We start from the raw sequence: 115,593 nt of genomic DNA on the forward strand, positions 1-115,593 counted from the left end.
TATTTACATTTCAACAATTTTTTTTTTTTTTTTTTTTTTGTGGTACGCGGGCCTCTCACTGTTGTGGCCTCTCCCATTGCGGAGCACAGGCTCCAGACGCGCAGGCTCAGCGGCCATGGCTCACGGGCGTAGCCGCTCTGCGGCATGTGGGATCTTCCCGGAAGGGGGCACGAACCCCTGTCCCCTGCATCGGCAGGCGGATTCTCAACCACTGCGCCACCAGGGAAGCCCCATTTCAACAATTTTAAGAACAATTCATTTACTCTTTTTTTTCAATCTAGTCAAATTTTATTTCCATTTTGTGATGTTTATCACAATTGAGAAAATCCTTGGTCCTTTCTAAATCAAGATAAAAAGAAACACATAATAAGGTACTACATTATATAGATCTCATCAAGAGAGTTACTGTTTAATCCACTGACTGTGAAAAATTAGCTTTACATACTTTTTTACCAGTATCCCAGCAGGAGTACAGACCTTTTCATATGACATTTGAACAAATAAGAGCCTCAGAGCCCAGCCACAGATTTTTGGTTTTATATAATATATGGATCTAAGTCCTAGCTCTGTTTCCAACCACAAATTCCCTCATGGCTCCTGGTGTGTTCTTCTGGCTGCTGATTTCATAACAAGAACATCAGCACTTCAAGGACACAGTGTCTCCTGGATTCGTCAAGGGACCCTGCCCTGGCCTGGCTTCCTGATAGCATCCACATTGGTCACTGTCCTCACATCAGTCACTGTCCTCTCCTCTCATTCCACCCCACCCCCCTTTTCCAGATGTTCATGTATTAATACTTGCCAGATCCTTGTTATTATTGCTCTTTGGGGCCCTTTCAGAATATGAAGTGGGCAAGTTTACAATTTAAACCTTATGGGTTTGAATTTTCAAGTTGTGAACGTAAACCTTTTGGTGATTACTCTTGTCCAAATGCAGCTTCCTGCCCTCATGGAAAAAAAAAAAATCTCCAAAGACATTTGGACATGAAGTAGCTATTGACAAAAGAACATATTGTTGGTGACTTGAGTGTAAAGAAACCAGAAACATATGGATTACATTTGCTTTTAAATGAGCATGGTCTTTAAAATGAAGGGAGTGAATGAATTATTTGGTAATATCCAGTTGAGAGGTGGTCAATATTAAAGGATTTGAACAGTAAGGCAGAGCACCAGGCAGGCCTGCTTTCAGGATTCTCCATCCCCAAGCAGCAGGGAGCTTCTGTATTTGGTTCTGTTGAGGCCAATCCCCAGCTGTGAGACCTGTTGTGCAACGCAAATACTGGCTTCGGTTGGGAGACCGCCGCTGTCCAAAGACATTATTGAGTGGATCGAGTGGTGGGTATTAAACATTCGAAGCAATTGTAGTATATTAGCTGTCAGCCAGTCTTTGTAAATAGAAATCCTACCTAAGTGACCGTGGGCAAATCCCTTTGCTCTTCTGGGCCTATCTCCTCATCTGAGTGAACATTAAATAAGAAAATGTACGTGAAGTGCCAAGGTTCAGACCTGAAACATTTATGACTGTGCAGATTTATTCGATTCCTCAGTAGAGAGAAAAGTGAGTTTTTAATCACTGCAGCAGAAAGAATGACCATAGCCTTTCTTGTATCAGGCGCAATCTGACATAGATGTGTGTGTTTTCAAGTTCGACACAATGTGTAGAGATTGGCCAGTGATCTCATTTTAAAAGCATCTTCAGATCATCAGGTGGGGTTTACCAGCTTTCTCTTTAGGTATCATCAATTGTTAGTTTTCCTTGGATTTTTGTCACCAAAAAGGCAAACCAGAAACAAGGAGGGAAGAAATGCCAGAAATAGGTAGGATGAAGTCATCCAAAATATGTGATACTGTTTCACAAATACAAATATCTTAGAATCAACAAGGATAATCTTCTAGAGGATGCAAAATCACAAAAAGGCAATCAAAACATCTGCAGAGTTCTAAGAGGATGCAGACGGACCTGGGGTGGGTATGGGCTGATGATATGGACTATCTTTTTTTGCGGTACGCGGGCCTCTCACTTTTGTGGCCTCTCCCATTGTGGAGCACAGGCTCCGGACGCGCAGGCTCAGCGGCCATGGCTCATGGGCCCAGCCGCTCTGCGACATGTGGGATCTTCCCGGACCAGGACACGAACCCGTGTCCCCTGCATCGGCAGGCGGACTCTCAACCACTGCACCACCAGGGAAGCCCTGGACTATCTTTATGTTTCAAATGTTTGGTAGAAGTGAAGTGAAATCTAAATTTGAAATTACTAAGAATTATTGAGTAGTCCTTAAGTGCAGGACAGTGAGCTAGCTGGGGTGGGGAATGCAGGCACTGAGATGAGCCAGCCAGGACCTGCAATCAACAGACAGAATTCAAGACAGTACTGTAATAACAGCAACATTATATTATGCATAACCTGCCATCTAGCCCTGTGAAGAAAATGAAAATCTTTCTTCTATGTCTAAACTTGTGCAGAATTTGCAACCTTTTTGAAATCTGGTCTGATGCATTCATCTGTCATTCTAAAACAAGCCCAGGTCCCCAGGAATAGGGACTTTAGCTGGCCCAAGAGCTTTCTCACACCGTTTGTTTCTTGGTCACTTTCATAACCTCCATGGCTCTTTCACAGTCACTACAGACTCAACATGTGTATTAGGTGATGCAATATTTCTTTCTGCCATCCAACCAGGTTCCTTCTGTCTTCCTTCTCTTTGTCATTATACTACAATCTCCCACTGACTCAAGTAGGTTGCCTTAGAACTATCTTAGATCATTCTTCTGCTTCATTCCCCATTACACTAAATTGCCACATCCTGATGACTTTTTTTAAAGTGTTTTATTGAGATATAATTTACATATTGTACAATTTGCCCCTTTAAGATGTACAATTCAGAGGGTTTTAAGGATAGTTGTATATGTGTGCAACCATCACCACAGTCAATTTTAGAACACTTTCAACACGTCTAAAAGAAACTGTTCTCTTAAGCTATCACCTCTGTACTCTCCCATTCCTGTCCCTCCCATCCCCCAGCCCTAAGCAACCACTACTCTTTGTGTCTCTATAGATTTGCCTATTCTGGACTTTCATATGAATAAATCATGCAGTATGTGGGTTTTTGTGACTGGCTTCTTTCACTTAGCCTAATGTTTTCAAGTTTCATCTGTGTTGTAGCATATATCAGTACTTCATTCCTTTTTATGGCCAAATAATATTCCATTGTCTGGATATACCACATTTTGTTTATCCATTCATAAGCTGATGGACATTTCAATTGTTTCCACTTTTTGGTTGTCATGAATAATGATGTTATAGACATTTGTGTACAACTGTTTGTGTGTATATATGTTTTAATTTTACTTAGGCATATATTGAGGAGTAGAATTGCTGGGTCATATAGTAACTCTGAGATTATTCATTTGAGAAGCAGCCAGACTATTTTCCAAAGTAGGTGTACCATTTTCCATTCCCACCAGCAGTGTAGGAGGGTTCCATTTTCTTTACATTCTCTCCACTTCTTGTTATTGTCTATTTGATTCTAGCTATCCTGTTGACTTTGAAACATCATTTTTCTCTGAAAAAACGTAGCATATTTCTTGCCTAGACCTTTTTGTCCCTTCCCAATATCACCACCCTAGTCTAAAATTTCATCACCTCATGCAGAATTCTGGAGTCTAAACCGCTTTCTTTTCTCCCTTTTCTGAATTACACTACCTAACCCTGCCAAACTCTATATGAGAAATATACGTTAACCTATGTTCACTCTTCCTCAGATCCCTTCAGTGACTTCTAAGTTCCTGTCCCACCAGCTCTGAACCACTCTTGTTGGCTTTCCAGGTACCCCTGAAAACTCTGGCCCTACCTATTCACCTCACCACAATCTCCCCTCTCCCTGACCACATCTTTAGGCAGATGCCACCCTCCTACGAGCAGTGATGTTGCTGTTCAGTGTTGCCTCCTGGGCCTTAGAGTTATCACTGTGAATGTCCTCTTTTTTCTTCCCCTTGACCAAGAAATACCACAGCTTCTAAAAAAGCTTCTCTGAGTCTTTACCCTTCCTTCCCCTGTCCAAGAGGTGGGTGTGGCTAGTCATGTGTCCAACATGTAGGCCAGTCTTGTACTTTCTGCCTGGAATCTGAGCCAAGTGATATATGGATTGAAAAAATGGTGACAGCAGTCTCCTACGAAGACTCTTCATTCATTCCTATTACGTAGATCCCAGACTCAACCTTGAATTCCTGTCCCGTGCATGATCTGATTCTCTAACTCTTTTCTTTTTTCTTTTTTAACATCTTTATTGGAGTGTAATCGCTTTACAATGGTGTGTTAGTTTCTGCTTTATATCTAACTCTTTTCTTGAGGCTATAAGCTATCCCCTTAAATTACCAACACATTCCTTTTCATTTGTTTATTTGCCTATATTAGCCAAAGCCACACTTTATTGATTAAACCTGATAATCCTAACAGATACATCAAACATGATAGTACTAGTATGAATGTTTCTTCAGAGCCCTTGCTATGGACCAGGCACTGTGCAAATCTCTTCATCAAGATGATTTCAGTTAATCTTTGCCTATCACCCTCTGAAGCAAGTCACATCTTGTCTCCTTTTTATGCATGAGGAAATTGTATGTTTGAGAAGACTGAAAACCGTCCTAGGGAGAAGCTGATTAATGGAGGAGCCAGGTTGGTGCTTGAATATGTGCCCTTCGCTATTGTGCAGTAAGCCCTCTCATGCCATCGGCCTGGCAGCCATTGAGGGCTCTTCTCCACTGAGCACCTTGTACATTTGCACCTTCTTTGCTTTGAGGAGAGTTCACGTTTCTCTGATGGCACTTCATCACCTTCTATCCTGTATTATAATGATTTGGGTGTGTGTCTTAACTTTCTTAGCCCAGAATCTAGTATGTATAAAAGGTAATCAATAAGTATTTCTGAAAGGATAAGTAAATGTAGAGTTGCATCTAAAGAAGATCTAGTGAAATTTCCAGTTCTAAGGAAAGAAGGAAACAGCTTTAGAGGGGTTAGTAGAGGAAACTCGCCCTGGCAAAGACGGCAGCATCTACCCTTTTCCCATATTTATAATTTCTTCTTTTAAAAAGTATATTATTGTAAAATACTGATCTCTGTTCCAGTACTTTGCACACAAACCTTTAATAGTAGACTGTGGTTTTGGTCACCAAGGTTACTTTAATTAAATTCAGTAGTTAGCAAATGCTTGTGGCAAAATTTCTCTCAAGCTATACCATTGGCCAGTGGAGCAAACTGCTTTTTACCAGGGTCTCTCTGCTGAGATGTTTTCTCCTTTTGTTTTTTTCTTTAAAAAAAAAAACCAAAAAACATTTTATTTTATTTTCCTCTTGCTTCTCCTAGACTTTCATTATGGTCCAGCTGAACCAGCTGCTGCCCCTCTCCTTGTAAACTTCACATTACATCCTGGAAGAACTGGAGGAGAATCAGTTTCCCATGTAGCAGCTATTGGGGGATGGGTAAGAACAGAGGGAGGGGAGCAGCCCTGTTGGGATAGAATGAGGCCAGGCTGGCTGGCTGATCCTGGGTAGAATTAAGCAGGATGGCAAAGACCAACATAAATGATGCCAGTAGTAACATTGTCATGTTCCCACAAACTGCATGAGTTGTCTAATTGGGGCAATTGTTTTAAACTTCCACAGAAAAGATGCAAAATCTAACTTGTCCTTTTAAATATCATCAGTTGCTACCGTTTACTGTCCAGGCTTCAGTGGTTAAGACTACTGTCCCCCTTATAAGGGCCAAGGAACACAACATTTGTATGTTTCTTGCCTCCTGTGGTAATATAGAATACTGTAAGCTGCCCCTTTCAGATGAACCATGTGATAGAGAGCCAACTCGACCCCTGCAGATAGTGGAGCTGATACTGTAACTGGAGACAGAGGAGGAAGGCTGAGACAGACCATGCAATCAGATAACTTCAAGGAAGGATGAGATTAGTTCAAGAAGATCAATATGGAGAATGAAAGAATAGAAAATAGCAAGAAGTTACCTTCATTTCAAAAAGTGAGTATATTCTGTGCACTTGAAAATTTTTATTTGTTTCATTGAAATGTTCTTTCCCAATATTAATAAATAAGCAGAATGGTTCTGAAAATGCAAAGAGAGATGGTAAAGGAAGTTAAAAGATTAGGTAGAAAGGCTTCTATGACAAAAAAGGTGGGTTTTTTTTTGCAGTACGCGGGCCTCTCACTGTTGTGGCCTCTCCCGTTGCGGAGCACAGGCTCCGGATGCACAGGCTCAGTGGCCATGGCTCACCGGCCCAGCCGCTCCGTGGCATGTGAGATCTTCCCAGACCGGGGCACGAACCCGTGTTCCCTGCATCGGCAGGTGGACTCTCAACCACTGCGCCGCCAGGGAAGCCCAAAAGGTTTTTTTAAAGACAACATATTTCTCTAATGTAATGTGTTCGTGGCAATGCAGAAGTATCTGAACATCTCTCTTGTAAGATTGGATGTACCTGCACCTTTCAAACAGCATGGCAGACTAAGTGCCTCGGTACTGCTCTCACAATTTTAATTCTTGCTAACTCAAGCCTATCTGAACAGTCAGGAAAGCTAACCTGAGTCCCAGAAAGAAAAAGACTGTTGGACGCAATGGTGAATTTATACTATGCTGAAAATGGGGTAGGGTAAAGTGAACCTTACTACCTAAACCCAAAAGCTTTAATAACCTGCAATGTAAATCAAGAGTCAGCCTTATAATAGGAGTTATAAAGCCACCAGATAATAGTTGGAAAACTGGTTACATAGTCATAGACAAAAAGCACAGGAAATCATAGACCTTTGGTTTTATCTTGAAAGACAGATTTTATTTGTATTTGAATGTTTCAGTTATATACAATAATTTCATCTTCCCCAGCTTTCTAGTTTTTGGAAATTATTCTTGATCTTAGTAATAACATTCTTGAAGCTGATTCTATGCTAGTGGATGTAATTTCCATGGAAATAGAGTGGAACATAGAGGCAAAAGCAGAACTGTTTAAAATTGTTCATCAAATTTGCAGTTCTTTTCTTTAAACAATACCTTGTAATTTATCGGGTATGGCCAGAAAACAAGCTGCTCTACTCAAATTTTGTAGGCAAGAACCAAGAAAACTTTTTTTTTGCAAACTCTTAACTATTTCTGTGAGGAAATCTTAACATTTTCAGCTTCCTTAAGCCAAGTAGACAGAATATAGCTAAATCTTTTTTGACTTGGATGTGGATGACTCAGGGTAATCATTTTGAATATCTGGAAGGTAGAACAGTGATATATTAGAAAAAGCACAGGATCAGGAGATCTGGTTATAACAAATTAACTCTGATACTTTGACAAATCACTTCATCTGGGTCTGTTGCCGAGCACAGGCTCCGGACGCGCAGGCTCAGCGGCCATGGCTCACGGGCCTAGCCACTCCACGGCATGCGGGATCTTCGCGGAAGGGGGCACGAACCCGTGTCCCCTGCATCGTCAGGCAGACTCTCAACCACTGCACCACCAGGGAAGCCCAGGGGTTGATTTCTAAGGTTCTCCAAGAACTGAAATCCTTTACTTCTGAAGTCAATTATGGGATTATGCTTAGAAGCTATGTGCTGTAGCTAAATCCATGTCCTCACCTGCCTTAACCCTTCAGCACATCTAACACAGCTGTTCACTCTCTCCTTCTTAAAACACTTCATTACTTGGGTTCCAGGGCTCTACACTCATCTTATTTTCCCCTTCACTGACATCCTCTTTTCTGTGTCCTTTGTTGAATTTTCCTTATCTTACAAAATTCTGAATACTGGAGTGTACAATCTCCTCTCCATGCATACATCTTTCCTAGATTATTTCGCACAGTTACATGGCCAAAGCCATAAAAAGATCCCAACTATTGATAACTCCCAGATTTATATGTATAGTCCTCATGTCTCCCCTAAATTCCAGACAGCCTACTCATTATCTCCATTTGAGTATCCAATGGGCATATCAAAATCGATGATTTAAACAGAACCCTTGATTTTCCTTCACATGCCTAATCCTTGCCAAGAATTCTGGTTGTCAGTAAATGGCTCTTCCATTTATCCTGTTTCTCAGGTCAGAGCTTTGGAGTCAGTCTTGGCTCATCTCTTTCACTCATATTCCACATGTCCTCCATTAGCAGGTCCTTTTGACTCCACTTTCAAAATATAACCAAAATCTAACCACTTCTCAGCACTTTCAACTGATACTATCATAGTCCAAGATACCATCATGTGTTGCCTTGAGATGGTGAGTGATCCTTTCAAAACAGAACCTGATAACATCCTTCCCCTGCTTGCAACCTTGCACTGGCTTCCTGTCGCAAAGAGAAGAAAATCCGGAGTCCTTACCTTGCCCTGGATGATCCAGCCCTGGCAGCCCACTGCTCCATCTCCCCTCGCTTCTCACTCTATTCCAGCCACATTCCTTGATGTTTCTCAAACTCAGTGAGCCCACTCTTGCCTCAGGGTCCTTACTGCTCCTTCTGTCTGGAATGCTTTCCTCCCAGCTCTTTGTATGGTTGCTCTCTTACTTGTTCAAATGTTACTTCTTCAGAGAGATCTTCTCTAGCTGTTCTAAAATGACAGCTGCCCCACTTCCACCACTCTCTTCCTTTACTGACTTCCTATTTCTCTAAAACATATATTACTACCCAATATCATTGATTTGTTTGGTTGTTTACTGTCTATTTCCCCGACAGAATGTCATCTTCTTGAGGGCAGGACTTGGGCTGTTCTATTCACTGCTACGTCCCTAGCGACTACAACAATGCCTGACATTCCGTAGGAGCTCAATAAATATTTGTCAAATGAATTATGAAGGTATTGAACTGTTTGCATGTGACTTAATTTGTTCCAGAATGTCTGCAAGCATGATGTTTGATGGGTCTGTAATCTCCTTACTTGTCAGGGTGCTAGGTTCTATTCCCACCCCTACCATTTTATAATCTGCTGCTCTTCATGAACTACGGTTATAACCTACAAAAAATTCCAGGGTTTCCAGGGGAAGCTAGATAAATAAACTTGTTAGGACAGTGAGATTCATTTTATGTACGATGCTGTGTTAATAGGTCCTGTCTGTGACAATGTGGAAAAAAGTGACTTGAATGGGAGCCAGAAACTTGGAGCTCTAGTAATTACTCCTCCACCAACCAGCTGTGTGATGCAGGCCAGTCACATGGCTTCTCGTCCCCTCCTCTGTCTCCAGGTCCTGAAGATATCTTCATATGGCTGCTGGCTAGCAGAGCACCTAAATCTGTGACACCTATTTTTATCACAACTGGGAGATACTTTTCTTGCATTTGGATTTTGCGCTGAGTGAAAGATGTGTTGGCTTGAAGTGATGTAGTAGCTGATTTTAGTTCAAGAATCTTATATTCCTTCACTAATTTTATAAAAGATTTATTAGACATATACTAAGCCAAGTCATAAAATAGGAATTATAAATAAAGTGGTGAATAAGACAGTCTTTATCTTTGCCTTTATGGAGTAAACAGTCCATCCAAGTGGATAAAATATGCCTCAAACAAGCAATCACACACCAAGAGACCAGTTAAGAGGCTTTTGCAATTCTCCAGGTCAGAGGTGATGTTATCCTGGCCGGGAAGGGTATATATAGAGAGAAAAGTAGAGAGACAAAATCAGAGAGCTGTTTTGGAGCCAAAACAGATAAAACTTGACAATTGCTTGGATGTAAGGAGTGCAGAAGAAGGGAAAACATGGGTAACTATCCAAATTTGGTGATTGATTGGCTGTGAGAGATGAGGAAGAGGGAGGAAGCATGGCTAACTCACAATTTTCTGGCTTGAACAACTAGGGGTGGGAGTGGTGATGTCATTTCCCAAGACAGGAAACACTGGAAGAGGAGCAGATGTGGGAGTAAGAGGTTTGGAGAAAGAACGAGTCCAGTTCAGGCTGAGGAGCCTGTGAGACAGTTAGTGAAGATGGAGCAGGTGGGGACATGGATCAAGACGACAGACACCAGACACAAATGTAGGTTTCATCAAAGATGTGGGATCTTTGGACCTATGGGGTAGAGTGACATCACTCTGGGAGGCAGAGCACAGAATCAGAAGGCAATAGGGCCCAGGACCAAGGCTTGAGGAACTCCTATATTTAATATTTGGAGAGCAAAGAAGGTTGAGCAAAGGAATCAAGATGGGCCACAGAGGAAGAAACCAAGGAGAGCCAGCTGGGTCCCAGGGGTCAACGGAAGAGAGTAGCCGACTATGACGACTGCTACAGAGAGCCCAAGTGAGGTGAGAACTTTAGATTCAGCACTACACACATAATAGTGACCGGAGAGTGAGCAGTTTCAGGAGATGATGAGTTTGGAATTTCAAATGAGGTAATTTGGAGAGTGAGTAACAGGTGAGAAAATACAGACAGCGCATAACTTCTTTTTTTTTTTTTTTTTTTTTTTTTTTTTTGCGGTACGCGGGCCTCTCACTGTTGTGGCATCTCCCATTGCGGAGCGCAGGCTCCGGACGCGCAGGCTCAGCGGCCATGGCTCACGGGCCCAGCCGCTCCACGGCATGTGAGATCTTCCCGGACCGGGGCACGAACCCGTGTTCCCTGCATCGGCAGGTGGACTCTCAACCACTGCGCCGCCAGGGAAGCCCAGCGCATAACTTTTTAAAGAAGCTTTGCTCTAAGGCAGAGGAGATAGCATAATAAATGCAGGGGCACAGGAAGCCAAGGGAATAGCTCTCTTTTTTTAAAGTGCAGACTTGAGCATGTTTAAATGGGAAGAAGAATGATACGGCCAGGGGGAGGTAAGAGAGTGGGACCGAGAGAATGAGATTAATAGATAGCACCAGAGTTCCAAGGAAACATGAGAGTGTAAGATTCAGAGCATAAGTGGATGGACTGACTTTAGATCAGAAGCACATGTTATTTGCTGTGGCTGGAGGGAAGAGGAAAAGATGAGTGAGGATGTAAGTAAGTCAGACTGGTGTGGAAAGTTGAAGCAGTTCCCAGGTGATCACTTTTATTTTCACTGTAAAGCAGGCAGTAACGGGGAGGATGAGGGTTGTAAGTGAGGAGAGTGGAGAATGTGTGAAAATAGTTGTGGTAGACAGTGACCATGCAAGACAGAGAAAAATGGTAGGACTGAGGATCCAGCAGAAGCTGGTCATCATGAGTTTATAGTGTTACCAACCTGCCCATCCATGTTACCTTCTCCTGTTTCGTTTTGTTTAATGGTAACAAAATGGTAAGATAGAGATAAGTATGCAGAAGAAAATACAAAATGGCCATAATATGTTGGGGTGTTTCTTCCACTGCCCACCGCCCCGGGTACACCCCTGAGCTCCCACTGTGTATTCCTTGTACCACATGATGAGTCCACAAAGCCTCATGAATCCAACCACCAGCTGTCTCTAGGGCTGGAGGCCAGGGAAAGAAGCCTTCCTGGGAAGAGGAAAGGCTGAAACGGCTGCTGTCATCTTGCAACTATGAGGAAGAACCAATTAAGAGCTCACTACGAGAGCAAATATTGCTGAGGATAGAGAGAAAGAGAAATCCAGTCCTGACGATGTTGTTTGAGCCCTGGACCTAGCAGTGCCTGGAGTGAAACCCTACCCTTTCCAGTTCCATGAGCCAATAAGTTTCCCTTTTTACTTGAGCTAGTTTGGATTGAGGTTTTAAAAGGGGTTTTCCCTGTTGCAAGATCTTAATTTTTAAAAAGGAACCCCCTACAGATGACTGAGGAGTCATCTCTTTTTTCAACATGTCTTCGCTGTCCATGTGAGGACTAAGAATCAGTAGAGACGCAGATCAGAGGAATGTTATGCAGCTGGTAAAATTGTTGATAAAAATTGCTTTGGAATGATATAAAGTAAAAAAAAGGGGGGTGGGCAAGAGTTAAATTGTATAAAAATATAGTTATAATGCTCTTTTTATAAAAGATGAAGCAAATAGTCTGTAAGACAATAGTCTTACAGTGATTGTTTTGGGTTATGAAATTATGGTTGATTTCCCCACCCCCCTTTTGGCTATTTTATACACTTAATGAGTATGCATCACTTGTATGCATTTATGTACTTACTTACTTTTGAAATTAATTCATACTGTTACCAAAGTAATGTGTACACATTAGAAAAAAAATCAACCAATGTGAAAAGCTTATCATATAAAACAGCAATCTTCTACCACACCCTCTTCACCCATCCCTGAACCTGCTTTAACTTTTCCTTCTTGACTATACTTCCGTATTTCTAAATATTATGCATAGCCAGCTATTTTATTTAAATTTATTTATTTTGTTTTTATTTTTGGTTGCGTTGGGTCTTCGTTGCTGCACACGGGCTTTCTCTAGTTGCGGCGAGCGGGGGCTACTCTTCGTTGCAGTGCGCGGGCTTCTCATTGTGGTGGCTTCTCTTGTTGTGGAGCACGGGCTCTAGGTGCACGGGCTTCAGTAGTTGTGGCACACAGGCTTAGTTGCTTCGTGGCATGTGGGATCTTCCCCAACCAGGGCTCAAACCCATGTCCCCTGCATTGGCAGGTGGATTCTTAACCACTGTGCCACCAGGGAAGCCCATAGACAGCTATTTTTGATTATCAATTTTAGAAAGTATCTTCTGACATTCTATTACATCGAATTAGCAGTTAAGCTGTCTTCTACAGTATCACCTTTCAGTCTTTCTTCCCATCGTCCTAATATGGTTATGCCACAGTTAAATTTATATCAGCAACGATTGATATGCACATTATTCACTGCTAAACCGATAGTATAGTCGTGAATTCTGTTCTAAGATAATTTTTTCCTTCTTCCTGGTGTTAATAATTGCCTTTTTTTTTTCCCATTTGTTTGTATCCATTTGTTGCCATATATGCGTTGCAATTTTCTTAAAAGGATCCAGTGATCAGTCAAACTTGTGGCAAAAATGTTTGTCAAAAAATAAAGTATCTCAGATAATCCCACCATCACTCCCACATCTCACCTTAGCCTGGAAATAACACAGCCCCCCACCCTCCTGGACAGCTTTCTGTCTAGGTCTGCTGCATAGCTCTCACCCCAAGGGATGACGGATCCATGGTTTATTGAGCCCGATGTCTTCATCTTTCTTCAGTGTGTGGGAAAGCACATCTTGCATTGGCTTCCTAAGAAAGTACATGGGAGGTGAGTTTTCTAAGTCATTGCATATCTGAGAGTTTTAGATATTTAGTTTGCTCTCCTACTTGATTGACATTTTGGCTGGGTAAAGAATTCTAGGTTGAAAGTAATTTTCACTGAGAATTTTGAAGAAACTCACAATGTTGTGATAAATCTGATGCCATCCTGATTCCTGTTTATTTGGATTTTTCTCTCTGGAGGCTTTTTAAGTTTGTCCTTTTTAGGTGCTCTGAAATTCACAATGAAGTACCTTGGTGAGAGTCTTGAGTTTTTGTTTTTGTTACTGTTTTCCAATTAATTATGCTGGTCACACAGTACAGTCATCCCTAGGTATCTGTGGGGACTTGGTTTCAGGATACCAAAATCCATGGATGCTCAAGTCCCTTATATAAAAAGGCATAGTATTTGTGTATATATATCACAGAATATCTGGGACAAGGCTGAAGAAGACTAATTGTAAGGAACTGCCAGTGCAAAGGCCCTGAGGTAGAGGCAGGTCTGTCATTTTAGAGGAATAGCAAGGAAGTCAGTATAGCAGCAGGAGAGTGACTGAGGAGGAAATAGAAGGAGGGGAGATCAGAGAGGTAAAAATAAGGTCTTGTGGGTAATGGGAAGCTTTTACTGAGTACAGAGGGGTCTCATTTAATGTTTGAAGGAGAAGAGTGACACGGTCTGACTTCAGATTTTGAAGAATCACTCTGGCACTTGTGTTGAGCATAGATTGTAGAGAGCAATATTGGAAGTGAGAGGACGAGTTAGGAGCCTATTCCAGTAATCCAGTAGAGAGAGAGATGGTGGCTTTCACCAGGGTAGTAGCAATAAATGTGGTAAAGAGTAGTTGGATTCTGGATTTATTTTAAAAATAGAGTCAACAGAATTTCCTGATAAAATGGATGTCAAGTGTAAAAGAAAGTGTCAAGGAAGAATCTCAGGTCTGTGAACTGTGTAACTGGAAGGAAGAAATTCCCATGTGCTACAATTAGAGGAACGTCTGGAGTTCAATTTGGTTGTGTTGAGTCTTCCTGTGGCTTACCCTTGCCTTCTGCTGGGTGCAATGTCTTAAGTCAGAGCCACTTCTGTTCAATTCTTCCAAAGAATAAACCTGCAGTTCCTTATGTGTATGTGTGAAGGTGGAGTGGGGACAGGAATGTGAAGTCTTTGGGCTGTAAAGAGTGAGTAAACGGATGTGTGAGGAGTTGAATTGTTCTATCTGTGTTCAACCAAGCCCCCTGTTTTTATTCTCACATCATATCTGCACCTTCCATGGAAACAGATACTTCCAAATCCTAAGCTTTTCTGGGGTTCTGTGGATGTGGATTCCCTTGCTTCTCATTACTCTTCTCTTCTGCAGGCTTTTGGGTTTTTGCTTCCTCAGCTTCTTGAAGTGTTCCAAAAATTTGTTGAAATTTTTCATCCATTCTTCCCTTCTCTCATTCTTGTGTATGTGTGTTTGGAGAACAAGAAGATATAATGTGTATGATCAGTTTGTGCTACTGAACTGGTGGTGTGCATTAGGGGAAAAAAATCCTTTTTTCAAGCCTACATGATTTTGATATCATCTCAAATTGTAGCCTCCAGAACTGTGAGAAATAAATTTCTGTTGTCTAAGCTACCTAGTCTGTGGTATTTTGTTATGGTAGTCTGAGCTGACTAAAAACACTAGTCCAATGTCACTTAGCCATAGTGTGAGGAGCAAAACCCCTGTCCTTCTAACTTCAGAGGCTGCTCTCTTAACCACTGTGCAATATGGCCTCTCTGATATGTAAACAAAACATTAGGACTCCAATAAGTAAATGTGCAAAGAAATGGAATGAAGAGTTAATTTTTAAAAGAATCCGTTTGGAATCAGGAAAAAAACTTCAACCTTACCAATAAGGTTGAATATTAAACATTAAAATAGTATTGATGAAAAAAGATGAGGGATCTCTCTTTTTGGTTAGAGGTTTTTAAATATATAAATGGTAATAATGCTGTTTAGGGTATAATTTGGTGGCCCTGTAAATTAGCATAAGCACGCTAATATTCTGCTTGTGTGCACCAAGGCTCTTTTACAGGTTATTGACAGTGGAAGTCTGCTCTGATTAGCCTGTGTCCATACTAGGTGTTAAATATTTTGAATTCCACCCCTAGCTGGAAGACAATTTAGTGACATTTATTTAGAAACATAAAAATGGTCACATTGTAGTACGCTGTAGTTCTACTCCTGAGTATCATTCCTAGGGAAGTAATATAATTTTGGAACTAGATCCATATCTGATTTACCACTCCTTAGCTTTTCTTGTAATTATAAACTTCTAGAAATAATCTAAATGTACAATAATAGAATGGTTATGTAAACAAAAATTCTATTATACAGATATTAAAAATAAAATAAGCCTTGTGAAAATAGAAAATAGATAGTAATCTGAGGAAATGCTCATAATATTATTTAAATTAAATAAAAAAGGACTCTATTGTATATACTATGTGTTCGTAGTTTTTTTTTTTTCCTAGTGGGTAGCTAGGAAAACAGTTAGAAGGAAACACCCCAAAGTGTTCATAATGATATACGAGAGTATGAGGGACACTTTTTTCCTGTTCTGTTTTCTAATTGTCTGCAATGTGAGTATACTTCATTTAACATAGAAAAACATTATAAAAGAAAAATAGGCTATCCTCAAATCATTTCTTCCCATGCCTCTTCATAGATATGTAAAATGGCAAGTAAAACAACATCATTCCCAGCAGACTCTGCACGCTTAATTATTGAAGAAGATAGTTCATTTTATTCTTCTTGAAATATATAATGGAGGTACAAAAAAGTCTATTACTCTTTCTACATATGAGGGGAAGAACTCATCAGTGCTTTTTCAAAGTCTCCTCAGTATGTCCAAGTGCAATCAGTCGGAAATAGCACCCCCTTGTGAGGCACGGTACGAAACACTGGTTTTCCAATTAGTTGGTTTGGGATGATCACCATCTCAGCAAGTAACTCCAATGGTGGCTTATTATCTGGTTTTGGATTCTGTGACATGATGATATGCCAGTCTAATGATGCTGAGCTATGTGTGGGCAGGGTGCGCCCTACAACTCTAGTCACAGGGACTCCTGGTTCTGAAGAGCAATGACTCGTGTGACATGACCATGGCCCTCAACATGGGCTCCAGGGAAAAATAGCTCTCTTTCTCGCTCTTCCTTCTTGGGCATGAAGGACCCAAAATAGGGAGAAGTAGTAAAGCAGGAATTCCAGAAGAGATGAGACTACTGGCCTGCTTATAGCTGGGTTTTGCTAATTTTGTTTTCATTTTTCTTTTCCTATTCTGCTTTTATATTATATAAAAGACTTACATTATATTATATTCTTATGTTAAGACTTCTTATATTCTTATATCAAGGACTTATCTATTGTGTGTCTCAATATCTTAGAACGTATTCCATAATATTAGAGGAATGGATATTCTGTCAAGACACCTGCATATGAACTCAATTTGTGATTTAGTTTCCTCTTCTCCAGAGAGAGAAGTGCCAGAACATCAACCAAGTCACAAATGTCGCCCCTCTGGAAGGATAAATGTGGCATTTTGGAATCAAGCAGGATGACCTCCTTTAGAAGACTTGAGAGATGACTCCCTGGAGTTGCTGTTGTGCTTGACCCAGTGCTACTGGGGCACTTGATGGGGCCTTGTGTGGGAAGTGAAAGAGCTGACCCCTAAGAGTTGCAGACTTGGGACCCCAGCATGGGGCCCGGCTGAGCTCCTCCACTCTCAGAGAACAAAGAGTGGCCTGTGCAAGGATCTACGTAAATAAGATACCTTGGGAGAATGGACAGTATATAAGCAAGGACCAGTTTTTAACAGCAACCTCATACAACAGCAAAAGCACCACCAGTGGTGGAGTTAATCAGACCTTTTTCTCTCTCTACTTCAGGTGAGGCCTCCCCACCTACCTTCCATCACTGAGAATTTTCAGAAAAAGCTGCTTGAAGATAGAGTCATTTCAAACAGTTTTTGAAACAAGGTTACCGTTTTATTGGGTAAATTCCGGAAGAGTTCCTGCATTCCTTGGGTGTGGGGAAGGGTTTGGGAGGTGCTAGGTAGAAGAAAGCTTTATTATGGAAATAATAGACTTCATGCTATCAAGGCAACTGGGGAAAACTGTGTCTGTGTTGCCTCTGAACGTTTTGTGGTAGTTTAGATGGTTATTCCCTTCCTTACATCTATTCCTAATTTAGCTTGATGTCTATCTCTTTCATCTTTGTCTTCCTGCTTCTGTCTTCTTTTCCTTTATTTTTATATACTTATTCTTTATTTTTACTGTTAAAATGTTTAAAAAATTTAAATTCTTATTTTTTTAAACTGAGGTATTGTTGATTTGCAATACTGTGTTAGTTTCAAGTGTACAGTAAAGTGTTTCAGTTATATGTACATATATATACACATATATATGTATATATATTCTGTTTCAGATTCGTTTCCATTATAGGTTAAAATTCTATTCTTAAATCAATTTTTACTTCTATATTAATAATGATTATTTTAAGCATTTATTTAATGATCTCTTTATTTATTTTGTAAAATCCTTTTATTTTTCTAACCTATCTTTTTTTTTTTTTTAAACATCTTTATTGGAGTATAATTGTTTTACGCTGCTGTGTTAGTTTCTGCTGTACAGCAAAGTGAATCAGCTATACGTAAACATATATCCCCACATCCCCTCCCTCTTGCATCTCCCTCCCACCCCTCTAGGTGGTCACAAAGCACTGAGCTGATCTCCCTGTGCTATGCAGCTGCTTCCCACTAACCATCCATTTTACATTTGGTAGTGTATATATGTCCATGCCACTCTCTCACGTAGTCCCAGCTTACCCTTCCCCATCCCTGTGTCCTCAAATCCATTCTCTACTTCTGCGTCTTTATTCCTGTCCTGCCCCTAGGTTCTTCAGGACCTTTTATTATTTTTTTTTAAGATTCCATATATATGTGTTAGCATACCGTATTTGTTTTTCTCTTTCAGATTTATTTCACTCTATATTACAGACTCTAGGTCTATCCACCTCACTACAAATAACTCAATTTCATTTCTTTTTATGGCTGAGTAATATTCCATTGTATATATGTGCCAAATCTTCTTTATCCATTCTTCTGTCAATGGACAGTTAGGTTGCTTCCATGTCCTGGCTATTGTAAATAGTGCTGCAATAAACATTGTGGTACATGCCTCTTTTTGAATTATGGTTTTCTCAGGGTATATGCCCAGTAGTGGGATTGCTGGGTCATATGGTAGTTCTATGTTTTAGTTTTTTAAGGAACCTCCATACTGTTCTCCACAGTGGCTATATCAGTTTACATTCCCACCAACAGTGCAAGAGTGTTACCTTTTCTCCACACCCTCTCCAACATTTATTGTTTGTAGATTTTTTGATGATGGCCATTCTGACTGGTGTGGGGTGATACCTCCTTGTAGTTTTGATTTGCATTTCTCTGATGATTAGTGATGTTGAGCATCTTTTCATGAGTTTGTTGGCAATCTGTATATCTTCTTGGAAGCAATGTCTATTTATGTCTTCTGCCCATTGTTGCATTGGGTTGTTTGTTTTTTTGATATTGAGCTGCATGAGCAGCTTGTATATTTTGGAGATTAATCCTTTGCCAGTTGCTTTCTTTGCAAATATTCTCTCCCATTCTGAGGGTTGTCTTTTCATCTTGTTTATGGTTTCCTTTGCTGTGCAAAAGCTTTTAAGTTTCCTTAGGTCCCATTTGTTTATTTTTGTTTTTATTTCCATTTCTCTAGGAGGTGGGTCAAAAAGGATCTTGCTGTGATTTATGTCATAGAGTGTTCTGCCTATGTTTTCCTCTAAGAGTTTTATATTTTGTAGTGTCTGGCCTTACATTTAGGTCTTTCATCCGTTTTGAGTTTATTTTTGTATATGGTGTTAGGCAGTGTTCTAATTTCATTGTTTTACATGTAGCTGTCAAGTTTTCCCAGCACCACTTATTGAAGAGGCTGTCTTTTCTCCGCTGTATACTCTTGCTCCTTTATCAAAGATAAGGTGACCATATGTGCGTGGGTTTATCTCTGGGCTTTCTATCCTGTTTCATTGTTCTATATTTCTGTTTTTGTGCCAGTACCATGCTGTCTTGATGACTGTAGCTCTGTAATATAGTCTGAAGTCCAGGAGTCTGATTGCTCCAGCTCTGCTTTTCTTTCTCAAGATTGCTTTGTCTATTCAGCATCTTTTGTGTTTCCATACAAATTGTGCAATTTTTTTTCTAGTTGTGTGAAAAGAAGCCATTGCTAGTTTGATAGGGATTGCATTGAATCTGTAGATTGCTTTGGGTAGTAGAGTTATTTTCACAATGTTGATTCTTCCAATACAAGAACATGGTGTATCTCTCCATCTGTTTGTATAATCTCTAATTTCTTTCATCAGTGTCTTATAGTTTTCTGCATACAGGCCTTTTGTCTCCTTAGGTAGGTTTTCTTTTTTTTAACATGTTTATTGGAGTATAATTGCTTTACACTGGTGTGTTAGTTTCTGCTTTATAACAAAGTGAATCAGTTATACATATACACATGTTCCCATATCTCTTCCCTCTTGTGTCTCCCTCCCTCCCACCCTCCCTATCCCACCCCTCTAGGTGGTCACAAAGCACCGAGCTGACCTCCCTGTGCTATGCGGCTGCTTCCCACTAGCTATCTATTCTATGTTTGGTAGTGTATATATGTCCATGCCACTCTCTCACTTTGTCACAGCCTACCCTTCCCCCTTTCCACATCCTCAAGTCCATTCTCTAGTGGGTCTGTGTCTCCATTCCCGTCTTACCCCTAGGTTCTTCAAGAACTTTTTTTTTTGTTAGATTCCATATATATGTGTTAGCATATGGTATTTGTTTTTCTCTTTCTGACTTACTTCACTCTGTATGACAGACTCTAGATCCATCCACTTAAGTAGGTTTATTCCTAGGTATTTTATTCTTCTCATTGCAATGGTAAATGGGAGTGTTTTCTCAATTTCTCTTTCAGATTTTTCATCATTAGTGTATAGGAATGCAAGAGATTTCTGTGCATTAATTTTGTATACTGCTACTTTACCAAAATCATTGATTAGCTCTAGGAGTTTTCTGGTAGCATCTTTAGGATTCTCTGTGTATAGTATCTTGTCATCTGCAAACAGTGACAGCTTTACTTCTTCTTTTCTGATTTGGATTCCTTTTATTTCCTTTTCTTCTCTGATTGCTGTGGCTAAAACTTCCAAAACTGTGTTGAATAAAAGTGGTGAGAATGGGCAACCTTGTCTTGTTCCTGATCTTAGCGGAAATGGTTTCAGTTTTTCATCACTAAAAGCAATGTTGGCTGTGGATTTGTCATAGGTGGCCTTTATTATGTTGAGGTAAGTTCCCTCTATGCCTACTTTCTGGAGGGTGTTTATCATAAATGGGTGTTGAATTATTTCAAAAGCTTTTTCTGCATCTATTGAGATGATCATATGGTTTTTCTCCTTCAATATGTTAATATGGTGTATTATTGATTGATTTGCATATATTGAAGAATCCTTGCATTCCTGGGATAAACCTGACTTAGTCATGCTGTATGATCTTTTTTTTTTTTTTTTTTTTTTTGTGGTACGCAGGCCTCTCACTGTTGTGGCCTCTCCCGTTGCAGAGCACAGGCTCTGGACGCACAGGCTCAGCGGCCATGGCTCACAGGCCCAGCTGTTCCGCGGCATGTGGGATCCTCCTGGACCAGGGCACGAACTTGTGTCTCCTGCATCAGCAGGCGGATGCTCAACCACTGCGCCACCAGGGAAGCCCATGTGTGATCCTTTTAATGTGCTGTTGGATTCTGTTTGCTTGTATTTTACTGAGGATTTTTGCATATCTGTTCATCAGTGATATTGGCCTGTAGTTTTCTTTTTTTGTGACATCTTTGTCTGGTTTTGGTATCAGGGTGATGGTGGCCTCATAGAATGAGTTTGGGAGTGTTCCTCCCTCTGCTATCTTTTGGAAGAGTTTGAGAAGGATAGGTGTTAGCTCTTCTCTAAATGTTTGATAGAATTTGCCTGTGAAGCCATCTGGTCCTGGGCTTTTGTTTGTTGGAAGATTTTTCATCACAGTCTCAATTTCAGTGCTTCTGATTGGTCTGTTTATATTTTCTATTTCTTCCTGGTTCAGTCTTGGAAGGTTGTGCTTTTCTAAGAATTTGTCCATTTCTTCCAAGTTGTCCATTTTATTGGCATAGAGTTGCTTGTAGTAATCTCTCATGATCCTTTGTATTTCTGCAGGGTTAGTTGTTACTTCTCCTTTTTCATTTCTGATTCTATTGATTTGAATCTTCTGCCTTTTTTTCTTGATGAGTCTGGCTAATGGTTTATCACTTTTGTTTATTTTCTTAAAGAACAAGCATTTAGTTTTATTGATCTTTGCTATTGTTTCCTTCATTTCGTTTTCATTTATTTCTGATCTGATCTTTATGAGTTCTTTCCTTCTGCTAAATTTGGGGGGTTTTTGTTCTTCTTTCTCTAATTGCTTTTGGTGTAAGGTTAGGTTGTTTATTTGAGATGTTTCTTGAGGTAGGATTGTATTGCTATAAACTTCTCTCTTAGAACTGCTTTTGCTGCATCCCATAGGTTTTGAGTCATTGTGTTTCCATTGTCATTTTTTTCTAGGTATTTGTTGATTTCCTCTTTGATTTCTTCAGTGATCTCTTGGTTATTAAGTGATGTATTTTTTAGCCTCCATGTGTTTGTATTTTTTTTTTTTTTACAGATTTTTCTTCTTGTAATTGACATCTAGTCTCATAGTATTGTGGTTGGAAAAGATACTTGATATGATTTCAATTTCTTAAATTTACCAAGGCTTGATTTGTGACCCAAGATATGATCTATCCTGGAGAATGTTCCTTGAGCACTTGAGAAGAAAGTGTGTTCTATTGTTTTTGGGTGGAATGTCCTATAAATATCAATTAAGTCCATCGTATTTAATATATCATTTAAACTTGTGTTTCCTTATTTATTTTCATTTTGGATGATCTGTCCATTGGTGAAAGTCAGGTGTTAAAGTCCCCTACTATGATTGTGTTACTGTCAATTTCCCCTTTTATGGCTGTTAGCATTTGCCTTTTGTATTGAGGTACTCCTATGTTGGGTGCATAAATATTTACAATTGTTACATCTTCTTCTTGGATTGATCCCTTGATCATTATGTAGTGTCCTTCTTTGTCTCTTGTAATAGTCTTTATTTTAAAGTCTATTTTGTCTGATATGAGAATTGCTACTCCAGCTTTCTTTTGATTTCCATTTGCATGGAATATCTTTTTCCATCCCCTCACTTTCAGTCTGTATGTGTACCTAGGTCTGAAGTGGGTCTCTTGGAGATAGCATATATACAGGTCTTATTTTGTATCCATTGAGGCAGTCTGTGTCTTTTGGTTGGAACCTTTAATCCATTTACAGTAAGATAATTTTCGATATGTATGTTCCTATTACCATTTTCTTAATTGTTTTGAGTTTGTTTTTGTAGGTCTTTTCCTTCTCTTGCCTTTCCTGCCTAGAGAAGTTCCTTTAGCACTTGTTGTAAAGCTGGTTTTGGTGATGCTGAGTTCTCTTAGCTTTTGCTTGTCTGTAAAAGTTTTAATTTCTCTGTCGAATATGAATGAGATCCTTGCTGGGTAGAGTAATCTTGGTTGTAGTTTTTTCCCTTTCATCCCTTTAAATATGTCCTGCCACTCGCTTCTGGCTTGCAGAGTTTCTGCTGAAAGATCAGCTGTTTACCTTATAGGGATTTCCTTGTATGTTGTTTGTTGCTTTTCCCTTGCTGTTTTTAGTGTTTTTTTCTTTGTATTTAATTTTTTATAGTTTGGTTAATATGTGTCTTGGCTTGTTTCTCCTTGGATTTATCCTGTATGGAACTCTCTGCACTTCCTGGACTCAATTGACTATTTCCTTTCCCATGTTAGGGAAGTTTTCAACTATAATCTCTACAAATATTTTCTCAGACCCTTTCTTTTTTCTCTGCTTCTTCTGGGACCCCTATAATTTGAATGTTGGTGCATTTAATGTTGTCCCAGAGGCCTCTGAGACTGTCCTCAATTCTTTTCATGATTTTTTCTTTATCCTGCTCTGTGGTAGTTATTTACAGTATTTTATCTTCCAGATCACTTATCTGTTCTGTTCTTCTGTTCTTCTGTGTCAGTTATTCTGCTATTGATTCCTTTCGAGAATTTTTAATTTCATTTATTTTGTTGCTTATCATTGTTTGTTTGCTCTTTAATTCTTCTAGGTCCCTGTTAAACATTTCTTGTATTTTCTCCATTCTATTTCCAAGATTTTGGATCATCTTTACTATCATTACTCTGAATTCTTTTTCAGATAGACTGCCTATTTCCTCTTCATTTATTTGGTCTGGTAGGGTTTTTACCTTGCTCCTTCAACTACTGTGTATTTCTCTGTCTTCTCATTTTGCTTAACATACTGTGTTTGGGGTCCCAGGTTCATAGTTCCCATTGTTTTTGGTGTCTGCCCCCAGTGGGTAAGGTTGGTAAGTCAGAAAGAGAAAAACAAATACTGTATGCTGACACATATATATGGAATCTAAAAAAAAAAAAAAATTGGGCTTCCCTGGTGGCGCAGTAGTTGAGAGTCCATCTGCTGATGCAGGGGATGCGAGTTCGTATCCCTTTTCAAGGCAAATGCTCCAGATGAGGCAGAAAAGTTTTTCTGAAGGAGAGATGGTTTCCTCAGAGTAGACAGCTGCTTCTACTGGTAAAGGAGGTTCTGCGAGAACTGCTGATTTGAAGTTCTCAGCTTTGTCTCTCCAAATATCCCCATCCTGTCTCAGCATCTCACTCCTTCCTAGTGTCTTTACCTTAGCATTAGAGACCTGATAGGGTTACATATTTAACTGGCATTGCAACTCTGGGCCTAATCCAATCTATGTTGGTCTTGCAGCTAGATGAGATAAGGGCCTTCTTTAAGGTAAAACCATAAGATTTTCTGACTGTCCACTTATACTTTGTGATGGGAGTTTAGATCCTTAATCTTTTTTTTTGAGGCATGGGGAAGGAGCTCTCTTTAGGACAGTCAGAAGAAGCCATAATAATCCACAATCCTCATAATCACCATTGTCATCATAATAGCTAACTCCTATAGCCACTCCATCTCCCAGTGCCTTGCTTCCTACCTGTAATTCATCCTATGCCACCTTCTATGAGAATTTGAGTAAGCATTGTCCCCACAAGGAGGATATTCATGTGCTCTTCAAATATGTGAGCTGCCCAATCCCATAGTCACATCTTGAGAATCTATTTCCTGGAACAATTCCTGATATAAGTATTGTATCAGGTCCCAAAACAAAACAGATCGCACAATCCATGGGTTTAACTGGCATTTAACAAAGGGGCTGTTTCTGGAGTTGTGGACAAGATTAAGGGAAGCAATAACAAATCATCACACATCCAAGAACTAGCAACGAAGAGAAATCATTACCACACTTAGACCTGAAAGGACAAGAGGAAATGGTTTAGCCAGAGCCTAGGAAAGCTAGAGCTGTGGAAGAGAGCCACTCAACAGGAGCTGGGCTGTAGTGGAGACCTTGCCAGACTCATAGTGCTGGAGTACAGAAGGAGGAAGAAGAAATACTTCAACTTCTCTCTCTTTTTGCCTTTTGATCTCCTGATAAAGCCTCCCATTGGTCAAACCCAATTGTGCTCAAAGGTCAAGAGAGGCTGGCTGATGCTATTCGTAGAGATCAGCTTCCCAGGGCAAAGATTGGATTAGATGATGAGGAACTGAGAATAATTAGCCCAGGATACCAATCTCTTGCCAAAAATCTGCTATAGGAGCAGACCTTTATGAAATCTCTGTTGATCTTAGCCTTTGCTACTTACGAATTTATCTTTGGCTCCTGAGGGGATGCTCCCAGGATATGGAGATTTTTTTTTAAAAAACATAGTATTCCTGATCTTATTTTGATATTGTCAGTCCATGGGAAAGCTTCTCAGTGAGGCAGTAATAGAACCAGGAAGGGAAGTGAAATTATCCAACTCCTAGCCTGCTGTTCAGTTCTCTACCTGAATTCCAGAACTTCTTGTTTTTCTTTTGTATGGCGTTCCTGGTTTACACAAATGGTGAAGCTTCACCTAATGCCAATAAGGGTCTTTTGGCTGAGTGAGATGCCAGTTATAGGTCAGTGCTCAGTAAAACTCCTGCCTCCTCAAGGCATAGGAAATGGGGTGGAGTGGTAATTTTAGAGAGGACGCTAGAAAATTGAAGGTGCAATTGGCAGGTCTGAGATCCTTTTTTTAAATTTTAAACATCTTTATTGGAGTATAATTGCTTTACAATGGTGTGTTAGTTTCTGCTTTATAACAAAGTGAATCAGTTATACATATACATATATCCCCATATCTCTTCCCTCTTGTGTCTCCCTTCCTCCCACCCTCCCTATCCCACCCCTCTAGGTGGTCACAAAGCACCGAGCTGACTGACATCCATTTTTGGGTGAACTTCATTTCTTTCCTACGGCTCATAAACTGTGTGACAAATAATAACCACTCTGAGAGTGCTTTCTGTGCATCCTTAGATAAAAATAATGTTTGGCAATACATAACATTTTCCTGAGGTTTAGCTTTGTGATAGCTTCCTCCTTATAAGTATTTTATTTAAATCTTGAGACAAGAATGACTATACTAAACTTTTTTTTTCAAGTATGGAAAAGACTGGTAATTGTCTTCCAATGTCCATTCTTTCTTTCTTCCTTTTAGTATTAGAAAGCATCCCATAGAATGTTAGAGACAAATCTAGTTTTCCTTAGAGCCAGATATGGCCATGTGATTTCCTTATCATTGGAATATGGACAAAAAAGACATGTGCAACACATCTGCATAAACTTCCTAAATAAAAACACTTGCCCTCCACTTTCTGCCTTTTCCCTAACTGGGGCCAGGGTGCAGTTGAAGTGCTGGTGAGGCAGTTTTGAACATGTGGACAAAGACCACCTCCCTGGGGGATGGATGATGTCACAGAAGAGAACCACCTGCCCATCTTGGAACCTCCACTTACCAATGAGCTATCATGTGAAGAAATAAATTTCTGTTTTGCTGCAGCCACTGCTTTTTTGGATCCATTTGTTATAGCAGCTAAGCCTAAACCTTAACTAGTAATACGTCAAGGCTTATTTCAAAGTCACACATGACAATTGACTATTTTGTGCAAATTTGTCTGAGAAGCTCTCCTGTAATCCCTGACTTCCCATCTAAATAAACAGGTGACCAAACAAAATATTTTATTGAAAATCAGGTTTTGTATTAATTTTATGTGCTTAAATGGATACTGAAAAAAGAAATTAACATATATTTTAATATGTGTTTTTTGGTATTATTTCTAGGATGATTTTCTCATTCATGTGTTTTGCTTCCTCTCCTTTTTAAAAATCACTGTTTTCCATACTTACGGTTCCCACACTGGTTGCTCACCAGATTGTGTGCAAGATACGACAGAGAAAACACTCATGACTTTATCCTCCTCTTCTTTACAGTTGTTCTCAATTATTCTATGTGAATTGTCAAAGTCAGGAAGTATATTTTCTAATTTAGGAAAGAGGGTCAGTTTATACACTGTTGATCTTCATTTTAAACACATTAACTTAGTGAATGTGATTAAAATATAATATGCAATATGACAAAGTAGGAGAAATAAAATTCTTGGGAACTAATAATTTGAACCCCATTACTCATTGTTCCAACACTTATTGAACCTATATAATGCTGTGAGGGTGCGGACTCAGTGTTTCATTAACACTCAAGCCATGGTTTCTAGGAAAAATGCCTTTAATGAATAGAAGCGAAGAGAGTGATTTGCACATTTCTTGTATAAAACGATGTGATGGAGTAAAGGCTTCTGTGAAACAGCCTCTCAAGAGAGCTCCTGATGCATTCTCCCCCAACCTGTCACTAAAATACCTAGTCGGCTTTGAAAAGGATTTTTTATTTTTTATTTATTTTTTTATTTTATTTTTTTTTTGTGGTATGTGGGCCTCTCACTGTTGTGGCCTTTCCTGTTACGGAGCACAGGCTCCGGACACGCAGGCTCAGCGGCCATGGCTCACGGGCCCAGCCGCTCCGCGGCATGTGGGATCTTCCCGGACCGGGGCACGAACCCGTGTCCCCTGCATCAGCAGGCGGATTCTCAACCACTGCGCCACCAGGGAAGCCCATGAAAAGGATTTTTTAAAACCACCAAAAATTAGGAGTAACAACTACTGATAGGATTGGAGGAGTTTCTAGTTACTACTAGTTCCATGCAGTCAGAAACAGGGCAAACCTTCCTGACTGGAAATACACAGGAAGCCCTCTGCCCTGCCCCTGCCTGAATATCCATGTGCAAAAAGAATGAAATTGGAATCTTACACCATAAAAAAAAAGAACCCTCAAAATGAATCAAAGACCTAAATAGAAGATCTAAAAATGTAAAACTTACTGAAGAAAACTGGAGAAAATCTTTATGACATTGGATTTAACAGTGAGTTGAGGAAGGTATCCAGGGAATGACATGCTGCATCAGAGGTGGTATTATTGCCACAGATAAAGCATTTTGAGTGGGGATAGAGACATGAGGCAGCAAAGCCCTTGGGCATTAAAGTTTCCTGAATCGATATTAAGTGTCAGGGAACTGAATCATGGGGCTGGTGGTAGTAGGGGCAGGGAGTGGAGACTTCACTTCAGCCAGGTGGTTCCCTGTATTAGACCCACTCTCACCATCTACAGGTGTATAGGGCTCTTGATTTCACTATCTATCTACTTGGACAAATTTCTCTCTCAATACTAAGCCTGGATACTGTCCTTGTCCAAGTCCCAAGACTGGATAGATTTTTCCTTTTGTGCAGCTATATTGTGGGGGGAAACACTTGATAAATTCTCCAAGAACTAAAGAGAAAAATGACTTAAGATAAAAATAAAGAGAAAGAGCACAATAGGTAAAGAAGAAAAAATGACAGTGATTCAAGCTAAGAATTATGGATGTTTCTGATGAAGAGGAAAAAAAACAATTGAAACAAAAAAAACAAGAATTAAAAACGTAAGTCTATAAAACTTTCTTAAAGAGAAAAAACTGATTACAAATCTCAAAAGAATCACAATATTCTAAATTTAAAAAAAAACCTGTGAAAGAGGTTTGCTCTTAAAACATATCCTAGCAATAATTTTTGAATTATGAAGGTAAAGAAAAAATCCTGTATGTATCCTGACAGAAGCGTATTAGAATTTCGAACAGGACATTTTCTATAGTGTGTTAGTTTGGATCTTTCAAGAAGCAGACTCCAAGATGGAATTAGATATGGAAAGGATTTACTGGGGGAAATGACTGTAAGAAGAAAAAGGCAGGTAGCCAGAGGAGGTAGGGAGAGCCTTCAGACTGTGATGCTGGTCTGACCTCTTTGTAGGAGGGAGGGAAGAGAAGAAGGCTGGAGAAGAAGAGCCCCAGACTGCAGTGCCATGTTAAGAAAACTTCTGGCAGGCCAATGAGAAGCCCTCTAGCCAAAATTGCCTATCAGCAGATAGCCCTTCACAAGACTTTCATTAACATCCCTGCCATGCTTGTCATTCATTGGCTGGGAACAGCCTAAAGGGTGCATGGCCTCAGTGTTAACACTGTGGTAGACTCAGAGCAGCACCTGAGGCTGTCAGTCACTTGCACTCACTGAAGGGGGAGATGGGACTGATGCACCTTTTCAGGGCCACCGAATACAATCAGCCACAACCCTACACCTGAGGACCATAGATGATAAGTATCAACAATCTAAAAGTTTATTAGGCACATATAAGCAGGATTTAGTAAAGACAACAAAAGGAGTGTAGAGACTTCTACCCCAACCAGGCTCTAGAAGAGAAGGGTACAATTTGAAACTGAAAGTTGAAATCACTTATTGATCCATGGGCTGCCTAATGGATGTTACATTAGCAGGCATGAAAACAACATGAATCGCGTTGTACACCTCCACCAAAGCTCCTGGGGTGACCAGGCACATTGTCAATGAGCAGTCATATTTTGAGAGGAAACTTTTTTTTCCGAGAAGTAGGTCTTTATTATAGTGGGCTTAAAATATTCAGTAAACCCTGGCTTTGTTGTTCCTGTGTTGCTGAGCACAAGCAGAGTAGACTTAGTGTAATTCTTAAGGGCCCTAGGATTTTTGAAGTGGTTAATAAACATTAGCTTCAACTTCAAGTCACCAGCTGCAAGGGAGTCAGACTGTCCTTTGAAGCTTTGGAGTCAGGCATTGACTTCTCCTCTCTAGCTATGAAAGTCCTAGATGACAACTTCTTCCAATAGAAGGCTGTTTCATCTACATTGAAAGTCTGTTGATAATGTGTAGCCACCTTCATTCATTATCTCATAGCTAGATCTTCTGGATAACTTGCTTCAGCTTCTACATTAGCACTTGCTGCTTCACCTTGCACTTTGATGTTATGGAGACAGCTTCTGTCCTTAAACCTCATGAACCAAACTCTGCTAGCTTCAAACTTTTCTTCTGCAGCTGCCTCACCTCTGTCAGTATTCATAGAATTGAAGAGGGTTAGAACCTTGCCCTGGATTGGGCTTTTGCTTGAGGGAATGTTGTGATCTTCTTTCCAGACCACTAAAACTTTCTCCATGTCAGCAATCAGGCTATTTCGCTTTCTTATCATTCATGTGTTCACTGGATTAGTACTTTTAATTTCCTTCAAGAACTTTTTCTTTGCATTCAGAACTGGCTGTTTGGTGCAAGAGGTCTGGCTTTTGGCCTATCTTGGCTTTCGATATGCTTTCTTCACTAGGCTTAATCATTTCTAGCTTTTGATTTAAAGTGAGTGATGTGCAATTCTTCCTTTCAATTGAACACTTAGAGGCCATTGTAGGGTTATTAATTGACCTAATTTCAATATTGTTGTGTCTCAGGAAACAGGGAGGCCTGAGGGGCAGGAGAGAGATAGGGGAATGGCTTAGTCATTGGGGTGGTTAGAAGATACACAACATTTATTGGTTAAGTTCACCTTCTTATGTGTATGTGGTTCTTGGTGCCCCCCAAACAATTAACAATAGTAACATCAAAGACAGCTGATCACAGATCACCATAGCAAATATAATAATAATGAAAAAGTTTTATATATTGAGAGAATTAACAAAATGTGACATAGAGACACAAAGTGAGCAAATACTGTTGGGAAAATGGCACCAATAGATTTGCTTGATTCAAGGTTGCCACAAAAATTCAATCTGTAAAAAATACAGTATCTGTTAAGTGTAATAAAGCAAAGTGCAATAAAACGAGGTATGCTTGTAGTCTTTTACTCCAACATAATATTCATTTTTCAAAAGGATTCATATTTTTTCCCCTAGCAGTTCATTTGTTAAATTTGCAAAGTAATAGGTATAATTACAAACACTCATGGACTAAAACACCCAGAGAGTGACCGTAAGTTTCAAGCTAATGTTTCCTGCATAGTCTTGGATTTTAATAAGTAATAGCTCTTGATCACTATCAATAATAAAATCTTACTATTACACTTAGCTTTATAGTACTATGTGTTTTTATTGTGGTGAGATATACAAAATGTTATCTTTATCTTTTTAACCATTTGTAAGTGTATAATTCAGTGGCATTAAATATATTCACAGTGTTATGTAACCATAACCATTATCTACACTTAAAACTTTTCATCATCCCTAGCAAAAGCTTTGTACCCAGTAAACAATACTCTTTTCCCCTCACCCCAACCCCTGGTAACCTCTAATCTATTTTCTGTGTCTGTGTATTTGCCTCTTCCAGGTACCTCATATAATTTCATACCATCATACAATATTTATCCCTTTGTGTCTGACTTATTTCACTAAGCATGATGTTTTCCAAGTCCATTCATGTTGTAGCATACATCAAAATTTCAATCCTTTCTATGACAATGGTCTTCCATTGTATGTATATACCATGTTTTGTTTATATATTCATCTGTTGATAGACATTTGGGTTTTTCCACCTTTTGGCTATTGTGAATAATGTTGCTACAAACATTGGTATATGAATGTCTTTTTGATTCACTGTTTTCTATTTTTATGGATATATACTTAGGAGTGGCATTTACTTGGTCATATGGTAGTTCTATGTCTACTCTTTTGAGAAACCACCAAAATGTTTTCTACAGAGCATCATTTTACATTCCCTCCAGCAATGCATGAGGGTTCCAATTTCTCCACACCCTTATCCACACTTTTTGTTTTTCATTTTTGTTATTGATTTTTATTATAGTTATCCTAGCAGGTACGAAGTAGTGTCTTATTTTGGTTTTGATTTGCATTTCCCTAATGACTAATGATGTTAAGCATCTTTTTAAGTTTATTGGCCTTTTTCTATCTTCTTTAGAGAAATGTCTATTCATGTCATTTGACTATTTTTGAATTGGGTCATTTGTTTCTTGTTGTTGAGTTCTTTATATATTCTGGATATTAATCCTTAATCAGATATATAATTTTCAAATATCCTCATTCTGCAGGTTGTCTTTTTACTATCTTGACAATATCCTTTGATGTACAAAAGTACTTAATTTGTTGAAGTTCAGTTTATTTTTCTTTTGTTGCCTGTGCTTTTGTTGTCATATCCATAAAGTCATTGCCAAACCCAACGTTTTAAAGACTTTCTCCAAGGCTTTCTTCTATAAATTTTATATTTTTAGCTCTTATGTTTACTTCTTTGATCCATTTTGAGTTTATTTTTGTATGTGGTGTAAGATAAGATTCCAATTTCAATCTTTTGCATGTGGATATCCAGTTTTCCCAGCACCATTTGTTGAAAACGCTGTTCTTTCCTGTTGAATAGTCTTGGCACTCTTGTTGACACGATGGTTCAAACATTATGATGGTTTATTTCTGGGCTCTCTATTTTATTCTATTCTATTGGTCTATATGTCTATTGTTATGCCAGTACCACACTGTTCTAATCACTTTAGCTTTGTAGTAAGTTTCAAAATTGAGAAGTGTGAGTCCACCAGCTTTTCTTTTTCAAGATTATTTTGGGTATTTGGGGCCATTTGCAATTTAATATAAATTTGAGGACTGGCTTTTCCATTTCTGTGAAATAGGCTGTTGGAAGCTTAATAGGGATTGTGTTGTATGTATCTCACTTTGGATGACCTTGACATTTAAACAATTTTAAATCTTCCTATTCATGACATGGAATGTCTTTCCGTTTATGTAGGTCTTCTTTAATTTCTATCATCTGTGTTTTGTAATTTTCAGTATACAAGTCTTTCACCTCCTTGGATAGATTTATTCCTAAGTATTTAATTCTTTTAGGTGCTATTATAAATAGAATTACTTTCCTAATTTCATTTTCTGATTATTCTTTGCTAGTGTACAGAAACACAACTGATCTTTGTGAGTTGATCTTATATCCTGCAATTTTGCTAAATTTATTTATTTATTTTTTAAACTCTAATAACTTTCTTGTAAATTCTTTGGGATTTTCTATATATAGGATTATGTCTTCTTCAAAAAGAGATAGGTTTATCTCTTCCTTTCCTATTTGCATTTCTTTTCTTTCTTTTTCTTGTCTAATAGCTCTGACTCGAATTTCCAGTACAGTGTTGAGGAGCTGCAATGAAAGTAGACATCCTTGTCTTGTTCCTGATCTCAGGGAGGAAAGCTTTCAGGTTTTCACCATTGAATATGATGTTAGCTGTGGGTTTTTCATAAATACTCTTTATCATGTTGAGGATTTTCCCCCTTTATTCCTAGTTTTCTGAGAGCTTTTATCAATTAAAGGGTATCGAATTCTATCAAATGCCTTTTCTGCATCGTTTGAGATGATCATGTAGTTTTTTTTCTTTGTTCTATTCATGTTCTATTCCTTACATCAATGGATTTTCTTATGTTGAACTAGCCCTGCATTCTTGGGATAAATCCCACTTGGTCATGGTGAATAATCCTTTTAATGCTCTGTTGGATTTTGTTTGCTAATATTTTGTTGACTATTTTGCATCTATATTCATAAAGATAGTGGTCTGTCATTTTCTTTTCGTGTGATGTCTTTATCTGGCTTTGTTATCAAAATAATGCTTTTATAAAGTGTTTCCTCCTTTTCAACTTTTTGGAAGGGTTAAGAAGGATTAGTTTCAATTCCTCTTTAAATATGTGGTAGAATTCACTGGTGAAGCCATCTGGTTCAGCACTTTTGTTTGGGGGGAGGTTTTTGATTATTTATTCAATCTCTATTTTCTATTTCTTTTTGAGTCAGTTGAGGTAATTTGTGTGTTTTGAAGAATTTGTCATTTCTTTGGGGTTAACTGCCTTTGTATTATTCTGTTATAATCCTTTTTACCTCTGTAAATTGGATAGTAATGTCCCCACTTTCGTTTCTGATTTTAGTTATTTGCATCTTCTCTTTTTTCCTTGTAATTCTAGCTAAAGGGTTGTAAATTTTGTCAATCTTTTCTAAGAACCAATTTTTGGTTCCATTGATTTTCTTTATTGTTTTCCTATTCTCTCTTTTGTTTACCTCCACTCTGATCTTTATTATTTCCTATCTTCAGGTTTAGTTTTCTCTTATTTTTGTAATCCCTTAAGGTATAAAGTTAGGTTATGGATTTGAGATTTTTCTTCTTTTTAAATATAGACATTTGTAGCTATAAATTTTCCTCTGAGCATTGTCTTATTGGTTGCTATAAGTTTTGGTATGTTGTATTTCTATTTTCACTTAACTCTAAGTATTTTCTAATTTCCCTTTTGATTTATTTTTTGACTCATTAGTTGTTTGAGAGTGTGTTATTAATTTCCACATATTTGTGAATTTTTTAGTATTCCTTCTGTTATTGATTTATAAGTTCACCCCACTGTGTTCAGAAAAGATGCTTTGTATAAAATCTATTTTTTAAAGCAACTGAAACTTGTTTTCTAGCCTAGAATATGGTCTGTCCATGGAGCAGTCTTAGGTGTGCTTGAGACTGATGTTGTTTGGATGGAGTATTGTGTATATATCTGTTAAGCCTAGTTGGCTTATTGTGTTGTTCAAGTCTTCTGTTTCCTTACTTATCATCTGTCTGGTTGATCTACCCATTATTGAAAGTAGGGTACTGAAGTCTTCAACTATTATTGTAGAACTGTCTAGTTCTCCCTTCAATTCTGTCAATTTTTGCTTTATGTATCTTGAGAATATGGTATAGATGTGTGAATGTTTATAATTATTGTATCTTCTTGCTGTAGAAAACCTTTTACTAATACAAGATCCATTTTTGTCTCTTGTAAACTTTTTTGATTTAAAGTCCATTTGTCTGGTATTGGTATAGCTGCTTCAGCTCTCTTTTGGTTACTATTGGCATGGAATATCTTTTTTCCTCCTTTCACTTTCAACCTGTATCTTTAGATCTAAAGTGAGTCTCTTGTAGATAGCATATAGATAAATCATGTTTAAAAAAATCCATTCTGCTAATCTCTGTCTTTTGGTTGGAGAGTTTAATTCTTTTACATTTAAAGGGATTTTCTTTTGCCATTTTGCTATTTGTTTTCTATATGCCTTAATTTTTTTTTCATTTCCCCCATTACTGCCTTCTTTTGTGTTTAATTGAGTTTTTAAAATTAAATAATTTATTTATTTATTTATTTTTGGCTGTGTTGGGTCTTCATTGCTGCATGAGGGCTTCCTCTAGTTGCAGTGAGTGGGGGCTACTCTTTGTTGATGTAGGCGGGCTTCTCCTTGCAGTGGCTTCTCTTGTTGCGGAGCATGGGCTCTAGGTGCACAGGCTTCATTCGTTGTGGCATACAGGCTCTAGAACACAGGCTCAGTAGTTGTGGAGCATGGGCTTAGTTGCTCTGTGGCATGTAGGATCCTTCTGGACCAGGGCTCAAACCCATGTCCCCTGCATTGGCAGGCAGATTCTTAACCACTGTGTCACCAGGGAAGCCCTTTTAATTGATTTTTGTATGAAACATTTTATTCCTTTCTCATGTATTTATGTATATAAGTTATAGATATTGTCTTTGTGGTTTCCATAGGGATTACACTTAACATTCGAAAGTTATAGCAATCCAATTTGAATTTATACCCACTTAACTTGAATAACATATGAAGACTCTGTTCCTATACAGCTTGATTCTCCTCCCCCCACATTTCTATTATTGATGTCACGTCTTTATACATTGTGTGTTCAATAATGTAAATTAAGTTTTTTATGTATTTATTTTTTGAATCACATAGAAAATAAAAAGTGGAGTTATAAACCAAAATTACAATAATACCTGCTTTTGTAATTACCCATGTATTTACTTTTACCAGAGATCTTTATTTCTTCAAATGACCTTGAGTTACTGCCTAGTGTCCTTTCATCTTAACCTGGGCTCCTGTTAGCATTTCTTACAGGGCAGATATAATGGTAACATACTTCTTCAGCTTTTGTTTATCTGGGAATGTCTTATTTCTTCCTCACTTTTGATGGACAATTTTGCTTGATATAGAATTATAGGCTGACAGTTTTTTCTTTCAATACTTTGAATATGTCAACCTACTGCTTTCTAGTCTCCAAGCTTTCTGATGAGAAGTCAGCTGATAGTCCTATTGGAAATCTCTTGAATGTGACAAATCACTTCTTTCTTCTCTTGCAAGATTCTCTCTTTGTCCTTGGCTGTTGACAGTTTGATTATAATATGCCTTGGTGTGGATATCTCTGAGTTTATCCTGGAATCTGTTGAGCTTGTTAGATTTGTAGATTTATATCTTGCAAAAGATTGGGGGAGTTTTTGTACATTATTTCTTCAAATAATCTCTTTCCCTCTCTTCTCTTTTTGAGACTCTCACAATCTGTATGTTGGTCTTCTTTTTTTTCTTTTTTTTTTTAACATCTTCATTGGAGTCTAATTGCTTTACAATGGTGTGTTAGTTTCTGCTTTATAACAAAGTGAATCAGCTATAAATATACATATATCCCCCAATCTCTTCCCTCTTGCATCTCCCTCCCTCCCACCCTCTCTATCCCACCCCTCTAGGTGGTCACAAAGCACCGAGCTGATCTCCCTGTGCTATGTGGCTGCTTCCCACTAGCTATCGATTTCACATTTAGTAGTGTACACATGTCCATGCGACTTTCACTTCATCCCAGCTTACCCTTCCCCCTCCCCATGTCCTAAAGTCCATTCTCTAGTAGGTCTGCATCTTTATTCCCGTCCTGCCCCTTGGTTCTTCATAAACTTTTTTTTTAGATTCCATATATATGGAATCTAAATACCATTTATATATGGAATATATATGGAATTCCATATATATGGAATAAAATACTGTTAGCATATGGTATTTGTTTTTCTCTTTCTGACTTACTTCACTCTGTATGACAGACTCTAGGTCCATCCACCTCACTACAAATAACTCAATTTCATTTCTTTTTATGGCTGAGTAATATTCCATTGTATATATGTGCCACATCTTCTTTATCCATTCATCTCTTGATGGACACTTAGGTTGCTTCCATGTCATGGCTATTGTAAATAGAGCTTCAGTGAACACTGTGGTATATGATTATACATGTACATGGTACATTTTGAATTATGGTTTTCTCAGGGTATATGCCCAGTAGTGGAATTGCTGGGTCATATGGTAGTTCTATTTTTAGTTTTTTAAGGAACCTCCATACTGTTCTCCATAGTGGCTGTATCAATTTACATCCCCATATGTTGGTCTTCTTAATGGTATCCCACAGGGCTCTTAGGCCCTGTTCATTTTTCTCCTCCTTTTTTTTTCTTTTTTTTTGTTATTCAGACTGGATAATTTCATTTGACCTATCTTCAACTTCATTGATTCTTTCTTCTTCTTTGTTAAAAACTGCTCTTGAGCTCCTCCAGTGAAGTTTTTATTTTAGTTATTGTACTGTCAACTTCAAAATTTCTATTTGGTGCTTTTTTTAGAATTTCTATCTCTTTATTGATATTCTCTATTTGATGAGATATCATCCCCATACTTTCCTTTAGGTCTTCAGACATGCTTTCCTTTGGTTCTTTTAACATATTTAAAATAGCTAATTTTAAGTCTTTGTCTCATAAGGCCAAAGTTTAAAAGTCCTTAGGAACATTTTCTATTGACTGTTTTTTCTGCTGTGTATGGGCATACTTTCTTGTTTCTTTTCATTTCTCATAATTTTCTTTCATTGGAAACATTTTAAATAATGTGACAACTCTGAAAAAAAATATTTTCTTGCTTCTTCAGGGTTTGTTGTTGTCATTTGTTTGCTTAAAGACTTTTCTGAACTAATTCAGTAAAGTCTGTATTCTTTGCTGTAGTAGCCACTGATGTCTATGTTCAGTTAGCTTACTGGTCAGCTAATGGTTAGACAGAGGTTTCCTTAAATACCTAGAATCAGTAAGTTTCCCAGTTTTTGCCAAGGGGTTCTCTGTGTGTGTTGAGGCACCCCTTCAACACATCCAGGCAGTTGACAATTCTGCCATAGTCTTCACATCTGCCTTGAGCAGTGCCTCAAGATTAGCTAGATGTGAGAGTTTAGGGCCTTCTCAGTTCTTTTCTGAGCATGTGTACAGCCTTAGTCATGTGCATAGCTGTATACATGCATGTGGCCTTCTAGATTTTTGGAATATGTCAGAGCTTTTCAAAGCCCCCTATAGATATCTAATTCCTGAATTTTTCCTTTTAAGCTTTCTGTTGAGCTTAATGTTTGCCTCAATTATTTGCCCACTCCAGGCAGTTGCAATGTTAAATAATTGCCTATGATTGTTTTCAACCAGTACCCCTGGGGAAAGACTGTTTGCACTGAGTCAACTCTGAATCTGGTCAATAAAGACAGCCATGAGAGTAGCATCTTCCAGGGAATCACCAGATAGTTCAAATAATGACAGTTCTCTCAGAATGAGGCTTTAAAGGAATTTAACACTTTTATGCTTCATTGAGTGCCTGCCAGACTGCTGGTTTTCACCACAATACCAGGCTGTTGATTTTTAAGTCCACTACAGAACTGAGGAGAGGAAAATGAGAATAAAGCAAGTTAAAATGCCATAAAGCTCACTGATTTTTTACAGAGATTTGGCTATTTTTCTTGAACAAACACTCCATTAATTGCTGCAAGATTTTGGTTACTTTCTTGAGTTCTGAAATAGTTAATTCTGACAATGTTTCCATTGTTCACATTGGTTTCATGGAGAAGATTTTCAGTGATCCTGGCTCTGCCTTCCTTCTAGATATCTGGTTTTTGACTCTTGATCAATTTATGATGTGCTAATTAAGGTCTGAAATTTTCCCTGGAGACCCCTAGGGTTAGTTTCTTTACTGATGGTTTACACTGGATTTATGTGTCTGACTAACCTGGCTTGATTATTTAAAGAGCCTCCCTAAGAGTTTCTCCTTTGAGCTTTCTGTAAACAAGATTCCTTTCACAGACCTTGGTGGTTCAAGCTGGTGACATAGCATGGCTCACTCTTGCAAATAAGGGCCCTTGGGGAGCTTGCACATGGGATGTCTCTTTGACTTCCAATGCTTGCCTGTATTCTCTTTCTCTTGCTGCACTGTACTATTTTCCTTTAAATGAAAGCTTAAATGAAAATACTCTGTGAAAGCTGGTGAATCCTTTCAAATAACAAAACTGGGGAAATCTTTGCAATGGTATGTACATAAACAATATAATAGCATGCAGCTGCAGAAAAGAATGTGAAAGATATCTGTGGACTGATATGGAAAGACATCCAGGATATATTGTAAAATGAAAATGCAAGGTGCAGAATTGCATATTTAGTATACTATTTTTTTAAGTAGGAAAGAGGAGACACACAAAGGTATATAATTGTATTTGCTTGATTTGCATAAGGAAATACTGAAAGAATACAAAAAACTATGAAAATTATTAACTGTGGAAGTAGTGGAAGCAAGATATAAATTTTCATATTGTTTCAGTTTTTGAAACTTATGAATATGTTACCCATTCAAAAAAAAAAAAATTTCAAAGTAAATGAAGAAAAAAGGAAAATAAAAATTAGGTCATGTGGCCCAAGGGGGATAATAAAGTGTTACAGAGGTTTATAATAAATACCAAGAAAAAAAAAAGATGTAAAAATAATAGACATGCCAAAGAATGAGCATAAATAACAAAAGTAAATAGCAACATGAGATACCAAGGAGAAGTTTCCCTTGGGTAGCATATAAAAGGCTTGGATTATTGTTTAGCTTAGGATTTCTGAAGGGCAGCACTGATGACATTTTGGGTGGGGTACTTCTTTGTTGGAGGAGGCTGTCCTGTGCATTGTAGGACATCTAGCAATACCCTGGCCTTCACTCATTAGGTATGAGTAGCACCACCCCTGCAACATAGTGACAACAAAATATGTCTCTAAACATTGCCAAATATCCAGAGAAGGGGCCACCAAAAGTGATTCTCCCCAGTTGCTTTAGCTGATCTGAAGAGTGAGTAGATTTTCTGAGAAACTCTTTAAAACTTGTTTTTCTTTTTAATTTTCCAGTGACATTTTCCCGGCAACTGATCTGTGTCCCAGAACTACTCTTTTACTGAGATGTCAAAATACGTATATAAGAGTATTTTCTAGCTCTTTAAAAATTATTAACATAAGCATGACTCAACCAGTATGTTATTTTGCAACTTCTTTTGAGTGACATTAACGATTTATCAGAAATATTTTCCCTTTAATAAGATATTTAAATTGTTCAACCATTTGATGTGGTTTTATTACTTTGAAACTTTTTGTGTGGTAGCCAGTCTCTATTTCTTTAATGATATTGGAGAAATGGAATTAAATAATCAGATCCACGTATACAATTTTCAGTAGAGTTTTTAATTTAAAATTGAGGGGAGGGACACCTCTAGTAGTTTTGTTACTGAGTCCTTTTCTTTTCCTTCCTTTCCATTTCCCTTCTCTTTCCTTTGTTTTTAAGCCTTTCCTTGGGAGTCTGGAATCCATCAAAATCCTTCAAGAAATTGTCCAGGGAGTGGTAAGGCAAAATAATTAATTAGCTCCATATCTGTGGCAATCCCCATCTGGCAATGACCTACACCCAGAGGGCCCTGCTAACTCAGTAGCTCATAATTCTGACAGTCTGACTGGTGGTAGGTCCTGTAGAGGGAAACGAAAGGAGCTTCTTCTCCCTCAGGTCTACCCAGAATCTTCTGAGAGTGATGCATGTGGTCATAATTATTTTAAAATATGATTGTTCCATTTCTGAAGAAAGTAAACCAAACCTGTAATCAAGAGACTGGTTCACAGATTACAGCACAACCATCTGCATGAGCTTGGTGTTAAGTCTCCTTTCTCCTCCCTGTCTTGTTCCAGAAGTCTTTTTGTTAATGTGATTAATTTCAGTTCGAGGAACTGGGAAGATCACATTTCCCAGGAGAATCACTTCCGTTTACCCTGTCTCTGACCTCAGGTGGAAGGGTTTCCTCATTGGAATGGAGATAACAGTTCCAAGCAGAAAAGCGAAGACCATTTTATGGCTGCGACGGAAAAATTCTCTTCATTCTGAAAAAAACTGAAGGAGGCTAAAGGCGGGATACCCTCAAATAAATCATCGGCCAGCAGCAGGATCTTTAATCACCTCTCCTCCCTCTTCCCCAGCACCTCCTGAGTATTTGCAACGCCATTCTCAATTCACTCGAGTGCATGCTTGCAGACTGGGAACTCGGCTCACAGAACGCGGAACTCTCCCAGAAGTATCCGATAAATAGCAAACAGATGCCGAGGATGCCAAAGACCTCGCCGACTAGGGCACCGCCTGGGAGATGAATTCCAGCCGGCGGTTTCCTAGTGGAAAAGGCTGGCCACCGGACTGTATTATTCTCTGTGCTTGAAACCAGTAGGTTTCGAAAGCAGGGCGTCCTCTTTCCCCGGGCAGGGGTGCGGAGAGTCAGACACTGCCCCAGTACTGGAAACCCCATCCCCGGCAGTTGCGGATCTAAGAGGCGGCTTCCCGCCGTGCCCCTTCCCAAGGTAAAGCGGCCCTCCACTCTCCTTCACCTGGAGACGCAGACGCCACGCTCTCCGGTTTTTTGTCGTCCCGCCTTCCAGCTCCACTTCCCAAGCTCGGAAAAGGCTCCGGGACACCCCTGACCTTGTTTCCAGCCTCGCACTTGTTGCCTGGGCCGCGTGAGGCTCGAGCCAAAAATTTGGCTCCGGAAGTTAGTTCAGACAGCGCGGCTGTCCCTAGCAGGTTCATTTCAAAGCATGTGCCCCAAAGTCCCGGTTCGTAAGCCCTCACCCCAGTCCCTAGCGCACGAATCCCTAGGTAGTGGCCGGCAAGTGTGCAGCCCGCTGCTCATCACTACAGTCAAGGAGTTGAGGGTGCTCTGAACCTGTCTCTTTTCCGACAACACCCGAAACCGCACCGGGTCACGCCCAACAAATCCCTTGAATCCAAAGACCTCACCCCCGTCGGAGGTGCCCAAATTCGAGTTTGGTCCGACCGTCCCCTCCCTGCGCCTACTCTGGAAGCTCCTCTGTGAGGTCTTTCCCTTCAGACCCAAAGGGGCTTGCGCCAGGTCCGCCTCTTTCCCAGGCCCTGGCGGGGGCGGGGGTGGGTAGGCAGGGACCTGGATCTGATTAGCTGGGAGGGGAAGCCGAGGTCCCAACAGCTCTCTCCTGTCTCCCAGGCTCCTCGAGGAGGAGGGAGGGACGGTACAAGAGAGGAGGGGCGGGGGTCCCATCACTGAGCACCCAGGCCGGGGGTCTGAGCCGCCGCCGCCGCCGCCGCCAACGCCGGGCTCTCACCTCACCCCCAGCCCCGGGCTGCGGCCATGGGACCCCCTTCCAGCTCTGGCTTCTACGTGAGCCGCGTGGTAGCCCTGCTCCTGGCCGGGCTGGCTGCTGTGCTCCTGCTGGCGCTGGCCGCACTCGCTGCCCTGTACGGCCACTGCGCGCGCGTCCCGCCGTCGGAGCTTCACGACCGCGGGGACCCGCACGCCTCGCCCTCCCCCCCAGGCAGGCGAGAGCCGGCGCGGACCCAGAAGCCCGGCCCCACTCTGGAGACGGAGGTGGCGCCCACCCCGCGCAATTGGCGACCCCCGGGGCCCTGGGACCAGCTGCGCCTGCCGCCCTGGCTTGTGCCGCTGCACTATGAGCTGGAGCTGTGGCCCCGTCTGAGGCCAGAAGAGCTCTCGGCGCCGGCGTTGCGTTTCACTGGCCGCGTGAACATCACCGTGCGCTGCATCGCGGCCACCGCCCGGCTGCTACTTCACAGCCTCTTCCTGGACTGTGAAAGCGCCGAGGTGCGGGGACCACTGTCGCCGGACGCCGGAGACGCCACCCTGGGCCGCGTGCCGGTGGACGAGGTGTGGTTCGCGTTGGACATGCAGTACATGGTGCTAGAGCTCGGCGAAGCCCTGCAGCCCGGGAGCCGCTATGAGCTGCAGCTCAGCTTCTCCGGCCCGGTGTACCAGGACACCAGGGAGGGACTCTTCCTCAATCTCTACACGGACCAGGGTGAGCGCAGGTAAGGGCAGGCCGGCCCTGGCCTCCTCGGCCCCCGCCCCGCATTCCCCGTGCGCAGGCTGCGGGTTCAGGTGCTTAGGTGCGCGTCTCCTGCCCTTCGCAAAGAAACCCACCCCATCCTTCGCGACGTTTTCTTCTAGAGTCAGAGGGTGAGCGCCTCCTTCCCCCCTTTCCCTCTTCCTTTGGCCAGGTTTCAGCCCCATCCCTGCCCATCCAGTTCGTTTCTGTCGTTGCCCCTTTTAAGGTCGCTGCTACCCCAAAAGTTTATTGTCCTCTTCAGAGAACCCCTTTGTCCTCTAACCCAGAATTTACTCAGGGCAACGAGCAAACCCCTTGCTACTCAAAGTTTGTACAAAAACTTTTGAGTTGCTTGTCCGCGGTCCCAACGTAACATCTGGGAGGTTGTTAGAAATGCAGGCTCTTAAGCCCCACCCTCGACCAAGGGGATCCGAATATGCGTTTTACCGGAACTCCTCGGGTGATTCACCCGCGTTAGAGTTGGATAAGCACGGGGCTAGAGCACCGTCGACGCTCTGCGGTTCCTCCCCAGCGCCTCTCTGCGCTTTTCCTGCCCTGACTCCTTTGCCTGGGCGCTCCGTAACTGCTGCTCTTGCAACAAATAGACCCACGTCGCGGCTGTTCGTTTCCTAGTTTTTTTCTTTTTGCTAAGGTTCTCCAAAACTTCAGAATCCCCTTTCATTCCTGCCCTCCCGCCCCCTGCCCGGGCCCCGCGTGTCGTTTTGCGGGTAAGCAGCGGCAACCCCACCCCTCCCCGCTCTTTGACCGGCTATGTGCCAGAGTTTTGGGATTCAAAAAAAAAAAAAAGTAAAAGCGATGACAAGGGACCTCCCCTCTGAGTCTGCAGGCTCACATAGTCTACATGTGTTCTCTTTACACTCGTTTGCGATAGTGTCTTCCACACGGAATGTTTCCAGCCCAAGAATTGCCTCTTTCCACGCTCTGGGACCACATTACTGACCCCCGGTGAGCGCCAGGGAAATGGTCTTTTTTCAAACTGGTGAGCTCCTGCTTCGCTCATGCAGTGGTGGAGCCTTTGCGGTTTACACAACTGCATGTACTTTGCCCTTTATTATTACAGAAAATGTTCTCAGATGTTCTCTGAGGGAAAGAAACTCACTAAATTACCCCCTAAATCTTCTCCTGCACTATTTTCAAAACTTCAGGGGTTTAAAATAAGTTTAATAAGCTGGCCTAAGTGGAAGCGTAATCTGTAACTTTTGTTTTTAAGGACAGTATGCTTGATTTTTCTCTCAAACATGCAGCAATACCCGAGAAGCAGTTTTGAAAAGTTTCTCATGAGGATAATGTGTTACTGGACTTATGGGCTCTAGAAACCTTTTTGAAATAAATGTGTATTGTTAAGGTGCAGGATTTTTCAGAGGTGGGGAAAAGGATGCTTTTTTGCACACCTACCTGACAGTGTTTTCTGCTGTCAGTTAGTAAATCTTCATCTCTTAACCATCTCTTCCTTCTTCCTGTCTTAATGGGGCTGTGGCCTGGACAAACTGCCCTAGCAAATGTGGGAAAGGAAAGTCCCTTTCCATTTTTCTATTGTGCTGCCAACTCTAGTAGTAACTAGAAACCATATTTTGAGAGTTTTCAAATTCAAATAAGCAGAAAACAATAAAGTCCTACAGATGTTCATAGACCTAGGTGGAGCTCCAGAACTGTGGCATCTTGAGAGGAGCTGTCGCCTGGAAGTTGTTCTTCTGAGTCTCTGCTTCTGAAACCAGGAAGAAGAGAAACCTGCAGCTGAGCTTGAAGCCAAGGTCACAAAGAACCTGAACAAAATGATGATTTGTGATGAGGCAGACTTTGGAAGCCCAGCAGGCTTGAGTTTGAGCTGTGTGACTTGAGCCAGTCTCTTCACCTCTCTGAGATTGTTCCCTCATTCATGGAATAGATATAATAAGTGTCAACCTTTAGAATGTTGTGAGAATTAAGTGGGAAGGGGGCACCGTGACTGGCATATAATCTGTGTGGTGATGGCTACTATCATTAGCTTGGGGTAAAATTATCCTGTTATCTAAACACGGAAGCTGCCACGTTCCTGGTAGATATGATTCTAAGAAGATTTCTATATGCAGAGAAATTGCCCACTGTTTTCACATTTTTCTTGGGATGTCTGTAATTCCAGCTGCAGCGGTTGGAACATGTTTACTTCTGTTCTTTGATGATCTCTAATCACAGTCCAGACAGGCTAATGTTTTTAAATAATTTTACTCAATTCTAATGGAAGAGAGAAAGAAGGTCAATCTAGAAAATACAAAGAGCATCACTATTTGACACTTCTAAGGTTTAGGTTATGATTTGCTAGCTTCAGAGGTTGCTGGGAATGCTTTGTACCTGTGCTCAGCCTTTCTCTACCTGACAGGTGACTTCACATTTCTGCCATATAGGAGCCATCTACTGGATACCTTAGACATGTGCCTCTTCCATGTATGGAAAGTTGAGAGCAAGATCCAAACGTTAATGTCCCTCTAAGCAGTATTTCCCAAACTTCATTCACTGGCATATGACTAATTTCAGATTTTGCCATATTCACATATCTCTGGCCATATTATTTGCTAAAAAAGGTTACTTGATTTAAACAAAAATGTTAAGTAGATTTATTTAAAAGCAACTCTATACCATTATTATAGAAGGAAAACCATTTGAAATTTATAGAAAGGAATGGCACAGACTAATACAATGAAAACAAAACAGCTATCATTATTGTCTGCTGAAGGCTCTAAAGGCTTTGAATCTGAAGGCTGCTCTCTCTTAAAAAAGGGAAATTAGAATTAGATGTTCAAGATAAATAACACTAAAGCAATGTTTTCTCTTGACCTAATCAGAATGATTCATAAAACTGAAAGGACTGACTATCATGTGGGAGTCTGAGCTATGTAATAGTGTGTCTGAGGGCTACCAAAAATCCTTCTCAATCTATACTTTGGGAAATTCTGCATTAGAGTAGTGGTTCACACTTTAATGTGCATCAGAAACACCAAAGGAGCTTATTAAACATGTAGATTCGAGGGACATACCCTCAGAAATTCCAGATCAGTACACCGATGTTCATAGCAACACTATTCACAATAGCTACAAGGTGGAAGCAACCCAAATGTCCATTGATGGATGAAGGGAAGACACAAAATGTGGTATATACATACAATGGAATATTATTCAGCCTTAAAAAGGAAGGAAATTCTGACATATGCTACTACACAGATGAATCTCGGGGACATTATATAAGGGACCTAAAGTAGTCAAATTTATAGAGACATAAAGTAGAATTGTGGTTGCTAGGGGCTGGGGGAATGAGGAGTTTTTTTTAGCTGTATTGGGTCTTTATTGCTATGTGCAGGCTTTAGTTGTGGCGAGCAGGGGCAACTCTTCATTGCAGTGTGTGGGCTTCTCATTGTGCTGACTTCTCTTGTTGTGGAACATGGGCTCTAGGTGCACAGGCTTCAGTAGTTGTGGCACATGGGCTCAGTAGTTGTGGCTCGCAGGCTCAGTAGTTGTGGCACATGGACTTAGTTGCTCCGTGGCATGTGGGATCCTCCCGGACCAGGGATCGAACCCATATCCCCCGCATCGGCAGGTGGATTCTCAACCACTGCGCCACCAGGGAAGTCCCGAGTGGGGAGTTTTTGTTTAATGAGTACAGAGTTTTAGTTTTGCAAGATAAAGAGTTCTGGAGACTAGTTGTACAACAATGTGAATGTACTTAACACCACTCAATGTTATACTTAAAAATGGTTAAGATGATGAATTTTATGTTTTGTGTATTGGATTGGTCAAATTTTTCGTTCAGGTTTTTCCATAAGATGTTACGGAAAAACCCAAAGGAACTCTTTGGCCAACCCAATATTTTCCACAATTTAAAAAAATTTAAAAGCAAAAACTTTCTAGAGCGGTGAGTTTTGAGTGGGGTTTGGAAATTAACATATTTTAACAATTGCTGCGATAAACATCTTTTCATGCTTATTTGCCATCTGTATATCACGTCAGTGAAATGTCTCTTCATGTCTTTTATCCATTTTCTAATTGAATTGTTTTTTTATTTTTTTATTTTATATTTATTTATTTGGCTACATTGAGTCTTCATTGCTGTGAGCAGGCTTTCTCTAGTTGAGGCGAGTGGGGGCTACTCTTTGTTGCGGCTCACAGGCTTCTCGTTGCGGTGGCTTCTCTTGCAGAGCGTGGGCTCTAGGCATGCAGGCTTCAGTAGCTGTGGCATGTGGGCTTCAGTAGTTGTGGCTTTCGGGCTCTAGAGTGCAGGCTCAGTAGTTGTGGCTCACGGGCTTAGTTGCTCTTTGGCATGTGGGATCTCCCCAGACCAGGGATCGAACCGGTGTCCCCTGCATTGGCAGGCAGATTCTTAACCACTGTGCCACCAGGGAAGCCCGCTGAATTGTTTTCTCACTGTTGAGTCCTGGGATTTTTTTAGTATAATCTACATCTGAGTCCATTGTGAAATATATGGCTTACAAATATCATTCTGCCAGTCTGTAACTTGTCTTTTAATCTTCTTAATAACATTTTCAGAGAGCAAAAGTTTCAATATTAAAGAAGTCCAATTTATCGGTATTTTTTATAGAACATACCTTTGATGTAATGTCTAAGAATTCTTTTTTTAAAGACTTTGTTGTGTTTTTTTTTTGAGACATTTTAGGTTTACAACAAAATTTAGGGGGAAGTAGAGAGATTCCCCATATATCCCCTGCCTCCACACATGCATAGCCTCCCCCATTATCAATATTGCTCACTAGAATGGCACTTTTTTTTTTTAAACTAAGGATGAATCTGTATCAGCACATCATAATCACCCCAAATTCATAGTTTACCTTAGGGTTTACTTTTGGTGGTGTACGTTCTATCTGTTTGGACAAATATATACTGACTTATAGCCATCATTATAATACCATACAGAGTATTTTCACTGCTCTAAAAATCCTCTGCTGCCTATTCATCTTCCTACCCACTCATTCTGCCCAGCAACCACTGATCTTTTTTATTGTCTGCATAGTTTGGCCTTTTCCATATGTCGTATAGTTGGAATCATACAGTATATCACCTTTTCAGTGTGGCTTCTTTCACTTAGCAATATGCATTTAAGGTTCCTCCATATCTTTTCATGTTGTAATAGTTCATTTCTTTTTAGTGCTGAATAATATTCTATTGTCTGGATGTACCACAGTTTATTTATCTAGTCACCTACAGAAGGACATTTTGTCTGCTTCCAAGTTTTGGCAATTATGAAAAAAGCTGTTATAAACTGTGCACAGGTTTTTGTGTAGACATACATTTTCAACTACTTTAGGTAAATACCAAGAAACATAATTTCTGGATCATATGGTAAGCTTATGTTTAGTTTTGTAAGATACTGCCAAACTGTCTTCCAGAGGGGATATACCATTTTGTATTCCCACCAGGAATGAATGAGGGTTCCTTTTGCTCCATATTCTTGTCAGCATTTGATGTTGTCACTGTTCTGAATTTTGGCCTATATTCTAATAAGTATCTCATTGTTTTCATTTGCATTTCTCTGACGACATATGATGTGAAGCATACTTTCATATGCTTTTCTGTATAATTTCTTTGGTGAGGTATCTGTTGAGGTCTTTGGCCCATTCTTTGAGTTGTTTGTTTTCTTTTTTTAAAATTTATTTTATTCAAGTCTAGTTTATTTATAATGTTGTTAATTTCTGCTGTACAGCAAAGTGATTCAGTTAACATACATAGAATGGAGTTGTTTGTTTTCTTTTTTTTTTTAAGATTTATTATTTATTTATTTAATTTATTTTTGGCTGCATGGGGTTTTAGTTGCAGCGTGTGGGCTCTTTGTTGTGGTGCATGGGCTTCTCTCTAGTTGTGGCATGAGGTTTTTCTCTTCTCTAGTTGTGGCGCACAGGCTCCAGAGTGCATGGGCTCTGTAGTTTGTGGCATGCAGGCTCTATTTGAGGCAAGCAAGCTCAGTAGTTGTGTCATGCAGGCTTAGTTGCCCCTAGGCATGTGGGATCTTAGTTCCCTGACCAGGGATCGAACCCATGACCCCTGCATTGTGAGGCGGATTCTTTACCACTGTACCACCAGGGAAATCTGTGTTTATTTTCTTATTGTTGAATTTTAAGAGTTCTTTGTATATTTTGGATAACAGTCCTTTATCAGGTGTGTCTTTTGCAAATATATTCTGCCAGTCTATGGCTTGTCCTCTTATTCTCTTTATATTGTCTTTGACAGAGCAGAATTTTTAAATTTTAGTGAAATCCAGCTTATCAATTATTTCTTTTATTGATCATGTCTTTGGTGTATTATCTTAAAATGTATTATCACCATACCCAAGATCATTTAGGTTTTCTCCTATGTTATCTTCTAGGAGTTTTATAATTTTACATTTAGATCTATGATTCATTATGAGTTAATTTTTATGAAGGGTGTAAGGTCTGGGTCTAGATTCATTTTTTTTTTTTTTTGCATGTGGGTATCCAGTAAGAGATTTTCTTTGCTCCATGGTATTGCCTTTGCTTCTTTGTCAAAGATTGGTTGACTATATTTTTGTGGGTCTGTTTCTTGGCTCTCTATTTTATTTCCTTGATCTGTCTATTCTTTTGCCAATACCACACTATCTTGATTATTTTAGCTTTATAGTAAGTCTTGAAATCAGGTAGTGTAAATCTTCCAGCTTTGTTCTTCTCCTTCGATACTGTGTTAGGTATTCTGGTTTTTTTGCTTCTCACTATAAACCTTAGAATCAGTTTGTTCAAATCCATAAACTTAACTTGCTAGGATTTTAATTGGAATTGCACTGAAACAATGAATCAAGTTGGGAAGAACGGATACGCTGACAATATTGAGTCTTCAGATCCATGAATATGGAATAACTCTCCATTTATTTAGTTCTTTTTAAAATTTCCTTCATCAGAGTTTTCTATTTTTCCTTATCTAAATCTTGTACATATTTTGTTAGATTTATACCTAAGTATTTCATTTTTAGGGACACTAATGTAAATGGCATTATGTTTTAAATTTCAAATCCATTTGTTCACTGTTGGTATATACGAAATAAATTGACTTTTGTATATTAACCTTGTATCCTGCAAATTTGCTATAATTGCTTATTAGCTCCAGGAGGTTTTTGTCAATTCTTCTGGATTTTATAGAAAACACAGATGATCATCTTATCTGTGAATAAGAGTGTTTTAGTTCTTCCTTCCCAATGAATATATGTTTTATTTCCTTTTCTTGACTTACTGCATTTGGAAGGACTTCCAGTACAATGTTGAAAAGGAGTGGCAAGAGGGGGCATCCTTGCCTTGTCCCTGATCTTAGTGGAAAGCTTCAAATTCTCACCATTCAGTATGATGTTAGCTGTAGATTTTCTTGTGGATGGCCTTTATTAAGATTAGGCAGTCCCCCTCTATTCTTACTTTACTGAGAATTTTAATTGTAAATGGGTGCTGGATCTTGGCAAATGCTTTCTTTGCATATATTAATGGGTGATCATGTGATTTTTCTTATCTAGTCTGTTCATGCGATGGATAACATTAATTGATTTTTGAATGTTGAACTAGTCTTACATACCTGGGATAAATTCCACTTGGTTGGGATATGTAATTCTTTTTATGCGTTGTTGGATTTGATTTGCTAATATTTTGATGAGGATTTTTGCATCTCTGTTCAGGAGAGCTATTGGCCTGTAGTTTTCTTTTCTTATAATGTTTTGTTCTGGTTTTGGTGTTAGGGTAATGCTGGCCTCATAGAATGAGTTAGGAAGTATTCCCTTTGCTTCTATCCTGTGAAAGTGATTGTAGAGAATTGGTATTCCTTAAATGTTTGATAGAATTTACCAGTGAACCCATCTGGGCCTGGTGGTTTCTGTTTTGAAAGGTTATTAATTATTGATTCAATTTCTTTAATAGATATAGGCTTTTTCAGATTGTTCCTTCAGTGTGAGTTCTGGCAGATTGTATCTTTCAAGGATTGGTCCTTTTCATTTAGAGTATCAAATTTGTGGGCATAAATTAGTTCATAGTATTCCTTATTATCTTTTTAATGTCCATGGTATCTGTAGTGATGTCCCCTCTTTCATTTCTGATATTGGTATTGATATAATGGATTAATATATACCATATCTGTTACTGTTTTCTATTTTTTTGCCCTTGCTCTTTTTCCCATTTTTGTCTTCCACTCTTTTTTTGCCTTTCTTTACTATGTTGAATTTTCCAGTCCATGAACACAGAATATCTGTTCATTTATTTAAATCTTTGATCTATTTCATCAGCATTTTATCATTTTTAACATACAAAGCCTATACCTGTTTTATTAGATTTATGCCTAAGTACTTAATTTTATTTGAGCAATTGTAAATGGTATTGTATTTTTAATTTTAGTTGTTATGTATCTGTTTCTACTACAAAGAAATAGTGAGTTTTGTGTGCTTACCTTGTGTCCTAGGACTTGGTGATCTCATGTGAAAGATCTAGGAGTTTTTGTTTTGTTTTTATAGATTCCTTGGGATTTTCTATGTAGATCATCATGTTATCTGCATACAGAGACAGTTTTATTTCTACTTTTCCAATCCATATGCCATTTCTTTTCTTACCTTACTTTGCTGGCTGAAATTTCCAGCACTATGTTGACTAAGAGCAGTAAGTGTGGACATTCTTTTCCCCTAATGTTAGGGAGAAAGTTTTTAGCCTTTCACTGTTCAGTGTGATTTTAGGTGGAGGTTTTTTTGTATATGTTCCTTATCAAGTTGAAGAAGTTCTACTCTATTCACAGTATTTCTGAGTTGCTTTTTTTTTTTTAAATCACAAATGGGTGTTGGATCTTGTCAAACACTGACATTACCTGTTACTGGATAGAACATAATGGAAAATGGAGGATACAGCAAAATTACCAAAAGAGTGCCTGAAGAAGATCTCAGAGCAAGACCCTTGTTCTTCCCTTTATGGTTAGCATGGTCTGCAACCAGTGTGGCTTCTAATTCATAGAGTAGAAATGGCTTAGGCCAATGAACCCTGAATTGTGCATGTTTTCCTTGTGATCTATTTGAGGTCAAAGGGGATCTAGAATTTTGCACATGGGATAAGAACATTGACTAGGGAGCTAAAGAAGTGCCACCATGCCAGGGACTGAAGTAAATATGTTTCAGTGAATGCTGTGGAGTGGTTGTGCAAGGTGGGGTCCAGAGGGAGTTGCAGCCAGACTCAGAGGACTGGCCATGTGAGCAAGAGCTCAGTGAGTGCCATGTTATCAGTGGGAACTACTGAGCCTTCACTGTTGTGAAGGAATGGTTTACAAGTCATACCAGTCAAGAGAATGCAGTCACATCAATATGGCAAATCCAAGAAGTCCTGTCCTGTCAAGAGGTCTCCTCCTTCTCTGCCCTTCTGCAGTCTGGCATCTGGGTGTAGGAGAAAGCTTCTTAGTTCTCATGCCCTTAGGAAATAAAAGAGCCCTGAAAGGGAATTTGGATTTTAAATGACTATCCTCCTAAACAAGACTGTTTTAAAATCAGTAACGATGAGTAACCTGTAATTGGCAAGCTTGCATTCTTTTCCTCTACCATCAGTGAGAATATGGGTTCCAGAGTATGAACTTATGGGACAGATTGCTTTACACATCTGAGTTCTGGTAAGTAAATTTTGACAATTAATTCTCTTCATGTGAAATAAATGTTTCCTCCAACACTAATGACTAGAGCTTATAACATTCCAATTCATCCAAGCTTTCCAAACAATTATTACCAAGGACTCCATAAACCAGTGTACTCCAAAACTATATTTTGTACCAGTTGCTTCTGACCTTTGGAAACCATTGCAGAGAATACTTATGCTAAAGGCCAGTTTCTCAGCTCATCAAGGTCTGATTAGTCACCTGATAAAAGAGGTACTAGGAAAACTGAAATAAAAAACATCCGTGTTCTTTCCTTTCCTGATAAGTACAAGTCACTCAGATGGCCCTAGACTGTACAGAATGGCTAATAGGTTGTCTTTGGCCATTTTAAAGATGTAAGGAGGCCTTTTCCGAAATATCTTCTTGAGGGTAAAATTGGTTAGAGCAGTACTGAGAATATTAGGGGACCATGTTCCACTAGTACATCTTGCAAGATGAACTTGGCCTTCCCTGAGACCCTTGTTCATAATCACTAACCTCAATTAATAAATACACACCTTTGGGGTCTCTTTCATTAGGGTGATATTATACCATTACTAGTTAGGAGAATTTTAAAATATGCACCTCTTTATTTACTGTGTGCAAGATTTATGTACGGTATAAGATGGATGTGAGAAGTATGGGATTTAACTCCATGAAAAACAACTTAAAAACATGACAGTAATATCACTGTTGGCAGATGACATGAAACTATACATAGAGAATGCTAAGGATGCTACCAGAAAACTACTAGAGCTAATCAATAAATTTGATAAAGTAGCAGTATACAAAATTAAAGCACAGAAATCTCTTGCATTCCTATACACTAATGATGAAAAATCTGAAAGAGAAATTAAGGAAACACTCCCATTTGCCATTGCAACAAAAAGAATAAAATACCTAGGAGTAAACCTACCTAAGGAGACAAAAGACCTGTATGTAGAAAACTATAAGACACTGATGAAAGAAATTAAAGATGATACAAACAGATGGAGAGATATACCATGTTCTTGTATTGGAAGAATCAACATTGTGAAAATGGCTATACTACCTAAAGCAATCTACATATCCAAAGCAATCCCTATCAAACTAGCAACGGCATTTTTCACACAACTAGAACAAAAAATTTCACAATTTGTATGGAAACACAACAGACCCCAAATAGCCAAAGCAATCTTGAGAAAGAAAAACAGAGCTGGAGGAATCAGGCTCCCTGATTTCAGACTATACTACAAAGCTACAGTCATCAAGACAGTATGGTAGTGGCACACAAACAGAAATATAGATCAACAGAACAGGATACAAAGCCCAGAGGTAAATCCACGTATATATGGTCACCTTATCTTTGATAAATGAGGCAAGAATATACAATGGAGAAAAGACAGCCTCTTCAATAGGTGGTGCTGGGAAAACTAGACAGCTACATGTTAAAGAATGAAATTAAAACACTTCCTAAAACCACACACAATCCACTCAAAATGGATTAAAGACCTAAATGTAAGGCCAGACACTATAAAACTCTTAGAGGAAAACATAGGTAAAACACTCTATGACATAAATGACAGCAAGATCCTTTTTGACCCACCTCCTAGAGAAATAGAAATAAAAACAAAAATAAACAAATGGGATCTAAGGAAACTTAAAAGCTTTTGCACAGCAAAGGAAACCACAAGCAAGATGAAAAGATGGCCCTCAGAATGTGAGAAAACACTTGCAAACAAAGTAACTGACAAAGGATTAATCTCCAAAATATACAAGCAGCTCATGCAGCTCAATATCAAATAAACAAACAACCCAATCCAAAAATGGGCAGAAGATCTAAATAGACATTTCTCCAAAGATATACAGATTACCAACAAACACATGAAAGGATGCTCCACATCACTAATAATTAGAGAAATGTAAATCAAAACTACAATGAGGTATCACCTCACACCAGTCAGAATGGCCATCATCAAAAAATCTACAAAGAATAAATGCTGGAGAGCGTGTGGAGAAAAGGGAACCCTCTTGAACTGTTGGTGGGAATGTAAATTGATACAGCCACTATGGAGAACAGTATGGTGGTTCCTTAAAAAACTAAAAATAGAATTACCATATGATCCAGCAATCCCACTACTGGGCATATACCCAGAGAAAACCATAATTCAAAAAGATACATGCACCCCAATGTTCACTGCAGCACTATTTACAATAGCCAGGTCATGGAAGCAACCTAAATGCCCATCGACAGATGAATGGATAAAGAAGATGTGGTACATATATATAATGGAATATTACTCAGCCATAAAAAGGAGCAAAACTGGATCATTTGCAGAGACGTGGATGGACCTAGAGACTGTCATACAGAGTGAAGTAAGTCAGAAAGAGAAAAACAAATATTGTATATTAATGCGTATATGTGGAATCTAGAAAAATGATACAGATGAACCAGTTTGCAAGGCAGAAATAGAGACACAGATGTAGAAAACAAATGTATGGACACCAAGAGGGGAAAGTGGGGGTGGTGGGATGAATTGGGAGATTGGGATTGACATATATACACTAATATGTATAAAACAGATAAGTAATAAGAACCTGCTGTGTAAAAACAAAATTAAATTAAAATAAAATAAAAACCAATGGAAATTTAAGAAAAAAAGAGAGAGCGAATGTATGAATCCTATTCTTGTTCAGTATCCTTTAGGAATACTTGCATTTCTCATCACTCCATTTCCTTTTTAAAAGATAAGAAAAAAATATGGTAGTATTTAGAGAAATGAAAATAGAAAAACCAAGAGGTGGGAGTGGCTTGTTAGTGTGAAATGCCTGAAGAAAATTAAGATCTTTATTTGGGACAAATTAAGGTGAAAACAGCATGATCAAGGTCAATCATTTTGTGCAGGTGTCCAAAGAGTGAACAGTGAATTGAAAAAGACTCCCTTCCAGTCGCTGTTTATGCAGGAAATCTGGCACAGTCCTCAGGGTATGACCCACAGAGAGAAATTTGAGTAATATTAGGAAAGAATTTAGAAGTCTCAAAACACGGTCAGTGAACTCAAGTGCCAAGCACATGATATTGCTGGTGTCACAGAGAAAAGAGGTCAGTTCATTACCTTATAGAGCTGTTGAACCCACACATTTTATGTGGCTGAGCAGTTTTCTCTGGGAAATGGTTTGCTCATCAGAGGTTTAGATCCTGTATCTTTTGAAAACAAGTGTAACTAGCATATTGAAATACCACACCTCATAATTCAGTAAAAATGCAATCATTTTTCTCCCACTGTCCATTTACAATTTAGTCTCTGGGATAATAGCTCCTGCTCCTGCATGAATACTCTAGCAACCCATAATTTCCTGCTAACTGTTAGGTAATAAATGATCTATGGTCACTAAGTTACAAACATTATCCAGATGCAAATAACTTAGGAAATCCAGTCCTGGGTGATACTCAAAACTTTGAACTTAAGTTGCTGTTAAATCTCCCTTTTTCTCTCTCCAACCTCACTTCTCTGAGCTTGGGCTGACTTCAGGATAGAAGCCTTCAGTGACATAGAGGGTAGTGGTCCTTCCATCTCTTTGTCTATTTCTAGTCCTCCCCTTCCATCTTGAGCTGTTATTTAAACCCTACCAGGTCCAGCGGGACTAGTGGAGACAGGGAAAGGCAACACACAGGGCAGCTCTTACTTGAACCAGTATTCTCATCTTTTGGTCTCACTCTGGTCTAGCAGATGCCTTTTTCCCTTGAGATGTCATTTTCCTGGACTCCTCAGAGCTTTCTCACTCTTTCTCTTTCTCCTACAATTCTCTTGTCCCTGAAGGATGCTTCTCTTATTTCTCTGTTCTGATTGTCACTTGTGACTCCTTCCTCGGCCCCTAGACATACAGTAGTGCATCTCCAAGCTCCTCCAGGTAGCTCTATTAGACCGAATCTAAGATTCTGTCTCAGGGCCCATGGCTTTTCCAAGGAACACTCATACATCCCTTGCCTGGGACTGATGTGGGTCCCAAGGCAGCAGCACTCTCCTGGTTCTGGCTCCAAAACAGTCAGTATAGATTCCCACCTGATAGGAGTTTGACTCCAGCCAGTGTCAATTTCAGCTTTCTCAGGAGTGAATTGGGTACCAGCCTCTAAGTCTCTCAGCCTTAGGAAACACTTCCACTGCTCTCTGAGGGATTTTCTCCCCCTGTCTCAGGTTTAGAGGGTTGCACCTCCTCCCAGCTCCCTGAGTACAGGAGGACATGGCAACATAAGGTCCCTCCCCACCAAGGAATCTTTCCTCTGATCTCTTTTATCTACGTTCTCTGACCCTTCTTCTATGTCCTCGATGTAGCTGAGAAACCCAAGAGTGGCTTGAAGGTGCTTGAGGCCATTTACTTTCGAAATCTTCATAACATGGTTTGGCACCTTTGTTTGGAATTTTACATCTATTATGTTTTGTCGTCTGGTGGAAACTTCAGTTTTAAGATCGTATTACACGAGTAATAAACAAACATGATTCACGGGCCAATCCAGTGGTGTAACATCTGTCTTTACTAAACATTTTGATATATGAGTGTTGTTACTGTGTTAAAAAAAATCAGGGGAGACAACTCTCCAAAGAGTCTGATTTAATCCTTGACCAGCTATGTTATTTAGCACTTCTTAACTAGAGCTGTAGGCGTATGGAGTTCATAAAATAATTTGGAATGAAATACTGTACTGAATGAATATTTTTTATGTGGTAGTAGATGGATCCCCAAGGGCATCACATGTCTTGCCTGCTAAGACCTCTTCCAGCCCAAGAAAGTGGTGAGCCCACCATTCTCTGGCTGTACAAGAGGGCAGGAAAGAGGCTTTGCAATAGTGAGCCACTAGGAGACAAATTCTCCCAAATTAACTCCCTCACCAGCTGACCACTCTAAATCCAGACTTCATAGGCACCATAATAACATGTTTCTGTGAGGTTTGAATGGAGGAAGGATATCCTTACAGGGTTGCTTGAGTCCAAAGCAGAGAGAGAAGGGAAATAAATATCAGCCTTGGGTCCAGATGTGGCGTAACCAGATTGTGTGTGTTGCCGGCTGGCCCTGACTTTTGGAGTTAAGATTGAGAGCCAGAAAGGCTGTGTGTTGTAGGGATTTTTTTTTTTTTTTGTAGGGATTTTTCCCTTTTTGTTTGCTTATATAACACCAGGGAGGGAAATAGTTGAGTAAAATCCAAGCGTTTCTTTTATTTCACTTCTCTGGAGACCTTAATCACAGAATTGGAAGGACTTGCTCGACGCTTGATTGTTAAAGCAGTGACTCCCTAAGCTGGTGTCTCCTCGCCTTTTTAAACCTGCACCTTTGGTGAGCATGAAAGTTTCCCACCTCCTTGAAGAGGCTGATTTTCTCCCTCCTCCCCACCTTGCCACCTCCTTGAGATTCACATGCTTTGGGGAGTTATGGCAGCAGATATGTCATCAAGCTGTACTTTCTATAATTTCCATTACAAAAACAATAGGCAAGTATTGGCTTTCCAAATATATAAGCATGTATTATATAACTGAATGCACTTTTTCACTTTACATTGCACTTTTCATGCTAACAGATCACCATTTGTACAAAGTGTCCCACGATTTCAGAAGGCTCAGAGATCTGCTGAAGGCCAGGTATGACAGCTCCCAAGGGGACTATTTCTCTTCATCCTAGATGACTCAGTCATGGCCACCTCAAGGGCTCTTTTCTCCATCCTGTTGGAGTCTTTATCTCTGTTGGAATCAGTTTTAGAGCTCTAAGTGGACTTAGAGCTCATCTAGTCCCATTCTGCATTTTATAGAAACGGATGTCCAAAGAGTTGAAGCAACTTTCCCAAAGTTACACCACTACGTTTACACTGCAGATCCCAAGCAACTACTCAGGTTGCTGAATTCCCTGCTCATCTTTCTTTTTACTGTATTGTCAATTGCTTGAATCTTCTGTACTTTATCCCATCCCTTTAAAAGATACCAACCAATACTACAAAACAAACAAATGCCAATGTGGCAAACTCTGCAAAATACTTCATGTTCTTCTGTATATACTAACATCAAGCTTCCTTTACTTTATAGTGCCTCCAAGGCTGAGAAAATACTTATTTGCCATGAACCCATATTTTAGCCAAGTATTTTAGGTGATACAGAAGAAAAAATACATAACCCCTAATTTCTCATAGTTTAAAATTAATTGAGGAGACAAATGTGGTTCATATTCAGCTTGTGGCCACCTGTGATCTCTGGAAACTTTTTTGTTTACAATGTTGTGTTTAATTTCTGCTGTACAGCAAAGTGCTGGAAGCTTTTAAAATGCATTTGTAATTTCCAACCCTCCACCCTTACTCTGTAATTTATTCTTCCTTGAATTCTTCTGTAGTTCATCTATATCAAGAATAATCTGTGAGATTGGAAGGAATAAAGGCGAGTTCACAGGTCATTTATTGCTAAATGTGGTTACTAATAATATAAAAGCTCATCCAGCGATGAAACATAGCTAGTGTCATTTTTTTCTAGATGGGGAAACAGACTCAGCAAGGCTACGTGACTAGTTCAGGGTTGCTCAGCTAGCGGTAGATGGAGCAGAGCCTTGCAGCCAAAGTGGCTGCTTGTCAGAGCCCACAAGCCCCCTTTCAGCCAAGAAAGCAAGAGTAGAATAAAGTAGGGAAAAGCAAATAAAGCAAAATAGACTTGTTGAAAATTAAGGTTTTGTCACAGTGAGGTTATAAGCACATCAAACTAGCTGACTGTGAAAAGCTTTTGAACATGCCTCCTGTTCTGTGTGCTCTTCCTACAGCTGTGTGAAGTTTTATGTGAGCAGGCCGCTCATCATGGTGGAGGAGGGATTTACAGAGGTGAATAATGGATAGACAGTGCTCTCAAGATATCTGTGTTGAATTCTCCTTCTATTTATCTAAGGACTGGGCCTGAGGTGGGGTAAATGCATGAGAGACATTAAGTCTCAGCACCTTCGGAGAAAAAAAGGAATTTATCGTCCACAATTGTCATCTAAAAGCAGTTCCCAGGTCACAGAGTCTTGGAAAATGGGATAATGAGACTGCAGATTTCTTTGGAGGAGAAAGTTGTTTGATAGGACCTATGCTCTTGTCAGACTCAGGCAGTGTTTACAGAGGATGAACCTGGAAATCTTCTTGTTTGCTCAGGGTACTCTTGTCCCTAAGCTTTTCCCTATAAATCACCAGTGCATTGTGGGATCGTGTCACCTTTGTATTTTTCCTTGGAGATGGAGGAAGGAGCACTAGGGATTCGATAAATCCATCCACATATAAATGGAAATTGTTTCGTTCAGTTGGGATGTGTCCATGTTGTTTAGCCCCAAGGATATGCAAAATAAAACTTTTTAAAGTTTTCAACCAGGAAAAAGAGGAACATGTGAGAAAAAGATAAAAAACATACATTCTTCTTTTGACTCGCACTTTGATGGAGGATGAAAGCAATAGCCCATCCCCAGAGAAGTAATCCTAGTTTTAAAAAATCCTTGGTTCTCAAAAGCCCGGCATTGCATGTTTGTTATATTTGTTCCTATTTTGTTTGTAAAAGGTTTTAAAGGCATATGATTTAATGAAGTAAATGTTGTTTTGCAGTTGAAAATTAAAGAGTTCTTTTGTATTTTAGGTCTTACAGGAATTCTCAGGGACAGTGAGAACTGGAGTGTGTATGTATTATGGGGAGGGCAGTGAGGAAGATGAGGGGAAAACATTAAAGCTCCTTCCTGAAGATAATCATAAGCCATAATTCCCTCAATATATATATATGTTTGCTTCCTCTGGTTTGAAATAAAAATAGATTTTTCCCAAAAATGTATTTCAGGGCCCTCTTAGCATCTCAGATGGAACCAACATTTGCCAGGAATGTTTTCCCTTGTTTCGATGAGCCAGCTCTGAAGGCAACTTTTAATATTACAGTTATACATCATCCAAGTTACGTGGCCCTTTCCAACATGCCAAAGCTAGGTAAGTAATGTTTCCTGTCGTTGTATATGTATACATGTACATATATGTATATGTGTGTATATATATATATATATACATACACATAATATATAATTATATACACACATATACATATGTATATATAATGTTATATATTACATAATTATATGTTTATTTATATATTTGTATTTATATGTTTTTATATGAATTATATATGTGTATATATATATTTAACTCTGTAATAGATTTTATATCAGTAGATTTTCTAGTCAATGTGTTGAGAGTGTGTTATGATTGTAGTATATTATAACCAGGGAGGGCAGTCACATGGGATATGCATCAGCACCCACATCTTGGTGATGGTAAATCCTGATTCTTTTTGTATTAGGAGCTGAGGACACTACACTGTTCTCATACATTGGCAGCCTGTCTGCCCATTAATCTGGGTTTCAACTATTGATCATTAGTGATAACAAGCTAAGGAATTTGGTCTGAATCTGGTACATAGATGTGGGGTTTTTTTTGTTTTGTTTTGTTTTATTTTGGTTTTGGCTCACAGTAGTTTTTTCTTTTGATTGAATTGGCATCCAATTTCTTTTAATTCAGAGATTCGTCATAAAAATAAAAATTCTTACTTTTTTTTTTGAAACTCAGAACGTCTAACAACACTAGCCCTGCACTTCCAATGTGCCAGTGATAGTTGCTGTTGAGAAGGGGCTACCTCCTGCAGACCAAGCCCATGCCCCCGTCTGCCGTGGTCCCCACCACTCCCTGTTAGTGTACACCAGACCGTTCACATCAAGTACCCGGCCCTCATAGGCGTTTGAGTTTGTGATTTCAGGTTTAAAACCCTCAGTGTGACTCCACTGAAGACCTGCCCGAAACCTGAGAATGGCAGAATTGTACCTTTTTGACCTACTATGGGCCTGGGAAACTCTAGATTAAGTGCTGAGAGAGATGGGCTGGACTAGGAAACAGTCGTGGGTGGGAAAAAGAGGAGGTAGCTCATGGGCCTAGTTTATAGTGCCCATAGATTTGCCCTCCCTCCAGACCATGTTATTCAAGGTGCTAATTCAGGACCGAGATACTGTCCTTAGGCCTTCCTAATATGGTTCTGATAGCTTGGGGGTAGACAAATCCAAACTGCTGCACTCTGGGGAGGAGTTGGGAAGAACTAGCTGAGTGACAGTCGACTTGACAAATTATTTCAGAGGTAGATAATTGTGCTTATTATTGCTTATTTACAGTGATTTAGACTAAAATCAATTTCTCTAGGTCAGTCTGAGAAAGAAGACGTGAATGGAAGCAAGTGGACTGTTACTACCTTTCATACCACGCCCCACATGGCCACTTATTTAGCTGCCTTTACCATCTGTGACTATGAGCATGTCAGCAGGACTGAAAGGGGCAAGGAGGTGAGTGACAGAGACCCTTCAGGTAAGGGGACATTTGTACTGGCCACGGACTGCTCAGGCACTCCTGCATCAGGCACTATGCCTACATACCACACCGTCCCCTCCCGGTTCTCTCTCTGATCTCCCCCAAGCCCTGTTACCACTCTCAGTGCCGAGTTGCAGAACGGGATGCAATGGTTCCCATGGTGGTTCTGCAGATGGGTTTCTATGGAAAGGCTGCCCATTAAGCCCACTAGAGGCAGGTTCCGAGCCCCCCCCACTTCCCGGGCTTTCGCTGCCTTTCAGAGTACAGGAGAGAACAGGGAAAGCGGGTACACTAGCATCTGGAAGCTCAGGTTTACCTGTTTACTTCGCCTACATGCTACTGCAGCCTTGAAGCCAGGGTGCTGCCCAAAATGTCTAGCAGCCACTATGACACAGACACCAAACAACCCAAGCTGACACCAGCTGGGACAGCTGCTCTGGCTGAAATGCTGCAGGCAGGTTAAGCATCATCACTATCTAGGAGCAGGTCCTCTGGGTTCCTCACCTCCGGGGCATGAACACTTCCCTAGTGTTGTGTAAGTAGGTGCTCTGTCCTGAAACATCCAGGTTTTCACCCAATTATACTCTCTTTACATAATAATCCTTCAGAGAAATATCAAGGTTATTGTAGCAGTATTTTATAGACTGGTTCACTCCTTACGCTAGAGTGTGGAGGTAAGTAGGGCCAGTGCCTTAGGCCCAGTCCTTCCTAGTCAGATCGACTTCACCGGGCTGAGGAGAGTCAGGCCCTACAGCAGGCGGAGGCTCTCTCCTGGGCCCATGAACTTCCAGGCTTGTGCCATTGACTTGTGGAGGCAAGGAAGCTGTGGATGAGCCAAGTCTGTCACCAGGGGGAGAATTGTTCAAAGCCACTCCTCCTAAGGATGAATTAATAATACTGTGTTAGATGCAAACAACAGCTCATTTTCCTCAGCTGTTGGCTCCAGCCTGATCTCCCTTATTGAATAATCATTGGTAGATGCTTCATATTCACAGATATAACATGAGCCAAGTCAGATGTTCATGGCATATATTGATAAATCTACTCAGGCATGATGTGGAAGCGCATGGTTTGTACCTGGCACGAAGGAGGGTGCCCAGAGCTCACGAGTGACCCAAGGTGACTGTCAGCATCCTCATCACCAGTGGCTTGTTGCTCTCAATGCTGCTGCACAGTGAATAATTCTTATAAAGGATCATACCTGTTTCTTCATGAAAGATCACCCTGGAAAGAAAACCAGCTGCCACAGAAAGCAAAGAGGAAATGGAACATGCCTAAGAAAGTCATGGTCTTAGCCAGAAACTTGAAATTTGGGATGAGTTTATCAGTGGAATGTTGCATTTGGCTCTGGCTCAGCTCTGGGAAGCGAAGGAGTCCACCATATACTCTACAGGGAACCAGACTGTACTCTTGGAATAGCATCCAGACTCTACAAAGATGACTCATTAAGTAAGAGATAAAAATTTAGTGAAGTTGAAAATGCGGTTCATGTGTGGCATGAGGATAAACATAAGACACGTATAACTAAGGTTGGAAATAACATATTTTGAGTAGAATTTATCACACGTGGGCATGTGTAAAGATATTCCTCTCTTAGATGTTGAGGACTGCTGTGTCTAAGGAGGGCCACAAGGACACACTGGTGGGCTAGCTGTGCCTTTGAAGGAACTTTATGGCTGCGTTCCCGAAACGTTCTGCACCTGTTTGTGATCCTGGCTGCCCTGCCTCTTCCCCCACAGCTCAGAATCATCATTTGCCTCCCTTTTGGCTTAAAGAGTGGTTGTTTATGGGAGGAGCTTTGTAACCTGGAAATTTACATGCAAACATTAGTTGTTACTGCCTTTTTCCCCCCCAAGACTACAGTTAATTTGCACACATTATCCTGAACATGGGGAAAGGCGACTGTTATTTCCACTCAGTAGCTTGGGCTCTGGTTTAGATGTCTTCCTGGCCTTGCCGTGGAGGTGAGAGCTTGAGAAGGGGCAGGTACGGGTAGCGTTAGGGGCAGGGCAGGGTCCTGGGCCCCTCTTTCCCAGGATAATGGGGCCTGGCGGGGAGGAGGCTGCAAGGAGGGAAGGGCTCCAGGCAGGAGGCTTCCAAAACAGGTGGTTGCATTTTGTGAAAGGGGAGCGTTTCTGAAGCCCTCAGGTAATTCAAAAGTCACTTGATTCAAGACAAATTCTCCAGCAGAAGTAAAAGCCAAGTCAGATAAACATGGTCTTGGAGGGCAGCAATCTGCAGACATTGTTGTGTTGCTTTTCGTTTTCTTTGCATTTTCTTTAATGTTTTGCAGAGAGCTCTTTCTCAAATTAACTGTATTCACATCAGTATAATTATCTAATTCCCTCCTCACTAACTTTCATTCTAGGGTTATAAGTTTCATACGTGTTTTTTAGCTAACACTAACAACTCCATTTAAAAGTGCTCAGGTGGCATTGGGGTTACCATGACTTCATATTAAAACACCAATGAATGTTAAAACAACATCACATTAGTCACCAAAGTCACACAAACAAGTTCAAATGTCCAAACGACAGCACGGTTGTGTTAAACTAACAAAACGTGGCAGGGATTTCTTTTCAGGTACTGACGAGGAAGTGTCATAAACAGAGAATATAATTCACTTGCTTCAACAACTGTAAAGTCATAAGACTTTTGAGGAACTTTTTAAAATTAAGGAAATTAACCTTATTTCAAATTTGGAAAATAAGATGGGACTATTCATGTTTTCTTTAACAAACCATTTTAAATTTGCATGATTCAAATTTGCTTAATATGTTTTATACTGTTTAACCCCTAATAACTGCCCAATTCTGGTTTGAATCATTGGAAATATGTTCTGAAAAGGGAAGCAAGGATCCAAGGGACCCTTTTACTCCAGCATAGAGTCGACGTTTTCTGTGGGGGTAGATACCATTCCCAGGATTATTTTTGAACTACAAAATTTTACGTGTTATTGCAAAAGAGTGAAATAACACACTTTCTGAGGAACCACTGTTCTCAACTTAGTGAATAGCTTAGTGAAAAGCTGGGCTTGTCTCATTGTGTGGACAACATTCAAACGTTTTATTATGCAGCTTCCTCTGAAAAGGTAAGTCTTTGGCTCCAGAGCATCAGGGAATTGGAGCAAGCAGGCTGCCACTTTCCAAAAATCACTACTGCTTTTCCTAATCACTGCTTGTTTCTGTTTAGATACGCATCTGGGCCCGGAAAGAAGCCATCGCAGCTGGAAATGCAGACTTTGCTTTGAACATCACAGGTCCCATCTTCTCTTTTCTGGAGGATTTATTTAATATTAGTTACCCTCTTCCAAAAACAGGTGAGGCATCTTCCCTTACAATGCATTTGATTTCCTATGATGGGGGCCCTGGGTTGAGATCAAAAGGTACCTAGACGGGCCTCCAAGGACCCATTGGCACTTTGCTATTTTTGCTGTCGGAGTTAGCCCCGCTGGCTTCCCATCATTATGTACTACACCTTCCTAAACACACAGGGGCCTGTCTGTTCTTTCTCTGCATCGTTCCATGCGACCAGTAAGTGCTCGGAGAACTCCTGGCTTTAGATCCCACCTGGGTGCTCACTGGCAACTTACATCCTCCAGACCCTGTCTTCTCTCTTGCATTCTGTCCTTTCCTCTCATAACATGAGTGTACAATGCAGTGTTATGCATCCTTTTAGCTGCTTGTGTGACTTACTCCAGTTCCCTTTAGTAAGGTTTTGTTGGTTTTTCAAAAAATATTCTTTAGCTGTGAGTCATTGGATTAGGACCTGGGGGTCCCATCTGTGAATTTTTATTGTATAAAATTGGGATCATGTGTGAACATAATATGATCCTCAAAGGAATATGTAAACATTTTATTTCTCATAGATCTGTATGGAATGTCCTTAAAATTATGTGAGCCACTCAGCTCAGAAAGTTGTTCCATGTTTTTTCTATCAAAATTAAGGGTATCATGTAAGTGTGTTTTGTTCCTCTGACAGGTTAGTTAGTTGAAGTCTTGGGGAAAAGTATGTTTGGCTTTTACTGGCATATAGTAGAAGGAAAGTGGGGAGTAAAAATTGGGGAGCTCAAGCATCTTGAACACTGGGAAGCCAGGGGCTCTGCAGCTCAAGCCTTCTGGCTGAGGAGGGATGGGGAGTGAAGGAATGGGGACTAGCCTTGGCCCCCCTCACGGATCCCAGAGGTGATACCCGTCATTTAGAAAGTTGGAGGCGGCAGGAATCTGGTCATGGAGACCAAGCTCTGGCACTTCTGTGGCTGGAAGAGCTCAGGATAACCCTTGTCTAGGCAAGCAAATTTCCATTTGTCTTTCTTTAGATAAGGAGAAGTCCAGAGTTATTCTTGATATCCTGTTCTGTCAAAGCATCTCCTCCATCCAATTGGTCACCTCCTTATTATCTCCACATCCATCCACTTCTTCCCATCCCCCTCATTCTCCCTAGTTTACATCACCAACAGCTTGACCACAACAGCTCTCATGTAGTTTCACCACCTTCGCTCTTGTCTCCTCCAATCCATCTTCCACACTGATGCCAGAGGGATTTTTCCAAAGCAAAATCTGATCATGTTACTGTCCTCTAAATCCTCTCTGTGGCTTCCCATTTGAAGATAAAGTCCAAATTCCACACCCTGTCTTTGTAACAGTGCATCTCTTGCCAACCTCTTGGGGCTTTCAACAGTTTCTCAGAGTAGGAGGGATGCTCTAACACCATCTCTATCCTCTCCTACACTTTCATCTTCCTCTCCTCTCCTTCAGGCTCTTGCACATGCAGTTTGCATATCCTGCCATACCTTTTACCCAACAGGTTGATTCTTATATTTCTCAACTCAGTGCCCCCTCCTCCGGGAAGTTTTCCCTGACTCCATCTCTCATGCTTCCACAGCATCCTGTGCGCCCCTGCATTCAAGCTCTTGACCTACTAGATCCTAATCATCTCCCCCAGTAGGTCGAGGGCAAGTTGCGGGTCAGGATCTGGACTGTCCTTTTTTAAGTACTCTCAGAGCCTATGACAGTGCTTCTCTCAGAATGGTAAACTTTTTTTTTTTTTTTTTTGGTGGAGACATAAATACATGCAATGAGTTCAGTAATTCCATATAAATTCTGGCTAGATTACCAACTCTTGGAAGTCAGGGTTATACTGACACTTTTTTTGTATCTTTCATAGCATCTCAGCCAATGTTGCTCTATGAGCACAAACGCAGGTGGTGCTTAGTCAAAACCGCATTTTGATAGATGATTAAAATAAGGAGTTTCTCTATTACTGGATCTTTAAGAGAAAGACAAACTAATGTTTCCTAATTACTTTAATTTTTGGTTGAGTCGTTTAAAAACAAAAACAAGAACAAACAAACACACAAAAAAAGCAAGAAAGCCAAACCTTCCCTATCAGCATTTCCCACATACACCTTACCCTTTACTCTCAGTGAGTTAGGTGAAAAGCCTTTTTATTTATTTCTTCCATGGTGTTCTTTTAGCTTACCTTCTTGTAGCTTGCTCAGTTGAATTCTAAGCCTCAGAATCTAAACCATGTGTATATATCTATTACATAGAATAACATGTTTTCTTTCTTTCTGCTTTTTTTATTTAAGTATAGTTGATTTACAGTGTTTCAGGTGTACACCAAAGTGATTCAGTTAGATACATATATATTCTTTTTCAGATTCTTTTCCATTATAGGTTATTATAAGATATTGAATATAGTTCCCTGTGCTATACAGTAGGTCCTTGTTCTACATCTATTTTATATATAGCAGTGTGTATCTGTTTATCCCAAATTCCTAATTTACCCCTTTCCCCCTTACCCCTTTGGTAACCATAAGTTTGTTTTCTGTCTGTGAGTATACTTCTGTTTTGTAAATAAGTTCATTTGTATCAATATTTTAGATTCCACATATATGACAGTTGTATTTCTCTGTCAGACTTACTTCACTTAGTATGACAATCTCTAGGTCCATCATATTGCTGCAAATGGCATTATTTCATTTTTTATGGATGAGTAATATTTCATTTTATATATATATATATACACACACACATACACACACACACACTCACACACACACATTCATCTATTGATGGACATTTAGGTTGTATCCATGTCTTGACTATTGTGAATAGTGCTGCTATGAACATTGGGGTGCATGTATCTTTTCAAATTAGAGTTTTCGTCTTTAAAACAACATTTTTTTCTGGTGTTGCTATCATTTTAATTCACTCTGTTTAAAGTCAGAAGTGGACTGAAATATCAAAATATTACAGAGATGATAGAGTTGGCTGTTTGGGTTGTTGTGAGTTTTGAAAGAAAAAGTGGCATCATGATGCTTTTAGGAATAAATATGGGCATTTGAGATTTGCAAACTTTTAAAATGGCAACTTCCCTTTTAAGTTTTTATTTTACTCTTAACTTGTAACTTTATCAGGCTAATGATATGTATTGTACATCCCAGCATGATCTGTATTTTTGTAGCAGTAAAACTCAAGTACAATATAAATCATAAAGCAATGAAATAATGACCATAATCAATTAGAAGCTACTGAGTAAATGAGAATCACCTATTACTTTCCTAGGTGCTCTGTGAATACAGAAGAAGTAGATGGCTGAGGCTCTGTTCAAGTAGCTCAGTTAGGGAGATAGCTTCTACATGTTAAAAGCAAATGCAACAAATTGCTAAGTATGAGATAACATACTGGCTAAAACAAAACTCTTAAAAGAAAAAAGGATTGATAACTGGTAATGGGAGTAGCCCAAATATATAAAGAACACCTACAAATAAATAAGAAAAATACAATAGAAAAAAACAAGTAAAAGAAATACAAATAGATGTTTTACAGAAAAGGAAACAGATGTGACTAATAAACTTATGGAATGATACTTAGCCTCATTAAGCAATCAGAGAAATGAATATCCAAGGCCACAGTGGGGCACTATTTCATACCACTCAGTTGTCAAAGAGTAGGCATTCTGACAAATGCCAATAGAAAGTGACATTGCTGAAGGCAGTATCAGTTGTTACAACTTTGAAACTTATTTGTTATTTTACAATGTTGATCATTAGAATACCTTAAAACTCAGTAATTCCATTGCTAGATATACCCCAAGAGGAATTTGAGCACATATGTGCCAGAAGACATGTGCAAGAATGTTCATAGCCACACTTTTCATACTAGCTCCAAACTGAAAGCAACCAAAGTGGTCACTGATAGGAGAATGGATAGATAAAGTGTGGTTCATTCACACAATGGGAAACTATCCAGCAATGAAAATGAAACACTCTTTCTAAAGTTTGAAAACAAAAGAAACTTAAACAATATAATATTTAGGCAATATTATATATCATATTACCAACTATATATATATATTCCCTTGGTTTTTCTTAAACAATGGAATGATAAACACCAAGTGCAGGATAGTGGTGAATCTCTGGAAGAATAAGCTAAAGGATGAGTTGAGAAGGAGCACAGAGGAAGATGTAACTCGGCTGTTCCCAAATGTTACCATGCATTGGAATCACTTGGAAGGCTGGTTAAACAACAGATTGCTGCTCCTGACCCCAGAGTTTCTGATTCAATAGGTCTGGGGTTGGTCCCAGAATTTTTATCTCTGATAAGCTCCCTGGTGGTGTTGATGCTGCCAGTCTGGAAATCAGAATACAAGTTATTAATAATAATCTAAATTACGCACAGGCAAGCAATCAAATCTGGCCCACCACCTATTTTTGTATGGTCCATGAGCTAAGGCTGGTTTTTACAGTTTAAAATGGTTGAAAAAAATCAAAGGAAGAATAATATTTTGTGATACATGAGAATTTTATATAAAATTCATATTTCAAGGTCCAGAAATAGTTTTATTGCACCACAACGTGGTCATTTGCTTACATAGTGTGTGTGGCTACTTTTGTGCTGGTATGCCTGAGCTAAATGTGTTACAGAAAACATATAGCCCACAAAGCTGAAACTATCTACTAATCTGGCCCTTTAGGGAAAAAATTTGCCAACCCCTGTTCTAAAGGGTAAGTGGTAGAGTCATGGGTTTTGTATTATTATTTTAAAATAATGAATTCATCATTAAAATAAAATAAAACAGGGTCATGTGTGAAGAAACAAGAATTTTGCTTACTCCAGTTGTATGTATCTGAAGTAAAGAAAAAACAATTTTTTAAAAGTAGTCATCAGGGTTGGTTAGAAATGGCTTCTTAAAGTTGGTTAGATTGGACCACAAGTATTGGTGGCATTCATAGACTGAGCAGAGGATTTCCTGGGATAGCAAACAGCTCCAGCAGAGAACGACTCAGTGGTTGTAGAGAACAAAAGGGATTGGCTTGAGCGGAGTAGAGCAGTCTTTTGTGAGGAAAGTGGGTGAGTTGCTGGGTAGGATGCGTGCAGGTGGAGGAAAGGATAGATAGAAGAATGGGAGACCTAGGCTGAGGCAACTAAATATACCCAAAGATAAAAGAGCATTACCTGGTGGAAGCTATGTATCCACTACCTGGATACGCTTTACTACGTACTGTCAACTTCAAACAAGTGTAAAGTAAACTTAAATTACTGAGCATAGCACAGCATAAAACATTTATTAGGTAAATGTAGCATGTTAGGAATGATATTCCTTACATTAGCAAAAGAAAATTTTAAGATTTGTTCTAGTTTTAGAAGTAATAATGATCACACTGTCGAAAATGTGGAAAGATAGGGAAAAGCACAAAAAAGAGAAGCAAAATCTCCTGTTTTGCTACCATGCAGAGATAATCATGGGTAACATTTTGGTGTATATATTTCTTTGTCTCAGTCTCCACCTTTCTTTGTATTTCCTTCTTTGTTTTTAACAAAAATGATACCATGGAATTGATACTATTCTTTGGGCTTTTTTTTTTTAAGTTAACAGTATATAGCAACATGATCCAGATAACTATTCTTTTTTATTGTCATTTTAAGACATAGGATGCCTACATATCAGTTTGACAGAATAATTTACTTAATCCTCAGTGGTTGAACATTTGGACTGATTTTACCTGTTTGGTGGCGGGTGCTGCTTTTAAAATACTAAAGAAAACATAAGGAAATGTTTACAAATATCCATGCTACTTGCCTTAGTAGAAATTCCAAAAGTGGAAAGGGTAGGAACATTTTTAAAGGTCATGAAGCATTCTGCTGGATTGCTCCAGAAAAATTGTACCAGTTCACACCCTTGCCAAAAAGCTATGTGTCAGTTTTCCTATACTTAATTATTAATTCTAGCCAATACTAATTATTAATCTTCTCATACATTTGAAAGATTAAGTTATATCATTGTTTTAATTTTTGTTTTTGATACAAATGAAGCTGAACATTTTAAATAAGATTTTTGGCTGTTTGAATTATTTCCTTCGTGAGTTGTTTACATTTTTATTTTTTCTTTTTGATTCGTCAGAGTTCTTTAAATATTGAAAAAATATTGTCTAGTTGTGATATATGCTGCAAATATTCTTCCCAGTCCATGTTTTTGCCTTTCAAATTTGTTTGTGCTGTTTTCTGGTGAACTAAAATATTTGATTTTAAATAGACTTTATTTTTTAGAGCAATTTTAGGTTTACAGAAAAATTGTGCCCAAAGTGTAGAGAGTCCTCATATACCTCCTCTCCCTCCCCTTGTCCCCAACCCCAGTTTCTCCTATTGTTAACGTCTTACATTGGTGTGGCTTTTTAAAAAATTACAATTGATGAACCTGTATTGATACATTTTTATTAACTAAAGTCCATAGTTTACATTAGAGTTCATTCTTTGTGTTGTTCAGTTATGTGACTTTTGACAAATGTATATAGTAATGACATGTCTCTACCATTACGGTATCATACAGATAGTTTCACTGTCATAAAAAATCCCCTGTGCTCTACCTATTCATTCTCCCTCTTTTCCCCAAGTCCCTGATAACTACTGATCTTTTCACTGTCTCTATAGTTTTGCCTTTTCCATACTGTTGTATACTAACTGGAATCATACCATGTGTGGCTTTTTCAGACTGGCTTCTTTCACTTAGTGACATGCATTTAAGCTTTCTCCATGTCTTTTCATAGCTTGATAGCTCATTTCTTTTTATCACTCTGTTGTATGGCTGTACTACAGTTTCTTTATCCTTTCACCTATTAAAAAACATCTTGATTGCTTCCAAGTTTTGGCAGTTATGAATAAGACTGCTGTAAATATTCATGTGCATGTTTCTGACATAAGTTTCTGACTCATTTGGGTAAATACCTAGGATCTCAATTGCTAGACTGTATGGTCAGCCTATGTTTAGCTTTACAGGAAACTGCCAAATTGTCTTCTGAAGTGGCTGTACCATTTTGTATTCCCACCAGCAATGAATGAAAGTTTTTGTTGTTCCACATCTTCTCCAGCGTTTGGTGTTTGGTTTTTTTTGCGGTATGCGGGCCTCTCACTGTTGTGGCCTCTCCCCCGTTGCGGGGCACAGGCTCCGGACGCGCAGGCTCAGCGGCCATGGCTTACGGGCCCAGCCGCTCCGCGGCATGTGGGATCTTCCCGGACCGGGGCACGAACCCGTGTCCCCTGCATTGGCAGGCGGACTCTGAACCACTGCGCCACCAGGGAAGCCCTGGTGTTTTGTTTTGAATTGGTGTGTCATGGCATCTCATTGTCATTTTAATTTGCAAATTCCTAAAGATGTACGATGTTGAGCATGTTTTCATCTGTTTATTTGCCATTTGTATATCTCTTTAGTGAAGTGTCTATTTAGATCTTTTGCTAATTTTGTAAAGTTATTTTCTTATTATTGAGTTTCAAGGATTCTTTGTATATTTTGAATACAGGTCCTTTATCAAAAGTATTTAATTTTCATATAGTCAAAACAGTTTATTTTCTGGCTCTGTCTTTGGTATGTCTTTAAAGCCTTCTTTCCCCTTAAATTATAAATATTCACTTGCATTTTTCTTTCAGTAATTTTATGATTTCATTTTGAGATGTTTGTATCTGGAAGTCTCAAATTTTGAGGAAGAGATGATTTCATTTTTCCGTCCATTTAAATCCACTTAGATATAATTGCTTTGCCTACTTTTGACAACCGTGCAATGGAAAACTGGGGACTGTTGATGTTTGATGAGTCATTATTGTTGCTGCAACCAAATGATAAACTAACAGAAAAAAAGACTGTGATCTCCTATATTGTCTCCCACGAGATTGGACATCAGGCATGTGGTAAAACGTTCTTTCTTATTTCACATGAAAATATTCTCCAGCTGCTGTACCAAAAGTAGCGACCCCCCCCAAACCCTGCTCTACACCAAATTTTAAAAATTATTTGAAAAGTGGGTCGCTGAAAGAAAACAAGGAAGGATCTGTGTAATCAGATCCTGGGTGGATTTGAACTATTCGTGATAAATCACAGTGATGAGAACTTAAGGAACATTCGCAGGTCATATATTTATATCCGAAGAGTAACTGTGTTCCACAAAGTTCTCTTCAGGAAAAGTAAGCCAAGCAGAGCTATGATTATTTTCTTTCCATTCCATCTTAAAATAGAGATGATATTCAAAAAAGTCACTGGAAGATATCCACATTTCATTAGCAGATTGTTACAAACTTTTTTTTTTGAAAGAAGTTACAAGTTAAAGGATTATAGTCAATATACTAGTGTCAGTGAGGTGAGCAGTAATTAATTCTTGAGCTGCATCCCCAAAGGTGATGTAGACAGGATTTATTTCATTAGATCTATATGCTTTTATGCTGTGATGTTAGAAGTTTAGTTATTTGATTTGATGGAGATTCTCACATCTGCATTTTGACCTTTATAAATCAAGTTCGTCAAGAAGGAAGTCATCTAAACTATGAAATTGTTATCTTTTTGTTATATGGACTCCTAAGAAGTTTTGGACAAGAGTGATTTACTGGGATTGAATAACACCCTGTTACACAGTCAACACATACTTTCACAAGTTTTGATGAGTCACCCAAAGTGTCATTTTTTATTATAGCCTAAATGACACAGCCTAAATTGGAATACAGGCTGCTATTAGTACATCACAGCTGTTATATAAGAATTTGGTTAAATACCAGGGTGTGAATTTGTTGGTTTTGGAAATTATTGTATTTTTCTTTCCTGATTCTATTTATCATCTGTTTGACACTTTCTTTTTGTTAAGCTCAAATAGAAAATAATTATAGCTGTACCACTTTGCAGAACATATGAATACTTGAGTGATTTTTACACGGTGCAGATCAAATCATGTCCTGAAAACACAATCACTGCTTACAGCAAGATCCTAATGTAGTATCTTTAGAGTGTAAGATTCTGTAATTAGTAGGTGCTAAGTAAACTTTCAGGACTTCTGCTTTAACTTAACTTTGGGGCAAAGTGGACAATTTAAGAACTGCTACTGTAACTTACCTTAATTTTTAACATCACAATTTTAAAACAAAAATTGCTTTCAATCATTGGATGTGAAATGATTATTTTAGAAGAAATGCATGACTAACATCTCTTCATGTTTAAAACAACAACATCATTTTGGAGTCCTGTTTTCAAGTTTATCATTGATAGCAAAACACATTTAATTTTGTCTTTGACCTTACATTTATTTCACATGCAATTACAATAAATATTACTTAAATTGAATTTAAGAATTTTTCTTTTCCCAACTCCAAAAGTGGTTTGGAAACTTGGTTACCATGAATTGGTGGAACAATATCTGGCTCAATGAAGGTTTTGCATCTTATTTTGAGTTTGGAGTAATTAACTACTTCAATCCTAAACTCCCAAGGGTAAGTATTTTGTTAAGTTAATTATAATTTTTTTCCCTTAATTATAAAAGTAATGCATGTTTATTGTTGAAAGTGTGTAAAATACAGAAAAATATAAGGAATATTAAATTATCTGTAATACCAGAGATGATCAATTTTATCTTTTTGGTATGTTTTCTTTTTCCAGACTTTTATTATTATAAATATTCCTAAAAGAGAATTACACAGAAATGTGTAATACCCTTTCTACTTCATACTATATCAAGAGCATTTTCACAAATCATTAAATCATTTTTGAAAACAAGATTTTTAAGGGTTGCCTAATATTTTATCATATCACCTTATAAGGTGTATATATGTAATATTTCCCTATTATTAGATTTTAGGTTATTTTCATTTATTTCTACCTAGACTAAATTTTAAAGCACTTGTAATCAGTAGTCTATGGCTTGAATGATAAGAATATTAAACATTATATATTATGTTACATATAATATAGCTGATATTACATATAATACTAAGAGCTGATATTGTATCTATTATAGCTGATATTCTTTTGCTGTTTTGAGTAAATAGTAATATGGAAAAATAAACTTATGGATATGCAAATCTGATTATTTCAACTGTAAGTTATGTTTCTAATATTTTATTTAGAGTTATTAGGTAGTGCTTTCAGAATGGCATGATAAAGCCAAATTGATTTTATTTGATTTAGGTGTTTAAATGTTTAGATTTAATACCATCTTTTGACACAGACCTCACTTTTTCACTCCAAGCCGGGGGTCCCTTCTCCCCCTCTGTTCCTGCCTCCTGCCATCCCTCTGTTGCTCAGAGCTGCTCTTGGCTGGCCTCTCTCTCATCTCCCCTCCCAAGTGTTTCCAAGGCTCAATTTTTGGCCTCTTTCCTCCCTTCCCTACCCTGGCTCATTCAGAGTATATTGACATTTGAAATGCTGATCTCCACTGGCCAGATCTTCTTTACAGGCTAAATTTATTCACTTTGAAGGAGAGTCTAAGATTGTGTTCTTTCTATTATATTGGTTGTAAATTGTCCCTCTTATGAAAGGAGGGAGATGGTAGGTAGATATTTGGTTTTGGTTGATTGAAAAGTTGGCAGAATAAAAAGTTGACAGACCTGTCTTGGCACCACAGAAACTTAAAAAAAAAAAAAATCCTTTTTTACCTGTTTGTGAAATTGTAGTTTCTGGGAAGCACCGATGTAGCAGCCTCTTACTGCCCCAGTACCATGCCACCCACTCTGCCCTTTGCAAACATCCTATAAAATGCCCACCATCACATAGTCCAGCCATTCTGCAGTACCTCTGCTCTTCCTCCCCTGGATTGGACATCATTATATAGATCAGCAGAATGAAGTATTGAAAAGTTAATTGACTCGCCCAAGGTCATTTGCTTGATTGAGGCAGAACTGTGATTACATTCCAGTTATCTGGGTCTAGTCTGAAGATGAGGATAATGATGATAATAACAATAATACCATTCACTGAGTACTTAGGATTTATCTGCCTGGTAGTGTAAATTCTATACATATATCATCTTACTCAATCTTCAAAATAATCATATGAATATAATTGTTATTTTTTTCTATTTTCTATTGAGGAAACTGAGGCATAGAAGCATTAGGTAAGTTGTTCAAAGTCACAGTTATTAAAGGTCAGAGATGAGAGTCACTTCCAGGTTTCTCTAACTGCAAAGTCCATGCCTTTAACCACTGTGATCTGCAGAGAAAACACCTGGGAGTGTTCTCGTTCTCAAGGAGTTTATGGTGTGTGTGTGTATGTTCATTCTATGACTCTTTTCATATACATAAACTTTATGCACATACAGCAAATCTCAGTTGTCTACAATAGTCCTTTCCATATACTCTATACCTACAAAATTATTTATATCTCTCTTTTATAAAGTAGCATCTACACATGGGTAGTGTCATCTATAACTGTTTTTGAAAGCATTTGGTTGTATTCCAAATTAACTCTGTGCTGAGAGTCAATATGGAAAGAAATTGCATTCCCATAAAACAATTAGATTGGACTTCCCTGGTGGCACAGTGGTTGAGAGTCTGCCTGCCGATGCAGGGGACACGGGTTCATGCCCCGATCTGGGAAGATCCCACATGGCGCCGAGTGGCTGGGCCCGTGAGCCATGGCCACTGAGCCTGCGCGTCCAGAGCCTGTGCTCCACAACAGGAGAGACCACAACAGTGAGAGGCCTGTGTACTGCTAAAAACAACAACGACAACAACAATTAGATTCACCCTGTATGTCCTTAATTGAATAGACTATACTATCAACATCAATCAGTTGCCTCTTAATGCAACTAAAATGGCTAAGATATTACCATATCTGGAAACAGTGATGAAAACATATTACTAATGTTTTTGAAGCTAAGATGGTAAGATTATCCTCTCTTTTACCATTTAGTTATATCTTTTTATCATTGATTCTATTTTTGTTTTATTTTAGTTTTTTATACAGCACATTCTTATTAGTTATCCATTTTATACTTATTAGTGTATATATGTCAATCCCAATCTCCCAATTCATCACACCACCACCTCCACCCCTCTGCTTTTCCCCCTGGGTGTCCATACGTTTGTTCTCTGCATTTCTGTCTCAGTTTCTGCCCTGCAAATGGGTTCATCTGTACCATTTTTCTAGGTTCCACATATATAGGTTATATACGTTAATATATGATATTTGTTTTTCTCTTTCTGACTTACTTCACGCTCTATGACAGTCTCTAGATTCATCCACGTCTCTACAAATGACCCAATTTCATTCCTTTTTATGGCTGAGTAGTATTCCATTGTATATATGTACCACATCTTCTTTATCCATTCGTCTGTCGATGGGCATTTAGGTTGCTTCCATGACCTGGCTATTGTAAATAGTGCTTCAATGAACATTGGAATGCATGTGTCTTTTTTTTTTAAATTAATTTATTTATGTATTTATTTTTGGCTGTGTTGGGTCTTCGTTTCTGTGCAAGGGCTTTCTCTAGTTGTGGCAAGCGGGGGCAACTCTTCATCACGGTGCGCGGGCCTCTTACCATTGTGGCCTCTCTCGTTGCAGAGCACAGGCTCCAGACGCACAGGCTCAGTAGTTGTGGCTCATGGGCCTAGTTGCTCCACGGCATGTGGGATCTTCCCAGACCAGGGCTCGAACCTGTGTACCCCGCATTAGCAGGCAGATTCTCAACCACTGCGCCACCAGGGAAGCCCGCATGTGTCTTTTTGAATTGTGGTTTTCTCTGGGTATATGCCCAGTAGTGGGATTGCTGGGTCATATGGAAATTCTATTTTTAGTTTTTTAAGGAAACTCCATACTGTTCTCCATAGTGGCTGTATCAATTTACATTTCCACCAACAGTGCAAGAGGGTTCTCTTTTCTCTATATCGATTTTTTGATGATGCCCATTCTAACTGGTGTGAGGTGATCCCTCATTGTAGTTTTGATTTGCATTTCTCTAATGATTAGTGATGTTGAGCAGCTTTTCATGTGCTTCTTGGTCATCTGTATGTCTTCTTTGGAGAAATGTCTATTTAGGTCTTCTGCCCATTTCTGGATTGGGTTGTTTGTTTTTTTAATATTGAGCTGCATAAACTGTTTATATATTTTAGAGATTAATCCTTTGTCCATTGATTTGTTTGCAAATATTTTCTCCCATTCTGAGGGCTGTCTTTTTGTCTTGTTGGTAGTTTCCTTTGCTGTGCAAAAGCTTTTAAGTTTCAGTAGGTCCCATTTGTTTATTTTTGTTTTTATTTCCATTACTCTAGGAGGTGGATCATAAAAGATCTTGCTGGAATTTATGTCAAAGAGTGTTCTTCCTATGTTTTCCTCTAAGAGTTTTATAGTGTCCAGTCTTACATTTAAGTCTCTAATCCATTTTGAGTTTATTTTTGTGTATGGTGTTAGGGAGTGTTCTAATTTCATTCTTTTACATGTAGCTGTCCACTTTTCCCAGCACCACTTATTGAAGAGGCTGTCTTTTCTCCATGGTATATCCTTGCCTCCTTTGTCATAGATTAGTTGACCATAGGTGCGTGGGTTTATCTCTGGGCTTTCTATCCTGTTCCATTGATTTATATTTCTGTTTTTGTGCCAGTACCATATTGTCTTGATGACTGTAGCTTTGTAGTGTAGTCTGAAATCAGGAAGTCTGATTCTTCCAGCTCTGTTATTTTCCCCCAAGACTGCTTTTGCTATTCGGGGCCTTTTGTGTCTCCATACAAATTTTAAGATTTCTTGTTCTAGTTCTGTAAAAAATGCCATTGGTAATTTGATAGGGATTGCATTGAATCTGTAGATTGCTTTGGGTAACATAGTCATTTTCACAATACTGATTCTTCCAATCTAAGAACATGGTATATCTCTCCATCTGTTGGTATCATCTTTGATTTCTTTCATCAGTTGCTTATAGTTTTCTGCATACAGGTTTTTGTCTCCCTAGGTAGGTTTATTCCTAGGTATTTTATTCTTTTTGTTGCAGTTGTAAATGGGAGTGTTTCCTTAATTTCTCCTTCAGATTTTTCATCATTAGTGAACACGAATGCAAGATATTTCTGTGCATTAATTTTGTATCCTGCAACTTTACCAGATTCATTGATTAGCTCTAGTACCTTTCTGGTGGTATCTTTAGGACTCTCTGTGTATAGTATCATATCATCTGCAAACAGTGCCATTTTTACTTATTCTTTTCCAATTTGGATTCCTTTTATTTCTTTTTCTTCTCTGATTGCTGTGGCTAGGACTTCCAAAACTATGTTACATAATAGTGGTGAGAGTAGACATCCTTGTCTTGTTCCTGATCTTAGAGGAAATACTGTCAGTTTTTCACCATTGAGAATGATGTTTGCTGTGGGTTTGTCATATATGGCCTTTATTTTATTGAGGTAGGTTCGTTCCCTCTATGCCCACTTTCTGAAGAGCTTTTACCATAAATTGGTGTTGAATTTTGTCAAAAGCTTTTTCTGCATCTATTGAGATGATCATATGTTTTTTCTTCTTCAATTTGTTAATATGGTGTATCACATTGATTGATGTGCATATATTGAAGAATCCTTGCATCCCTAGGATAAATCCCACTTGATCATGGTGTATGATCCTTTTAATGTGTTGTCGGATTCTGTTTGCTAGTGTTTTGTTGAGGATTTTTGCATCTATATTCATCAGTGATATTGGTCTCTAATTTTCTTTTTTAGTAGTATCTTTGTCTGGTTTTGGTATCAGAGTGATGGTGGCCTCATAGAATGAGTTTGGGAGTGTTCCTTCCTCTGCAGTTTTTTCGAAGCGTTTGAGAAGGATGGGTGTTATCTCTTCTCTAAATGTTTGATAGAATTCACCTGTGAAGGCATCTATCTGGTCCTGGACTTTTGTTTGTTGGAAGATTTTAAATCACAGTTTCAATTTCATTACTTGTGATTGGTCTGTTCGTATTTTCTATTTCTTCCTGGTTCAGTCTTGGAAGGTTATACCTTTCTAAGGATTTGTCCATTTTTCCATGTTGTCCATTTTATTGGCATAGAATTTCTTGTAGTAATCTCTTTTGGTGCTTTATATTTCTGCGGTGTCTGCTGTAACTTCTCCTTTTTCATTTCTAATTTTATTGATTTGAGTCCTCTCCCCCTTTTTCTTGATGAGTCTGGCTATGGCTTATCAATTATGTTTATCTTCTCAAAGAACCAGGTTTTTAGTTCTATTGATCTTTGCTCTTGTTTTCTTTGTTTCTATTTCATTTATTTCTGCTCTGAGCTTTATGATTTCTTTCCTTCTACTAACTTTGGGTTTTGTTTGTTCTTCATTCTCTAGTTCCTTTTAGGTGTGAGGTTAGATCGTTTATTTGAGATTTTTCTTGTTTCTTGAAGTAGGCTTGTATTTCTATAAACTTCCCTCTTAGAACTGCTTTTGCTGCATCCCATAGGTTTTGGATTGTCGTGTTTTCATTGTCATTTGTCTCTAGGTATTTTTTAATTTCCTCTTTGATTTCTTCAGTGATATCTTGGTTATTTAGTAACGTATTTTTTAGCTTCCATGTGTTTGTGTTTTTAACGTTTTTTTTTCCCTGTAATTGATTTCTAATCTCATAGCATTATGGTCTGAAAAGATGCTTGATATGATTTCAATATTCTTATATTTACTGAGGCTTGATTTGTGACCCAAGATGTGATGTATCCTGGAAAATGTTCCATGCGCACTTGAGAATAAAGTGTAATTTGCTGGTTTTGGATGGAATGTCCTATAAATATCAATTAAATCGATGTGGTCTATTGTGTCACTTAAAGCTTGTGTTTCCTTAGTAATTTTCTGTTTGGATGATCTGTCCATTGGTGTAAGTGAGGTGCTAAAGTCCTCCACTATTATTGTGTTACTGTCACTTTCCTCTTTTATAGCTGTTAGCAGTTGCCTTATGTATTAAGGTGCTCCTATGTTGCGAGCATATATATTTATAATTGTTACATCTTAATCTTGGATTGATCCCTTGATCATTATGTAGTGTCCTTCCTTGTCTCTTCTAACATTCTTTATTTTAAAGTCTGTTTTATCTGATATGAATATTGTTACTCCAACTTTCATTTGATTTCCATTTGCATGGAATATCTTTTTCCATCCCCTCACTTTCAGTCTGTATGTGTCCCTAGGTCTGAAGTGGGTCTCTGTAGACAGCGTGTATATGGGTCTTGTTTTGGTATCCATTCAGCCAGCCTGTGGCCTTTGGTTGGAGCATTTAATCCATTCACATTTAAGATAATTATTGATATATATGTTCCTATTACCATTTTCTTAATTGTTTTGGGTTTGTTTTCCTAGGTCCTTTTCTTCTCTTGTGTTTCCCACTTAGAGAAGTTCCTTTAGCATTTGTTGTACAGCTGCTTTGGTGGTACTTAATTCTATTAGTTTTTGCTTGTCTGTAAAACTTTTGATTTCTCCATCAAGTCTGAATGAGATCCTTACTGGGTAGAGTAATCTTGGTTGTAGGTTCTTCCCTTTCATCACTTTAAATGTGTCATGCCACTCCCTTCTGGCTTGTAGAGTTTCTGCTGAGAATTCTGCTGTTAACCTTATGGAAGTTCCCTTGTATGTTATTTGTCATTTTTCCCTTGCTGCTTTCAATTGTTTTTCTTTGTCTTTAGTTTTTGCCAATTTGATTACTATGTGTCTTGGTGTGTTTCTCCTTGGGTTTATCCTGTATGGGACTCTCTGCACTTCCTGGACTTGGGTGGCTATTTCCTTTCCCATGTTAGGGAAGTTTTGGACTATAACCTCTTCAAATATTTTCTCAGGTCCTTTCTCTCTCTCTTCTCCTTCTGGGACCCCTATAATGTGAATGTTGTTATGTGTAATGTTGTCCCAGAGGTCTCTTAGGCTGTCTTCATTTCTTTTCATTCTTTTTTCTTTATTCTGTTCTGCAGCAGTGAATTCCACCATTTTGTTTTCCAGGTCACTTATGCATTCTTCTGCCTTAGTTATTCTGCTATTGACTCCTTCTTGTGTATTTTTCATTTCAGTTATTGTATTGTTCATCTCTGTTTGTTTGTTCTTTAATCCTTCTAGGTCTTTGTTAAACATTTCTTGCATCTTCTCAATACTTGCCTCCATTCTTTTTCCGAGGTCCTGGATCATCTTCACTCTCATTATTCTGAATTCTTTTTCTGGAAGGTTGCCTATCTCCACTTCATTTAGTTGTTTTTCTGGGGTTGCATCTTGTTCCTTCATCTGGTACATAGCTCTCTGCCTTTTCATCTTGTCTATCTTTCTGTGAATGTGCTTTTCGTTCCACAGGCTGCAGGATTGTAGTTCTTTTTGCTTCTGCTGTCTGCTGTCTGGTGGATGAGGCTATCTAAGAGGCTTGAGCAAGTTTCCTGATGGGAGGCACTGGTGGTGGGTAGAGCTGGCTGTTGCTCTGGTGGGCAGAGCTCAGTAAAACTTTAATCTGCTTGTCTGCTGATGGGTTGGGCTGGGTTCTCTCCCTGTTGGTTATTTGGCCTGAGGCAACCCAATACTGGAGCCTACCCGGCTCTTTGGTGGGGCTGATGGCAGACTCTGGGAGGGCTCACACCAAGGAGTACTTCCCAGAATCTCTGTCACCAGTGTTCTTGTCCTCATGGTGAGACACAGCCATCCCCCGCCTCTGCAGGAGACCCTCCAACACTAGCAGGTAGATCTGGTTCAGTCTCCTATGGGGTCACGGCTCCTTCCCCTGGGTCCCCATGTGCACACTACTTTGTGTGTGCCTTCCAAGAGTGGAATCTCTGTTTCCCCCAGTCCTGTTAAAGTCCTGCAATCAAATTCTGCTAGTCTTCAAAGTCTGATTCTCTGGGAATTCCTCCTCCCGTTGCCAGACCCCCAGGTTCAGAAGCCTGACATGGGGCTCAGAACCTTCACTCCACTGGGTGGACTTCTGTGGTATAAGTGTTCTCCAGTTTGTGAGTCACCCACCCAGCAGTTATGGGATTTGATTTTATTGTGATTGTGCCCCTCCTAGTGTCTCATTGTGGCTTCTCCTTTGTCTTTGGATGTGGGGTATCTTTTTTGGTCAGTTCCCGTGTCTTCCTGTCGATGATTGTTCAGCAGTTAGTTGTGATTCTGGTGCTCTTGCAAGAGGGAGTGAGAGCACGTCCTTCTACTCTGCCATCTTGAACCAATGTCCCCTTATCATTGATTCTTTTTTTTTTTTTTTTTTAATGGTACACAGACCTCTCACTGTTGTGGCCTCTCCTGTTGTGGAGCACAGGCTCCAGATGCGCAGTCTCAGTGGCCATGGCTCACCGGCCCAGCCACTCTGTGGCATGTGGGATCTTCCTGGACCGGGGCACGAGCCCATGTCCCCTGCATCAGCAGGCAGATTCTCAACCACTGCGCCACCAGGGAAGCCCTATCGTTGATTCTTAATCACTCTTTTCTGAGTGTACATTTCTCAATCCCATGTACAGATGAGTGAAATATAACCCTTGCCAGAAAAGTATCAGATCCTGGAGCTTGAGAAAATTGCCACGAGCTTTGTTTTTTAAAAGGTTAAGGCCCTATTTCAATGATCTTTGAGAGATCAAATCTTTGGCTTCCTTTCAATCTAGTCATTAGATTGAAATTGAGTAAAGAGTATCACAGAACCATATGTAGCAACAGATTTCCATTTTTTCTAACTGGTCTAATTTCAGCTGAAAATTATTAAAGTACGAGATGAATGGGTCATGGTCAAGGATTCAAAACATTCCAATTGGTTTCTTGATCTCTGAAGCTCCGGCTCTGACATTGCTACTCACTGATGTTTTTCCACCCCTCTTCTGCCTGGTCTAAGGAAGCAGCAGTCTCTGTGGAGGGAAAGGGCACATAAGGGCCTTGCAGCCTGTCAGATCTTGCTATGCTTTTATGATCACTATAAGCTGAGGCAGGTAGCTGAACATTTCTGAGCTTTCGTTCCTCATCTGTAAAATAAGTGTTATGCAGTCATTCAATAGATTATTGAGTATCTAACAGGAACTGTTGTGACAGCCACCATTTTACTAAGCACTCATTATGTGCTTATAGAGTATTGCGTACGTTATCTGACTCAAGCCTCCAAAGAACTCTGAAGAAATAATAATAATAATATAATCACAGTAGTGGTTAACTCTTATTGAGCATGCTCGATTTGCCAGTCACAGTGCTAAAAATTTTATGTAAATTAATTTACACCTGATAGTAATCCAGTGAGGACAGTGTTGCTTCCTATATTTTCAGAGGTGAAACTGAATTTCAGAGTGATGAAGTTTGTTGCCTTTTATGAGTCACACAATGCCTAACAGCCTGCAGTAGGATCCAAACCCAGGCAGCTCAACTCCAAAGCCTGTGCTTTTAACCACATTGATATTCCATACAGATTTATTATCATAAATACTGTTATATTTCTTAGGATAATAGTAGATTTAATAGAAACAGGTTTTGTTCTCTGGAATCTCACAGCTTGCAGGAAGAAAGTAATGGTGAGTGTCTAGAATCACTTTATCTAGTCACTGTATGCAGTAGCTAGATAATGTCTTTTAAAAAGCTGGTATCACTTTTTACATAGAGTTTCCCTTCAGGAGTGGAACAGGCTGGGATGAGCATCACCTTATGGGAGGCCCAGAGTAGAAAAACCTGAGGGATGTTGAGGAAGAGGTGTTTGTCTCATTAGTCACAGTTATCTTGTGTGATTCTGAGGAAACCAAGAAGATTATGTAAAACCTCATACCAGGCAGGCAGAAGAGAGACAGACAATCCATTCTGAGAGAGCAAACCCCCACAAAATATGGAAAATGCTATATGTACAAAAGTGTTCATTAATATATTTTTTATAACTGCAAAAAAGAAAAAAACAAAACAAAACTGGAAGCAACTTAAATGCCTAACTAATAGGGAAATGATTGTCAACTATGGTCCATAGAACTTATGGGGTATTTTGCAGCTGTGTATTTATTTATTTTAATGTTTTGCTTTTGCAAAAGTTATATCTGCAGTACTTTGAAAAGAAGAAAATCATCTGTGATTTGACTACCCTGTGATAACCATGATTAAGGTTTTGTTTATTTCTTTCCAAGTTATGTTTATTTCACTTACAATGCAGTGGCCATTATTAGGAATAGTTACAAAGATAAGACAGCAAAATTTCTAAATGAATACTACAATAAATAAAAAAGGTTGTTTTTACAAATATGAGAAAAATAAATAGATAGGAAAAAAGATTGGAAAGAGCTGGACTAACAACATTCTAATGGGAGTTATTGTAGGGTGTGGGATTATGGGTGTTTTTTATTTTTGCTATTTTCTTCATTGTGTTATGGGTCAACAGTGCACACTCTCAAGAGCTCTTGGGTGTTAAATTAGTAAAATCTATACTTAATGAATAAGGTCAGACTTAGGCAGATGTCTCCTCTAAATCCTTGCTTCTCAAAGTGTGATTCTCAAACTAGCAACATTAGCATCACCTGGTAGTTTATTAGAAATACAGTCCCCAGCCCAGACCAACTGTTAGAATATGAGTTTGACAAAATCCCCAGGGTATCCTTATTGACATTAAAGTTTGACATGCATTGCTGTAAATGACAGGCTTTCTCATTTGGGGAAGAGCAGAATTTGATGATAGCTTAAGCAAAGTATTAATAAATCTAAACATAATGTGCTAATAGGAGAGGGTTGATTGGAACATTGGCAAATGAAAGTGGAGCAGAGTTTGAAAATTTATCTGACACTGTTGAGGGGTGAGAGAGTCAACTTGGGGACCCCGGCAAGAGTTACTAGGGAGCTGAGACTTCATGTAGATTACCAAGTGCTCGCCTGGCTCTCCAGGGTATGAGTGAGCTGTCCCTGTAGCTTCTTCACTGCCCTTTCTTTGGCTCTGTCTTCCCAGGTACCTCTTGACTATTCTTTGGTTTTCCTTCTAGCTTTCCTTCAGAAAGAAATGGCCCTTGTCATGTGTCTAAGAGATCTAGTCTTTTGGAGAGTTCTGTACTTATTAAAATATAAATAATTGCCATCTCTTAATGCATGAGTATCCAGTCTATGGATTTATTTCTAATAACTAATATTACATCAGCATCATTGTGAATTTGTAAATCTGACATGCTTTTGGATTATAAATGTCCATGTAACAGAGACTGATAATTTTAAGGGATTGCTAATAAAATTACCAATAAAATTCTAGAGGGTTAAAACCACCTAGAGATGCTGTTCCCTGGAGGACCTCCTTAGGGGAATGTAGATGTCTCTCTTGCAAACCGCATTAACTTCTGTAATTGATTTTCTTTTAATTTAAATAAAAAAGGATACCAAATGGGAAAGAAAGTATCCTAGAGTTTTGTTATTCAAGGAATCCTAACTTATTTGACCCATTGTAGCCCAAAGAGTACTTCTCAATTATTGATGTTTCCCTCTTCAGTGTTAGTTTTTGAAAGTATCTTAGGAACATTGAACTTTGTGTTTCTGTGACACCTCAGAAGTTAACATGGCTCAATGTTTTCCTTTTAGAATGAGATCTTTTTTTCTAACATTTTACATGGTGTCCTCAGAGAAGATCACGCCCTGGTATCTAGAGCCGTCTCCATGAAGGTGGAAAATTTCACAGAAACCAACGAAATAAACGAGCTCTTTGACCTATTTACTTACAACAAGGTAAAATCAGTTATACATTTACATTTGTTCTGCACTCTTGCAGAAAGCTACATAAAATGGATTCTAAGGGTCCTAGACTAATGTGCTACTACACAACTTTGGTACAAAAACCTTAATATTATTCAGTAGATGGATTTCAGAAAACGTGGTTAAATCAGTTCTTATCTAGTAAATATTAATCAACTACAATAGGTGCTCAGTATCATCTACCTTTATTAATATAGACTTAGCTTGCTACTTTTAAGGTGAACACTTCTGCTTGGTGGAAATTTGTTCTTCTATCGACTAAAAGAAGAGCACACAACATAAAAGTTGTGAGTTAAGTTTTATTCAGGAATCTTACTGAGGACTATAGCCCAGGAGACAGCCTCTCAGAGTGCTCTGAGAAACTACTCCAAAGTGGTAAGGGAGGGGCCAGGATATATCTGAACTTTTTTTGCTGGGAGAAACATGCAGTCAAGCATAAAATGATTACTGCTAATCACAAGGAACAGGTGTCTCAAGTTAATAATTTTAGTGCTTTTCTGTATATGGAAAAATGTAAAAGTCTGGGGTCATTGAAATTTTTCCTTACATATGCATCTTAACTAGCTAGGGGCCAGTATATTCAAAGCACAGAATGCTTCCTGTTTTTCTCCATCCTGAATTCCCCCCAGGGTGCACTCTCAGTGGGCATCTGCAGTGGCTAATGGCTGATCCTTGTAGAACTGTAATGGCAGGCACCATTTTTTTCTTTACACTTGCCGTATGAGTATCTCAGTTTAAAAACTTTTCTGTGCCCTGAACTCTTTATATGTAGGACATTTTCTCATCTTTTACCTATGAATTATTGATAGTCTCCTATTTTATTAGCACATTTGGGGATAACCCAGACATTCAACTAAAGTTCACAATGCAATCAGGAGGACAGCCCAGAATCTTGCTTATCAGAATGGAATGCATCAATATTTAGATACCGAATTTTGTTTAAATAATGGACAGCTTCTTATGTCTTAGGGAGCGTCTCTGGCCCGGATGCTTTCTAGCTTCTTGAATGAGAAAATATTTATCAGCGCACTTAAGGTGAGTTTACAAAATTGTTGTTACCTGGAAAATAGTAAACATAAATTTCTTTGGCATGTTATTTACCTTAACCTTAACTTTTCTATCTTGACAGTCATATTTGGAGACATTTTCTTACTCAAATGCTGAGCAAGATGATCTATGGAGGCATTTTCAAATGGTAATTCTCTCACTTCCTGCCATGTTTTTGCTGAGTTGTTTTGTAAGATCGGGAGGCCATGTGTGTATGGTGATGCCACAGGAAAACCATCTTTCCTTGTTTGTGACACTCCTTTAAGTCGGGGGTTGCTTCTTTAGTCTTCACCACTATATTTCCAATGCCCAGAAGAGAGCCTGCATATGTTAGATCCATAAAAAAAATGTGTTCAGTGAATGAATGAATGAGTGAATGAATGAACTAAGGAACCATTCATATATAGAGAGTTGAACAGAATTAAATTTGGTCCAGGATATCACCCACTGGGAACTATTGTGCTATGTAAATGAGGAAGAGAATAGCTATGTAGTTGCTTTTAGGAGATTCCTACCTCAAAATATTTTGATGATAAATATCTGCTTTTGTGATGATTTTTTTAAAAAACAGGCCATAGATGACCAGAGTAAAATTCTTTTGCCAGCAACAGTAAAAAGCATCATGGACAGTTGGACACACCAGAGTGGTTTTCCAGTTATCACCTTAAATGTATCTACTGGCATCATGAAACAGGAGCCATTTTATCTTGGAAAGGTTAAAAATCAGACTCTTCTAACCCACAAGTAGGTAGATTTACTCCTCTGTCTTCACCTTCCTTGGGATTGAGCTCTGATCAAATGGAAACCAGCCTGTGGGTGAGGAAGCATAACCCCTACTGGATATACACCCTTCCATGGGGTGATTCTGGGGTGGTGACTGAGTGCCCCATGCAGGATGTCGCTGGTGTGCTAGGATGGGGCAGAGCCCCTCATGTGCTGAGCAAGGCCAGAGACCTGCATTTAGGGATTCATGCAGTGCCCCTACCCTGGGATATAGGGCCACACCCATGACCAAAGCTTTGGGTGTTATGCATTCTCTTCTATCCTTTAGACAGAGATCATGAATTACTCAGAATTCTGTGTGAAAGGCAATAAAATAGAGCCTGAAATGCCTCCTGTTCGTTAAGAAGAAAGGGGATCCTGTTGCAATGTTGTCTTCCCTTCCCTAGAAATGGAACTGAATGGTGACTGTATCCCTGAGGAATAATTCTGTGCATGTCTGCCCATGCACTTATCTGTGCTTTTGTAACCATACCTAAAATGTTAGAATTATAGATCCCAAATTCAAACCTTAGGTAAGTCTTATTCAAAATCTCTGAGTTTCAGTTGCCTTATGTATAAAGTAAATGTAATAACATATATCCCAGGGGATTGTTGTAGAAGTGAAATGGAATAATAAAGTGTCTTAGCATTCATCACTTTCTCCTTCCCTTTCCTTCTCTTTCTTGTTAGATAATTTTCAACTGTTTTTTTTTAAAATAAATTTATTTATTTATTTATTTTTGGCTGCCTTGGGTCTTCATTGCTGCGTGCAGGCTTTCTCTAGTTGTGGTGAGAGGGGGCTACTCTTTGTTGCAGTATGCGGGCTTCTCATTGCGGTGGCTTCTCTTGTTGTAGAGCACAGGCTCTAGGCTCGTGGGCTTCAGTAGTTGTGGCATGTGGGCTCTGTAGCTGTGGCTCACAGGCTCTAGAGCGCAGGCTCAGTAGTTGTGGCGCACGGCTTAGTTGTTCCACGGCATGTGGGATCTTCCTGGACCAGGGCTCAAACCTGTGTCCCCTGCATTGGCAGGTGGATTCTTAACCACTGCGCCACCAGGGAAGCCCTTCCAACTGTTTTTGATAAAAGTTTTGATCCTCAGATCTCATTATATTAAGTATCAGCACAAATGAGTAATTAATTTTCAAATATCACCACCAAAATTTTCAAGTTGTCCTACTCTTCCTTTAAAACCCCAGGGGACGGAACAGGAGACCTGCAGTTCCCTTCTCCCTATGATATTTCATGACTTGTGAGAAGAGGTGGCCTTAGATATCACATAAACAGAGACCCTCAGTTCAAAGCCTGAGAAACCAGACTTGTGAGTGTTTGAGCAAGATTGGAAATATTGCCCAAATTCCAAGTAGCGTGTCTCTTCAGATGACTAATGTCCTCCCTGTGGTCAGCAACTTCATCCACGTCATGTCCACCAATGTGGGAAGAATGCCAGCATTCAGTTAATATGAGTAATCTGGCTGATTTTTGTTGAACACTTTTCAGACAAGGAGAAAGCTTGAGGTGGAGAAGCATTTTGAAATGTTTGTCAAGCATTTTCTTCTTAACTGATTATTCAACTCTCTTGGCACAGATGGCTTTGGGTCTGTCTGTAACATTTGAATGACCACTGAGTAAGGCCAGGTGGCTGTAATTTAATATAAACAGGCCTTGAAAATTTCAGATACAGGAGAGTCTTAGTAGCTACCTTAAGTAATAAAAAGAAGCAAATCTATAAGACACAACGAGAGAGTAAACAAATAGCCAAAGCAAATCTGACTTGTGAAACAATAGTGAATAATTCTAAGAGCAAAGTCCTGCATATCCACAGGGAATGACCAAAGAATTTGAGTTCTGTTATTTTATCATCTTATTTAATATTGGCTCAGAGCTGATATTCTTATGTGTGAACATTAACTGAATTTTTCATTTTTTTCCAAAAAGTGACACATGGATTGTACCTATTCTTTGGATAAAAAATGGAACTACACAGTCTTTAGTCTGGCTAGATAAAAGCAGCAGTAAGTAACAAATTTTTTAAAATATATTCACGTATATATGCAAATATATATATGTATATGTATATATGTGTGTAAACATATATATATATATATAAAGGCAGAGACTAAAATGTTGAAATGTCTATCTTTTGAAAAGCTATCTTGTTTAAAACTAAAATATTGTATCATTCTTTTCGAACATAGAACTTTAAAGAAAAGTTTCTAATCAAAAGCCATTATATGTGAAAAAATATAATTATGTAGTAAGATCAATACATATTTTACAATATCTTTACTTTTTGTTTTATTGGACTTATTGTTTAGAATTAAGAGGTTTAGTACAGACATGTAGTAAAATATTTTTAAAATGTACCATTTCAAACTTTTCACCTGTTTCTTTGTAGAAGTATTCCCTGAAATGCAAGTTTCAGATTCTGATCATGACTGGGTGATTTTAAATTTGAATATGACTGGATATTATAGAGTTAACTATGATAAATTTGGTTGGAAGAAATTAAATCAACAGCTTGAAAAAGATCCTAAGGTAAGGTTATTTTTTTATACCTTTATTAAATATCATTAATATTGGACTCTCTAGCCTTTAGAGGCTGAGCTTTCATTAAACTGTCGGGTGGGAACCTGACCCCTGTTGCCACACCTCACCCAAAGGCTTACTGGATTTTTTTTTCTTATTCTTAGAAAGGAGAGATTTTGGTTGAATGAATTGTGTTTTTGAACATTAATCTCACTTTTCCACAATAATTTTACCTTTCTAGGTAAAAAATCAGAAGAATTTCCTATTAACCATTGATTTTGTGATCTTAGGCAAGTTAAATGTTCTGCTTCAATTTCTTCACTTTAAAATGGGAATAAAATCATATCTTTCTTATTCCTTATGAGGATTAGAGATGATATAAGTAAACATATACTTAAAATTTCAAAGCCCAAAATAGGTGCCAGTACCTATATGCTAGAAAATGTTAATTTTCTAAAAACTGTATTTTCACCCTCCCTCAAAGGAGAGAATTTAATTCACAAGATATCAGTAATAATCCAATATTGCTTTAAGTTGTAAAACAACTGTAAATTATTATGCAATATAGAAATATTAAAATATTGGCTAGCTCTTATCAGTCAGATTTTAATTGGTTGAATTAAACCAAATCTCCATTGGTGGAGATGGATGCTGATTTAGAGGTCTACAGAGTTGGCTCTGCTGTGAAATCTTGGGCTGTTCATTTAGTCTCTATTCATAAAACTAGAGAGTTGAACTAAAAGATATCTTAGGTGTCTCTCTCTTCAAAGGTTCTGTGAGTCACACAGCAGCCTCTCTGACAGAAGAGGCAGTGCACAGCATACTGGTCCAGAGCTCGAGTTCTGGGTCAGGTAGACTTCTGTTCATATTTTTGTTCATCATTTACCAGGTGTGTGACCTTGGGCCTCTTGTTTGCCCAGTCATGCCTTGAGTTCCTTATCGGTATAATAATGGGTGTAATAGACCTTAAAGGGTTGTTGTGAAGATTAAATAAGGTGATGTGTATATTATGTTTAACAGAGGCCTGACACAATTTGGGCATTCAGAACATGATCAGTAATTTTAAAAAATTATCATTGGTCTTTTGAATAAAGGTACAAAAAACAGTTATAATAATACTTTATTTAAAAATCTTTTTCAGAGTAGCTAAGTTCTTTTTAATTTCTAAGGGCAGTCTTAGCCATGGAAGCACTAGGTCATGCGATTATAGCTATGATTTCTTGAAACCCTTGTAGATTTACTTATTGAAAAACTGGGGTCAATTATTCGTACAACATAATTGCTGAGCAAATAAAACATTTCTATTATTAACATTGAAAATGTAAGTGTTATTATTACTGCCAGAAAAGATATGCGGCTACAACAAAGGAAAAAATTAAACTTGGCTTGTTCAGATGCTTAAAGAGATGTTGTGAAGATAAATTTTCTGGGACCACATATATGAACATGCTGGGGGGCTATTGAAGGACTGCTGTAGGAAACTTTGGGCACCCTTAAGACACAAGCTGAGACAAGAGTCCTGTGGCCTGACAACGCCAGGGAGCTCAAACCGAAGCCTGAGGAGTTAGGTTGTCAGTTGACTCCTGCCTTTTCATGATTCAAAGGGCTCTGTTGGTGGTATTGTGTCAAATTAGTAAACTCTTGAGAAGAGAGATACCATTGAAAAGAGTACCTCACTATTGCCAAAATAGTGCTGAGTAATATTCTTTAAGGCTTCCTATGCCAAAAAGTCCCCTGACAACAATTTGGACATTGTAATACAATTTAATGTATACTTTCTGTTTTGGAGAGGCCCTTTAAACTTGGCTTCCTGTTTTATTTTTTAACATGCTGTTTTTCACAGAGTGTTTTGGCACAACTCTCAGCCATATTTAAGCCTTATGATTGATATCCAGAGGGATCACTTATCAAAAGCAGATGTATAATAAATAATTTATGGGAACTATCCTTAGAAATGATCATTTCTCTGTACATAATTCACATGAAAGTGCTTTGTAAGCAGCAATGATCTTTAAATGTTATTATTTTGAAAAATTATTTTTTCACTAAAAATGTTCTCATCTTTTCCTGAACATTTTTGGATCTCATTTGCAGGCTATTCCTGTTATTCACAGACTTCAGTTGGTTGATGATGCCTTTTCCTTGTCTAAGTGAGTATATTTTCTTCTTTCGTCATTTTAGCATGTACCTTGAGAAATTTATAAAATAATAACCTCATCACTATGAACTTGGTTCTTTAGTATATACAGGCCCTAACTTATTAAGATTAGGATCAAATTCTGTGGTTATTGTGGAATTTATGATATAAAAGTTGCTAGAATATGCAACAACATGGATGAACGTTGAGGACATTAAGCTACGTGAAATAAGCCAGGCACAGAAAGACAAACACTGTATGTTTCCATTTACATGAGGTGCTTAGTAGTCAGAATCAGGGAGACGGAAAGATTGGTGGTTGCCAAGGGCTGGTACAGAAGAGTGGGAGGGGGTAATGGGGAGACATTGTTCAATGGGTACAGAGTTTCAGGTTCACAAGATGAAAAGAATTACGGAGATGGATAGTGATAGTTGCACAACATTATGAATGTATTTTTACAAAATTTTTATTGGAGTACAGTTGATTTACAATGTTGTGTTAGTTTCTGCTGTACAGCAAAGTGAATCAGTTATACATATGAATGTATTTAATACTAGCGAACCATACACTTTAAAACGGTTAAGAAGACAAATGTTATGTGTATTTTGCAACAATAAAAAAATTAGAAAAAAAGGCAATTCAAAAAAGTCATTATGAGGATAAGAGCAATAACATCTACTACTATTAGAAATGAAAGGCACAGAAAACAATGTTTTTTACAACAATTTGACAAGAAGGAATATGTTCTTTCTCAAGTCAAAACTTGGTAGTTAATTATATGAAAGTCATATATTTTCAATCAAATTAACTTTGGTATAATAAGGTTTAAACTGATTATGGAGAAATTTTGAAAGACTCTTAAAGGAGCAGCAAAGACAATTCAATGTTTTAAAAGGAAGCCGTGAGGGGAAGAGGATGGGGGGATAGATTGGGAGTTTGGGATTGACATGTATACACTGCTATATTTAAAATAAATGCCTGGGACTTCCCTGGTGGCACAGTGGTTAAGAATCCTCCTGCCAATGCAGGGGACACGGGTTCGATCCTGGTCCGGGAAGATCCCACATGCCGCGGAACAACTAAGCCCGTGCGCCACAGCTGCTGAGCCTGCGCTCTAGAGCCCGAGCCCGCGACCACAACTACTGAGCCCCTGTGCCACAATAACTGATCCCGCACACCTAGAGCCTGTGCTCTGCAACAAGAGAAGCCACCGCAATGAGAAGCCCGCACAACACAAGGAAGTGTAGCCCCCACTCGCCACAACTAGAGAAAGCCTGCGCGCAGCAACGAAGACCCGACACAGCCAAAAATAAAATAAATAAATTTGTAAAAATAAATGAATAAAATAAAATGTCTTTCCATGAGGAAAAAAAAAAAGGAAGCTCTTAAAGGAAAACCTTTAGAAGGATGCAGTAGAGATTATGTAAATAGAAAAAAGTAATAGTGTTTAAATATTTATAGGATTATTGCAAAATGTATAAGAATCATTATTTTAAAAATCTCTATCAAGAGTAAAAACTTAGGTAAAATACAAGTGATTCAGACTTGCATTTGTAAAGACTGCTAAATGTTAAAATGGATAAATTTAGGAAGATTGTAGATGTGTTCATATTTTTCTAAGATACTGGAAGTTAAGGAAATAAAGTAATTGATGTATCCAAAAAAAAAAAAGTTTCTGGAAATAAATAGACTTTCAATTAAGATTTTGAAGTGATTTTTGTTACCCAATGATGATGACTGTAGGTATAATTTTAATGAACCTGAATTTTAGTGTATTACAGAATTATTGATTTCATTTATATTGGATTTACTCAATATAAGCTCTGCTGATAAGTTTCTAACCAGGAAAATGAATATATGTTCAGAAGTTAAATTCCAGACAGTAAATTAAGGAGTACACATAATAAATGATTCAGTGTGTTCTCTCTTTCTTTGGCCTGTTGTATTTCTTGAATGAATGTCTGCATATTTTATCCTTCGTTTTTTTTTTTTACTACTTTTCCCCATGTGATGTACAGCACATTTCCCCACTCACTACTTTGCTGAAACATTTCTCTAAGATTATCATGACTTTATATTGTTAACAACATCCTCCTGCAAACTTCTTTTTTGACTTCCTGAGGCTCCAATATGCAAGCCTAGTTCTCCTCCAGGATCTGACTTCTCTTTTTCCTGCTGCCGTGAGCATCCTTAAGACCAATCATGGTTATGTTATTTTCTTCTCTCTTTCCTCTGGATAATTCATGCCTTCTGATGGTTTCAGTGATCATTTTATTATGTACATGTACAGTGCCTAGCAAATATAAGGTACGCAATAAATGTTTATGAAAGGATATGTTGATGATTTCTAAATCTAGATGTCTGTTTGTCTCCTCCTGTCTTCTGTTTATCCTGTGGTCATTTAAATTCAGTACCTTAAACACTGAACTTTATTTCTGTCTCTAAATTGCTCCTGCTATCAATTTCTCTCTGTCTGTCGAAGCTACTACTACTTTTCCCATCCCCACACTTGAAACATCAGAGATATCCTTGACTGCTCTCTCTCTCTCTCTCCATCTCCAATCAAGGCATCATGTCTTATCTATTCATTCTGTGGTTCTGGGGAATGTCTTTTGGATTCTCACCTCACTTACCACCTTCACTGCTTCCATGCTAAGCCAAGCTTTCATCACCCTTTGCCTACCCTATTGCATTAACTTCCAGCCATTAGTCCTCTAGAATTCTATTTATATTAGAATTCCATTCTGTTTTCTGCAGCACAGTTGCAACAAAATTTTAAGGTATTGATTTCATGATGTTACCCCAGTTGTTTAAACACCTTCCCACCACATGTAAACTCTTCATCCTGATACTCAAGGCTCTCCACACTTTTGATTCACCTTAGCTATTAACTCCCATCTCTCACTACACATAAAAGAAATTCCCTGCCTCTGTTAACTTGGTTTGCCCATCACACTAATTCCCACTTTAAACTGCCTTCCTCTATCTCTCTACTTATTCCAATCCTACCCTTCCTTCACTGCTTTTCTCAACTTCCTTATCCAGAAGGCCTCCCTGCCTCTCCCATCACGTGCGTATATTTTTCTTCTTTGCTACTTTATTGAATTCGTTGCCTCTGCTAGGGCCTTTCATTAACACCTTCTTATGTGCAAGTCTCAGCTCTTCCACTAAGTAATAAGCTCCTCGCTGGTAAGCAAGAGGAGTGTCCTGTTTGTGTTCACTTGTTTTGTGTTCCTACTGGTATCTGGCAGAGCATTAGATAGAGAATGACTTTTAATTAATATTTATTGAATGGAAATTATAGTCTCTTAAGAATGTATACTAAATGCACAAATATTCTAGTGTCTGACAATCAGCTCAACATTTGGCCTGGATTTTCTACAACCTCTAAGAATTTGGGCACTTGAACCTATCAAACTGAAATTGAGGGTCTGTCCACATTGCTTGGTTCCACTTCATCAATGAGATGGGACTTTTACCCTCTAGCTCCTTGATTTCATATACCTTATTGAAGTCAGGCACTGAAGCATGGAACAAGTATGAGTTTTGAGTCTGTGGTGTTTTTTTAAACCAAACAGAAACAGTTATATAGAGATTGAAACAGCACTTGATTTAACCAAGTACCTTGCTGAAGAAGATGAAATCATAGTGTGGCATGCAGTTTTGGTGAACCTGGTAACCAGGGATCTTGTTTCTGATGTGAACAACCATGATATATATCCACTATTAAAGGTAATTTCATTCTTTGTTAGATGGGTTTTTTAAAAATTTCTGTCTTTCTCCTTCCATATTTTTTTTTTTTTTTTTTTTTTTTTGCGGTATGCAGGCCTCTCACTGTTGTGGCCTCTCCCGTTGCGGAGCACAGGCTCCGGACGCGCAGGCTCAGCGGCCATGGCTCACGGGCCCAGCCGCTCCGCGGCATGTGGGATCTTCCCGGACCAGGGCTCGAACCCGTGTCTCCTGCATCGGCAGGCGGATTCTCAACCACTGCGCCACCAGGGAAGCCCTCCTTCCATATTTTAGATAGTGTCTGTGAAAGCAGTCTTTCCCAAAATAATAGTCTATTTGTTCTGCATATATTCATTTTCTTAGGAATGGTTGTTCACTCTTAGAAGAAAATACCTTAGTCATAGACCTGGTCTAGGAGATGAGTGTGAGAGAAGTTTGGACAGTTTCTTAATTCTTGGTGAGGTATAAATGTGTCTTAAGAAACCAGAAGTGGATGGAAATGGTATGCCTTTTTTTTTTCGTATAAAAAAAGGATAGGGCTTCCCTGGTGGTGCAGTGGTTGAGAGTCCGCCTGCCGATGCAAGGGTAACGGGTTCGTGCCCTGCTCCGGGAAGATCCCACATGCCGCAGAGCGGCTGGGCCCGTGAACCATGACCGCTGAGCCTGCGCGTCCGGAGCCTGTACTACGGGAGAGGCCACAACGTACGACAAAAAAAAAAAAAAAAAAAAAAAAAAAAAAAAGGGTAGTATCTATTAACAACTGTTTCCCTAAAAGTTTGTTAGTCAAACAGAATGATTTTTCACAATTCTATATCCATGATTTATATACTCTGATTTATAGGGCCGACACTTGAAACCAGAGAGTTATATTCCAAAAAAGTAAACATTTTGAAGCTGCTTTTGATATTGGGAAGAGAGATGGGGAAATTAGAGTTAATGAATGAAGAAATAACCATGCCATCTTGTCCTTATAAAAGGGGAAAATAACATCTATAAAAGGGGAAATTTCTGTTATTAGATCTTTAACAGTGATCATAAGAAAGTTGGCACAAGTAAAACCAAAGCCAAAGTTTGGGAGCAGCCCCTCGGAGAGTTAAGGGCTGCAAACAAAACAGCAAGTGTGTTATGTGATGATTCCAAGTGAGAGTCTGGGGCAGTCTGAAGGCGAGATCACAAGCACTTCGGGGTTCCAGACTTTCTTTTATCTAGTGTACAAAGTGCTGATGGGAACGTACTTCAATGTGACATGGCGACCAATAGGAGAAGGCACTTGTTGGTGGGATCAAGGTGGCTCACTGATAACATCTGATCACTGGTTTTGAGTGAAGAAGTAAAAGCTAATGTTTGTTTTTAAAAATTTCAATGAATAACATTAATTTATTCTGAGGGATGTATTGGTAAGTGTATGACTATTATAACCTTATTATTTACCAGCCGATAGCTCAATTGAAGAAATTTTATTTTGGAGTCAGAGCTTAAATTAGTCCAAGGCATAAATCAGTATTCCTTGTTTTTTTAGAGATATATATACTAAGCATGGAAGTTTCAAGGTAGAAAGTTTGTATTATATTTCTCCATTTTTTCTCTATTTTAAAGACAACTGGAAGTGTCTGGGTGATAGTCAATGATAAGAATGGTTACTGTTTCTTGAGTTCCTACTATGTGCCAAGCAGTGTGCTGACACACATCATATTGTTTACGTATTGCTTACGTTTCAGGAAACTGAACCTATAGAGGTTTAAAAACTTACACATTTAGTGACAAATAAAGATTATTTCTGAAGAAATATCTGTCACCTCTCTGTTAATGTCTTTTCAGACAAAGAGAAAAGCAGTGTAAATTGGGTGTTGTGAACAGAACTAACAGTATATTTTCTTTATTGTTTATAGAAGTATCTGTTAAAGAGACTTATCTCAATATGGAATACTTACTCAACTATAATTCGTGAAAATGTGGCAACACTGCAGGATGACTATTTAGCTCTGTAAGTACTTTTTGAGCAGTGATCATTGAATTAAATAATTCATATTAATGGATAGGCTTCCAGATTCATAAAATAAGATACTAATAGTTATGATTCACTGAGAGATTTGTGTGCCATTTGAGAATAGTAGATTTGGGACTGGTGAGCTACATGTATCCTAATAGGAAATAGTAGTTTGGGAATCTTAATTTACCTGCAAAGCACATACAAGTACACACAGGAATTTATAGCTTTATATTCTCAAATCTTAGGCTACTGGTTGAAATCTTAAGTTATGTTGTACTATTGATGAAGGGTTGTGCTAAGCAAAACCAGCCTATACAAACAAATTGAAGGGTATGGGAAGGACAGGGGGGAAAAAATCCCCTCTGTGTATTCTTGATGACAGAGGGGAAAGTTCCATTATTTATGTCAGACAGAAATTCTAACATTATGCAGATATGATTAGGGAGGTTGACAGTGAACTGTATCAGTCATCTGTGTGTGATCATGACCAAGTATTGCAAACGATTTCCCCATCATTGGTTCGGTTAGGGGACTAAACCTGTTGTCATGCTGCTCTGGGAAGGGGGTGAAAGGCAAAACAGGGCTGCAGTACCGCTGGCCTCCCTGTGACACAAGGTGTGTGTCTGTAGGCTGGGCTTCCATATTTAGCCAGGGAATCTGTGACCAACAATGAATGGTACAGGGTTTATATTTACAGCTCTAGTCAACATCAAGCCGAAACCAATTAGACCAAGTAAGAAATTCAAAAGGTGGTTATTCTCTCTCACAAGTATCCTTCTGAGAGGGGAGAAATTTTAGAGCTAGGGCGTGTGAATGGATGAACCTAGAGTTGGATTTACAGATGGATGGAAGACAGTGGGGGTGAGCTAGGATGGAAAGTGGGTAGGCAAGTTGTATAGACAAACAGAAAGGCCCAACCAGGCAGCACCTTTGTGAACCAGCCGTGGCCTTGGCTCTCCTAAACTGGCCTGAAGTGACCTGCTTTTTGTAGCATCCCTGGGCCAGTTCTCTTCAGAGCAATCTCAGGGAGTTAGACTGTGCTTCCAGAGAATTCCATCTTGCTGCTGCCAGCTTGGGGTGAGTGGGGAGAGGAGTGAATGTGTAAATGAGTCCTCTTAACTGTCTCTTAGAAGAATCTCCCCTGGAGATTCTACTTCTGCTTATCAGAAGGTCAGGCAGGCCAGGCTGGGATGAAACTGGAGGGAGGGTGGAGCAATGGAGATTTGGCTCTTGGCATTTTCTGGTAACTTCTGACCCATTTGAATTCCTTTACCTCTTACTCCAAACGGCAACACCTCAAGGCACCGCTCATCTGGATTTATCACTGTTATTCTCCATGTTCTTTTGAACTTATTTCATTTGCAATCATAATGTGTACCTCTACTCAGCTATAAAAACAAAGCAGAAACCTCTGTTCTTTTTCTGGAGACAACGTTAATAGCCAGGAGGAGCAAAGGAAGAAACAGAAGCTTAAGCCAGGAGAGGCTCACTGTGGGAGGAGAGAAATAAACCATTCCCTCTGTTCTCATGTGTAGAGAAAGAACTTTATTTTTAAGTGTGTTATATCAGATACTTAAAAGTCATTTTTTTAAATCTGTAAGGGAGTTATTGTATAAGGGAGGAAAAATAAATTGATAACAGATGTGGCATGTGTGTACACCCGTGTGTGTTTGAGGGAGGTGAAGGAAGGCAGTAATTTATTTCTTACTTTCAAAAAGTACCAGTCTTGGAGCTTATTTCGTGCCTGAGAGCCTCTCAGCAAATATTTCCCTGAACCTTATATACAGTTGCCATCCACAAAGGCTATTTTTTAACAAACCTGATGTTATTGGAAGGATGTTTTAAAATACCCATCTTTTTATGAAACACATATTCTTGGCGGCAGAAAAAATAAATGTAGTAATGAAAAATACATGTTTCTCTTTGATATTTCCTTCAAGAATATCACTGGAAAAACTTTTTGGAACTGCGTGTTGGTTGGGTCTGGAGGACTGTCTTCAGCTGTCAAGAGACCTCTTCAGAAACTGGATGAACCATCCAGAGAATGAGTAAGTGTAATATTGTAATTGCCCTTCTTTTTGTCCTGTTTCAGCACCAACAATTTCTCTGCCTTTTGATGCTCTTACTCTGGGAATGAACATTTTGTTTTTACTTAGATAATCTCTCTCTCTTACTATTTTTTTCAAATGTCCTTTAAAAACACACACACACAATTGTCTCATGGAGGTCTGTGCATAGCAATAGATTAGAATTTATACACGGAATTCTCATCCAGGACCTCTCATTGCCAGTGCATTCCCTAATAAGCACCTGTGCTTATTTCGAGTCTTATTCAGGTTGTACATTATAGTTATTTATTCGCATATATAAAAGTACATCAGTGCATCTCTTTCTGTGTAAGTTTGCAGTCTCACTGACACCTGAGACCAACACTCTGTCATTTTGGTGTTATTATATTACCTTTAAAATATGACCTCAGATGGACTCTTAGAAAATGTGATAATAAGATATGAAACCAAACTGAGTTATCAACATACACTGCTTGTACTGTTCTAATTTACTTCTCCCTCAAAACTCCTTAGTTTCTAAACTAATTTGATGATCTCAAGATGTTAATATGAATGACAGTTTTCACAATTGCTTCTCTAGATTCCTACTTTTGATATTTATATCTGAGATCACAGACATTTTTTTCTAGATTTATACTTCTAAATATATGACAACCTTGATTAACATATAACTTAACTACTATGAAAAATATCATTGCATGTTATACCTTACAGAATACCTTATCCGATTAAAAATGTGATTTTATGTTATGGCATTGCCTTGGGAAATGATAAAGAATGGGATTTTTTGTTAAATATCTACAATAATAAGACAAAGGAAGAAGAAAGGATTCAACTTGCTTATGCAATGAGCTGCAGTAAAGATCCATGGATACTTAACAGGTGATTATTACAACTTACCTTGAAAGGGTTCTTGGTGGAGGAATGCAATTAATAAACCAAAGGGAGAAAAATAGAAATGAGCTAATATAAGAATTAATATGAAACATACTTATAATTCAGTAACTTAGAACCATATGGGATTTTAACTCCATTTATTTAAATTTACTCTTTCCATTGGATAATGTTTACGTATTTATTTTCTGCCACATGTGCTTTTACAGATATATGGAGTATGCCATCACTACATCTCCATTCACTTTTAATGAAACAAATATAATCGAAGCTGTGGCAGCCTCTGAAGTTGGCCGATACGTTGCAAAGGACTTTTTAATCAACAATTGGCAAGCTGTGAGTGAAAGGTAAGGAGGAAATGTGAGACCTCTCTTTCATTTAGATCATTGGTTTGGTGCTAGTGGCTCAACTTTAGTCTGGCCAGGTCACTAAAGTCTTTGCATTGACTAGAAAACTGATAAATTTTCCTGCGTTTAGTCTCACCACAAACTAGCTGTGTGAAAGATAAGGTCACTTATCCTCAGTTTTGGCTTTTTTTTGTTAATGTAGATTTGCATGGGGTACTTATCTACATCAATTTCCCACTGTGCCCACTAAGAATCTTGTCTTCAGAGACACAGATTAGAGCAAGTCATGTTTTTTGGTATGAGGGTACATCATCCATTCATTTCTTTTGTGAAGTACATCACCATATCTTTAAGAAACAGCAACGTTAATTACTACATAAGCTTGGATATTGCTTGTGCCTTTTGTCAGATTCCCTTTATGTATCTGGCTTCCATGTTCTCGAACTTTTTATATTTCTCACCTTTTAAGATTAAATCTGCTTGCTACTTAGCCTGCCAGGTAAAATAGACCTCGAAATGCTCAAGTCAGTCAGCATACCCTCGATAGCTGCTCTTTCTAGAACATGACTTAACCATACGTTCGTTTTGCGAGGGGTGGGAGGGTGGATCAAGCCATTTTATTGAGGGGCTTCAGGGGAGGGTCGAAGGGCTGGGAAGACAAGGAGATCTGACAGCATCCTTCTCCAGGCCAGGATCTCCCCAGCTTCACAGTCTCTGAAAGCCTGAACCATACATCCTTAAAAGCCTCGAATAATATGTCCTACAACTATTCACATACTGAAGAGTTAGCAGATCAGAGTAGACAACAGTTCAGGTACACAGCTGTAAAGTTGGAAGATACTTTTTGCAAATAAATTTAGGTCTTTGGAACAGAAGATATATTTAGAATATAAATGTTTAAGAATCTGAATATGGTTCTCGTATACATCAGAATAATGGAATGTTTTTCTTTTATGGACATGTATTGAACACTTTTACAATACACCAAAAATGTATTTTTAAATCAGAAATTTTAAACATGTAGATAAAAGCTCTTTTGTACAGTACCGTTTTTCTGGCTCATCAGGGGGACATGCATAGCATACTCACATATTGAGAAAATTGTCCTTATCTCTTGTTTTAAATTATCATTCTAGGTTCATTGTTCAGAGAGCCTTATGACCTTGGGGGTAAATGATGTCTCCCATTTTTGTTTAAGTCATTAAAGGTAATGCCCTCCTTCCCAGGTCCTACTTCCCAGTGGGAATTTGGGAGTTGGATATAAATCAGAAGTATTTACTCAGGTCGCCTTGTTCCATGAGGTTGCAGAGGTTCCAGCCTCGTAGGGCTGTCTGTTACTTTCTGTTCTCTCTGCTTGGAGCTTGTATCGAAATCTCTGACCCCCATGCCCCCTCTTGGGCTGACATGCCTAGCTTTGCCTGGACTGGAAGCCATCTGCCCTCTTGCTGCCGTGATCATTTTGCCCAAGATCATTCACTTCAGCTACAGTCCCTGACTGTTTTCTTCCAGAGCATCCTGCGGAACAATATAGCAGCAATTTTGGAATTAAACTGCTGAGCGAACAGCTCCTTTAAAAAAATAAGTGATGATTTTCCTCAGGAGCCAGCTTGTAATCACCACAGCCTATCACACTCTCCATGCCTTCGGATACCCTGACGGGCCCTGAGAAAGACGCAGCTTCACAGTTACTTCCCAGGATCAGGGCTTAGTAGTGCCTGGCCCTTAGCGTGCACTTGTACATGTTGAGGACTGTTCATATTGTTTTTGTGGCTCAAGGTGACATGGTGCCTGTCATTCCCGGGCCATATCCACACTCAGATGGGTGAGCCTAAGCACAAACCAGACACTTTCTAACGTTGCAGAGCTTCGTAATTACCTGGAGTGGTTCATACACCTAAAGACTCCCAAGCCCACCCTACCCCCTTGAAAATCAGAATCTGCCAGAATAGGACGCAAAATCTGTACCTTTCTCTAGCACCCCAGGTGACCCCGGTGTACTTTAACATGGAACCAATTGACACTGGGTTAAAGAATTATCTAAGCCTGCATTGCTCAATATGGTAGCTACTAGCTAACATATGGCTATTTAAATTTAAAGTACAATTAAATAAAATTTAAACTTCAACTCCTCAGGGAATTCCCTGGTTGTCCAATGGTTAGGACTCCACGCTTCCACTGCAGGGAGCACAGGTTCAATCCTTGACCCCTGGTTGGGGAACTAAGATCCCATAGGCCTTGTGGCACAGACAAAAAAAAAATAAATAAATTCAGTTCCTCAATTGTACTAGCCTTGTTTTAAGTGCTCAGTGTGGCCAGTAGCTACCGTACTGGACAGCTCAGATAGAGAGCATTTGCATCCTCAAGAGAATTCAACTGGACAACACTGCTCTAAGGGGTAAGACAGCCTCTCAATTTATTTTTCCTCTCTTTCTATACCATACACAGCACATGTAACGTTAAGCCCCCCAAATGGCTTTGAGCAACCCATGGGAAATATTGCCCTTAATTTAAGTGGTTTTTTTTGTTGTTGTTGTTGTTTTTTGCGATACGCGGACCTCTCACTGTTGCGGCCTCTCCCGTTGCGGAGCACAGGCTCCGGACGCGCAGGCTCAGCGGCCATGCCTCACGGGCCCAGCCGCTCCGTGGCATGTGGGATCTTCCCGGACCGGGGCACGAACCCGTGTTCCCTGCATCGGCAGGCGGACTCTCAACCACTGCGCCACCAGGGAAGCCCTTAAGTGTGTTTTAATTTTTATTCCTCAGAAGAACTTTTTTCTGCATTTGGAGAACAGAAACATGTTTGCAACGCTCTCTAAAAAGTCCATTGTCTAGCAATTTATTTAAATGATTTAACTGTATTAAATATGAGTATAGAAGGACTTCCTTTAAAAAAAACAAACAGGGCTTCCCTGGTGGCGCAGTGGTTGAGAATCCGCCTGCCGATGCAGGGGACACGGTTCGTGCCCCGGCCCGGGAAGATCCCACATGCCGCGGAGCGGCTGGGTCCGTGAGCCATGGCCACTGGGCCTGCGCGTCCGGAGCCTGTGCTCCGCAACGGGAGAGGCCACAACAGTGAGAGGCCCGCGTACCACAAAAAAAAAAAAAAACAAACAAACAAACTCTGAACAGGTATTTCATTATCCCTAAGACGGTCTTAGAATTGTAAATGCATTCACTTTTAACCATGGCTTAAATGTTTTTATCTTTTATCAAAAAAAGCCATGCTCGTAAAATAGATTGCCTTTCCTTTTCTGTTTATGATAAATTAAGCTCAGTTCACTCCTCTTATACATTCTGCTACAAAAAATCTTTGAGACTCAAATAAATTTGCCTCCTACATATAAAACATTTATTTTTAGGATTCAATTTATAGTCACCAGTCTTGCTGAATTTTGCAAATGATTTTGAATAGACAGTAATATTATATATGGATTGTTAAGAGGAAATAAAAGTTCAAATTAATAATTTAAATGTTATATACATTAAAATGGCACAGGACTGCTTACCTTATTCTTTGTTTATCAGAATATTTACTTAGCACTTATTAAACAATTATATTTGACATGAATATTTGTATGTCACCAGTCTTCATAAAATGATAAATGTAGTATAAAAGTGTAAGTAAGCAAATGCGATGACAAATTAAATTTTATGTTATTTAAGTGAAAAGGATTTATTTTAAATTTGCCATAAAGTGATTGATCACTCTCAAATTAGCTTTGAAACTGGTATTTCTCCAGTGTGTTTCACTGAGCATTATTCATGGAGACACTGACAAGCCTTCTGTGAACAAAGGATACAGTAGCCCATCGGTTTGGAAACTATTTTAACCTCCACAAATTCACAGTATATGTTAGCATCATAAAGCTCCAAGAAGCCCATCAGAAGGAAATCTAGCATCTAGCCCAGCGTCTTGTCACTGTAATCCTGCTATGTACTGTCTATGCTAATGTAAACAAAGTGTCATTCCACCAGTAGATCAGTTGTTCCAAGCAAAAGACAGATGAGAAACTAAATTCTCTAACCCTCTCATCTGGAACTGTAACTAGAACAATATTTATTTATTCATGGCCTATTAGTTAACATTTAGGCCTAGGTTTCCTCTTGCATAAAATGAAAGATGTTGTATGTGATCAGCTGTAAAGTTCTTTCCGGTAATAAGAAGTTCTGGTTTTTCTATGCCAAGGGACAGTTAGTTCAAGCTGTTGTTGGGGGTTATAAAGTGATTAAGACACGGTCTCTGATAAATGTTACAGAGGACAGATGGAGAGTGCTCTAGGGATTCAAAGAGAAGAAAGGGGATTTGAACAAGCAGGTGGAAAGACTCACCTTCTACATGGAAGGGAGGACACCAGTAATTGCCTGGGGGCAAGGCTGAGAGTCTGACTTGGGACTGATCGTCATAACTGGCTGGAGCTTAGGACCCTGGAAAGGAGGCAGTAGGGCTGGTCAAGCGTTAGAGTTGAGACACTGCCAATAGCTGTCCAGGAACATCTGCTCCCCTTTGCCAGGCCCCAAATTCTTCCCAGGGAGCCTGATCTGAAAATATATTTTGGAACACTTGCTTGAGTAAAACAACTTTGGTTTGATACAGCTTCTCAGTCCCACGTGCAGGGCACTGCACTGGTGGCTGTGGGGTATTTAGTTAATTGTTAGATGAGAGGTGATCTTTTGGATACTGATCCCAGTGAGCGAGCTTCCACTAACCATAAAGACATCTTTCAGGTTACAGAGAAATCAGTATGAACCTGCACTTGTGCATAGCTCCTATGAAGAAATGTGTGAATAGACACGGAACAATAGGATTTTTGTGACTTTTTTATTGGATGTGGTAGAAATGATGTTTGTTTCATGCTTGTTACGTTGCTTTTGGCTTTCCTAAAATGATTCAGGTTTCACCGCCTACAGCAATACCCTAGCTTTATTTGAATATAGAATTCAAGGTATCATCACTTTCAAACTCAACTGATCCAAAATGAATCTTACCCTCTTCTTCACCAAACCTCTTATTTCTTCTCCAAATATGTGATACTGGCTCAAGTCCTATGCTTGAAAAACTTACACTCTTTTTTTTTTAACCTTTTATTTTAAATTGGAGTATCGCCCATTAGCAAAGCTGTGATAGTTTCAGGTGCACAGCAAAGCAACTCAGCCATACATATACATGTGTCCATTCTCCCCCAGGTTCCCCTCCCATCCAGGCTGCCACATAACATTGAGCAGAGTTCCCTGTGCTATACAGTAGGTCCTTGTTGGTTATCCTTTTTAAACATAGCAGAAACTTACACTCATTTTTACTTCTACTCTGTTGTATTTCATGATGGGGAACATAGAGTTGAAAGCGTTAAATTGGAACAAACTGAGAGAATTAAGATGTTATCAGAGTGGTGTGTCCAAGCACTGGACGAGGGCCCATTTTCACTGCCTGTCACTGGGTCAGGCGAGATACCTGGCTGCCTCCATGCTTGCCTAAGTGGCCAAGCTTGCTGCAGGAAATCAGACATGGCAGGGGAAGGGTTGGGAGGGGAGGGCAAATGTGAGAAAGGAGAGAAGCGGAAGGTGAGATGGACTAGAGTCCCAAATCACGCTGACTAGCACTGAATGTTATCAATTTCTTGAAAGGGCAACTATCCTGACAAACGCTGGCTCCTTTCTTCATGTTAATACCTTTGACTACTGGTGGGCTAAGCTATCTGAAATGTATATATTTTTGTTGAGTACTATTTCAAAGAGATTGCTCTCTCAACCAGAATGGTAAATCATCTGTCTCAAAAATATCTCCTCTTGAAACTTTCAAGAACAGGAAGGAATGAAGTGTGCCAGGCACCCTGATAGGCGCTTCAGTGTACATTATCTCATTTAATCTCCATACCAATGCTTCTAACTATATGTTATTCCCCGTTTTTACAATTTATAAGTTGCCACAAGGTAACTTCAAACCCAGCCCTGCCTCTGGGGTAACCTTTCTCCTGTATTTGGTAGAAAAATCACACATTTAGCAACATAGGTAGTTTTCTTTTGTTTCCTAATTTTTTTAAGTCTGGAACTGTTTCCTTGCAAATTTTGTCAAATTTCTTGAGTCATTTCACAGGATTTTTAAACCTGGCCAACCAAAATGAAGAACTAAGAAATATTTCTTCTTTCCCCATAGAAACGGATTTGGTTGCCTGAATTATATGTAGACGGTCTCTTATCCTCCACCTTGCTGAAGTAGACTCAGCTTAAGTTATAGCTGGGAACTTAAAAAGGACAAAAGCACTGTTTTCTCTCACCTTTGTCTGCATATCATGCCAATGTTAACTCTTACAATTTTTAATTTCACGTATACATTTTTGAAGTAAATCAATTGTGTGTATTAACTATCAACTATCAAGACAGAACCCTGATTCAACCCTTTATTGTCCAGGCCATTATATTAACCTTTTTAATTTTCTTTCTTTTTTAATGCATCCAAAAGTCTTTCTTTACTTTTTTAACTACAGCAACACTTTGAGCAGGTATGTATCTGCTGTTTTTCCATAGCAACATTTCATGGCTGTTTTTCAGACAATTCTTGTCAGTTATTCAAGGTCACTAAACTAAAGGGGAAGTTTCAGTTACCATGCCTGTTTGAGGGAGCTTAAGGAAAGCCAGAGTACTTAGCCCTCAGGGATCACCAACATTTTGAGAATCTCTTTCCAAAAAGCATATACAAATACAGAAGTTTCAATAAGCTTTAAGGTTATTTTAGTCAGAGTTTCTGAAACTGATTCTGTATTAACTACACTTTTTAAGGGATATACTTTGAGTATTTACCTATTCTCTTTTAAATTTTCTTAATTTGGGTATATGACATCTGTTCTAACCACTTCATTTTGGAAGATAAAAACAGTTGTTTCTGTTTTTAAGAACAGCTTTTTATATTTAAATGAAACTTTTTTTTTTTTTTTTTTTTTCTTCGGTACGCGGGCCTCTCACTGTTGTGGCCTCTCCCGTTGCGGAGCACAGGCTCCGGACGCGCAGGCTCAGCGGCCATGGCTCACGGGCCCAGCCGCTCCGCGGCATGTGGGATCCTCCCGGACCGGGGCACGAACCCATGTCCCCTGCATCGGCAGGCGGATTCTCAACCACTGCGCCACCAGGGAAGCCCTAAATGAAACTTTTAAAACTATGTGTTACTCAAATCAATATTAAACTGTAATTACTTCTTTGTGCTAATAGACTTTTCTATAGCATGAATTTTCTATGAAAAGATGAAGCTAAACAAGTTCATATATGGTTTTGCTTAGATTGGGGAGTTAGGAATTAATAGGGACTGTATCCTTAGCATTTATCTGCTGTGTAGCTTTGTCTTGCCAAACATTTTCCACTCCTGATTAGCTTCCTGTTGCTTTGTAGGTATGGAACACAATCATTGGTTACTCTGTTATACGTAATAGGGAGAACCATAAGTACAGATTTACAAATCTTAGAGGTAAGTACTATAGATACTGTGCAATATAAAGACAATTTAGAAGCCATTTTTAATGTAATTTGGAGTTGCTAAAATTAAAAATAATATGCTTTTCTGATTTGTTACATTCTATGCTCCATTGATGCTATTATCACTGTGCAGGAAATGTCTTTTAATTCTGTCTTGCTCTTGAAATAGAGACCATTCTTGTTCATGGAGGGTTGTACTTCACCTGAATTATTGCAGTAGACTATGGCCCGGGCTCCCTGGTGCAGGCTTCTCTTCCCTCCATCCCATCCATCACATCACTGCTGGTCATTGCCCTGCTCCCAAAGTTTCAGTAGCTCATCATAGTTCTTAGAAGAAATTTTAAAATCTTTTCATTAGCACATGAAGCCCTTCATAATCTGGCCCCTGCATTACTCCCTAGCTTCACTTTTGCTCACTTCACCGACCAGTGTCAGAGAATAAGAAGCATAGGTACCCCCGAACACTTTTCCTCTAGTTACACTGTACCACTTAACAGAATTTCTTAAATTATCATGTTGTTGCACATTTCCCAGATTTCAGAAACACTCTACCTTCTGTCTGGGGTGCCCTCCTCATGCCTGTCCTTGGCTGGGTAATTCCTAATCCTCCTTTAAGACCCTGCTCCAACCACATATTCAAGGAAATTTTTTTAAAAATAAATTTATTTATTTATTTTTGGCTGCATCGGTCTTCGTTGCTGCATGCGGGCTTTTTGTTGCAGTGGCTTCTCTTGTTGTAGAGCATGGGCTGTAGGCGTGCGGGCTTCAGTAGTTGTGCCTCGCTGGCTTCAGCGGTTGTGGCTCACGGGCTCTAGAGTGCAGGCTCAGTAGCTGTGACACAGGGGCCCAGTTGCTCCGCTGCATGTGGGATCTTCCTGGACCAGGGATTGAACCCATGGTCCCCTGCACTGGCAGGCGGATGCTTAACCATTGCGCCACCAGGGAAGCCCTCTAGGGAATTTTTAACTAACTAATTTACACCCTCTCCTCCTCCATGCTCCCAAATCATCCTATGTAGTTGTTACTATGAGAGAGAGAGGAAGAACTGGTAATTCCTGAAGGAATTGATCTTTGTTTGGGTTTTGGCCTACCTGAGGCTGAGCTGTCAGGACCTGATTTATCCAGGATTCCCCAGACAAGAGAGTGAGGGGCACACCCCAAAATCCTGGAACAAAAGCTCCTAGAATCAAAACTGAGTTTGTGTTGATATCTTCAAAAGTGTCTCTGTTCATCTTTATCTCTACAAAACCCAGTATTTTTGTTGTTATTGAATGAATGAATGAAGTTTGTATAACTTTAGCAATCCCCAAAGTTCCAAAATTCTATAATCACTGATAGTTCATTAAACAAATGCAAACATGGATTTAGCAGTAGTTAAATTATTGTAATTTTGAAAACAAGTGAGTTAGCTACCATGAATATCCTTGTCAAAAAGCTGTTCATGACCAACAGTCCTACTGCAATGTATTGGTTCACATGATAATATTGAAAACAATTACTAAAAAAGGTAAATGAAAAGAAAGTCATATGAATCCCTTTTCCCTCCACACCAGCACAGTTTTATACACTCTCCGAACCTCTTGCTCTGGTCTTTCTACTCCACCCTGCTGGAGCCTGTCCTCACTCGTGCTCTCAAGCACCCGTGAAGCCCCACACACAGTCCCACAGACCCACACTCCACTCCCACCCACTGCAGGTGCTCGATCGTGGGCGGTGCTGCTGGTGTGTGGCTCCTGCTGCCTGGCAGGAATGCCCAGGTGTGGGAGAGAACAGGAGGTTTGCTCCTGGCCCCTTAACCTACTTTTTCCTAGAAACTTATTTGTCTTTTGCATTGTAGTTAGGCTTGACAACCCTATTCCTACCTAATTTCAAGTACGTTAGGGTTTATGTGACCTTCTGTGAGCTGGTAGGGTACACTATCATTTTATGCTAATGTGTGTTCTGAGTTATAATCCAATGACACAGACATAGACTTTTGGAATATGATTTATTCAATTCAATTATTATTATCCCCATTATTCATTTGGAATCTGTCTGGCTTGAATGTCATACTGCAGCAAACGTTCCCATAACTGAATGCTTGACCCGACTCGATGAAGGAAATTAGCCAATGGATGAATCCACTATAAATATTCTTAAACAAAGGGTAACATTTGTAAAGACATGGATGTTGTGTACCAGTTTTGAACTTTGCAAGTTGCAAAGTTTCTTTTGAAATAAGGAAAGGTCTCATTGTGTCTCTGTCTACAAATAGTGTATAATATCCAGTATGCATTCTGGACATCTTTACTGAGCATCTACTATGTGCTTGGGGAATAGAGCAGTGAATAGAATAGACAAAGTTCTTACTTCCTGGAGCTTCCAGTCTACATCGGGTTCTTCAGGACAGGTGTGGTCTTCATCACATTTTCTCAGTCACAGTCTCCTCAGGGACACACCATATAGGGACAGACATTTCTACTCATTCCAACTGTCATCATCCATTCACAAGATCATGTCGCTACTTAACATGAACTTTGTCTTACTGTGCCTAAGTGAGACGTTCAATTGCACTGATGGACCAACCGTCTCTTTGTCCTTTCAGCTGCAGCAGTTTTGCAGTAACATGTTGGAGGAGCACCAGAGACTCACAGTTCAGGCCAAATTACAGACAATAAAGAATGAAAATCTGAAAAACAAGGAGCGAAGTGCCAGGATAGCTGCGTGGCTACAGAAAAACACATAATTTAGTGGCAACTTTCGGCCCTTCTCTTGCATATTATAATGTACTCACGGTTTTGTCTTCCAACATTCTGTGAGTCTGGAATACCACACGTTTTGTTATTCGTATTTCAGTCACATTTACGACTCAGAGTCCTGCTCTTCCCCTATTGTCACGTTTGGCCCTGAGGCTCAGTGATTGTTGAGGATTTTGCCAATAATGCTGTATTTCTGGGGAAGATTTTGCTTCATGTTGGGCTATAAACCACATGATTTACTTTAAATCCCTTGGATAAACAAATTTACTGTAGAAAGTTTTGCTTGTTCTGTTGTGAAGGCCAGTGGAATATTACATCATTGGGTAATGAGCACATGCTTTTCTGAGGAAAATACAGATTTGCAATACTCTAGGGTTTATTGAGTTCAATATTTAAAAGAGTAATGAGCAAATGACGCAACAGTGTAAGGAAATAGATACCAGAAAAATAATATTCACTAGAAGACAGACAAGCCAAAGAAATGCAAGTTTTAAAAAGAAGGAACAATTTTGTGAGCCACGTTAAGTGCCCCAAAGGCAAGAAATGTGTCTCCTCCTACCCATTTTTCTCTCCCCAGTGCCTGCTGCATCACACCACACTTTACTGGCTACTAACTTTATGGTGTCACAAAGGGACCTGGGATCGTAGGATCCATGAAGTACCCTTAGGATTACTGTTGTGGAGACCAAATGGAAAGCAAGGCTCTTCCCTGAAGCTCTTGACTGTAATTCACCTGTGGGACAGACACTCTTTCAGCCAAAGTTTAGCAGCAAAAATGATGATGTCAACAGACAATAGCAATTACAGGCTAATCTCCATCACAAAGGATAATGGTCAGATAAAGAGTAATAGAACTAAAAGATTAACCAGAGCATAATCTTTATAGCTTTGCACTCAGCAGATTAAGTTTGAAATTTGGTTTCATTTGGCCAAATTGAACCTGCTTGTAGTTTGGACAACTTTAAACATTTTCATCAATCACAATGTACGGAATTAGCTTAGTTTTGTTACCCCTGATTTAATCAGGACAGCTAAGGCAAATCATCCTACTCTAGACTTTGTGTGTATACCATTTAATTCTTGTTTTAATTTTAATTTTGTTTTTACAGAATGGGGGTAAAACTACAGATCTTCTATCTACCTCAAAGTGATACTGTAAAGATTAAGGATTATGTCAATGAAAAGCCTTTAAATATGTCATATAAACTCAAGGCAATGTGATCTAAGGGTTTTTTCCTATTTCTTCTGTAAGTTAATGTACCCACAAATTAAAATGCAAGACAAAAGTTCACTTTCATATTCACTTCATAAGAAGATACTCCCTGAGAGGGAATGGGAGGCTATGGGACTTGCCCATGAGGACAGACCAAAGCACAGCCTGCACAGACTTGACCATGGGTCATAGGTCAGAGAGATTTTTCTTTAAATTTAGCAATTTAAAATATAAGCAATAAAACGTCTCCATGTCTTCAAATTGTTATGCGTGCAGCATCTTCCTGTGTTTTCTTAAACGTGCATTCTCTGTTTCCTGTATCTCCTCCAATCATCCATCTCATCTTTTGATAACCATGTTACATGTCCTCTCAACTGCTTTCTCCTCCTTTCTTTCTCTCCTCCACTTCTGCTCCCTCCCCCTCCCTTGTGTTCCCCTGTCTTCCTTCTCCCTTTCCAGTAACCTCTGCCTTCCTTCTGCCTGGTTGTCCACGTCCCCTCTCCTTGATCTTCCTCACCTCCTGTGCTCTCATTCGACCAAGTGTGCTTGGAGGCTGGCACTCGGGTTGCTGAGCGGGCTCTGATGCCTGTTATTGGGTGATGCCAAGCCCTGATCCTAGCAAAGGAGCACATTGGGCTCTTCAGACCATTTGTTGATAATTAAAGTTCCATTATATCTTAGCTTCTGTAGTAATTAAACAGCACCAAAAATGTTTATCCAAAATCAAATGCCCAAATATTTGGTTAATAGTCCTTCCTCTAAATACGAACAAGAATTTTGAATAATGTACATTTTTTCTTACTTGGATGAAGCCAGTTACTCCAGATAAGCATTATATTTTATTATATTGTACCTTATACTTAGTATAAAAAGAAGTAATTATTGATTGATTACTGTGATAGCAATAAGTCAGGCAGTGATACTGAGTCAGATTTGTCTAAATGGTATAAATACTTTATTAACCAATAAACCAGCTTATTTATTAGCACGCCAACTGTAACACAATATTTTCGACCCATCTAGTTTATACTGTTCATCCTAAAGCAGGTTAACAAGATATACAATGTATTCATGATATTTTTTCAATTTGATAATTAGAAATTAAAGTTTTCTTTATAATCTTATGCTTTTTTCCTCCTCAAACCCATTCAGTGACTTTTCATTGTTGATCTTAAGTGAAAGAACAAATGCCTTAGCCTTGAAGACTCTAGATGCTTTGTAATTCAGAGCTCTGGGACCAATCTATACAGCAATTTATTCTGAAGAATGAATGAAGAAGCAAAATGAGCTGTAAAAGGATTTCTACTTGATTACTTTTCCTGTTTACTCCAGTAAATGCTTTTTTTCCATCCAAACTCTAGCAGGATTAATATGTCCAATCCCAAGCCTTAAGGGAGGTTTACAAGTGAATGTTACTGTTTCCCCGGATACAAAGAATTATGTAGCAAACTACATGTATATTGCCTCCAGCTCAATCTTCTCACCAATTCAACAACATTCAGCAAATATGTTCTCCACAGCACAACTCTTATTTAAGAGTTATTTGGGGCTTCCCTGGTGGCGCAGTGGTTGAGAATCTGCCTGCTGATGCAGGGGACACGGGTTCGTGCCCCAGTCCGGGAAGATCCCACATGCTGTGGAGCAGCTGGGCCTGTGAGCCATGGCTGCTGAGCCTGCGCGTCTGGAGTCTGTGCTCCACAACAGGAGAGGCCACAACAGTGAGAGGCCCGCGTACCACAAAAGGGAAAAAAAAAGAGTTATTTGGACTCTTCCTCTTCCCTTCCTTTTATAAACAGGTCAGTCCTAAAGGTGAGGCAGAGCAAGGTAAGTGTCTACACCAGTGGGAGCTGAGGGGCAGCTGAGGAGGCCCAGGACCTGGAACGAGGTGTAAGAGCTTGAGTGGGTGAAGAGGGAGTCCACACACCAGGGAGCAGCTTGGCACAGGATGTCAGAGCCTATGAAGGGTGAGTAGAGTGGCCCTACAGTGCAAGGAGGGAGCTTACGACATGGACAGTCAGAGCCCAAACAGGGTGAGAATGGGGAGTCCCATAGTGGGGTGGAGAGGAGGCTCAGACTGGATGAGGGTTCAACATAAGGTATCAAAGCCTGAGGCAGGAGAGGAGGACATCCACATGGGGTGGGGGGAGAGGCAGAGATGGGAACTTGGTTACCACAGGGGGTATGGTTCAAATAAGAAAATTTACAAATGATAATAAGATTCAGGT

The 115,593-nt window shown here is 39.1% G+C and overlaps 1 protein-coding gene across 1 annotated transcript; it reads left to right on the forward strand.

The window, feature by feature from the left end:
• The first annotated feature begins 41,527 nt into the window (after positions 1-41,527).
• Positions 41,528-115,106, forward strand: LVRN (laeverin). Its single transcript, XM_059061911.2, has 20 exons — positions 41,528-42,534; positions 60,002-60,144; positions 61,399-61,538; positions 64,756-64,882; positions 72,588-72,742; positions 74,199-74,312; positions 86,287-86,430; positions 87,427-87,492; positions 87,587-87,652; positions 88,076-88,248; positions 90,200-90,276; positions 90,660-90,799; positions 92,885-92,940; positions 96,506-96,659; positions 98,546-98,640; positions 100,587-100,694; positions 101,430-101,597; positions 101,819-101,956; positions 109,334-109,409; positions 112,002-115,106. The coding sequence occupies exons 1-20, from the start codon at positions 41,840-41,842 to the stop codon at positions 112,140-112,142; spliced, it is 2,976 nt and encodes a 991-aa protein (XP_058917894.1). The 5' UTR covers positions 41,528-41,839; the 3' UTR covers positions 112,143-115,106.
• Positions 115,107-115,593: the final 487 nt, after the last annotated feature.

This window comes from Kogia breviceps, chromosome 4 (assembly GCF_026419965.1).
Source record: "Kogia breviceps isolate mKogBre1 chromosome 4, mKogBre1 haplotype 1, whole genome shotgun sequence".
NCBI lineage: Eukaryota > Metazoa > Chordata > Mammalia > Artiodactyla > Physeteridae > Kogia > Kogia breviceps.

Bases quoted from the DNA above. Each gene is read 5' to 3' on its own strand.
- LVRN (XM_059061911.2), top strand. From the start codon at position 41,840: ATGGGACCCCCTTCCAGCTCTGGCTTCTACGTGAGCCGCGTGGTAGCC. The intron at 88,249-90,199 runs GTAGGTAGATTT...TTTTCCAAAAAG, and splicing joins CAGACTCTTCTAACCCACAA to TGACACATGGATTGTACCTA. The intron at 109,410-112,001 runs GTAAGTACTATA...TTGTCCTTTCAG, and splicing joins CAGATTTACAAATCTTAGAG to CTGCAGCAGTTTTGCAGTAA.